At 42.2% G+C, this 144,179-nt stretch overlaps 1 protein-coding gene across 1 annotated transcript; it reads left to right on the top strand.

The window, feature by feature from the left end:
* The first annotated feature begins 49,657 nt into the window (after positions 1-49,657).
* LOC140800665 (AT-hook motif nuclear-localized protein 26-like) lies at positions 49,658-51,368 on the top strand. The gene has a single exon (XM_073155434.1). The coding sequence runs from the start codon at positions 50,243-50,245 to the stop codon at positions 51,119-51,121; it is 879 nt and encodes a 292-aa protein (XP_073011535.1). The 5' UTR covers positions 49,658-50,242; the 3' UTR covers positions 51,122-51,368.
* The last annotated feature ends 92,811 nt before the right edge of the window (positions 51,369-144,179 follow it).

Genomic DNA, 144,179 nt, shown 5'->3' with positions numbered 1-144,179 from the left:
ACGGAACTTTAAAATAAGATCCCGAAATATTCCGCCGTCGGATCGACGTGAAATTTTGATATATTGTAGGCTCAGAAAAGAGCTTTTCAAAAAATCTAGTTTCAGGCGAATCGGATTGGGGATCTTGAGATATCGTTCGTTTAGTGGACGAATGTCAGGATGCTCTCTTTTGGATCCGTGGATGGAGGCACGAGATCCTAGGTAATGGTGGATGGTGGAGGACCGGCGTTAATGGGGTGGAACCGGTGAAAAAGTGGTGGTGGAAGGGTTATGGTTGATGGAAGAGTTAGGGCAAGTGTTGGATAGATTGGACGAAGGCGGAGAAGAGGGCCACCCCTAAGGGACTAGGGTGATTAGCCGGACGAGGGAGGTTAGAAGCGGCGTCGCCGGGGATTGAAAGAACGGGAGCGAAAAAAACGAAGGAGGCAAGGCAAAACTCAATCTCAATAATCAATAATAATTTTGGTTGCCATACACATCCTTTTATAGGCTAACCAACAACTCAAATTAACCCTAAAATACAATTTTCGCCGACCGCGTTCGAACTCGCTCGACCGCGTTCGAACGCACCGAATTAGCTCTTCTGGATTTGCGAACGCGATGCAGGCGTTCGAACACGGGAGCAAACGCGCCTGTCGGTATTTGCGAACGCAATGCAGGCGTTCGAACACTATCTTCACCCACATTCACAACCTTGTTCACAAACCGCGTTCGAACTCACTCCACCCGTGTTCGAACGCGACTTATAGAAAACTTATTTTAATAGAAATTAAACACTAAAACATGAAACAAAAACACTCCTAAAGTGAATCCATGCTCGAGACGACGTCGGTGAAGTCTAAATCGTATCAATCCACCACGCTTCTGCAACCTTGTCCTCAAGGTTTGAAATTTGGAAAGCGATCCATGATATCTGACTCTAGCTCCCAGGTAGACTCGTCAGTAGATTTGCCCAGCCACTCAATTAGCACTTCAGTCTCTAATCTAGTCCCATGGCGTCTTCTCCTGCGGCCTAATACTCGGACCGGTTCAATGGGGCCATCCTCCTCCATTAGTTCGGGTAAGGCCGAACCCACCACCTAGTTCTTTTAGGTAGGTCCAACCGGTAAGCTACTGGACCAATTCGTTGTAGCACTCGGTACGGACCGTAGTACTTGTAACCCAACTTTTGGTTCAAAATTGGTCTTAATGTGGATTGCCGATATGGTTGAGCTCGAATGAACACCAATTGATGCACCTCAAATTCTTGCTCACGTCGGCCCTTTGTCATGAGTTTGCTTCATGCGGTTTTGGGCTGTGGCTAGTTGAGTCTTGAGCAGTCTCAATGTTTCATCTCGATCAGCAAGCTCCAAGTCAAGCTCGGTCCTATCTGCCGCCGCGAGTCTATCATAGGCACGCAAGACAGGTGGAGTGCGCCCATAAACCGCCTCAAAGGGGGTCATGCCGATGCTATAGTGATGAGCAGTATTGTATGACCACTCAGCCCATGGAAGGAATTTGACCCGATCCTTTGGTCGTTCCGCCACAAAGCATCGCAAGTATTGCTCCAGTCCGCGATTCACCACCTCGGTTTGGCCATCCGTCTCAGGGTGATAAGCTGAACTCAAGTTGATTTGAGTCCCTTGCAATCTGAAGAACTCGAACCAAAACTCACTGATGAAGATGCGATCCCGGTCTGACACGATCGTCCTAGGCATCCCATGCAAGCGTGCCACTTCCCGAACAAAAATTTCAGCAACCTTTTTTGCTGAAAATGGGTGAGACAATGTTATGAAATGAGCATATTTGCTCAGTCTATCCACCACAACAAACACCACCGATTGTCCCCGAACCTCCGGCAGCCCCTCGATGAAGTCCATGGAGATATCCTCCCAAATACGCTCTGGAATAGGTAGTGGTTGTAGCAGCCCGCTAGGCTCGAGTGCCTCCGATTTGACTCGTTGGCAGATTTGACATTCACGCACATACTTCTTCACGTCCGTCTTCATCGCTGTCCATGTACAGTTTTGGGCCAGCCGCTTGTAGGTATGTAATACCCCTTTATGCCCTACTATAGGAGTATCATGGAAGTGTGCCATCAATAGTCTCCGTAGCTCTTCGTTCTGGGGTACCTTGATCGCGCTCCTCGTGCTCGGGGTGGCTTGAGGGGTTCTCTCTCAACTCCTCCATGAGTTGGACCAGCTCACTATCCTCTGCACTAGCTCTCCGCAGAGAAAGAAGCGAGCTCCCTTGCGACCCCTTCATTTGGAAGTTCAAGCAGCGGTTGGCTTCCATCTAGCAGCACTCTCTTGTCATTTCTCCAAACCGTCAATGTGAGGCTTATAAAATCAAATGTCACGGGCCCCAAGCTTCGAAGCCATTGAGTCCCCAAAACAATATCGGCACCTTGCAAGGCCAACGGATAAAGGTCCAATGTGAAAGTTTGGCCTTGCACCTTCAATTCCACACCTCCACAAAAAAAAATCTGCTCGCAATGTGGTGCCATCTCTGATCGTCACATCGAACCCTTCCGTGGGTTCCGACTCGAGCCCAATCTTCCTAAGGAGCCTCTTGTCAATGAAGTTGTGGGTGGACCCGGTGTCAATCAAGATTCTCATTGTGGTTTTCTTGACTACCCCGTTCACCCGCAAGGTCTTTGGCGCAGCTGTCCCCGAATAGGCGTGGAGGGAGATTTCGGCTATCATGTCCTCCACGGGTTGCTCCTCAACTTCTTCTCCTTGATGTCTAGCCACATCTGCACCTTCAGCTGCAAACTCATCCTCCGCTTCCTCCAATCCATCGATTAGCATCATCGATCCCATCGGTTTAGCGCAGCAATGCCCGGGTACAAACTTCTCATCACAACGGAAGCATAGGCCCTTGGCTCTTCTTTCTTCTACTTGGGCTGGTGTGAGTGCTCGTCCCGGACCTCTAGGTGCATACTTCACATCTTGGGATGGCTTCAAGGGTGCTCGAGGAGGTACCACTGTAGCAGCAACCCTTGGTACTCCGATAGTATTTCCCGCCGCTATGTTTGGTTGAGTTTGATTGCGGCTTCCTTGGCTCATCCAACTCTGTTTCAAGTGTATCTTTATGGCCCTATGTTTGTCTTCCATAAGCACCACATCTTCGAAGGCCTCCTTTAAGGTTCTAGGCCTTAAAGCCCTCACATCGGCTTGTATGTCACCCCGCAGCCCGGAGATGAAGGTGCTGCGAAGTTGCTAATCCGTCCATGGTGGATGACATCGACTACTAATCCTCTCAAATTCTTCTTGGTATGACCCAACCATGGTCTTCTGTACCGTCTTTGAGAGGAGAGCATCAAAGTCTTCATAGCCCGATGCTCCAAATCGCCGTGTGATATCGGCGCAAAATTCAGCACAAGTTTCGATAGCCTCAGTGGCATTGGCTGCTCGAAACCAATGAAACGCCGCATCCTCAAGGTGGAAGCTTGCAAGCGTCACCTTGTACTCTTCCGCCGTTCCTTGGTATGCAAAGAATTGCTCCGCCCTATACAACCAATCAATCGGGTCGCCACCTTTGAACTTGGGAAATTCGAGACGCACGACTTGTCCACGGATGCCATTGTCTCGTTCCGGATCATGTCCTTGTCTAACCGAGGGAGGATGCACCATGAAGGGTTGATGATCCCTCCTTCGGTTTTGATTAACTTGCCGTGGTTCCGGATCGTATTGACCCGCCCACGGATCTTGATCTCCAAGGCGGTCTCCATAGTGGTTCACCCGTCGGATGGGTTCACCTACAACTGGACCTGGTGTAACCATCCTTGCTTGCCTCTGCCCATAGGGTGGTGGTAGCAGCGGCTCTTGTGGTTGCAAAGACTGAACCGATGGCGGTAGGTTCAAGGGGGTGGACTCGCGTCGTGGGGTCGATGGTGCTTTCCCGTTCTTCATTGCTTCCCTTGTCGCCCGTAGTTCCCGCATCATCTCCATCATCATCTGGTTGTTGATGGCCATTTGCTCTGAAAGAGACCCCAACATAGCTTGAACGCTAGGTTCTTCCGTATTCTGATTAGATCGGGCGGTTCCACGGGTGGAAGTCCCTGCAATCGTTTCTCCCTCCTCTATTGGGAGAATCTCTTCTTCATCATCTCGCCGTGCAGCCATGGATCTAGTTGTCGTCATTGGAAGCGCTTGTCCGAGGAACGGTGGCTCTGATACCAGCTTGATACGATCACGCCTCTGGCTATGGAGCTCTAATACCAGCTTGATATGATCACGCCTTTTTGGTGAAGGGTCGATCTCTTCCAATTCTTGATCTGTACTAGATCAGGTACGGAACTTTGAAATAAGATCCCAAAATATTCCGCCGTCGGATCGACGTGATATATTGTAGGCCTAGAAAAGAGCTTTCCAACAAATCTAGTTTCAGACGAATCGGAGTTGGGGATCTCGAGATATCGTTCATTTAGTGGACGAACATCAGGATGCTCTATTTTGGATCCGTGGATGGAGGTGCGAGATCCTAGGTAACGGTGGATGGTGGAGGACCGGCGTTAATGGGGTGGCACCGGTGAAAAAGTGGTGGTGGAAGGGTTATGGTTGATGGAAGAGTTATGGCAAGTGTTGGATAGATTGGATGAAGGGGGAGAAGAGGGCCACCCCTAAGGGACTAGGGTGATTAGCCGGACGAGGGAGGTTAGAAGCGGCGTCGCCGGGGATTGAAAGAACGGGAGGGAAGAAGACGAAGGAGGCAAGGCAAAACTCAATCTCAATAATCAATAATAATTTTGGTTGCCATACACACCCTTTTATAGGCTAACCAACAACTCAAATTAACCCTAAAACACAATTTTTGCCGACCGCGTTCGAACTCGCCCGACCGCGTTCGAACGCACCGAATTAGCTCTTCTAGATTTGCGAACGCGATGCAGGGAACGTTGGAAGGAAAACATGATGCCGCATGCGAAACTGACACCAGTGGCTCGCATGCTTCACCGGTTTTGTTTGTCCAACATTACTCCCAAGACTCGACATTCCAGTATCAGTCTGGATCGTGCATTCCTTCTTCATGCAATGTTATCTGGAGTATTTGTTGATTTGGCTGCGGTGATCTATGATTCGATTCTCACAGCTGCATAGAAAGAAGCACCTCGTGAGGGGTTACTGTTTGGCATCTTTATTACGAATTTGTGCACTCAGAGTGGGGTGCGTGTGGATGCTTCGGAACCTTCCGTTAGTTAGTACAAACCGTTGGATCGGGTTACTCTTAAGCGGAGTCAAGCTTACGACCAGCCGTCTCCTCTCAAGCCGTCCTCTTCCGCCGCTGGTCGCTCATCGCACCCTGACAGTTCTGATGATAGCTCTGATGGTGACACATCTCACTCTGAGGGGCAGTTACCACAGTACTCTAATCATTTCGATCAGCTTAGTACTCAAGTGCGGGATCTCCATTCGGCAGTGACTGATTTACGAGCTGAGCAAGCTCGTCAGGGGACTGTAGTTGACTCTGTGTTGATGATTCTTCAGCGTCAGTTTCCTCCGAGTTCCTAGTCTTTGGCATTTGTGGCAAAAAAGGGGAGAGTGTCTAGGTGCCTAGGTGTGTAGGGGGAGCATGGTAATAGGGGGAGTTTATTAGAGTCTTTCTGTCTTTCTAATCTTGCTTATAACTTTGCTTGGATAAATTATGAACGTTGTCTGTTTAAGTATTTTTGAACTTGCTCCATTGATAACTTGTGTTTGGATTGTTTATATTCATTTCAAGTTACTTTCACTTGATCTTGGAGGTATATGTTTATTTGAAGGTATTGACGTGCAAAATATTCTAGACTTGTTGATTGCTCAATTTGAAGTCTTTGTAATAACTTGTAACCTAAGTGTTCTGTCACAAATTGCCAAAGTGGGAGATTGTTAGGTTTTTATTTGTTGGCAATTGTGTACAAAATATTCTAATTGTATTTTTTTCATGTATATGAGCTTTACACAAGTCTAGAATATCTCTGGTTTGAATAATTGCAAGATTATTGGAGAAAAGCCGTCGAGTTATCACCGCGTTCACAAACGCGTTCGAACGCGGGTACTGCGTTCACACAGATAGAGAGCCGCGTTCACAAACACGTTCGAACGCAGGTACCGCGTTCACACAGACAAAGAGCCGCATTCACAAACACGTTCGAACGCGGGTACTGCGTTCACACAGACCGAGAGCTGCGTACACAAACGCGTTCGAACGCAACCTGAAGAATTCAAGTTGTCGCGTTCGAACGCACTCAGGCCCGTTCGAAGGCAGGTACTGCGTTCACACAGACCGAGAGCTGCGTTCACAAACGCGTTCGAACGCAACCTGAAGAATTCAAGTTGTCGCGTTCGAACGCACTCGGGCCCGTTCGAACGCACCTGAGTTCAAGTCATGCCGTTCGAACGCACCAGGGCTGCGTTCGAACGCACCAACGAAGTTTGATAAAATTGGACTTTCGTGAGTTCGGATAAGACTTGGATTTGGCTCTATCTTGGAGATCATATATAAGGATTGTGATGCCCTATCTTGAGGGTGGTTGAAGAAGCATTATTGAAGGAGACTTCTTGAGGCTACATCGGTTCTTCAACTAATAAGGTTCCACTCATCTACAAAAGTTAATCTTTCGTCTTAAGAGCTATCTAGACGAAATATCAATCTCGAGGGTTACTGAGATTAGACTTCAATCACAAGACGCAGTGAATCGTGGGTTCTAGCGATCAAGACTTAGAGGAACAAAGTCGTTTGGATCGACGGGTTGTTTTGTGAGTCAGTCTTGTAACTGCTACTATTCTAGTGATTGGTTTTGATCCGAGTTTGGATCCGTGGTTTTTTCACATTTGGGTTTTTCCACGTTAAAATATTGGCGTTTGAAAAAACCCCTAGACACAACTATGTATCTAAATACTAGGCAATGATATCACTCGTTCGCTTAAGTAAAAGTCCGTAGAAATATTAAGAACGAAAGCAGAGATGAACGCCAAGATTTTAACGTGGAAAAACCCAAACGGGAAAAACCACGGATCCAAACTCGAATCAAAACCAATCACTAGAATAGTAGCAGTTACAAGACTGACTCTCAAAACAACCCGTCGATCCAAACGACTTTGTTCCTCTCAGTCTTGCTCGCTAGAACTCACGATTCACCGCTTCTCGTGATTGAAGTCCAATCTCAGTAACCCTCGAGATTGATCTTTCGTCTAGATAGCCTTTAAGACGAAAGATTAAGATTTTTAGATGAGAAGAGCCTTGTGAGTTGAAGAACCAATGTAGCCTCCAAAAAGTCTCCTTGAATAATCTTATTCAACCACCCTAGAGATAGGGTTTCACAATCCTTATATATGATCTCCAAGATAGAGCCAAATCCAAATCTTATCCATACTTACGATCTTCAAGATATAGCCAAATCCAAATCTTATCCATACTCACGATCTTCAAGATAGAGCCAAATCCGAGTCTTATCCGTACTCACGAAAGTCCAATATTCTTAAACTTTGTTGGTGCGTTCGAACGCGACAGCTTGAATTCTTCAGGATGCGTTCGAATGCGTTTGTGAACGCAGCTCTTGGTCTGTGTGAACGCAGTACCCGCGTTCGAACACATTTGTGAACGCGGCTCTCTGTCTGTGTGAACGCAGATTTCGCGTTCGAACGCGTTTGTGAACGCGGCTCTCTGTCTGTGTGAACGCAGATTTCCCGTTCGAACTTGTTTGTGAACGCACCGTGTTCGAACGCGTTTGTGAACGCGGCTCTCTGTCTGTGTGAACGCAGATTTCGCGTTCGAACTCGTTTGTGAACGCACCACGTTCGAACGCGTTTGTGAACGCGGTGTGAACTCGAAGGCTTTTCTCCAATAATCTTGCAATTCTTCAAACCAGAGATATTCTAGACTTGTGTAAAGCTCATATACATGAAAAAATATACTTAGAATATTTTGTACACAATTACCAACAAATAAAAACCTAGCAATCTCCCCCTTTGGCAATTTGTGACAAAATACCTAGGTAACAAGATATTACACAGACTTCAAATGAGCAATCAACAAGACTAGAATATTTTGCACATCAATCCCTGCAAATAAACATATACCAATCCAAGATCAAGTGAAAATAACTTGAAATGAATAAACAATCCAACCACAAGTTATCAATGGAGCATAAGTTCAAAAGTACTTAAACAGACAAAGTTCGCAATTTCTCCAAGCAAAGTTATAAGCAAGATTAGAAAGACAGAAAGACTCTAATAAACTCCCCCTATTGGCATGCTCCCCCTACACACATAAACTCTAAAACTTTAAACTCGCACCACACACGACACACTAGACACTCTCCCCCTTTTTGACACAAATGCTAAAGACTAGGAACTCGGAGGGAACTGACGATGAAGAAACCATGAAGGCCCTAATTGAAACCCATCTTTCACTTGAAAACGCTAAGATATCACATTCAATCGCACAAGAAACATCAAGATATTAACTTTAATATGATCCAAACTCGAAACCGCACGAAATCAATCAAGATCAAGAGACTTAATTGAAAAAAAAAAATTGATGAATGATCATACCTCGCAAAAAGTGAAGAAAATCTTGAAGTTTCGGCCAAAAGACTTTAAAAGGGTTTGAAGTGAAAATTTTGATGAAAAAGATGAAGATCTTGAGGATTTGAAATTTTTTTTTAAATTTAAACTAAAACAAATCAAAAATCTTTTTGGAGATGCACTTCTAGAAAATTCAAAATAGATTCAAGACATAGAATATAACAATCAAATGAAATAAGTCATACACAGATCAATCAAATCATCAAGAGCATATTATAATCAATTCTAATGCATCACTCAAAATTAAATTAATCTTGATTGATCATAACGATATGCATATGCAAGATGAGCATAGATAACATGAACCAATCTTTTTAAACAAACTTTTCTATATAAACAATGATGCAACACAGTAGTCAAACCGACTTAGTATTGAAATTTTTCACTTTTCGACTTATTCTCCATAACATAACAGGAATTTTCCTGTATTATTTTTTATACATAAACCAATATAGGTGCAATGATGACTTTCACACATGAGTAGGTAGCCATTTTCTTGTAATACAAATCAAACAAAGTGCAAGAAGAAATTCATATATATTTTTTTTTTTGAATTTGCATATAATGTACTAAGTCAAACTGGACTCGAAACAAGACGGCTTTCACACTAACTCATTGTAGCCCTTTTCATTGATCTTTTATGAACATATTTTTTATGACTAAGCATGAGGTCAAACTGTGTAAATCAAAGTTAATAGTGAGCTATTTAAAAAAATATTCATGATATCATGCTCACACAATAATACACATACGTTATGAGTGCATTAAACTTTTTATTATTATAGAAGTCGAGGGAGTGACAAAATCAAAATTGAAACAATATACTACAAGATGACAAAATTGACTATAATAACTCATAATCAAGAGAAAAATCATATTTTTATGTCAAAAGTAAATTATTGAATCTAAGAGTGCATCAATTTTTTTCTTTTAGCAAAACTCTCGACAAATCTGAAACTAAAAGCAAAAAAAAATTTCAGAGTAAAATAAAACCTAAAAAGAAATAAAAAAAACTCATAAAAATGAAACATGCAAACCAAAACAAAAAGAAAATCAATCCAAAGCACAAATTCCTAAAGAAGTACGAAGATACTCAAATCTCTGTAAATCCAAAAGTTTTGTAAACAAATCACCTTTCTTGACCCATATGGCCTTTGTTTTCATCCCATAAATAAAAGCACTTCTAGGTTTTTGCAAAAGTTTGCAATGAGGTCGAATATGCCCTAGAATGCCGCAATGATAGCATGTCAGAACAAACCTTTTTCTACTCACCTTTTGTCGAGGAGTGTGACTAGAGTTTGCATTTGATACAGTCGAAGATTCACCAGTTTGTATATTCAAGTTTTGTTTAGAAGGGTTCATCCAGGATTGCTTTGTAAATGCGGTTGTTGGCTTCAGGTATTCCTCTTTTTGTATACCTGCAGAAACAAATACAGTTTTGTTATTATTTGAATTATTAGTGTATCCAACACCATACCTGTCTTTTCCAGAGATCTGAGCTTTTAGAATCTCATCAAGTTTGTTCTTCCCTTTTAGAAATATCACTTCCTTATTCAATCGTTCTAGTTCAATTTCATCAGCCTTCATTTTATTTTTCGCATTGTCAAGTTGTTCAGAAAGGTCTTTGACACGTTCAAGCTCCAATTTGTACTTCTCAAATTTAATTCTTTCTAGTTCAATTACCTTGAGTCGTTGATGTAGTCTAAGATTGCTTTTCTTGAGTTTAAACGACTCCAGGTATAGGTCATTATATGCCTTTTGAATTTCAGATTCATCGTCTTCAGCTGGTAACATATCCTGATCATCTGTACTATCAGTATCAATACTGGAATCAATATTAAGTAGAGAAGAGGCAAAAGCTACAAAGTTTTCTTCGTCTTTTCCAGGATCATCATCAGATTCATTTGAGTCATTCCAAGTAACTTTCATAGCTTTACCCTTCTTCTTAAGGCGATTAGGGCATTCTTGTGCGATTTGTCCAAAACCAGAACATTCAAAACATTGAACTTTATTCTCATAATTCTTATTTTTCTGTTTGACATTGTTGTTGGTACCACCTGTATTTGAACTCATAGTATTCTTCTTTTTCACAAAGGCTTTGCTTTTATCAAGTTTTTCAGCATTCAACTTGTTTGGCTTCCGAAAGAATTTATTGAACTTTTTGACAAACTTGGTCAACATCTCAACATCTAAATCACCTTAATCATCAAACTCCTCTAAATTTTGTTCAACTATGGATAGGGCTATCCCTTTGGACTTCCTTGGTTTTGAAAGACTGGACTCAAATGTTTATAGATTTCCTACCAATTGTTCATCTTTCATAGAATCGATATCCTTAATTTGATCCATCTAGAATAGGAGGTCTAATAGATGATGGTCCATCTCTATGAAAATCCATGCCTATTTGATCTCTCTCAAAGGGTGAGAGAACCTGCTCTGATACCAATTGAAAAAACCCCTAGACACAAGTATGTATCTAAATACTAGGCAATGATATCACTCGTTCGCTTAAGCAAAAGTCCGTAGAAATATTAAGAACGAAAGCAGAGATGAACGCCAAGATTTTAACGTGGAAAAACCCAAACGGGAAAAAACCACGGATCCAAACTCGAATCAAAACCAATCACTAGAATAGTAGCAGTTACAAGACTGACTCTCAAAACAACCTGTCGATCCAAACGACTTTGATACGATTCGGACTTCACCGACGTCGTCTCGAGTTTGGATTTACCTTAGGATAAGATTGAGTTTTAGGATAAGATTGAGTTTTAGGATAAGATTGTGTTTTAGGATAAGATTGAGTTTTAGGATAAGATTGTGTTTTAGGATAAGATTGAGTTGTTGGTTAGCCTATAAAAGTATGTGTAGGGCAACCAAAATTAGAATTGATTATTGAGAATTGAGTTTGCCTTGCCTCCTTCGTCTTCTTCGCTCCCGTTCCCTCAATCTCCCCGGCGACGCCGCTTCTAATCTCCCTCGACAGGCCAATCACCCTAGTCCCTTAGGAGTGGCCCTCTTCTCCCCCTTCTTCCAATTTATCCATCGCTATCCCTAACCTTTCCATCATCCATAACCCTTCCACCATCACTTTTACACCGGTGCCACCCCATCAACACCGGCCCTCCACAATCCACCATTACCCAGGATTTCGTGCCTTCATCCACGGAATCCAAAAACAGAGTATCCTGACGTTCGTCTACTAAACGAACGATATCTCGAGATCCCCAACTCCGATTCGCCTGAAACTAGATCCGTTGGAAAGCTCTTTTCCGGGCCTACAACATATCAAAATTTCACAGCGATCCAACGGCGGGATATTTCGGGATCTTATCTCAAAGTTCCGTGCAAGATCGTAACAATCTGGTATCAGAGCCATAGCACCAAAAGAGGGTTCGTATCAAGCTGGTATCAGAGCCTATAGCCGAGGAAGGATCGTATCAAGCTGGTATCAGAGCCTATAGCCGAGGAAGGATCGTAACAAGCTGGTATCAGAGCCACCGTTCCTCGGACAAGCGCTTCCAATGACGACCACCAGATCCATGGCTGCACGGCGTGATGATGAAGAAGAGATTCTCCCAATAGAGGAGGAAGAGACGATTGCGGGGACTTCCACCCGCGGAACCATCCGATCTAATCGGAATACGGAAGAGCCTAGCGTTCTATCCATGTTGGGGTCTATTTCAGAGCAGATGGCCATCAACCACCAGATGATGATGGAGATGATGCGGGAACTACGGGCGCCAAGGGAAGCAATGTCTAACGGGAAGGCACCATCGACCCCACGACGCGAGTCCACCCCCTTGAATCAATCCTCACCGGTTCAGCCTTTGCAACCACAAGAGCCGCTGCTACCACCACCCTATGGGCAGAGACAAGCAAGGATGGTTACACCAGGACCAGTTGCAGGTGAACCCATCCGACGAGCGAATCACCATGGAGACCACATTGGAGATCAAGATCCATGGGCGGGCCGATACGATCCGGAACCACGGCGAGTTGATCTAAACCGAAGGAGGGATCATCAACCCTTCATGGTGCATCCTCCGCCGGTTAGACAAGGAGTTGGGCATGATCCGGAACGAGACAACGGCATTCGTGGACAAGTCGTGCGTCTCGAATTCCCCAAGTTCAAAGGTGGCGATCCAATTGATTGGTTGTATAGGGCGGAGCAATTCTTTGCATACCAAGGTACGGCGGAAGAATATAAGGTGACGCTTGCAAGCTTCCACCTTGAGGATGCGGCGCTTCATTGGTTTCGATCAGCCAATGCCATTGAGGCCATCGAAACTTGGGCTGAATTTTGCGCCGATATCACACGGCGATTTGGAGTATCGGGCTATGAAGACTTTGATGCTCTCCTCTCAAAGACGGTTCAGAAGACCACGGTTGGGTCATACCAAGAAGAATTTGAGAGGATTAGTAGCCGATGTCATTCACCATGGATGGATCGGCAACTTCGCAAAGACCTTCATCTCCGGGCTGCGGGGTGACATACAAGCCGATGTGAGGGCTTTAAGGCCTAGAACCTTAAAGGAGGCCTTCCAAGATGCGGTGCTTATGGAAGACAAGCATAGAGCCATGAAGATACACTGGAAGCAGAGTTGGACAAGCCAAGGAAGCCGCAATCAAGCTCTACCAAACATAGCGGCAGAAACACTAGCGGAGTACCAAGAGCTGCTACTATCGCATTGATACCTCCTCGAGCACCCTTGAAGCCATCCCAAGATGTGAAGTACGCACCTAGAGGTCCGGGCGAGCACTCACACCTGCCCAAGTAGAAGAAAGAAGAGCCAAGGGCTTATGCTTCCGTTGTGATGAGAAGTTTGTACCGGGGCATCGTTGTGCTAAACCGATGGGATCGGTGATGCTCATCGATGGATTGGAGGAAGCGGAGGATGAGCTTGCAGCTGAAAGCGCAGATGTGGCTGGACATCGAGGAGAAGAAGTTGAGGAGCAAAACGTGGAGGACGTGATAGCTGAAATCTCCCTCCACGCTTATTCGGGGACGGCGGCGCCAAAGACATTGCGGGTGAACGGAGTAGTCAAGAAGACCACAAAGTGAGAATCTTGATTGACACCGGGTCCACCCACAACTTCATTGACATGAGGCTCCTTAGGAAGATTGGGCTCGAGTCGGAACCCACGGAAGGGTTCGATGTGACGATTGGAGATGGCACCACCTTGCGAGCAGATTCTATTTGTGGAGGTGCAGAATTGAAGGTGCAAGGCCAAACTTTCACATTGGATCTTTATCCATTGGCCTTGCAAGGTGCCGATATTGTTTTAGGGACCCAATGGCTTCGGAGCTTGGGGCCCGTGACCTTGATTTTATAAGCCTCACATTGACCTTTTGGAGAGATGGTCGAGAGTGTTGTTGGATGGAAGTAAACCGCCGCTTGAACTTTCAAAAGAAAGGGAGCTCGCTTCTTTCTCGGCACCCACTTTTCCTTTCTTTTCAGATCTACGAAGAGCCAGTGCAGAGGATAGTGATCTGGTCCGACTCATGGAGGAGTTGAGAGCGAACCCCTCAAGCAACCCCGAGCACGAGGAGCGCAATGGGTTAGTACTAGAGCACGGGCGAATCAAGGTACCCCGAAACGAAGAGCTACGGAGGCTATTGATGGCACACTTCCATGATACTCCTATAGCAGGTCATGAAGGGGTATTACGTACTTACAAGCGGCTGGCCCAAAACTGTACTTGGACTGGGATGAAGACGGACGTGAAGAAGTATGTGCGTGAATGTCAAATCTGCCAACGAGCCAAATCGGAGGCACTCAAGCCTAGCGGGCTACTGCAACCACTACCGATACCGCAGCGTATTTGGGAGGATATCTCCATGGACTTCATCGAGGGGCTGCCGGAAGTTCGAGGACAATCGGTGGTGTTTGTTGTGGTGGATAGACTGAGCAAGTATGCACATTTCATAACATTGTCTCACCCGTTTTCAGCAAAAAGGGTTGCTGAAATTTTTGTTCGGGAAGTGGCACGCTTGCATGGGATGCCTAGGACGATCGTGTCAGACCGGGATCGCATCTTCATAAGTGAGTTTTGGTCCGAGTTCTTCAGATTGCAAGGGACTCAAATCAATCTTAGTTCAGCTTATCACCCCGAGACGGATGGCCAAACCGAGGTGGTGAATCGTGGATTAGAGCAATACTTGCGATGCTTTGTGGCGGATCGACCAAAGGATTGGGTCAAATTTCTTCCCCGGGCTGAGTGGTCATACAATACCGCTCATCACTCAAGCATTGGCATGACCCCATTTGAGGCGGTTTATGGGCGCACTCCCCTGTCTTGCGTGCCTACGATAGACTCGCGGCGACGGATAGGACTGAGCTTGACTTGGAGCTTGCTGATCGAGATGAAACATTGAGACGGCTCAAGACTCACCTAGCCACAAAGACAAAACCGCATGAAGCAAACGCATGACAAAGGCGACGTGAGCGAGAATTTGAGGTGGATCCAATTGGTGTTCGTTCGAGCTCAACCGTATCAACAATCCACATTGAGGCCAATTTTGAACCAAAAGTTGGGATACAAGTACTATGGTCCGTACCGAGTGCTACAACGAATCGGTCCAAAAGAGCTTACCGATTGGACCTACCTGAAGGAACCAGGATACATCCCGTCTTCCATGTCTCGGCATTGAAGGCCCAGATCGGGCCTAACCATGTAGTGGGTTCGACCTTACCCGAACCAATGGAGGAAGATGGCTCCAATGAGCCGGTTCGAGTCCTAAGTCGTAGGAGAAGACGCCAAGGATCCAGATTAGAGACTCGAAGTGCTGATTGAGTGGCTGGGCAAACCTGCGACGAGTCTACATGGGAGCTAGAGACAGACATCATGGATCGCTTCCCAAATTTCAAACCTTGAGGACAAGGTTGCGGAAGCGTGGTGGATTGATACGATTCGGACTTCACCGACGTCGTCTCGAGTTTGGATTTACCTTAGGATAAGATTGAGTTTTAGGATAAGATTGAGTTGTTGGTTAGCCTATAAAAGTATGTGTAGGGCAACCAAAATTAGAATTGATTATTGAGAATTGAGTTTGCCTTGCCTCCTTCGTCTTCTTCGCTCCCGTTCCCTCAATCTCCCCGGCGACGCCGCTTCTAATCTCCCTCGACAGGCCAATCACCCTAGTCCCTTAGGAGTGGCCCTCTTCTCCCCCTTCTTCCAATTTATCCATCGCTATCCCTAACCTTTCCATCATCCATAACCCTTCCACCATCACTTTTACACCGGTGCCACCCCATCAACACCGGCCCTCCACAATCCACCATTACCCAGGATTTCGTGCCTTCATCCACGGAATCCAAAAACAGAGTATCCTGATGTTCGTCTACTAAACGAACGATATCTCGAGATCCCCAACTCCGATTCGCCTGAAACTAGATCCGTTGGAAAGCTCTTTTCCGGGCCTAAAACATATCAAAATTTCACAGCGATCCAACGGCGGGATATTTCGGGATCTTATCTCAAAGTTCCGTGCAAGATCGTAACAATCTGGTATCAGAGCCATAGCACCAAAAGAGGGTTCGTATCAAGCTGGTATCAGAGCCTATAGCCGAGGAAGGATCGTATCAAGCTGGTATCAGAGCCTATAGCCGAGGAAGGATCGTATCAAGCTGGTATCAGAGCCTATAGCCGAGGAAGGATCGTAACAGACTTTGTTCCTCTCAGTCTTCCTCGCTAGAACTCACGATTCACCGCTTCTCGTGATTGAAGTCCAATCTCAGTAACCCTCGAGATTGATCTTTCGTCTAGATAGCCTTTAAGACGAAAGATTAAGATTTTTAGATGAGAAGAGCCTTGTGAGTTGAAGAACCAATGTAGCCTCCAAAAAGTCTCCTTGAATAATCTTCTTCAACCACCCTAGAGATAGGGTTTCACAATCCTTATATATGATCTCCAACATAGAGCCAAATCCAAATCTTATCCATACTTACGATATTCAAAATATAGCCAAATCCAAATCTTATCCATACTCACGATCTTCAAGATAGAGCCAAATCCGAGTCTTATCCGTACTCACGAAAGTCCAATATTCTTAAACTTTGTTGGTGCGTTCGAACGCGACAGCTTGAATTCTTCAGGATGCGTTCGAATGCGTTTGTGAACGCAGCTCTTAGTCTGTGTGAACGCAGTACCCGCATTCGAACACATTTGTGAACGCGGCTCTCTGTCTGTGTGAACGCAGATTTCGCGTTCGAACGCGTTTGTGAACGCGGCTCTCTATCTGTGTGAACGCAGATTTCGCGTTTGAACTCGTTTGTGAACGCACCGCGTTCGAACACGTTTGTGAACGCGGTGTGAACTCGAAGGCTTTTCTCCAATAATCTTGCAATTCTTCAAACCAGAGATATTCTAGACTTGTGTAAAGCTCATATACATGAAAAAATATACTTAGAATATTTTGTATACAATTGCCAACAAATAAAAACCTAACAGCGTTCATCTCTACTTTCGTTTTTAATGTTTCTTTCGACTTTTACTTAAGCGAACGAGCGAGATCATTGCCTAGTGTTTAGATACATACTTGTGTCTAGGGGTTTTTTTTCAAAGCTCACTTGCGTCCGTCACCTTTTACTAGACTAGCTCGTAGTCATACCCAAGGAGTTTTGTGAGCCACCGTTGCTGTGCTGGGGTGTGCACACGTTGCTCCATGAAGTAGGGTAAGCTACGCTGGTCCGTGCGGATAGTAAACCATTGGCCAATCAAGTAAGGTTTCCATTTGGTAACAGCGTGTAGAATTGCTAGCATTTCGTGCTCGTAGGTGGATAGCTGTCGTGACTGTTCGACAATGCCTTGCTCATATATGCCACGGGCCTGCCCTCTTGTATCAATACAGTTCCAATGCCGTCATCCGAAGCGTCGCATTCCACCACGAAGGGCTTGCTGAAATTCGGCAGTGCCAAAACTGGTGCGGTAGACATAACTGTCTTCAATTCTTCAAAAGCCTCTGTTGCCTTGCTCGTCCATTGAAACCCTCCTTTTTTCAGTAAGGAGGTTAGCGGGGCAGCAATCTTGCCATAATTGGCAATGAATCGCCGATAGTATCCCGTCAACCTAAGGAATCCCCTAAATTCCTGCTGATTAGTAGGAATCGGCCAGTACACCATGATTTTGATCTTGCTTGGATCGGCTTCCACTTATCTCGCTGAGATTATATGACCCAAGTACTCTACTCGTGGCTCAACCCATAGGCACTTGCTTATCTTGACTTTTAATTAGTTTTGTCGCAAGATATTCAACACCCCACGCACATGCCGCAAGTGCTCGCTCTAATTCCTCCTATACACTAGAATATCGTCAAAGAAGACGAGCACGTACCGACACAAGAGCGGGCGAGAAAGGTCATTCATCAGCCCTTGGAAGGTAGTCGGTGCATTGATGAGCCCAAACGGTATGACTCGGAACTCGTAGTGGCCATCATGAGTTCGAAAAGCCATTTTGTGCACATCTTCCGGATTGACGTGAATTTGATGGTACCCCTCTCTTGACTCAAGTTTGCTGAAGTAAGCCGACCCTGTAAGTTCATCCAGCAACTCCTCGATCACTGGTATTGGATACCAGTCTTTGACAGTAATCGCATTCAAGGCTCGGTAGTCGACGCAAAATCGTCAACTCCGGTCTTTCTTCTGAACCAGCAACACCAGCAATGAGTAGGCACTTATACTTGGTTGAATAATCCCTTGCTCTAGCATCTCCACCACCAATTTGCCGATCTCGTCCTTTTGGACATGTGGGTATTGATATGGCGGAACATTTGCTGGTTCAGCCCTTAGAATGATCTGAATGCGATGGTCGTGCCGATAGGTCGGCAGTAGTCCTCGGGGCTCCTCAAAGAGATCCTTGAATTCCTGTGGCAGGTCTTGCATGTCAGCGGGTATTTCCCTCGATGGTGGATGTTCTGGTTCAGCATTAGCCATTTGCAATAGTATAGCTCGGTCCCCTACACATGGAAGTCCCAATAGTGGTTGCAACATCAACCCTTGCTGCGGTTGGTTTCCATCCAGCAGCACTCTTCGACCATTCCTCCGAAATGTAAATGTGAGGTTTGAAAAATCAAATGTTACGTGCCCTAAGCTTTGAAGCCATTAGGTCCCCAAGATAATGTCGGCACCCCGCAAGGCCAATGGGTAAAGATCCAATGTGAAAGTTTGGTCTTACACCTTCAATTCCACACCTCCACAATTGAAATATGCCCGAAATGTGGTGCAATCCCCAATCGTCACATTGAACCCGTCCATGGGTTTCGACTCGAGCCCAATCTTCTGAAAAAGCCTCTTATCAATGAAGTTGTGGATGGACCCGGTGTCGATCAAGATTCTCACTGTGATTTTCTTGACTACACCATTTACCCGCAAAGTCTTTGGCTCTGATGTCCCTGAATAGGCGTGCAGGGAGATTTTAGCTATCATGTCCTCCATGGGTTACTCCTCAGCTACTCCTCCTTGCTGTCCAGCCACTCCATCTTCAGCTGCAATCTCATCCTCTACCTCCTCTAATCTATCTATTAGCATCACTAATCTTCACTAATCCCATCAGTTTAGCACAACGATTTCCGGGTACAAACTTCTCATCAGAACGAAAGCATAGGCCTTTGGCTCTTCATTCCTTCACTTGAGCAAGTGTGAGTACTCATCCCGGACCTCTAGGCGTGTACTCCACATCTTGGAGGAATTCAGGGGTGCTTGAGGAGGCACCATTGCAGCAATAGTTCTTGGTACGTCGGTAGCATTTCCTACCCCTATGGTTGGTTGAGCTGGATTGTGGCTTCCTTGGCTCGTCCAGTTCGATTTGAGGTGTAACTTCATGGCTCAATGTTTGTCTTCCATGAGTACTGCATCTTTGAATGCCTCCTTTAAGGTTCTAGGCCTTAAAGCCCTCACGTCGGCTTGTATGTCTCCCCGCAGCCCGGAGATGAAGGTGCTGCGAAGTTGCTAATCTATCCATGGGCATTAGCATCGGCTACTTATCCTCTCAAATTCTTCTTGGTATGCCCCAATCGTGGTCCTTTGCACTGTCTTTGAGAGGAGAGCATCAAAGTGTTCATACCCCGACACTCCAAATCGTTGCGTGATATCGGCGCAAAAGTCGGCCCAAGTTTCAATCGTCTCATGGGCATTGGTTGCTCGAAACTAATGAAGTGCTGCATCTTCAAGGTAGAAGCTCGTAAGCGTCACCTTATATTCTTCCGCTGTACCTTGGTACGTGTAGAATTATTCCGCCCTATACAACCAATCGATTGGGTCACCATCTTTGAACTTGGGAAATTTGAGACACACGATTGCCCATGGATACCATTGTCTCGATCCGATCATATCCCAGTCCTTGTCTAATCGGAGGTGGATGCACCATGAATGGTTGATGATCCCTCCTTTGCTTTTGGTTGTCTCGATGCGGTTCCGTTTCGTATTGCCTCCCCCCCACGGATTTAGATCTCCAAGACGATCTCCATAGTGGTTCGCTTGTTAGGCTCACCTGCAACTACGTGATACGATCACACCTCTGGCTATGGAGCTCTGATACCAGCTTGATACGATCTCTCCTTTGGGGCTAAAGATCGATCTCTTCCGATTCTCAGATCTGGACTAGATCTTACATGGAACTTTGAAATAAGATCCCGAAATATTCCGCCGTCAAATCGATGTGAAATTTTGATATGTTTTAGGTCCGGAAACGAGATTTCCAACAAATCAAGTTTCAGGCGAATCGGAGTTGGGGATCTCTAGATATCATTCGTTTAGTGGACGAACGTCAGGATGCTCTGTTTTGGATCCGTGGATGGAGGCACGAGATCCTAGGTAATGGTGGATGGTGGAGGACCGGCGTTAATGGGGTGGCACCGGTGAAAAGTGATGGTGGAAGGGTTGTGGTTGATGGAAAGGTTAGGGCAAGTGTTGGATAGATTGGAAGAAGGGGGAGGAGAGGGCCACTCCTAAGGGATTAGGGTGATTGGCCAGTCGAGCGAGATTAGAAGCGGCGTCACCGGGGATTGAGAGAACGGGAGCGAAGAAGACGAAGGAGGCAAGGCAAAACTCAATCTCAATAATCAATGATAATTTTGGTTGCCCTACACATCCTTTTATAGGCTAACCAACAACTCACATTAACCATAAAACACAATTTTCGCCGACCGCGTTCGAACTCGCCCAACCGCGTTCGAACGCACCGAGTTCGCTCTTCTGGATTTGCGAACGCGATGCAGGCGTTCAAACGCGCAATCGAACGCGCCTGTAGGTATTTGCGAACGCAATGCAGGCGTTCACAGTGCGTTCGAACGCACAGTACATTCTCTTCACCACGTTCACAACCCCGTTCACAAACCGCGTTCGAACTCACTCCACCCGCGTTTGAACGCGACTTACAAAAAACTTATTTTAATGGAAATTAAACACTAAAACATGAAATAAAAACACTCCTAAAGTGAATCCATGCTCGAGACGACGTCGATGAAGTCCGAATCGTATCAATTCCATTCGAGCACAAACAACCACCTGTATCTCATCCCGTAGCTCTGAAATGAACTTAATGGCTTCGAAGCCTGGGGATCGTAACTTTTGATTTCTAAAACCTCATACTAACATTTCGGAGGAATGTATGAAGGGTGCTGCTGGATGAAATCAACCGCGGCAAGGGCCGACATTGCAACCACTTGTGGCCTTTCCTTGTGCAGGGGACCGAGCTCTACTATTGCAAATGGCTATCGCTGAACCAGAAAATCCACACGAAGGAAAATAGCCGCTAACATGCAAGAATTGTTGCAGGAGTTCTAGGATCTCTTCGAGGAACCCCGAGGACTGCCGCCAACCCGTCGGAACGACCATCGCATACAGATCATTCTAGGCGCTGAATTAGCAAATGTCTGACCCTATCGGTACCCGCATGTCCAGAAGGGAGAGATCAGTAAATTGGTGGTGGAAATGCTCGAGCAAGGGATTATTCAACCAAGTAGAAGTGCCTACTCGTCGTCGGTACTGCTGGTTCAGAAGAAAGACGGGAGTTGGTGGTTTTGCGTCGACTACCGAGCCTTGAATACAATTACTGTCAAGGACCAGTATCCAATATCGGTGATCGAGGAGTTGCTAGATGAGCTCACAAGGTTGGCCTACTTCAGCAAACTTGACTTAAGAGCAGGGTACCATCAAATCCGAGTCGACCCTGAAGATGTGCACAAAACGGCATTCCGAACTCACGATGGCCACTATGAGTTTCGAGTCATGCCGTTTGGGCTCACCAATGCACCGGCCACCTTCCAAGGGCTGATGAATGACCTCTTCCGCCCACTCTTGCGTCAGTATGTGCTCATCTTCTTTGACGATATTCTAGTATATAGCAGGAATTGGAGTAAGCACTTGCGGCATGTGCGGGAGGTATTAAATATCTTATGACAAAACCAGTTAAAAGTCAAAATGAGCAAGTGTCTTTGGGGAGAACCACAAGTGGAGTACTTGGGGCATATAATCTCTGCAAAAGGAGTGGAAGCTTATCCAAGCAAGATCAAGAATATGGTGGATTTGCCGATTCCTACTAATTAGAGGGAATTGAGGGTATTCCTTGGGTTGACGGGGTACTACCGGCGATTCGTTGCCAACTATGGCAAAATTGCTGCCCCACTGACCTCCTTACTTAGAAAAGGTGGGTTTCAATGGACGGGCAAAGCAACGGAGGCCTTCGAAGCCTTGAAGATAGCTTTGTCTACAACTCTGGTTCTAGCACTATCGGATTTTGGCAAGCTTTTTGTGGTGGAATGCGACGCTTTGGGTGAGGGCATTGGAGCAGTTTTGATGCAAGAGGGCAGATTCGTAGCATATATGAGCAAAGCATTGTCAAATCAGTCACGACAGCTATCCACCTACGAGCGTGAAATGCTAGCGATTCTACACGCCGTCACCAAATGGCGACCCTACTTGATTGGCCAACGGTTTACTATCCACACGGACCAACGAGCTTACCCTACTTCATGGAGCAACGTTTGCACACCCCAGCCCAACAACGGTGGGTCACGAAACTCCTTGGGTATGACTATGAATTAGTCTACAAAAAGGGGATTGAGAATCGAGCAATAGATACTCTTTCGTGCCAACCAGACACAAGTGAGCTTGCCTCTTTTTCAGCACCAACATTTCCTATATCTTCAGATATGTGGGAAACCAATGAAGAAGATCATACCATGGAGGAGCTTGAGTCAGAGTTCAAAGATCGCTTCTCAAATTACCATGGTGGATTGATACGATTCGGACTTCACCGATGTCATCTCAAGCATAGAGTCATTTCAGGAGTGTCTGGTTTCATGTTTTAGTATTTAATTTCCATGAAAATAACTTTTCTGTAAGTCGCATTCAAACGCGGGTAGAGTGAGTTCAAACGCGATTGTGAACGGGGTTGTGAACGTGGGTGAAGAATGTGCACGCTGTTTGAACGCCCTGTTCGAACGTAGTGTGAACGCTTGCATCGCGTTCGCAAATCCAGAGAAGTGGGAAACAGGCACGTTCGATCGCGCGTTTGAACGCCTACATCACGTTCGCAAATCCAGAGAGGAGTGAACTCGGTGCGTTCAAACGCAGTCGGGCGCGTTCGAACGCGGTCGGCGAAAATTGTATTGTTAGGGTTAATTTTGAGTTGTTGGTTAGCCTCTAAAAGGATGTGGATGGTAACCAAAGTCACTATTGATTATTGAGAATTGAGTTTTGCCTTGCCTCCTTCGTCTTCTTCGTTCCCGTTCTCTCAATCCCTGGTGATGCCGCTTCTAACCTCCCTTGACCGGCCAATCACCCTAGTCCCTTAGGGGTGGCCCTCTCCTCTCCTTTCTTCCAATCTATCCAACACTTGCCCTAACCCTTCCATCAACCATAACCCTTCCCCTACCACTTTTCGCCGGTGCCACTCCATTAATGCCGATCCACCTTCAACCACCATCACCTAGGATCACGTGCCTCCATCCACGGATCCAAAATAGACCACCCTGACCTTTGTCCATTGATCGGACGATATCTCGTGATCCCCACATTCGATTCACCTAAAACTAAATTTGTTTAAAAGATCTTTTCTGGGGCTACAATATATCAAAATTTCATGTCGATCCGACGACGGCATATTTTGAAATCTTATTTCAAAGTTTCGTGCCAGATCTAGTTCAGATCAGGAAATTGGAAGAGATCGAACCTTAGCCTAAGGGGAGATCATATCACAAGGACAAACTTTCACATTAGATCTTTATCCGTTGGCCTTGCGGGGTGCCAAGTCTTGGGGACTCAATAGCTTCAAAGCTTGGGGCCCGTGACATTCCATTTTACAAACCTCACATTTACATTTTGGAGGAATGGCCAAAGAGTGCTGCTACATGGAAACCAGCCGCGGCAAGAGCCAGCGTTGCAACCGCTGTTTGGACCCCCATGTGCCGGGGACCGAGCTTTACTCTTAAAAATGGCTATTGCCGAACCAAAACATCCACCAAGCAACGAAATACCCGCTGACATGAAGGAGCTGCTATAGAAATTCAGTGACCTCTTTGAGGAGCCCGAGGAATGCCGCCGACCCATTAGCATGACCACCGAATTCAGATCATTCCAAGGGCTGAACAAGCAAATTTTTGACCGTATCGGTACCCATATGTCCAGAAGGAGGAGATCAGCAAATTGGTAGTCGAGATGCTAGAGCAAAGGATCATTCTGCCGAGTAGGAGCGCGTTCAAGATCTAGATTTATTGCAGTAAGTACTCCATGCCACCGAGGGAAACTATTCACCAAATATTCTCCCGTAGTAATAAAATTACGAAACCAAGTGGAATCGATCCATAACTCCCTAGCCCGCCAGAGCCGAGCCATCGACGAGAAGCCGACCGTTGGATGGCCACCAACAGCCGGTGCCCTCCCCGCCGGCCCGGGTCCGCAACCCCCCTCCCTCACCTCCTCTCTTTCTTCTCTTCTTCTTTTCTCTTCTTCTTCTTCTTCTTTCTTCTTTCTTCGTTCTTTTTCCTTTCTTCTTCTTCCTCAACTGCTTCTTCTCTTCTTGTTCTTCTGCAACAGTGCTGGGCTCGGCCCAACACTAGTACTAGTAATCCTTATTTTTATTTTATTATTTATTTATTTAGGTATTTATTTCTTAATTAATACAAATAGATTTAGACATTATTTATTTTAATAAGAATATATATTCATCAATATGATTATTGTTAATTATAATTAATTAATGATTAATTAGGTTATAAATATTACACATAAATATAGGTAATACTTATATTTATTTATTTATTTACTTATATATATTAGATTAATAAATAGATTTGTAAATTATAATTATTAGATTTATATTCTAATATCCTTATGATATACATTTTAAGCAATTCTATTAATTTATTATATATTATTATTCTGCAACAAATAAAATACCAGGCTTATTTAGTTATTTAATTATTATCTTATCGAGTAAAGACTGCATAGTCCCTAATTAATCAAGATAGAGTATAAATTATAAAATTAATTATAATTAGACCTTGTGTATACTTATAGTTATTTAGCCTTTTATTTTATTTTATTTTATTTTGTAATTATATATTTAGAAATATTCTTATATAAAAGGAAATAGACATGTTCTCCTTATACTATAATTAGCATTTTATGATAATAGTATAATTATATTTGAATCGTATCCATAAGAGAGATCTAGTTATGTAATCAAAAATAAAAAGAAGTGATTCTAAACCTAATAAATAGTTATATTTTACTTGAATTAATTCTAATTAGATAAACAACTAACTTGATAGTACTTCAATATTTTCAAACCCCGAACCCCCTTATGTGAGACCCCGTGGACCCTGACGATGATTTGATGTTGGACTGACGGACGTGAGAGATGCGTGGTTCGTGTCTTCTGATCAGACTATGAGTAGTCTTATCCCCTAGACGTCTTTATAAAATTAGGTTATATTATATATTATGTACATGCATGTTTTGGCCTCCAGCATGATTATATAACTTTATCTAGAGATGATTACAGTCAAGCATATTTTATCATGCATCTAATTAGGTTGATTTGGGATATGAGCACATTGGTGATATGTAGAGATGATGAGAGATGATTATAATGTTATAATGTTATGTCGAATTGATCTATGGCATGAGTATACATGTAATAGATTAGCATGAGTATGCATATGTTGACTACATGATCGAAGACTATATTGCATTATTTTTCTCTTGATTCCTGTTCCACCTAAATTCCTATTATGTATTGACTTGTTATCGTACTAGATATATGCATATGATCTGTCATTTAGAAAGAAAGCATAAAATGTGGGCGCGAGGGTTAGAACGCGCTTGGTGGATGATTGATCGCTCGACATAGTTGCGATCCTATTGGCCATACGTCCGAGGTCATTAGTCTGTGTGCGCATCAGACTTTCGGACACATGCCGTTCGCTAGGGCATATGTGGTGAGTTATCCTCACGAGATTTCTATCAGCTAGAAGGGTGCCCGGTCTAGATGGATGTTGATACCCTTAGCGGATGGCAGGGTATGGTTATATTTGAGATACTCCTTGCGGATGGTAGAGTATGCTCTGAGCCTTTGGGCATGATGTTGAGACTGAGTACCGGGTGTTGATTGTGCACAATGGTCTAGTATGATGATGACATATAGAGCTGACATTGATGACTGTGATGTTGAGAAATGCATATGATTTCATTATCATTTGTTTACCTGATTATTGAGTAGTCAATATACATAATATATGGTTGCATTTGATATCATAGCATGGTCATGGTCGGCGTGCATCATGTGTCATATTTGAGAGAGAGATATAATGATAGTATGATATGAAGATTTGTTTACTCATTGTCGAGGATTATATAGTATTTATCAGTTATGACATGTTATCTATATTTCAATTATATATTATTGAGTACAGTCATACACTAAATCATGACATGATGCTCTTTCTGATTCATATTATCCAGTACATGATTAACTTTTCGTTTCGCTTCACTGATTTGGGGTACGGTCTATTCACTGAGCCTTTTGCTTATGACTCTCTTATTTCTTTCCTAACCCCCTTAGATATGTGGTACGTGATAGCGACTTGAGGTATCTTGAGGAGATATTTTAGAGCGAGGATGAGGTAAGCTATAGACGTGATATGGTATAGAAGATAGTTTAACCAGATATTGAGTTGTACAATTATTTGATATTTATACTTTATTGTATTAGACAGTGATTTATATAATACATGTCAGATTATAGTGTACTCGTGTATTAGTTGTTTAGTTATATTTTGATGGTTTGTTGTGGCCTATGTGGATCCTGCCAGATTATGTAGTGGTCTAGTGTATATTATTGTGGACTTCAATATTCATATGTTAACAAGTTTATTTGGTTAATAGTATGATTTATTTGGTGTTGGAGTATGTGAGCATTGATATGTTAGCAAGTACTATTTGATGATGTTATGATATATGTGCATAGGAGCGTATCTGTTGCGTGACGGGCCCCCGTCCGTCTTGTCGCGTGCGTCGCGCGTGCCGTGTGGGCGCGTGGGCATGCACGTGCCTATGCTGGGCGGGGTTATTCCAGAGGTGATCATTACAGAGGCATCGACAGCTTGGTTCTCAATCCTATATTTGTAGACTAGCTCGTAGTCATACCCAAGGAGTTTCGTGACCCACTATTGTTGTGCCAGGATGTGCACACCTTGCTCCATGAAGTAGGGTAAGCTACGCTAGTCCGTGTGGATAGTAAACCGTCGGCCAATCAAGTGGGGTCGCCATTTGGTGACGGCGTGCAGAATTGCTAGCATTTTGCGCTCATCGGTGGATAACTGGCTTGCCCTCCTGCATCAAAACAGCTCCAATGCCCTTACCCGAGGCGTTGCTTTCCACCACGAAGGGCTTGCGGAAATCCAGTAAAGCCAAAACCGATGCGGTAGACATGGCTGTCTTCAATGCCTCGAAAGCCTCTGCCGCCTTGCTCGTCCATTGAAACCCTCATTTTCTAAGTAAGGAGGACAGTGGGGTATTGTCGTAGTTGGCAATAAATCGCCGACAGTACCTCGTTAAGCTAAGGAATCCCCTCAATTCTCGTTGACTAGTAGGAATCAGCCAGTCCACCATGTTTTTGATCTTGCTTGGATCGGCTTCCACTCCTCTCGCTGAGATTATGTGACCCAAGTACTCCACTCATGGCTCACCCGAAAGGCACTTGCTCATCTTGACTTTCAACTGGTTTAGTCGCAAGATATTCAACACCTCACGCACATACTGCAAATGTTCGCTCCAATTCCTACTTTACTCTAGAATATTGTCAAAGAAGACGAGAACATACTGACGCAAGAGCGGGCGGAAAAGGTCATTCATCAGCCCTTGGATGGTTGCCGGTGCGTTGGTGAGCCCAGACGGCATGACTCAGAATGAGTCTGAAATGCTGTTTTGCGCACATCTTCTGGGTCGACGTGAATTTGATGGTACCCTGCTCTTAAGTCAGTTTTGTTGAAGTAGGCCGACTTTGTCAGTTCGTCCAGCAGTTCCTCGATCACCGGTATTAGGTACTGGTCTTTGACGGTGATCGCATTCAAGGCTCAGTAGTCTATGCAAAACCGCCAACTCCCTTCTTTCGTTCGAACCAGCAGCACCAGCAATGAGATGGCACTCCTACTCGGTTGAATGATCCCTTGCTCTAGCATCTCCACCACCAATTTGCTGATCTCCTCCTTCTAGACATATGGGTACCGATTCAGCAATAGCAATTTGTAAGAGTAGAGCTCGATCCCCTACACATGGAAGTCCCAACAGCGGTTGCAACATTGGCTCTTGCCATGGTTGATTTCCTTCCAGCAGCACTTTATGACCATTCCTCTGAAATGTCAATGTGAGGTTTGTAAAATCAAATGTTACGAGCCCCAAGCTTTGAAGCCATTGAGTCCCTAAGATGATGTCGGCACCCCGCAAGGCCAACGGATAAAGATCCAATGTGAAAGTTTGGCCTTTCACCTTCAACTCCACACCTCCGCAAATAAAATCAGCACGCAATGTGGTGCCATCTCCAATAGTCACAGCGAACCCGTCCATAGGTTCTGACTCGAGCCCAATATTCTTAAAATGCCTCTTGTCAATGAAGTTGTGGGAGGACCCGGTGTCGATCATGATTCTCACTGTGGTTTTCTTAACTATGTCATTCATAATATGATTTAGGCTTCACTGATATCGTCTCGAGCATGGATACACTTTAGGAGTGTAGTTTATTCTTATTTTAGTATTTAATTCATAGAAAGAAATAAATTTTATGTATGTCGCGTTCGAACACGGGTGGAGTGCGTTCGAACACGCTTGTGAATGCTTGCATTAGGTTCCAAATAAGAGAGTGTGAAATGTGCATTTGAACGCCGCATTCAAATGCGCCTGCGAACACCTGCATCATGTTCGAACATACAGAGAACGCAAAATGTGCATTCGAACGCGGTCGGCAAAAATCTAATATTTTAGGGTTAATAATGCCATTTTTGAATTGTTTGGTTATCCTCTAAAGGTGTGGATGGCAACTATGGAATCATTATTGAATGAATTGAGTTTTGCCCTTGTTTTCTTCATCTTCTTCTCTCTCGTTCTCTCATTTCCTAGCGACGCCGCTTCTAAACCCCCTCGACCGGCCACTCACCCTAGTCCCTTAAGGGGCTGCCCACTCCTCCCCCTTCTTCTAATATATCTATCACTCTGCCCTAACCCCTACCATCACCCATAACCGTTCCACCACCACGTATTCACCGGTGCCACCCTATTACCGCCAGTCCACCACCATCCATCATCACTTAGGATCTTGTGCTTCTATCCACGAATCCAAAGATGGACTTCCTGATGTCCGTCTACTAATCGGACGATATCTAGAGATCTCACAATCTGATTTGCCTGAAAATAGATTTTTTGGATAGCTTGTTTCCAGGCCTTCAACATATCAAAATTTCAATCGATCTGATGGCTGCATCTTTCAGAATCTATTATCAAAGTTCCATATCAGATCCTATTCAGATCTGAAAATCGGGATAGATCGAGCCTTAGCCTAAGGGGAGATCGTACCAACTTGATATTACAGCCACCATTTCTCGGACACGCGCTTCCGATGACAAAAATCAAAGCTATGGCTGCACAGTGAGATGAGGAAGACGAGATTTCCCTAATAGAGGAGGGGGAAGCGATTGCGGGGACTTCCACCCGCGGAACCGCTCGACCAAATCTGAATACGAAAGAGCCTAGCGTTCAAGCCATGTTTGGGTCTCTTTCCGAGCAAATGACCATCAACAATAAGATGATGATGGAGATGATGCGAGAATTATGGGCGACAAGGGAAGCCATGGCGAACGGAATTGTACCATCGACCCCACGACGCAAGTCACCCCCATGAGCCCACCACCACTGGTTCAGAATTTGCACCCACAAGAGCCTCTGCTGCCACCACCCTATGGGCAGAGACAAGCAAGGATGGTTCCACCAGGCCCAGTTGCAGGTGAGCCGATCCGACGAGCGAACCACTATGGAGATCGTCTTGGAGATCTAGATCCGTGGGTGGGGCAATACGAACTGGAACCATGTCGAGTTAACCAAAATTAAAGGAGGGATCATCAACCATTCATGGTGTGCCCTCTTCCGATTAGACAGGGACTAGGATATAATCTGGATCGAGACAATGGTATCCGTGGGCAAATCGTGCATCTCGAATTTTCTAAGTTCAAAGGTGGTGATCCGATCGATTGGTTATATAGGGCAAAACAATTCTTCGCGTACTAGGGTACAGCAGAAGAATATAAGGTGACGCTTGTGAGCTTCCACCTTGAAGATGCGGCACTTCATTGGTTTCGAGCAGCCAATGCCCATGAGACGATTGAAACTTGGGCCGACTTTTGCGCCGATATCACATGGCGATTTGGAGTGTCGAGGTATGATGACTTCGATGCTCTCCTCTCAAAGATGGTGCAAAGGACCAAGAAGAATTTGAGAGGACGGATCAGCAACTTCGTAGCACTTTCATTTCCGAGCTGCGGGGAGATTTACAAGCCAACGTGAGGGCTTTAAGGCCTAGAACCTTAAAGGAGGCTTTCAAAGATGCAATATTCATGGAAGACAAACATCGAGCCATGAAATTACACCTCAAACAAAACTGGATGAGCCAAACAAGCCACAATCCAACTCAACCAACTATAGTGGTAGGAAATGTTACCAGCGTACCAAGAAACGCTGCTGCAACGGTTCCTCCTCGAGCACCCCTGAAGCCCTCCCAAGATGTGAAGTACACACATCGAGGTCCGGGACGAGTACTCACACCTGCTCAAGTGGAGGAACGAAGAGCCAAAGGCCTATGCTTTCGTTGTGATGAGAAGTTTGTACCTAGACATCGCTAACTAAACCAATGGGATTGGTGATGCTAATAGATTAGAGGAGGTAGAGGATGAGATTGCAAGTAAAGATGAAGGTGTGGCTGGACAGCAAGGAGGAGTTGCGGAGGAGCAACCCGTGAAAGACATTATGGCCAAAATCTCCCTCCACGCCCATTCAGGAACAGCCGTGCCAAAGACTTTACGGGTGAACGGTATAGTCAAGAAAACGATAGTGAGAATCTTGATCGACACCGGGTCCACTCACAACTTCATTGACAGGAGACTCCTTAGGTAGATTGGGCTCGAGTCGGAACCCACGGAAGGGTTCGATGTGACAATTGGAGATGGCAAGACATTGCGAGTAGATTTTATTTGTGGAGGTGTAGAGTTGAAGGTGCAAGGCCAAATTCTCACATTGTATCTTTATCCGTTGGCCTTGAGTGGTGTTGACATTGTCTTGGGGACTCAATGGCTTCGAAGCTTGGGGACCATGACATTTAACTTTACAAACCTCACATTGACATTTTGGAGGAATGACCGAATCAACACCCACTTTTCCTTTTTTTTTCTTAGATCTGTGGAGAGCTAGCGTAGAGGATAGTGATCTGGTCCGACTCATGGAGGAGCTGAGAGAGAACCCATTAAGCCACCCTGAGCATGAGGAGCGTGACGGGTTGGTACTCTAGCGCGGGCAGACCAAGGTACTCGCGGACGAAGAGCTACGGAGACTATTCATAGCACACTTCCATAATACTCCTATAGCAGACCATGAAGGGGTCTTATGCACCTAAAAATGACTGGCCAAAAACTGCACATGGACAGGGATAAAGTCGAACGTGAAGAAGTATGTGCGTGAATGCCAAATCTGCAAACAAGTCAAATCGGAGACATTCAAACCCAGCGGACTGTTGCAACCACTGCCTATACCGGAGCATATTTGGGAGGATATCCCCATGGACTTCATCGAGGGGCTGCCGGAGATTTGAGAACAATCAGTGGTGTTTGTTGTGGTGGATAAGCTGAGCAAATATGCTCATTTTCTAGCATTGATGCACCCATTTTCAGTAAAAAAAGGTTGCTGAAATTTTTGTTCGGGAAGGGACGGACTTGCATGGGATGCCTAGGACGATCATGTCAGACTGGGATCGTATCTTCATCAGCGAGTTTTGGTTTGAGTTCTTCAGATTGCAAAGGACTCGAGTCAACCTTAGTTCAGCTTATCACCCCGAGACGGATGGCCAAACCGAGGTGGTGAATCATTGACTAGAGCAATACTTGCGATGCTTTGTGGCGGACCGACCGAAAGATTGGGTCAAATTCCTTCCATGGGCCGAGTGGTCATACAATACAGCTCATCACTCTAGCATTGGCATGACCCCTTTTGAGGCGGTTTATGGGCGCTCTCCCCCTATCGTGCGTGCCTACGATAGACTCGCAGTGGCGGATCGGACCGAGCTCGACTTGGAACTTGCGAATCAAGATGAAACCTTTAGATGGCTCAAGATTCACCTAACATCAGTCCAAAACTGCATGAAGCAGACTCATGACAAAGGCTAGCGTGAGCAAGAGTTTGAGGTGGATCAATTGGTGTTCATTTGAGCTCAACCGTATCGACAATCCACATTGAGGCCGATTTTGAAACAAAAGTTAGGTCACAAGTACTATGGTCCGTACTGAGTACTACAATGAATCGGTCCAGTAGCTTACTGGTTGGATCTACCTGAGCGAACTCGAATCCATCTAGTTTTCCATGTATCGGCATTGAAGGCCCAGATTGGGCCTAACCATGTGGTGGGTTTGGCCTTGCCCGAACCAATGGAGGAAGATAGCCCAGCTAAACCGGTCCGAATTTTAAGCCGTAGGAGAAGACGCCATGTATCCGGATTGGAGACAGAAGTGCTGATTGAGTGGCTAGGCAAGCCTTCTAACGAGTCTACGTGGGAGTTAGAGTCAGATATCATGGATCGCTTCCCCAATTTCACACCTTGAGGACAAGGTTGTAGAAGTGTGGTGGATTGATACAATTCGGGCTCCACCGATGTCGTCTCACACTTTAGGGGTGTCTTTTAGTCTTATTTTATTATTTAATTCATAGAAAAATAAGTTTTCTAGATGTCGCATTCGAACGCGGGTGGAGTGCGTTCGAACGCCTTTGCGAACGCTTGCATCAGGTTCGCAAATACAGAGACTGTGAAATGTGTGTTCCAACACTGCGTTCAAATGTGCCTGCAAACGCCTACATCACGTTTGTACATACAGAGAACGCAAAATATGCGTTCGAACGCGATCGGGCGCATTTGAATGCGGTCGGCAAAAATTACTATTTTAGTGTTAATAATTGCCATTTTAGAATTATTTGGTTAGCCTCTAAAGGTGTGCATGGCAGCCATGGAATCACTATTCAATGAATTGAGTTGAGTTTTGCCCTTTTCTCCTTTGTTTTCTTCTCTCTCATTCTCTCATTCTCTCATTCCACTGCGACGCCGCTTCTAACACCCTCAACCGGCCACTCACCCTAGTTCCTTAGGGGTGGCCCACTCCTCCCCCTTCTTCCAATCTATCTATCACTTTACCCTAACCCCTACCATCACCCATAACCCTTCCACCTCCACGTATTCACTAGTGCCACCCCATTATTGCTGGTCCAACACCATCGATCTGATATACTTAGTTAGAATTTTTTTTTTATTGCCTTAGTTATTTATTTTTATGAAAATAAAAATTCTGTAGGTTGCGTTCAAATGCAGGAGGCGTCACGTTCGAACGCCCTTGCGAACGCCTGCATTAGGTTCACAAATACAGACTGCGTTCAAATGCGGTCGGGCAAGTTCGAACGCCTGCATTCGAATGCCTGCTTCACGTTCGCACATACAGAGAACATCTATTGTGCATTCAAATGTGATCGGGAGTGTTTGAACGCGATCGGCGAGAATCCTCTAGAATTAGGGTTACGTATTGCTTTAGAACTTGTTGGCTAGCCTCTATAAATATGTTGATGGCAGCCAAATATGTTGCCTCCTATCTTCTCTCTGGACTCTCTCCCTCCTCGCTCTTCACCATCCTTCCACCTCTACCATTGGCAAAATTTCTCCTAACTTCTAATCTCCCTCGACCATCGAGCCAATCCTCTTCTTTGGGATCTCGACAGCTTCGTTCCCTTTATCTATATCCCTTAATAACATCCACCATCCACCTTCACCTCCATACCCATCCATAACCCTAATATCCACTCCACCATTCACTACCACCATCGCTCGCATTATTTCATATTTTCGTCCCAATTGCAGTTCGAATCTGCGAAGGGCATAAATATGAAAGTTGTAGATCAGGAAGTAACGAATCTAATCCACTTCATTTCGTAATTTTTTGGCTACAAAGAAATATCTGACGAATGTTTTCCCACAGTAGCATTGACTACTTTCTGCTATAAATTCAGATCTTAAAAGAATTGTTTCATAGCCAACCTTTTCGTACAAGAACCCATCACCATCATCACCTAGATCTCGTGCCTCCATCTGTGGATCTAAAGACGGACTTCTTGACATCCGTCTACTAATCGGACGATTTCTCGAGATCCCACTGTCCAATTCGCCTGAAACTAGATTTGTTAGAAAGCTTTTTTCTAGGGCTTCAACAACGTCAATCTGATGGCTACATCTTTCAGGATTTTTTTTCAAAGTTTTGTGTCAGATCCTGTCTAGATCTGAAAATCGAGATAGATCGAGCCTTGGCCTAAGGGGAGATCGTATCAAGTCACCCTCAAGTTCTTTGGTGTGGCCGTCCAGAAATAGGCGTGGAGGGAGATTTCGGCCATAATGTCTTCCATGGGCTGCTCCTCTGCTATTCCTTCATGTTGTTCAGCCACCCTTTCATCTTCAGCTGCAACCTCATCCTCAGCCTCCTCCAACCCGTCTATTAGCATCACCGATCCCATCGGTTTAGCGCAGCGATGTCCAAGTACAAACTTCTCATCACAGCGAAAGCGTAGGTCTTTGGCTCTTTGCTCCTCCACTTGAGCATGTGTGAGTGCTCGACCTGGACCTCTAGGTGTGTACTTCACATCTTGGGAGGGCCTAAGGGGTGATCAAGGAGGCATCATTGCAACAACGGCTCTTAGTATGCCAGCAATATTTTCTGCTGCTGTGGTAGGCCAAACTGGATTGCGGCTTTCTTAGCTCATCTAGTTCTGTTTGAGGTGTATCTTCATGGCTTGATGCTTGTCTTCCATTAGTTCTGCATCCTTGAAGGCCCCCTTTAAGGTTCTTGGCCTTAAAGCCCTCACATTGGCTTGTATATATCCCTGTAGCCCTAAGATAAAGGTGTTGCAAAGTTGTTGATCAGTCCATGGAGGTTAGCAATGGTTGCTTATCCTCTCAAATTCTTCTTGGTATGCTCCAACCATGGTCCTTTGCACCGTCTTTGAGAGGAGAGCATCGAAGTCGAATACCTCGATGCTCCAAATCGCTGCGTTATATCAGTGCAGAAATCGGCCCAACTTTCAATCATTTCATGGGTATTGGCTGCCTGAAACCAATGAAGTGCCACATCTTCAAGGTGGAAGAATTGTTCTGCTCTGTACAACCAATCGATCGGGTCACCACCTTTAAACTTGGGAATTCGAGATGCACGGTCCACCCATGGATATCATTGTCTTGGTCTGGATCATATCCAAGTCCTTGTCTAACCTTAGGAAGATGCACCATGAATGGTTGATGATCCCTCCTTCGGTTGATGTTAACTCGACGCGGTTCTGGTCCGTATTGCCCCGCCCAAGGGTCTATGTCTCCAAGGTGAACTCTATTTAGGTTTGCTCGTCGAATAGGCTCACCCGCAATTTGGCCTGGTGGAACCATCCTTGCTTGTCTTTGCCCATAGGGTTGTGGCAGCAGAGGTTCCTGCTGGTGATGATTCTGAACTAGTGGCGGCGGGTTTATGGGGTTGGACTTGCGTCGGGGATTGTTGGTGCATTTTCGACTGCCATAGCTTCTCTTGTCGCCCATATTTCCCGCATCATCTCCATCATCATCTGGTTATTGATGGCCATTTGCTCGAAAAGAGACCCAATCATGGATTGAACGCTAGGCTTCGTATTCAGATTTGGTCGAGCAGTTCGCATGTGGAAGTTCCTGCAGTCGTCTCCCCCTTCTCTATTGGGGAGATCTCTTCCTCCTCCTTTCACCGTGCAGCCATGGCTTTGATTGTTGTCATTGGAAGTGCGTGTCTGAGAAATGGTGGCTTTGTTATTCTTTATATGATCTCCCCTTGGGTTAAAGTTTGATCTATCCCATTTTCAGATCTAGACAAGATTTGACACGGAACTTGGAAAAGGATTCCAAAAGTTGTAACCATCGAATCAACGTGAAATTTTGATATGTTATAGCCCTAGAAAAGACTTTCCAAAAAATCTAGTTTTAGCTAAATTGAACGACGGGATCTGGAGATATCGTTAGATGAGTAGACAAACATCAGGGAGTCCGTCTATGAATCCGTGGATGGAGGCACGAGATCCTAGGTAGGTTATGGTTGTGTAGGCTAGTGGTAATGGGGTGGCACCGGTTAGTAAGTGGTGGTGGAAGGATTATGGATGATGGAAGGGTTAGGGCAACGTTATAGAGATTTGAAGAAGGGGGAGGAGTGGGCCACCCCTAAGGGACTAGGGTGAGTGGCCGATCAAGGGAGCCTAGAAGCGGCGAAGCCGAAGAATGAGGGAACGAGAGAGGAGGAGGAGGAGGAGAAGAAGAAGAAGAAGATTAGGGAAAAACTCAATTCATTCAATAATCACTCCTTGGTTCCATCCACACCTTTAGAGGTTAACCAAACAATTCAAAAATGACAATTTTTAACCCTAGATATAGTGGATTTTTGCCGAGCACTTTCAAATGCACAAAAAGCATTCTCTGTCGATGCGAACCTCATGCAGGCTTTCGAACGTGGGTGTTCTAACGCGCCCGATAACATTCGAACGCAACCACCTGCGTTCGAACATGACCTACAGAAAATTTATTTTTCTCTGAAATAAAATACTAAAATAAGAATATTAGATACTTCTAAAGTGTATCCATGCTCGAGACGACATCGGTGAAGTCCGAATTATATCAGAATGATACGATCATGCCTCTGGCTATGGAGCTCTGATACTAGCTTGATACGATCTCGCCTTTTTGGTGAAGGGTCGATCTCTTCCAATTCTTGATCTGGACTAGATCTGGCACGGAACTTTGAAATAAGATCCCGAAATATTCCGCCGTTGGATCGATGTGAAATTTTGATATCTTGTCGCCCTAGAAAAGAGATTTCCAACAAATTAAGTTTTAGGCGAATCGTAGTTGTGGATCTCGAGATAACGTCCGTTTAGTGGACGAACATCAGGATGCTCTATTTTGGATTCGTGGATGGAGGCACGAGATCCTAGGTAATGATGGTTGGTGGAGGACCGGCGTTAATGTGGTGGCACCGGTGAAAAGTGATGGTGGAAGGGTTGTGGTTGATGGAAGGATTAGGGCAAGTGTGGGATAGATTGGACGAAGGGGGAGAAGAGGGCCACCCCTAAGGGACTAGGGTGATTAACCGGACGAGGGAGGTTAGAAGCGGCGTCGCCGGGGATTGAGAGAACGGGAGCAAAGAAGACGAAGGAGGCAAGGCAAAACTCAATCTCAATAATCAATCCTCAATTTGGTTGCCTATCACATCCTTTTATAGGCTAACCAACAACTCAAATTAACCCTAAAAATACAATTTCGTCGACCGCGTTCGAACTCGCCCGACCGCGTTCGAACCCACCGAGTTCGCTCTTCTGGATTTGCGAACGTGATGCAGGCGTTCGAACGCGCAATTGAACGCGCCTGTCGGTATTTCTGAACGCGATGCAGGCGTTCACAGTGCGTTCGAACGCACAGTACATTCTCTTCACCACGTTCACAACCCCGTTCACAAACCGCGTTCGAACTCACTACACCCGCGTTCGAACGCGACTTACAGAAAACTTATTTTAATGGAAATTAAACACTGAAACATGAAATAAAAATACTCTTAAATTGAATCCATGCTCGAGACGACGTCGGTGAAGTCCGAATCGTATCACAGAAGTCCAAGTGCCTATGGGGAGTACCACAAGTGGAGTATTTATGCCATATCATCACAGTGGAAAGAGTGGTGGCGGATTCTCAAAAGGTAGCGTGCATGACTGCTTGGCCTATCCCTACTTCCACCACAGGATTGCGAGGATTCTTGGGGCTGACCAGGTATTATTACTACTTCATCATCGAGTATGGCAAGATCGCTGCTCCTCTCACTTTTTTGCTGAGGAAGGACTTTTTTACATGGACAGATGAAGCTACTATAGCCTTTGAAAAACTGAAAATAGCAATGACAATGGTGTCTGTTCTAGCACTACCAGACTTTACCAAAGAGTTCGTTGTGGAATGTGATGCGTCTGGAGTTGGCATAGGAGCTGTACTAATGCAAGGAGGACGTCCCATAGAATTTCTTAGCAAGGTTTTATCACAAAAATTCCAGCAATTATCGACCTACAAAAGAGAAATGTTGGCAATTTAGCATGCGGTGACAAAGTGGAAGCCTTATTTGATCGGTTGGCGATTCATTATCCGAACCTATCAAACGAGCTTTCCATACTATGTGGGACAGCATATTCACACTCCGGCATAGTAGAGATAGGTCACAAAATTGCTAGGGTATGATTATAAAATTTAATATAAGAAAGGAACGAAAAATAGAGCAGCAGATGGACTATCGCGCCAACCCGATACCGCCGAGCTCGCAGCCTTTTCTTCTCCCATGTTTTCTTTTATTGACGAGCTAAGGTATGCATGTACATCTGACTCAGATGTTATAAGATTGTTACAGGATGTATTAGATGATCCAGAGCACCATCTGAAGTTGGAGAACCGAGGCAATTTGTTGCTAGATCGCGGGAGCATTCGGGTGCCCGCAAATGATAGATTGTGGCAGAAATTATTGGAACACTTCTACCAAACTCTAGAGGCTGGTCATGAGAGTGTCTTGAAGACTTATAGGAAGATATCATAGAGCAACATGTGGCCAGGACTGAGGCGAGATGTAAGAGTTTTGTCCATGCTTGTGAAGTCTGTCAAAGGGCTATGGAACCACATTGAAACCGGCCGGATTACTTCCGCCTCTACCGATACCAGACCATGTTTAGGAAGACTTTTCTATTGATTTCATAGGAGGTCTTTCGCTGGTATGTAGTTATTCCATTATTTTTATGGTGGTTGACAGATTTAGCAAATGCATACTTTTCTGCATTGTCACATCTATTTTTAGCCAAGTGAGTGGCTGAAATTTTTGTTAGAGATATTGCTCAGTTGCATGGCATGCCATGCACGATTCTCCGATCGTGATCATGTTTTTGTGAATAACTTTTGGTTGGAGCTTTTCAGATTGAAAAAGACTCGATTGAACTTCAATTCAGCCTACCATCCACAAACGGACGACCAAACCGAGGTGGGCAATCGTGGCTTTGAGCAATACTTGTGGTGCTTTGTTGGAGAGATACTGAGATGATGGTTGGAGTTTTTACCATGGGTGGAGTGGTCTTATAACACCGCCCACCACAGCAGTATTGGCATGACTCCATTTGAAGTGTGTATGGGCGCACGGCTCTGACATTATGCGCCTATGACTCTATGGCATCTATAGATTAGACAGAGGTGGACTTAGCTTTAATAGATAGAGACGCCACATTGATGAGGTTGCGTGCCCATCTCAAACTTGCTCAAAACCATATGAAGCAAGTTTATGATCGCAGCCATCGGGAGTAGGAGTTTGACATCGGCAGTTGGGTATTCGTGAGGGTGCAACCGTATCGATAGATGACCTTACGTCCGATGCAAAATTAGAAGTTAGCATATCGCTTCTTTGGTTCGTTTTGGGTGTTAGAGCGTATCGACCTAGTGGCATATCGTTTGGAGCTGCCTGAGGGTTCGAGAGTACATCCTGTCTTCCATATTTTATTATTGAGGGAGTAGATTGGTGATCACCAGGTCGTTGGATCAGTTCTACCAGAGCCATTGGAGGAGACAGAAATTGTGGAGCCAGTTCGTGTACTTGCCAGGCATTGACGACGTCATTGTACCTGATTGGAGATGGAGTCCTAGTTGTTAGCAAACCATCTGACAAGGCGACATAGGAGTTCGAGACAGACATCTTGGAGTGTTTCCCCAATTTTACACCTTGAGGACTAGGTGGGTGAAGCGTGGTGGGCAGATACACCTTACTAGAGTCTTTTCTTATTGTATTAGTTATTTATTTTTATTAAAATAAATTTTCTATAAGTCACGTTCGAACGCGGAAGGGGACGCGTTCGAATGCCTTTGCAAATGCTTGCATCAGTTCGAAAAAATAGAGAACGTGAAATGTGCGTTCGAATGCCCGCGTGCGAACGCCTGCATCAGTTCGCATCTATAGAGAACGTCTTTTGTGTGTTTGAATGTAGTCAACCCCGTTAGAACTCAATCAGTGAGAGTCCACTAGAATTAGGGTTAATAATTGTTATTTTGGCTTGTTGGCTAGCCTCTACAAAGGTGTGGATGGCAACCAAAATCATTATAATGAATGAAAATTGGTTTCCATTCTCCTCTTTGCTCTCTCTAGTCTCTCTACCCTAATCTCCCTCCTCCCTCTTCACAACCTAGCCACCTCTACCATTGGCAATGTCTCATCTATCTTTTAACCTCCCTCGTTTGTCGAGTCCTCCTTCCTCCTTGGGATCTCGACCACTTCTCTCCCTTCATCCTTATCCCTTAAACTATATCAACCATTCATCCTCATTTCCATTATCATCCATAACCCTAACATCCACTCCACCCGTCACCACCACCATCATTCCCAATCTATCGTATTTTCATCCTAGCTGCAGTTCGAATTTGCGAAGGGCATAAAAATAAAAAAAATGTAGATCAAGAATTTATGGATCGATCAACCTTAGTTTTGTAATTTTCAGACTACGAGAGAATATTTGATGAATATTTTCTCTTAGTTGTGCAGATTGCTTCCTACAATCAATCCAAATCTTGAAGGGATCATTCTGTAATCTATCGCATTCATAGTCCCTCCACCTCCACCTTCCTTACCGGTGCCACCCCATTACCGCCAGCCTACCACCTCCATAATCCACCTAAGGTTCCGTGCCCCCATCCACGGATCCAAGAAATGGACTCCCTGACATCTGCCCACTTATCTAAAGATATCTTCAGATCTCGCCGTCTGATTCTCTTAAAATTAGATTCGTTGGAAAGATATTTTCTAGAACTTACGACCTATCAAAATTTCATGTTGATCTAATGGCTATATTTCCAGGAATTCTTTTCTAAAATTCTGTGCAAGATCATCTAGATCTGAAAATGGGATAGATCAAACCTTAATCTAGGGGAGATTGTATCACAATGCATCTGGTGTTCTGTGTTTCATTACTGGAGGCTAGGATTGGGTCAGATCAAGTGGCGGGTTTGGTTCTTGATAAGCTCTAATACTAATTGATAGGCTCTAATACCAATTGATAGACTCTAATACCACTTTGATAAGCTCTGATACCAATGATAAGATCCGGAACCAAAGATATGTTACACAATGATACCTTCAAGATCTGGATGTATTACAGGAATCAGTCTGCACGACCATGGGAAAATATTTATCAAATATTCTCCGGTAGTTAGCAAATTACAAAACCAATTGGGTTAGATCTATAACTTCCTGATGAACAACTTTCATATTTACGCTCTTCGCAGATTAGAACTGTAGTAGGGACAAAAATACGAAATAACGTGGGTGATGGTGGTAGTGACGGGTGGAGTGGATGTTAAGGTTATGGATGTATATGGAGTTGAAGGTGGATTGTGGAAGTGGTTAATAGATGTAGACGAAGGGAACGAATTGGTCAAGATCCCAAAGAAGAAAGAGTGGCTCGACAGTCGAGGGAGATTAGAAGTTAGGAGAAGCCTTGCCAACAGTAGAGGTGGAAGGTTAGTGAAGAGGGAGGAGGGAGAAGTCTAAAGAGAACATAAGATGCAAAAAATCAATAATCCAATTGCATAATGAATTTGGCTGCCATCCACATATATATAGAGGCTAGCCAAAAACAATATGAAACCCTAATTCTAGAGGATTCCCGTTAATCGCGTTCGAATTCGCCCGACCGCCTTCGAACATACCATATGCGTTCTCTGTATTTGTGAATCTAATGCAGGCGTTTGCAAGGGCGTTCGAACGCGACCCCTCCTGCTTTCGAACACGACCTACGAAAATTTTATTTTAATAAAAATAAACTCCTAATGCAATAAGAAAAGATTCTATCTAAGTGTATCAGCCCACCACCCTTCCCCTACTTTGCCCTCAAGGTGAAAAGTTAGGGAAACGCTCTAAGATATCAGTCTCCAATTCCCATGTCGCCTCATCGAATGGCTTACTAAGCCATTCAACTAGAATCTCCATCTCCAATTTGGTACCATGTCATCGTCGTTGTCTAGCAGGTACTCTAACTGGCTCTACGATCTCTATCTCCTCCAATGGCTCCGGTAGAACTGATCCAACAATCTTATGATCTCTAATGCGCTCTCTCAATAATAAAACATGAAAAATAGGATATGCACTCTCGACCCCTCCAGTAGCTCCAAATGATATGCAACTGGACTAATATGCTCCAACACCCGAAACAGACCAAAGCAGCGATGTGCTAACTTTTGGTTACGCATCGGACGTAAGGTCACCTATCGATACGGCTTCACCCTCACAAACACCCAACTGCCGATGTCGACTCCTACTCCCTATGGCTACGATCATAAATTTGCTTCATGTGGTTTTGAGCAAATTTAAGAGCACGCAACCTCCACAATGTGGTGTCTCTATCCATCAAAGCTAATTCCACCTCCGTACGATCTGCAGATGCCGCTAGATCATAAGTGCATAATGTCGGAGCCATGCGTCCATACACCACCTCAAATGGAATCATGCCAATGCTGCTATGGTAGGCAGTGTTATAAGACCACTCCGCCCATGGTAAGAACTTCAACCATTGTCTCGGCATCTCTCTAACAAAACACCTCAAGTACTGTTCAATGCCTCAATTGACCACCTCGGTTTAGTCGTCCGTCTGCGGATGGTAGGCTGAACTGAAGTTTAATCGAGTCCCTTACAATATGAAAAACTCAGTCCAAAAGTCACTCATAAATATCTGATCACGATCCGAGACAATCATGCATGGCATGCCATGTAACCGAGCAAAATCTCTAACAAAAATTTCAACCACAAATTTGGCTAAAAACGGATGTGACAATGCCGAAAAGTGCGCATACTTTGCTCAATCTATCAATCACCACAAAGATAACAGAATAACCACGTACTAACGGAAGACCCTCTATGAAATCCATATAAATATCTTCCCAAACACGGTCTGATATATGTAAAGGCTAAAGTAATCCGGCCGGTTTCAATATGGTTGCTTTAGCCCTTTGATAGAATTCGCAAGCACGGATAAAACTCCTCACATCCCGCCTCAATCCTGGCCATGTGCAACTCTAAGATATCCTCCTATAAGTTCTCAAGACACCCTCATGACCAGCCTCTGGAGTATGGTGGAAGTGCTCCAACAATTTCTACCGTAATTCATCATTTGCGGGCACTCGAATACAACCGCGGTCCAGTAGCAACCCGCCTTGATTTTCCAACTCTAGACGGCGCTCTGGATCATCCATCACCTCCTGCAATAATCTCAAAATATTTGGGTCAGATGTACATGCATACCTCAGCTCGTCAGGAAAGGGAAAGGTAAGAGATGAATAGGCTACAAGCTCGGCGGCATCGGGTTCGCGCGATAGTGCATCCGTCGCTATATTTTCCATTCTCTTCTTGTATTGGATATCATAATCATATCCCAGCAATTTTGTGACCCATCGCTGCTGTGCCGGAGTGTGTATGCGCTGTTCCATAAAGTATGGAAGGCTCCTTTGATCAGTTCGGATAATGAATCATCTACCGAACAAATAAGGCCTCCACTTTGTCACTGCATGTAAAATTGCCAACATCTCTCTCTCATAAGTTGATAATTGCTGAGATTTTTATGACAAAGCCTTACTAAGAAAATCTATGGGACATCCTCCTTGCATAAGTACAGCTCCTGTGCCAACACCCGACGCATCACATTCTACAATGAACTCTTTGGTGAAGTCTGATAGCGCTAGAACAGATGTCGTCGTCATTGCTGTTTTCAGTTTTTTAAAGGCTGAAGTGGCTTCATCCGTCCATCTAAAAGAGTCATTCATCAACAAAGAAGTGAAAGGAGTAGCAATCTTGCCATATCTGGCGATGAAGCATCGATAATATCCGGTCAGCCCTAAAAATTCTCTCAATCCGGTGGTAGTAGTAGGAATTGGCCAAGCGGTCATATATGCAACCTTTTGAGGATCCGCTGCTACACCATCCGCTGAAATGATGTAGCCTAAATACTCTACTTGTGGCACTCTTCATAGGCACTTAGACTTCTTGATCTTCAATTTGTTTTGCTTCAATAAATTCAGCACATCCTCTAAATGTTGCCAATGCTCCAATTAAGTTCTGCTATACACTAAAATATCGTCAAAAAATACTAAGACATACCTTCGCATGAGAGGCTAAAATATATCACTCATGAGGCCTTAAAAGGTAGTTGGAGCATTAGTGAGACCAAAAGGCATCACCCGGAACTCGTAATGCCCATCCGAAGTTTGAAATGCAATTTTGTGCACATCCACTGGGTGAACTCTAATTTGATGATACCCGGCCCTTAAGTCAAGCTTACTAAATATAGTCACCCTTGCAAGCTCGTCCAACAACTCCTCGATAACTTGAATGGGATACTAGTCCTTGATGGTAATAACGTTTAGTTTCTGATAGTCGACACAAAAATACCATATCCCATTCTTTTTTCGCACCAATAGCATGGGGGATGAGTATGAGCTATGACTTGATTGAATGAGGTCTTACTCTAACATCTCGGCAATCATCTTTGAGATAACCTCTTTATGCACATATGGATACCGATATGGCCTCACGTTCACCGGTGCAGCCCCGGGTATAATCTCTATGCGATGGTCTGCCGCTCTCCTCGATGGCAACTCCTCTAGCTCCTCAAACAGTCCAAAAAAGTTATCTAATAAATTAGACAATTCAATAGTAGTACTTAAACTCGTTTGAGGCTCATCTCCTGCTGGTCCTAACTAAAGAAGATAGACCAAATCATATGCATAGGGTAGCCCCATTATAGGCTGCATCGCAGCAATCGGTGAAGACCGAATACCATCAAGTCGCACATCTTTGTTTCCTTGTTTATATTTCATTTACATGCTCTGGAAATCAAATGTGGCAGGTCCCAAACTCTATAACCATTGAGCACAAAGGGCAATATCTGCTCCTCGCAGCGCCAACGGATATAAGTCTACAATGATGTCATGTCCATGCACCCATATACCGACTCGGCGACACAAGCTCTCCGCCCTAAGCTTCGTGCCATCTCCAATAGTAACGTCAAATCTCGTGATCGGTTCGGCATCCAAATCCAATCTCCTCACTAACATCTCATCTAGAAAGTTGTGTGCACTCCCGAATCGATGTGGATGTGCACATAATGCTTTCTAACGAGTCTGTCTACTCGTAACGTTCTCGGTGCGGAAGTACCCGAATAAGCACGCATCGATATTTCAGCTTGGATATCTTCCTCGATGCCCTCCTCAACGGTCTCCTCATGGACCTCCTCTGGACACTCTCCATCATCAACAACCTCATCCTCCTCCTCAATACCATCAATAAACATCACACTCCCGATCGGTTTAGAACACCGATGACCAGGGGTGAAACGCTCATCGCATCGAAAGTAAAGGCCCTTCGCTCTTCGCTCCTCCACCTAGGCAGGTGTGAGAGTTCGAACGGGGGGTCTTCTGCCTCCTCTAACATCGAAAGAAGGTCTCAAAGGTAGTCATGATCTAGTACTCACAGCCACTGTTTTTGAAACTGTAGAATTTTCAGCCAGCGTTCTAGGTGCAAACCGCCTATCTTGGTTCCTCCAATTGGTTTTCGCTGCCATCTTTAGAACCTTATATTTTTGCTCTATCCTCATGGCCTTCTCAAAAGCCTCCTCAAGAGTAGTAGGATATAGAGCACGAATATCCGCTTGTATCTCATCCCACAGCCCTGAAATAAATGTACTCATCAATATCCGTTCGAGCCACGGTGGCTCACAATGACTACTTACTCTTTCAAACTCAGCTTGGTACTCCAATACAGTTGTCCTCTAGACCATCTTGCTTAATGTGGTAGCTTGGATCACCGCCTTAGAATTTTGGAAAGTCCAAGCATGCGGTTCTCCCCCGAATAGCATTGTCGGGTTCGCGAAAGATCATTGGTTCTGATCTAAACCTTTGTGCAAGTTGATCACCTTCTCTAAATCCTCGAGCACGTCCATCACCATCTCCATAGGAATCAACCTCATCTTCAAAGTGCCAATCCTCCTCATCGACAAAGTGCGCCAATGTTGCACGCCCTTCGTGTTCCACCACCGCCGATCTTGGGTTTTGCAACGAAGGTGGAGAATGATGTGTAAGCATAGGTAAGAGGGGATCATTGACACTCGCATTATGCACCTGGACCTATGGGGTATCAGTTCGATAAGGTCCCACTGCTAGTCCTTCTTGAAACTCCGATCGTCGTCGAGGTGATAACGAATTAAATCGGTTCTTGACATATTCCTTGAAATCATTGTGATCCTTTTGAATTGAGTCAACTCTATGCATCAATGTATGGAACATGCCCGTAATTTTATCCATATTCGCACTCATGGACGTTGATTGACTCTGTCCTATCGTGGTTGTAATAATCCAATTGCATAATAAATTTGGCTGCCATCCACATATATATAGATGTTAGCCAACAAGTCCTAAAATAATATGAAACCCTAATTCTAGAGGATTCCGGTCGATCACGTTCGAATGCGCTCGATCACATTCGAATGCACCAAAACATATTTTCTGTAAGTGCGAACACGATGTAGGCGTTCAAACTCGTCCGATTGCATTCGAACGCACCATATGCATTCTCTGTATTTGCGAACCTGATGCAGGCGTTCGCAAGAGCGTTCGAACGCAACCCCTCCTGTGTTCAAATGCAACCTACATGATTTTTATTTTAATAAAAATAAATATCTAATGTAATAAGAAAAGATCCTATCTAAGTGTATCAATTCTACCCAAGCTTGAGGAGGATTTGCATCATCTTGTGTCGATATGAGTATTAGCATGACAACGGAGATGACACGGCTCAAGGCTAGAGATTGAGATCTTGGTCAAGTAGTTGGGCAAACCATCCAACAAGGCAATATAGGAGCTCGAGTCCAAGATCGTCAATTGATTCCTTGACTTCACTCCTTTAGGACAAGGTGGGGGAAGCGAGGTGGGTTGTTACAGTTCAACTAGATATGGCTTGGACCTGACCAACCTGCTCCAAAAGAAATAATTTTTGCTTTTGAAGAATAAAGATTTATGATTGTAATAACAATTTTAGACTATCACATATAAACGCCAGAAAGTTGCGTTGAATTCTTATTCAAATGCCTACACACGTTCGCAAATACAAAGAACAATTTTTGCCTGTTCGAATGAGCTCGTGCTTGGCGATGATGCATTATTTTTAGGGTTATTTTTTGTTTGTTTGCTTGTTATGTTAGCCTTTAAATATGTGGAAGGCAATCTTATTAAAGCTATTGATGAAATATTAAAGTTTTCCCTTCCTATGCCTTTATCTCCTTCATCCCATAGTATCCGTTATTAGATATTGTCCTTTTCCTCCTTCAATCTGACTATGCCTCCTTGCCCATCAAGGATCGGTCCACCCTCTATTCCTTCATCTAGCTTAATGCTCTATCTCACCATCCCTACCATTGTCACCTCCTAATACCCTAATAATTACTCCACCTCCCACTAACCACAACCATCCTGCCAATATCTTTCCATCGGTTAGTATTTCTCTCATAACTTCTAATCTATACCTTCGATCAACGTGATTCTCACTATATTGGATCCCTTACTATAAGAGGAAACCATCAAAATCTCATATTTTTTAGACGGCTAGATCACCTGTAGTTATTCTCTAAACTTTTACCCTAGATTAAAACCAAGCTGATTGACCTTAACTCTCAAAGAAAGCCCCCTAACAATAAGTAAATTACTAAACTCACGAGGATTATGACTAAGCCAAATAAACAAATAGATCAAATAAAATAAATATACTCGATCCGTCAAGCCAATATCCTCCGGCTGACTCATCAAGCCCAAACCACATCAAATATATTAAATAGATATTTATTTTTATCATGTTTTATATTTAAAATTTAATAATTATTATTTTAAATATGTTTAAAACTTTATTTAATTCTATACAACACTCTCTAATTATCTTCAAATTTGACATCTAGATTTATCAAATATAATAAAAAATAATAGTTTTAATTTAAATATAATCATAAAAAAGTAATGTGATATAAATGAAAGTATAAGGGCGAAGAAAATTAAGTTTTAACGAAGTTAGAGTAAGCTATAATATCTCCCATCTTATATATTAATGACCCACAAGATCTGTTTTTGAATTAGCGTCACGACACCATTTATTTTCACAATTGATTAACAGTCGCTTTATTTTATGGATTTCTCTTTTCATCTCGTCCTATCCGGAATGCCTTCGTGGACAGCCCTTTTTTTGTCAACATCACAGTACATTATCCTTTTCTAAAGTTCAGCCTTGAGCCACTCCTCCTTTCACCTCAAGACAGCACCCTAACGCACTTTTTTGCATCATATAGCTCAGTCCTAGGAAAGTACCTACTGCCTTCATATTCCCCTACACAGTTACTCCGTTACCCCAACCTTAACTAGATGTTTCTTCTTTATCTATAAGGGTAATCTAGTCAATAAAAACACAGATACTTGTGCCTAGACATTACTTGCTCAATATCTCGTCCCAGTGTACTTTGCCGATTGAAATCTGAGAGCAATCTCCGTATCGCGATCAAGAAAAAGTCTCCCATCCCCACCAAATTCTCTTCTCACGAGGGGGACCGGCACGGGCGCCTCGGCACGTGTGCGCACCTGACGTGTGAGCACTAAATTGGAGGCCGGGAGTCGATCCGGGCCGTCCAATCAGCGCGCTCCCGGGTCTGACCCCGATCTGACGGGTGGGGTGGGGGTTGTTGGGTGTAATAGCCCCAGACCCCGAGGTTACAGGGAGGCGTGGTGCACCTCTGAGCTGTCGGACGGCTGTGATCGAGACGTCACGTCGGTTATGGCTAAGACTCAGAGTTTGATCGGGACGGACGGCTAATGACCCGCCACGTGTCCGGTTGCAAGATGGTGGGACCCAGGTAATTCATGGACCCCTCCTCCCCGAGATCCGAGCCCCCCCCACGACAACGCCTGACCGAGACCCACATGCATCCGAGCTTTGACCTAATTACGTAAAAGCCCCTCGGGTTTTCAACAAACTGCGATGATGTCAACCAAGACGACATGCTAAGCACGCTGTGTCGTTCGTTGACGGGCTTTTGGGTAGTGGTAGTGTTGTAATAATCTTGAAAAACGAGGACAGGGCAACATGTAAAGCTAACACATGGATAATATAGGAAGAAGCCGTGGTCACAAGAAAGAAACCCATAAAGCCTGGAGGTAGACTAGGAAGAGATATTTGGCTTATACCAATGAAATAGAGCGACAGAGAAAGTAAAGAAAGGGTGCAACAACGAAAGGATAGTGAAAAGAGTCTTGTATAAAGACAAGGAGAGTGAGAACATGGGGGGTGGGTATTGGGAAGGAAGAAAAAGAGAGAGAAGGGGGTTGAGATTTTAGTGAGGGGCCCATCCACCGCCCATATGCACGCTGTCTAGACGTCCAGACCAAACCAAACGGCATCATCATCCTCATCATCCATTAGCCCTTCTCTCTCTCTCTCTCTCTCTCTCTCTCTCTCTCTCTCTCTCCTTTGACCTACCCGTAGCTCTAACCTTGTCCTAAGGGACACCTCCTAAACTCCACCCAAATAATTAGATTCGCATATCCGAAGGGAAGAATGCGTAGTGAGGAGACGGCGAGGTCTCGTTGGGAATTCGGTGGGCGATGAGGAGTTTGCAGTAGTGTTCGTGTCTGAGCAAGCAAGAGATCTAGAGGAAATTTTCCATTTCGGGAGATAATTTTTCCTTTTCTTCTTTTGCACTGTTTCATTCCTAGGTTTCAGATCGCCCAGTTCTGATCAATTAGCAAATTGAAGGTACAAGATATATATATATATGGATCCATTAACAGCATCATCTCACGGCCACCACCTCCCCCCGCCCTTCCACACCCGAGACTTTCATCACCTCCAACAACTCCATCAGCAGCAGCAGCCGAAATTCGAAGAAGAGCACGGCCTCCTCAACCGCGGGACGAAGCGAGAGCTCGACGATGACAACAGCAACAACTCCAACAGCAACGAGAACAAAGATCTCTCTTCCAATCCGCAGACCGGAGGTGGAGAGGGCGAGATCACCCGCCGTCCACGCGGCCGCCCCGCCGGGTCGAAGAACAAGCCGAAGCCACCGATCATCATCACTCGCGACAGTGCTAACGCCCTTCGCTCCCACGTGATGGAGATCGCCAGCGGCTGCGACATCGCTGACAGCGTGGCCGCCTTCGCCCGCCGCCGCCAGCGCGGGGTCTGTGTTCTCAGCGGCACCGGCACCGTGGACAACGTCACACTCCGACAGCCCGCCACCACCAGCGGCGTCGTCGCGCTCCACGGCCGGTTCGAGATCTTATCCCTGTCCGGATCGTTCCTGCCGCCGCCCGCTCCGCCAGCGGCAACAGGGCTCACAATATACTTGTCGGGCGGGCAGGGGCAGGTCGTCGGTGGAAGCGTCGTCGGGGCGTTGATCGCGTCGGGGCCGGTGGTTATAATGGCGGCGTCGTTCGGGAACGCGGCGTACGAGAGGCTTCCGCTCGAAGAAGACGAGTCAATGCCAGTGCAAGCATCTCTTGGGTCTTCTGGAATCATGGAAGGCTCATCTCCACAACAGCAGCAGCTACTTCCTGATCTTCACAACCTTCCTCCGAGTCTCATCAACAACGTTCAACTTTCCACCGACGCATACGGCTGGGCTACTGGCGGTGGCCATCCGCCGTATTAAGTTCAAGATTAGAAGAAAATTCTGGAAGTAGGGAAACTTGGCTTGATTCTATATTTTTCTTTTTTCCTTTTCTCATGTTATTTCCTGTAGTCTTTGCTTTTGGTTGATGTAGGATGATCAGTATGTCTCTCTGGAATATTGAAGAAGCATGTACAAAACCGATCTATGCTATTCTTGGTAGTTCCACTGTGATAAAATGTTAATGGAGTTTGCGGAATTAAACATGAGGGAGATTTTATACTATAAATTAATTCTTCAGATCTGGTACATTTTATGTTCTGGTCCATCCATCTACCTTTGAATTAAGTACTGTAAGTACTTCAGTTTTCAGTTCTTTATCATGGTCTAACTGGAGTTGGTCGGGGAAGTAGAAGAGTTAGTGGTTCATTGATGGGTTTCGTATGGTCAGAAGTGGGAAGCTTGAGTCTGGTAAGGCCATGCAAAGGTATGGGTTTGCTTGCTGTGTAAACGAGGCTGTCTCACACGTGCACCGTTCTGTAGGATTAGCTCCTTTTCGAGGCAAACAAGGCAACAACTAAGACAGAGACACGGCGTTAAAGTTTCTCTTCTTGTGAGCTGAGGGATAAGGTGCAGAGAAGAGAGAGAGAGAGAGAGAGAGAGAGAGAGAGAGAGAGAGAGAGAGTTTACTGTGCTTCTCTTACACACTCGTCTGTTTCTTAGTTAATGAAGACATCTGTCTAACCATATTTAAAATTCTTCGATAACTCTTTCGCCGTTTTAAATCTGGTGGACTAGGAGTTGGAAACTTGGGCATAGATCCATCTTCAAGTTTTACATGTTCCATTTGAAATTGTTCAGTATCTTGTCGATATCTTTAGTTATGTTTCGTTAAATATAATGTTCTTAGACTATGAAAGAAATTAACAAAAGGATGAAAATGGTCGGAAAAATTGTTCTGCATGTCTCTATTCATGACAAACTCTTCACAACTTTCTTCTTTTAGAGTAAGTGAACTAATGGTATCCTAGATAGACTATAAGCCACTGCCATAAAAGAGTTCTTGTTCCGAATTCCAACCTGATATTTCTAAAATATTTTACTCTTTGTATATTTTCCCAGAATTAACTAGATATGTTATAAATGCTCCAAAATAATTTAGGTTCATTGCTACTTCGCCTTATCTCTTTCGCATTCATATTAAAAAAAGTTTGTTACAAATTTTGTGCTTCCATGAATCATCAATTTTTCTTTTTTTTTAGCCTTAAAACTTGAATTCATGAAATTGACTTCTGAAAATTTTCTTACTGGTTGTATTGCTTGTGTTCCTCTCTTTTGATCTATTAATTTTCATTTAAGATACAAGTTCAGAGTGTCTCTATAATTAAACTTTTATTTGTATGGTTTAACTCTCTCAAGATTTTGATCTATATATAATAATTTTCTGTTCAAAGATAATGGTGAAAGTAATTTTTCATCAAAACCATTAAAACTTATGATCCGTCCCTTTTCTTCTTTCTTTTTCGAAGAATTTCAATGTCTTAAATACAAAAGTGAGAGAGATTTGAGATGAAAGAAGTATAAGACATTTACCTTTAAATTTTTTTATTGATTGTTCTATGTCAAGGGGATATCTTTTTATCTTAAATATTGTAATGTCTGTCGGCTGTTTCATATAACTGACCAGAACTTCAAGATTAAGTGATGCAAATAAGTTTAGGGAAGCACTTTGAATTTTACTCTAGCTAGATGACAATGTGATGTTTGAAAATATGAGAATGTAATAGACAACTAAGGCAAGGAAGAAAAGGTGGAATAATTTGTTAGTTTTTTGGCCCAATTCAAGCTGGTGTTTGAAGTGCGTTCGAATGCTTGGAAATTGTTTGCATCAAAGACTTGTAAAAAGGCATCTGAATGTACTTGGGTAGCACGGACTTTCCTTTTCGTAAGTCAATTAAAAATACCTTATGATGGATTTTAGGGTTAAGAGAGAGAAATGAAAGCAAAGGGTTTTGTAGCAATAGAAGCAGGCTTTTAAGAGAGCATTCATCTATTTTATGTGGAAGAAATTGAAGAGTTGGAAACCCTTTGTATTTATATCTCTAGTAGATTGAAGATTTGGAAATATTGTATTTGCATCCCCACTAGTAGATAAAACATTTGCATCACCTGTGGATATAGGCACATTGGTGAACCATGTAAATCTCGTCTCTCATTTTCTCTTCTTTGTAGTTTGCATAGTTGTCTTGGGTGACTAGAAATTTTTAATATCTAGCATCTTAATTGTGAATTTTCCTTCAATATTGGTATTAGCTTTGCCAATATTTGGTTTACCCTAATCTATTGTTATTTTATTTGTTCTTGTTCTGGGTGTTTGGGAATCACTTCTAGTGCCCACCACCCTATTAAATTATTTGCATAATAAATAGTATTAGAGCCGAAGGTTCAGACTTAGGCTTTTGGATTTGGGGATAGCATTGGATTTGGTGTATTGATTTGCAAAAATTTTGGGATCATCCAAATAAAAAAACATTGAAGTAGAGAAGTTTGATGGAACTAATATTTTTGGGATGTGGTAATATGAAGTAATAGATATCTTATTTTAATAAGATTTAGATATTATATTGGAAGAAAAGCCTAAAGAATCACAAACAAGGATTAGGAGAAAATGAACCAGCAAGCTTATGGCACAATTTGGCTTTATCTTGTGAAGGATCAAAAGTATTCTATAGTGAAGGAGACCTAGGCAAAGAGTTTATGGAAGAAATTTGAGAACAATATCATGACCAAGAGCATTAAGAACCGACTCTATTTAAAGAAGTTCTTTCATTTTCAATACAAGATTGAAACACCAATGGCGGAACACCCAAATGTCTTCAACAAATTACTTGCAAATTTATAAAATTTGGATACATAAATATTGGATGAAGATGGTTTTGTGTTATTGAATTCATTACCAATGTATATGATCATTTGACTACTATCTTACTATATGCAAAATAATTAATTTTTTATGATGATATTGTAAATGGATTGATAAATAATGAATATCATAAGATGGATAAACAGGTTCATATAAACTCTCCATGTGAAGATTTTATGGTGGGTGGTAGATCAAAAATTGGAAAATTTATTAAGCAAGGTACATCGTCTAGTAGAAACATTCCCGCTAAAGGTGCATGTTTATATTGTCACAACAAAAGGCATTAGAAAAAGGATTATCCGACATTGAATGCAAGGATCAATAGAAGGAAAAAAACAAATGTGGTAGATCTTGAAGACAAGGTTGATTATTTGGATTTGGATATTGCACTTACTAGTTTGTTTATATTATGCCATACATATGTGTCCTCATCGTGATTGATTTTGCACTTTAAAACTAAATAAAGCCATGGTTTTATGGGTAATAAAAGTACAAGTATAATTGAAGGAATTGACATAGTTTGTTTGTAGTTGCATGATGGATCAGTGAGAGAGTTAATAAGTGTTCAGTATGTTTCTAATTTGAAGAAGAATCTCATTTTATTGAGTGCATCGGAATCTAAAGGCTTCACAATCACAATGAATGATGGAGTTTTGAAAATTGCATTGAATACTTTTATTATGATAAAAGGTTTTATAAAATAAATTTCTATTTTTTGCAAGACAATATTGTGATAAACAAACAAGGATATAAACATCGAAGCGCAAATTGAAGAATGTGGTCTTTAGGCAAATAGGAGAGTTGTAACTTTTGATGTCTTCTAACTTTAATCAAGAGCATTTGGAGAATGGCACAAGTAAAGAGTACTTTTCATTGTAGGTCGAGATTGAAGTCCCTATGACTCCACTAAAGTCTATCAAAGTAAGAAATTCAGATGTAGAAGATTTAAGTTTGCATAAGAAGGAGATCTCAACTCAAAAAATTTTATAGAAAGAAAAATCAATTGCTACTCAAATTTTTGCACAGTGTATTAACTTGGCATATGCATTTTTAGTTGTTCATGACAACAGTATAGGTGTGTCTAGGATCAAGGTCCAACATTGCTTGGACTTGATTATTTATTTGCATATTTGATTATTATTGTTGTGGTGCACTCACGCATTTTGAATTGGTGGAGATAGGTTGTTTGACATCTTTGAAGTCTCATGATAGTTGTTGCCTTCGGGTTTTAGAGTGGTGCACGCACTTTGCAATGGTGGAGACTATTTGAGGTTATATGATTTTTTTGTAATATTTGATTGTTTGAATTTAGCATCTTCGGATGCAAATTTGCAGACAATATATCTTGAATTTATAGTCACTTTGCAATATTGGAATTTTCTTCAAGGTGGAGATTTGTTGGTTTTTCTTTTGGCTCAATTCAAGTGTGTTTGAATGTTTGAACGCTTGAAAATCATTGCATTTATGGAGACTTGTAAAAGAGCATTTGAACGTACTCAAGCAGTCGTTCGAATGCCCTATGGAGTTTTATTTTTGTAAGTCACATCTATAAATACCTTATGATCAATTTAGAAAAGAGGGTTTTGCAGCAATAGAATGGGGCTTTTGAGATAGTATTCATTTATTATATTTGGAAGAGATTGAAGGGTTGGAAACCCTTTTGATGTGATCCAAGTCAGATTGGACTACCTCATGGACATTGGCATGGACATTAGGCTCATGTCTTGAGTCATTTATCTAGCTAATTATTTATTACAGCATTTGATTTAGTTTTATTTTAGCTTGAGTTAGTTGATTTGATTGGATGTTGGATTAGATATAAACTTGTTTAGTTAAGTGGTTTGGGTTAACCGATTACCCTCCAATATAAATTATAGAATACAACCTGGATTAATTATGTTTTGATGAATTGATCAAGTTTCCTCTCTCTTTTCTCCTCTCGACCTAGGCTCTCTCTCCCCTCTCCCTTAACCCTAGCCGCAAGTCATTATTGGTCGCCGATTCCTCCATCCTTTCCTTTGTCAGACCTGCCCTCATTGAGCACTAACCACCTTCTCCGCCCTCTTCCTTCACCTTTATCACATGCAAACCATGCCTAAATGCCCCATGTTCAAGCCTCCATCTCCACCATCATTAGCATGCCAACCGTCACCACCGAGCTGCCCCACACCACTATCGCCTCCATCTTCATCCCCAGTCTCTCCTCTTTCTTTTACCACCTCTCACTCACCCTAGAATACCTTAGCCACCCTCCATAGTCCCACCACATTTTGAACTCCATTAGAGTCCTACATCTCCACCCTTAGCCCTCTAACCTGAGATCACCTCTACCTCCCTCCAACACCACCATCGAAACTTTGCTGATATTAGATCTAGCTAAGTTATGAATTTGAGAATATTCTCCATTGACTGTGCAAACAATATCCATACAACAAGCTTGAGTTAGTAGCTGAGATTAGGTCATAGAACTTTTGCATTTGCATAGATTGGAAATTTGAAAACATTGTATTTGCATCTCTATAAGTGGATTGAAGATTTGCATCGCCCGTAAATGTTGACATATTGCTGAACCTTGTAAATCTCATCTCTCATTCTCTCTTATTTGTGGTTTGCATAGATTTGATATTCTTGTTTGTGATTGTCTTGAGTGATTAGAAGTTATCTATATGTAGCATCTTAATTTTGAATTTCCCTTTAGTATTGATATTAGCTTTCCTAGTATTTGATTTATCTTAATCTATTGCTATTCTATTTGTTTTTATTATGGGTGTTTGAGAATTGCTTCCACTGCCCACCACCCTATTGGATTACTTACACAACATAATTTGGAAAAAGAAAAAAACTCTAATCTCTTGAGCCAAGTGTTAGAATACATCTTAATTTATTTATAGGCCACATAGATGATCTTGTTTTAACTCATGACTCATAATAATTTTATAACACATGACTCTTAATATACCCAATAATGACAAAATGAAAATCATAACTCTCAAATCTTATGACTTGAAATTTTGTAACTTATGCCTTTTTAATTCACTCATAGTTTTTGGTATTGACTTTGACCATGATCATAACTTTGACATTTGACTCCAAGTTGGATGTCCCATCACTATAATTAACTTTAGTTTTTATCCAACATCCCTTTTAAACTTGATTCTTCTACACTATTCCAAGATTAAACTTCAATCTTACGAAGATATCAGCTTTGAGATGCTTTGTAAATATATTTGCCACTTAGTCTTGAGTCTTGGCATGAATAAGCTTGATCTAGTTGTTTTTTATGTTCTCCCTTATGTAATAAAATTGGGTATCAACCTATTGTTGTGATATGTTTTGATCGGAGACGCCTTATATTAGCAAATCAATTCTGGTTCAAATCCGAATTCATCACAATTTGCTTTCCTTTTCAAAGTAAAATTCCTTTCCTTATTGAATAAAAATATCTTTAGAATATTTGATTTTTGATCAATATGTATCAGTAGATCAGATGTAAATCTTTCATTCTTTGAATATACCAAAATTATCCTTTCCTTTGAGTTCAAGTCTCGATGGTTCATCGTTTTTATCTCAAATTGATGCAAACGATCATCCTTTGATTCTTCTAATTGATTTGTAATAAATTAAGTAATCAAAGAAAAATTTTCACGTCAATGAGAAGAGAATCAATACCATAATTCAAATTTGCAACTTCGAATATGTATCATCGACACTATTAATGATGATGCATGCCAAATTCTTCTTTTCAACTTTTGGGTTTAGAATAATTTAATCAAAGGACTTGCTCATTCATCTTCATCCACTTCAATACATTGCTTGGATAGACATTGAACACAAGTTCTCTCATCTCAATGGATTTTCTTTTCCTAATCATCAAATATAGGTGCTCCAATTATATCAATACTATCATCCGCTTCACAATCAGAAAGCCCTTTGAGATGAAAGCTTTCATGAAATTCAATCTCTAGACCTACACCCAAATCTTGTGAATCAACTTCTATATGATGACGTCTTACAATAGCAACTTGATGATCTATAGTAAGAACATTATTTATTTGAAGGTTATAAAAATCCTTAACAACAACCTTCTCACTTTTGTATTTTGTACACCCATTCAAAATTTTCTAGTGAGGAGTAACTTCTCTGGTTCAGACTCAAGTAGTCACCAAAGAAAATCCATGTCGTTTTAATGTCACTATAAAAATTTTCTAGTGAGGAGTAACTACACGTGTCGTTTTAATGTCACAAACAACTATTTGGGCAAATCATATCTTTATTAAGTGATCTTTGCCAATTTTATATCGTAGTTCAAACCATCCTGGTGTTGTTCGAACATTTTTTGATACAACTGCTAAATTTTGTTATTTTATACTTTATTTGTTTGCTTGATCCAATCTTCTGCTAGTGTTGTGACTTGCCTTATATATAAAAACCTCTATTGTACACATTGATACAAGTGTATTTATCGATGAATTTTGTTTACATAATATTAGACTAACAAATCATAATATACCATTGATCCTTATTGAAATTTTAGAGGAATCTCCAAAAGTAGCTTGGAGATTTATCAATTTATCAAACTCCACAAACATGCTTCTTTTACCACACGTGATTACTTACTTTGGTGTTGTTATGAATCAAATCTGGAATGATCCAAACGTAAGAAAATTATAAAAATTTAGATGGCAGTAGCTCAGGAGTTAGAGTTCTAATAGCTCTTGTTTTACTTAAATCGGAGGTCAGGATAAAAAGTTAAAAATAAAATAGTGAAGATAGGTCAAAATAGGGCAAAATGATAAATATCCGATATTGTGGCGGTCGTCAGATGGTGGTGGACAGCCAAGAGTGGTCGTGAATGGCCGTAGGGTAAGGTGACTGCTAGAAGAAGGTGGTGGTTAGGGTTTAGAAGTTTTAAGAGTTTTACGGCTATGATCTACTCCTAGAAAGGTAAAGACGATCTAACATTTATGATAAAATGATAAATATAGTAATAAGAAAATAACTAAACTCAATTAATTCTCAATGCTTAGATACTTCAATGCTTAACAAAAGAGTCCAACCCCTCTATATATAGAGGTCGATTATAATGAGTCGCACTAAAACTAGCCCTAAAGGCTGACACGACTCAAATTAGGACTTGCTTTAAAGACTTACATGACTTAATTAGACGTACCTTAAAGGCTTATTTGATTTAACTAGATTTGCCTTAATGGTTGTCATAACTTATTTCGACTTACCTTAATCGTTCATATGACTAAACTGAACTTGCCTAAAAAAGACTTACATCATGAATTAATTAAAAAATAACTCGACTCGACTCGACTTGACTCGACTTAATCCACATAGTCGAATCTTAACAGGTGTCCAAATACTGTTAGAAATCATTTTGGGGTTTGATTCGTCTCAATGTTGAATTTGAAAATAGTTATAGGATAATTTCCTTTTCATTCCCTAAACTATCACACTTTTCCATAATAACCATTGAAATTTTTTTTAGTACATAATGAGCCCCTGAACTATTAAAAGATACTTTACTAGACCACTTTCTTTAGGGGGTCATTATATACTAAAAATAAAAGTTAGGGGATCATTATGTAGAAAAAAAAAGTTTAGGAGATTATTGATAGAAAATGACCATAGTTCAAGGAGTGAAAAGGAAATTATCTCAACAATTACCTAAGTGGCTAAATCTGTTACCAAACATTACCTTTGCCAGTTTCTTTTCCTTTCTTTACAGTAATATGGTTGATTCTTCTTCAGTTTCTTTTCCACTTTTCTTTTCACCATATTAATGCCTTCTCGTTTACATCATTAGTATCATTCCAACAATATGAAGCATAGTATCTATGTTTCTTGCAATTGTAAATTTGAATATTAGATTTACATAATCTTTTATTTAACTTACATAATCCAAGTGTTAAAATACATCTTTATTTTTAGGCCTCAAGATAACCTTTTTGTAACTCATGAGCACTGTCGGTGAAATTAAAAATATTAACTCTCAAATTTTAATTCTTGTGACTAGTCTTTTTAATTCTCGGATAACCCTTTTTGTCAAAAAAAAAAAATCACCGATAACTTTAGGGTAGTATTACTTTCACTATAACCATATATAACTTTGACCTTGACTTCAAATTGGACCCAAGCAAAGTTTACTTCTCTTTCCTAATGTGATACTCTATTCATCTTCTTTTTTTTTTTTAAATTTTTTTATTAAGAGGTTCAATTCAGTACATGGGACGTCCTAAGCACTCTCATATCTGTTTGAGATTGGGAAAAGATGAGAGGCTTTCTCTGCATAATAGGATGAGACTCCCGTCTTTACCCTTACTTTGTTCCAGGTTCAGATTTTGGTCCAAAAATGGTCATGTGGCGCAGTCCTTAGGGTTTGTGTCTAGAGAGAATCTTATGATGTCAAGAACTAAATCTAGATCTATTTGTTCATAGCAAAATTTTAAAATTTTTATGGTTGGTATCTCATGAGTTTTGAATTTAATAGATTTAGAATAAAGAGATTTTGAGATTGAGTTGAAGAGATATGGCTAAAATAGCGGAGGAAGGTCGAAACTAGGTAAAAATAGAAATACTGATGTTGTGACGGGCATCGACAAGTGTTGGAGGTTAACCATACGAATGGGTAGCTTATTGAGGAAGATGTGTTAGTTTTTATTTCTAAAAACTTTAATATAAAATATTTATGTACAAAATAAATCTAATTTTGTGTTTTGAAAAAATTAAAATAAATATTATTTAATATTAATAATAATAAAAAAAAATTAAGAAACTCTAGCCTGTAAGGCACACCGAAGCGTAACTGACTTAAAGAAAAGTGACACCCTTTGTGCAGGATTACCCACCTCTATTATTTAATATTAATATCATATGCCTTTTTCATTCATATATCTTAACTATATGAGCAAATTGCTCTACCGATATGTTTGCTCAAAATATAGCTATGCAAACCATCCTTCTTTTATGCCAAATGTGTCGATCGATTTTGTGAGAGCAAAATTAATTGTCTACACTGGCAATAATTGTCAATTTCGTGACTAGTGATGTATGTAAAGTACTTGTTATGTGGGATATATAGAACTTTTTTTTTAAAACTTTTTCCGAAGAAGTTGGGGTAATAGACTTACAGTAAGCAAGATACCTAGTGGTCCAATGCATGAATCGTTCGTATGACTCCAGGCATGCTACTAATCAATCATCCCAATTATCTAGGCCACAAAAGGAGATTTAATTATTATTCCGAAAACACCTCAACAAAAAGGGAAAAACTATAACTCCATTTAGGACTATCAACCAAGAATCATAATAAATAATCCATCGACTCTCTTGGCTACTCGATGTTGTCTTTCTGGTCATCACCATGACGCCAAACTCCTTCCGAGTTGACTAAGTTCTCAAAATCTAGGATTATTCAGCCTATTAGTGTTGAGCTGAGCTCACGCCTAAATAAACTGCTTGATAAATAAAATGAAGCATGTTTGAAGCTGAGCTGAGTTCAACCCTAAATGAGCCACTTGATAAGTGAAATGAAGCATATTTCAAGCTTAGTCTAGTTCAAGCCTAATGTAAGCTTAATTCAAGCCTTATTATAAATCAAATATGAATGAAGCTTGAATTGAATGATTGGCAGAGTAGATATGAACTTTAAATCTTAATATAATGCCCCTAAACTTTATATATTTATATTTCGAGCCTTTTTAAGCAAGCTAGAGCAAACCCTATTTATGATTTGAGATATATTTCGATAAACTAACGTATCACCAATTTATTTTGGCTAGAAACTCACAATAGGAAGGAACCATTTTGGCCCTTAAAGGATCCGCTATTTAAATTATTGCTTTCTAAAATTAAAAGATATAATGTGACTTGCAGATCATTTCAGCATTAGCTTAATAGGCATTTGAACTGGGTCAGTAAGCATTCGAATGACCAATCCAAGATCATCTATTGGATGAGTGTTCAAACAGCATTCAAAATCCAGATATATATGAACGAACTTAAACGAACATTTATTATGCAAAATCTCTAGAACACAACACAACTGGTGGTCATTCGAGCGTAAATTTCTGACAGTGACGTAAGATAGGTGTTCAAATACCAAACGGGCAACTAATTAATGAGAAATACACTATAGAAATAGATCCAGTACAAGAGTACAGATGGTTCTAGCTTATCAAATCCCAAAACCAAATACAACTAGTCTCACTTTAATAATATAGAGTAGTTCTCTAAATTAGAAAAAAATAACTGCTATAGAATGAGAACACGACTAAGTTCCATAAAGAAATTGAGTTAGCTTTGACACATACGCGACTGCGTAAGTAATCTTATTCTGATTTTTTTTTCTCACTTCAGAAAGCAACTTCTCTATGAGTAAAGCCAAGAATAATCCATCCATTCTCCAGTGAGCTACGAGGTAACAAGTATTGCCGGCCGGCCACCATGGCATCTTTACAAGTGTGTGCATGTAAGCATGCACGTGAAGGTCAGGTTGGCTATCTGTTTGTCCAATGCGATGATCAGAGTCTGCAACATGTGTTTCGCTCAGTGGAGGAAGGCTTAACACAAAGTCCATTTTGGACCACAGCAATATTATTTTGATCAATCCCCATGGCCCGAGGGGGGGGAATCGACCTTTTCACATGCATGCGTGCAGAAGAAAGTGGGAGTTGCCGCCGAGGCTTGGGATTTTTAGCCACCATCGACGGCACGCTTCTCCCCACGCCATGTGCATTCGGTTGCGCCGCCAACAGCGGCAACTGGGAAAGGAAAGTGCAGTAGATGCCACGCTCTTTGTGGTCCTCATTTCCGATAAAGTGGAGAGCTGCTTAGTTTGTCTGAAAGCCCCATTCCACGATTATAGTATTCGGCATGCCATATATAACTTGATTATACTTCACTTAGTATATGAAGGCCAAATTATAGTTTAACTTTTAACTTACTCGGATTATACTTTTAAGTTTAAGTACTTAACTTTCTTGTGGTTCTAACCAAGTTATAGCTGTTAGATTTTCCATATGAAATTAACCAATGATATAAATGTTCGGATTATTACGGTCCATTGGTGTTGGAAAAAGATAAAAATCTCATTATGCGGCATGACTCTCAATAACATGATTCAATATTTAGTTGGACAAAAAGAAAGTCACTAGAGTTAACGGTCGTCCACTCTAGCTCTCATACCAAAGTTAAATAGTTATATGGAGAAGCCTTTATTTACATTCTAAGAGATGAGCTTAAGTTAGTAGATTTCTGCTTATAGTATTACCTCAAGATCGAAAGTTTAAGCTCAGTGGCAGAGCCAAGAATTCAGTCTAGCGGAATAGATAGTTAAAAGAGATTACATCATTTGAGTATTCTCTGAATTTAAAAATCTCAAAGACACCGGTTTATTTGGAACCAAGATTTACTTTGAGTCTTTCTTATCTTGTTTTCTCTATTTTCTAGATAAATTTCTCACTACCAATTCATTTCGTTCCTCTAATTTTTTCCCTAATAGCTAATTTATTTTCTAGCTAGTGTAATCGTAAACCCAAAGACAGCTCATGTAATACTTGTATCTTTAATTGGTAAAGTTTTTAAAATAAAATTTAAATTATTCGAAAGAAAATTAAAGGAAAACATTATTATCACTACGAAGTAAATCATTAGCGACAAGGGAGCCATATTGGTTTCGTTGGTAATTAAGCTACTGGAGAATAATGACTTTTATCCTTTATATTCTAATACTCCTGTTCAACTTCTGAATTTGGATTATATTTTTGATAGATCTAGGAAGCAATTTTACTTAAATGCATGTGTATAGCCATTTTTCAATTAATCGACGAAATCAGTCAGGTGGATTCAAACTAAGATCCTTCTACGTAATACCATGTACAGAAAATAATTACCTAGTCAAAGTAACTTAGACTAGAAGTGTGTCTACTTAGATAGAGTAGGTTTTGTAGTTTTAAGAGATAATTACACCTAGACCCCCTAAATTGTTGCCCATTTTCATATAGACTCTTATTAATTTTTTGTGACATATTGTCTCTTTAACTATATAAAACCTCCTAAACCATTTCATTTTAGGCTTTATAGGGGCCATTTTATCTTAATTTAGAAGGAAAAAAATAGAGCAAAGTTATGAGAAGTTATGGGTTCCATAATTTAGGTGATCAATGTGTCCCAAAAACATGTCGAGTTGCATGTGGAATTATACATAGTTTTAATTGCAAATAGCCAAATAGTTTTGAGTGGGATTCAATTTCATATTCTCCTGCTTTAGTGTATTGTTCACTAGCCAACTTCCTTCTAGTGACCGAAAGTCCAATAAAATTTGTCAATCTAGTGCAAATCGAAAGTACATTTTGTTCTATTTACGCTAAATAATGTTTGTCAATCTATTTACTCTTATTAATTTTTTGTGACATATTGTCTCTTTAACTATATAAAACCTCCGAACCCATTTCATTTTAGGCTTGATAGCGGCCATATTATCCTAATTTAGAAGGAAAAAAAATAGAGCAAAGTTATGGGTTCCATAACCTAGGAGATCAATGTGTCCCAAAAACATGTCGAGTTGCATGTGGAATTATACATTGTTTTAATTGCAAATAGCCAAATAGGCTTGAGTGGGATTCAAGTTCATAATCTCCTGCTTTAGTGTATTGTTAACTAACCAACTTCCTTCTAGTAACAGAAAGACCAATAAAATTTGTCAATCTAGTGCAAATCGAAAGTACATCTTGTTGTTCTATTTACACTATATCAACCCACTGTGGAAAGTAAATAACAGGATATGGTTTAAATATCCAACAAATGTATGAAAATAATTTAAACGGGACGAAGCTTGGCGAGCATGGATTCGGTAACATGGCAACAGATTCACTCTCCCACTCTTCGAGAACCGGGAACTCATCAGTGCGTGACGCGTTCTGCGCGCTGACATTGCCCATGCCCATAGCTTTTTGTGCGCCCCCCCCCTCTCTCTCTCTCTCTCGGCTTGAAAGATCCACAAGTTTCTTCCGGGAACTGCACGGTCACAGAGATGCTCCCTGTCGGCTAAATAGGACCCACGGACGGAAGCAAGCTTTGCTTGACGAGGACGCGACCTTTTAATCCTGCATGTCTTCTTGTTCTTCTCTCTTCTTTCTCTTATCTCCCACGGCGTCGGTAGGTGGGACTGCTGCACGTTTGCGTGGACTTTGTCTCCCAGTTCTTGGATTCGCTTTTGGTACGGGGGGATACCACCTACTTGAGAGGGCCCGGATCTTCTGCCGACCGGGCTGTAGTAATTTGAAAAAATTAAAAATTATCCACTCACATCCAATTCACATGCAGTTTGCTGCTGACCTTTAATATAAGAACTGTGCCTCAACGTGTATGACGTGGGACTAGCATCTGGGTTGCACCCTGTGTTTATATATATTAACTTTTAATTACACGGTGTCTTATTGGCCTTCATTTTTTGATTCCTGCATTTTCGTTTTATTAGCTTGAAAACATCTTGCGGTTATAGCTGCGTACCTCCACTGGAACATTGAACATATATCAAAGTCACAAGTTAGCACTCAAAGGATCTACAACGCTATTTCCTAAAAATCTTGTCTAAATCAGTTTACTTTGTAAAATTCATGTGGCATTGTGGTTGTTTTACATGACTAGTTAGTGAATGATTATTAGTGCTTTTCAGTTAGTGGGTAGTTATTAGATGTATGTGTTAGTGGGTCGTTTCCTAATTATGTATTAGTGCGCAAGTTAATGGAATCTTTACAAGTCCATTAACAACGGATGTTGAAGACGTCAGAAGTTAATCACATGCTGAGCAAGCTCTAATGTCAAAATTGGAGGGGAACGATCGAAAGCCAAAGTGCATCTAAGGTCGATGAGAGGAACACAACAACAATGGTTGTGCTCAGAGCACAGAAGAGGCCGAAATTTTAACTTCTCAAATGGAAGAGGAGGACCTAGTGCACAATGACGTGGAGGACGGCAACATTGTGGAAGTGAAGGTTCCAAATCTGACATTCAATGCTATAATTGCAAAAAATATTGAGATTTTTGCCTTAAAAATCTAATATATATTTCAGGTTGTACTTTCTTTCTATTTTATATTTTTATTACAAAGTCTCTTTATTTTACTATTTTCATACTGATCTGCCCTCATCTTACTTTAATTTAGAAAACTATAGAGAAATATATATGTTTCTATTCATATGTAATATTTTGGAAAGAAAACTCTTCCTAATTTAATTTACCTCAAATCTCCCGAGCTGATGCCTTTGTTTATTATTCAATCGATCAGTAGTGATGAAATCAAGAGAGCTTCGTGGGATATGTGGGGAAACAAGGCTCTTGGGCTCAACGGCTTTCAAGCTGATATATATCATTTCTATTGGAACATTATTAGTCCTAGCATCATTGAAGCTGTTATATATTTTTTTGAGCATGCCATGCTCCCTACTCAATGGGGTCTTACCTACATTACGCTTATTCTGAAAATTGAAAACCCTATGGATGTTAAAGATTTTAGACATATTGCGTTATGTGATTTTTGTTACAAAATTATAGCTAGAGTTTTGGCCAACCATGAACCTGTTATTCCTTTGCTTATTAGCAAGGAATAAGCCGCCTTTGTGGCCGATAGAAGAATTAGTGATAATATTTTGGCCGCCCAAGAGCTAGCCCATTTCATTGCTAAAGCTAGGAAGAACCACCATGATTGTTAAAATTGATATCGAGAAGGTTTATGATAGATTAAGTTGGAAGTCCATTCTGTATGCCCTTAGTTCTATGGGTTTCCCTAGTATGTGGTGTGGCTGAGTCAAAGCGTGTATCTTGAAACACCCAAACTTTTAAATACACGTGCACACCACGTGGGTAAATCCCCCCACGTGGTGCATCACGTGACCTGTTAGTAATATGTTTCCACAAGGCACATAAAAATGTAGGTTCATACTATTAATGATCCCAAGAAAAATATAAGTCCGGATGTAAATTCTACAGACCACAATAAGCCTTCAAAGATACACATCTAAAATACAACTCCAATCATAATACCCTAGCAAGGACTCAATACAACTAATAGAAGTATAGGTAACTCTAAATGAAGTAAAGACAGCTACTTATCGCTACCCGCATTTGCTTTCCCTAACTTTGAAATGATGCCACCAAGAGGTGGTGAGCACATTATCTAGCGAGTAAAATCCATACAATCTATAATAATGTAATCACAAATGCATATTCTAATGCATGCCATGCCCATAGTTGCTAATAATAGAATAAGCATATTCAAATAACTTATAATGAGTTACTAAATCAATGCAAACGATAGAAACTACAAGGTATTGTCCTTGAATATGCCAACTCCTAATTATATTAGGATAAACTTACACAAGTATAACGTTTAATACAATATCTTATTCATACAAATCTCAATCATTGCATTCACATGTTATGCTTAGAATTCAAAAGTGTAGTTTTCCTCATATTCATAGAAGTTAGATATCACATGCTCACCAAAGAATTAATCATGATTTGCCATCATATGCTCATCAAGCCATTTACCACATAATTCATATATTTTCCAAAAGTTATCCATCACGTAACCACCCCATCATCTCATACATCAAGAAGGGATATATACACATCTAGCGATAATGTCACCCAAACATGCATGACGATGATGTATGTGACCGATTGTCTGTGGCCATCAACTAAGGACCCCGGTAGTAGGCCTATATCTCACTATCTCTAATCATCACCACCCTTAGCTCATTGGTGGGCGCTATAACCCTGTATTGTCGGGTACCGCTAGAGATATATTATCGCCTCATAATTATATTTTTACTATCATCATAAGTTCTAACAGTGCAGTATAATTACCTGAATGCCACTCAAGCTAATGACCTCAGGTGTAGACCGCTAATAATATAACTAATATACGATACACTCTACCCTTAATCTCGGGTTGAGCGAGTAGAGGACACTACCTAGTTAGAACTTGACTAGCTAATGTAGGTGAAAGTAGTGTAGTGTCTGCTAATATGTAAGACTTGTCATAGTCATCATGATTATTACATTCTATATTCATTACAAATATTTATGCAAGAGTGTCATACCGGATATATATATATATATCATAGTTACACTAATGCATGCGCTAACATTATCATACTATAACATCAGGAAGAGTATACTATCAACAACTACACATATCAGGATATATAATAGTTATTCTAAATGCATGTGCTAACATTATCATTCTTATAACATCGTGAAGAGTATACTACCAACAACTACACATACCAGGATACATAATAGTTATACTAAATACATGCGCTAACATTATCATTCTTATAACATCATGAAGAGTATACTATCAACAACTGTATTATTCTAGACTCATATAAAGTCTACTTGCCTAAGGATCTCTACAGTACTCTAATTCTCCTCAACTAGTCGGCACCTCCGGGACCCTAAAATCCTTCTTGCGCGGTGTCGAGCTTAACAATTCATGCAAGTAAAGTCATACATATGGTTAGTGAATTAATAGAATTAATTACCTTATTAGAGAATTTAGGTTTAGCTCTTAAGTCTAGTGGGCGTATTCGGTCTCTACTTTAATTCTACAATGTTCATCAGATCACTTAATATCCTTTAAGGGGATTATTTGCGGCATAACCCAAATCCTATTCAGTCAATTGAGTCAAGGGTTCCATATCATCCTAAAATTTACACTATTTAGGTAATAAGAATTTATCTTTAGGGGAATGGTTAGGCTAATTAATAAGGTGAGGATAGGGAAATGAGGCTTATAGAGTCAAAATAAGGCCTAGGCTAGGCTTTAAGCCTAGCCCAGCCTGTTGGTGCTTAGGGGTTGTGCTGGGTTGGGCTCGAGCCCAACCTAGTAGAGCACGGAGGCTTTGGTGGGCTGCGGTTTGACTCGCAGCCCACTAGAATATGTCTCATGGGCTACTGTTTAGACCGCAGCGCACCAAGAGATGGGTGGGGGTTTGCTTAACCCCCAACCACCCTCACTATCTCCTTCCAAGGGAACGAGACAGAGGAGGAAGGCTAGGTTGCTGCCAATGACCTGCGTAATTCACCTAAGGGTGGGTGGCTAGCTGGAAGGAAGGGAAAGGAAAGGAGGCGAAGGAGGGACCCAAAGCTCGACGCCGATAAGGAACCAAACAAAATTTCCAAGTTCAATCACCATTAGTGATTGCAATTCATTGCTAGTCATCTAAATCCACACACAACGGTCGGGGTGGCCGACGGGGCGAAGGGGTGCACTTCATGGTCAGCGACCCTAGAGAAATGTATCCACTTCTCCCACGCCGGAGCTCTCGGATCAGGTGGTTAGATGCGAAGTCCTCGACCGAAGGGAACTCCGACGAAGGTGAGGTGGGGGGAAAATAACTACCGTAAATAATTGAGAGGTTTAGGGGCTTACCAATGAGGTGTTTAGGATATGGGTTTGCACGGCTCGGTTCTAGGTTCGGGGCTTCGTTGGCTCCAGCATCGGCAGCACGAGAGAAGGAGAGGGAGAGAAATGGTGGGGGTGGAGGAGGAAATAGGGGAGGGGTGGCAGTGGTGGCGTGCATGACAGAAGAAGAAGGAAAAGAATGAGAGGACGGGGGGCAGGTCTGGGACACACGCGCTTAGTGCGTGCGGGAATTTTTTTTTAAATCTAGGTGTTACAACTACCCCCAACAATAAGAAATTTCGCCCTCGAAATTACGCAGCTGAGTCAATAAATAAATGTGGGTAAGTAGACTGAATCTCCTTGGGCTCCCATGTAACTTCCTCTTGATACGATTCGGGCTTCACCGACGTCTTCTCGAGCATGGATTCACTTTAGGAGTGTTTTTATTTCATGTTTTAGTGTTTAATTTCTATTAAAATAAGTTTTCTGTAAGTCGCGTTCGAACGCGGGTGGAGTGAGTTCAAACGCGGTTTATGAACGGGGTTGTGAATGTGGTGAAGAGAATGTACTTTGCGTTCGAGCGCGGTGCGTTCGAACGCACTGTGAGCGCTTGCATCGCGTTCGCAAATACCGACAGGCACGTTCGATCGCGCGTTCGAACGCTTGCATCGCGTTCGCAAATCCAGAAGAGCGAACTCAGTGCGTTCGAACGCGGTCGGGCAGAGTTCGAACGCGGTCGACGGAAATTGTGTTTTTCGGGTTAAATTGAGTTGTTGGTTAGCCTATAAAAGGATGTGGTAGGCAACCAAATTGATTATTGATTATTGAGATTTAGTTTTGCCTTGCCTCCTTCGTCTTCTTCGCTCCCATTCTCTCAATCCTCGACGACGCCACTTCTAACCTCCCTCGTCCGGCTAATCACCCTAGTCTCTTAAGGGTGGCCCTCTTCTCCCCCTTCGTCCAATCTATCCAACACTTGCCCTAATCCTTCCATCAACCACAACCCTTCCACCATCACTTTTCACCGGTGCCACCACATTAACGCCGGTTCACCTTCAACCACCATTACCTAGGATCACATGCCTCCATCCACGGATCCAAAACAGACCATCTGAGCTCTGTCCAAAAATCAGACAATATCTCGAGATCCCCACATCCGATTCGCCTGCAACTAGATTTGTTGGAAAGCTCTTTTCTGTGGCTACAATATATCAAAGTTTCACGTCGATCCAACGGCAGCATATTTCGGGATTTTATTTCAAAGTTCCGTGCCAGATCTAGTCCAGATCAAGAATTGGAAGAGATCGACCCTTCACCAAAAATGCGAGATCGTAACAAGCTGGTATCAGAGCTCCATAGCCAGAGGCGTGATCGCATCACCTCTACACCATGGTGCCGCCAATGAACCTTGACCAAAGGTACGACTCTCCTTCGAAGCATTTTCACACACTTGTCAATGATCCGCACTAGTTGCTCCTCACAGGACAAGTCCTTCTTCAGCTGGATAGGTTCCTCTCTCAAAACATATGATGGGTTATATAGATACTTTCTCAATACTAACACATGGAACACGTTATGAATTTGAGATAGCTCTAAAGGCAAATCCACCCGATAAGCAACCGGTCCTATCCGTTCCAAGATCTCATAAGGGCCTATATATTGAGGGCTCAGCTTGTCCTTCCTTCCAAATCAAACTACCCCCTTCCATAGCGAGATCTTAAGGAAAACCTTATCCCCTACCTAAAATTCTAGATCTCATCATTAACGGTTAGCATAGCTCTTTTGTCGACTTTGGGCAACCCGCAAATGCTCTCGCACCTTTCGCACCTTATCCACGGTCTCCTGAATCAACTCTGAGTTCTCTATCTTTCGCTCTCCCACTTTGTCCCAACTAATAGGTGTCTGACATTTCCATCCATATAAAGCTTCATAAGGGGGTTATCCCAATGCTTGAGCGATGAGTATTGTTGTAGGCAAACTCAACTAGTGGAAGGTGTCGGTCCCAACCAAGTTCGAAGTCTAAAACTGAATCACATAACATGTCCTCTAAAGTCTGGATCGCTCGCTCTGATTGACCATCGGTCTGAGGATGATAGGCGATGCTGAATTACAGTCAAGTACCCAGTGATTTAGCAAAATGCTTCCATAGTCTAGAGGTGAACCTAGGGTCTTGGTTGGAAGTTATAGAAATGGTGCCCCATGGCAGGCAAATATTTCATCACAGAATAAAGTGGCTCGATGATCCATAGAATCAGTGGTACTGACTAGGAGGAAGTGAGATGACTTGGTCAATTGGTCAACGATTACGCAAATAGAATCCTTTTTCTTTAAAGTCTTTGACAAGCCCATCACAAAGTCCATAGTGATATGCTCCCACTTTCACTCAGGAATGAGTAAGGATCCGAGTGTCCCAGCAGGCCTCTAATGTTCAATCTTGACTTGTTGTCGAATCATGCATCGAGATACAAATTCTGCAATGCTTTTCTTCAATCCAGGCCACCAAAAGGATCTACGAACATCATGGTACATCTTCGTCTCCCAAGGGTGGACACTGTAAGAGGTTTGATGAGCTTCCTCCAAAATCTCCCGATGGAGTTTGCCTACATCAGGTACACAGAATCTATCTCCAAACTTCAGGGCTCCCATTTCATCAAGGCAAAAACCCTTTTTACCTGAGTCTTGAACTTGTTGGAAGACCTATAGTAAATGTGGGTCCTGTGCATGTGGAACTCTAATTCTCTCCGCTAGCGTCGGCCTTACAATTAACTAAGCAAGCAGTCTAGCACCCATATCTTTAGCTATAATATGCATATCCATGTTTTGCAAATCTTGCAAGATGCTTTACTATTGAGTAATCAAACTAGCCATTTCCTATTGACTTCCTACTCAAGGCATCAGCTACCACATTTACCTTTCAAGGGTAGTAATTAATACTGTAGTCACAATCATTCATCAGGTCAAGCCACCTGCGCTGTCTTATGTTCAACTCCCTCTGAGTAAATAAGTACTTCAAACTCTTGTGGTCAGTGAAAATCTCACACTTTTCCTCGTAGAGATAATGTCTCCAAATCTTCAAAGTGAACACTACCGCTGCTAGCTCTAAGTCATGAGTAGGGTAGTTTCGCTCATAGTTCTTGAGGTGCCGAAATGCATAAGCAACAACTCTGCTCTCCTACATTAGAACACATCCCAGACCCGAGTGTGAAGCATCACAATAGACCTGGTAGCCCCCTCCACTATGAGGAACTATAAGGATGGGTGTAGATGTAAGTCTCATCTTCAACTATTGAAAGCTCTCCTCACAATCAGCTATACATACAAAATACTAATCCTTCCGGGTCAGCCTAGTAAAGGGACTGAAATTTTTTGAAAACCCTTCCACAAAACACCTGTAATAACTAGCCAAACCAAGGAAACTATGAACCTCCGAGATGGTACTCAGCTGCCTCCAATTGAGAATGATTGTGATCTTGGATTGATCAACCTGAATGCCCTCCCCTAAGACCACATGCCTAAGAAACACTGATACAAACCAAATCAAATCGAATCACATCAAAAGGAGATTAGGCTCAATGGATTGAGTCTAATTATTTTATTTAATTAGCTAAATATGACAGTTGTAGATTAAAGTTACAGATTAGGAAGTTACAGATCCAACCCAATTGGTTTTGTAATTTTTTGACTACCGAAGAATATCTGACGAATATTTTTCCACAGTTGCGTGGACTACATTCTGCAATAAATTCAGATCTTGAAGGAATTGTTCCGTAGCCTATTTTTGGTTCCAGATCCTATCAATTGGTATCAGAGCTTAATAATTTGGTATCAGAGCAGGCAAACCTCAGACCTCCATTAATGGTTGAAACAAGGAAGATGACATCAACAAGGAGATCTATGGAGAGCACACCGACAAGGGAAGACTTAATGAACGATGATCCTAACTGTGAAGTTGATTCCTTTGGAGCGACCTCGGCAGGACTGAGTCAACCAACATCTATGAGTTCGAAAATGGATGAACTAAGGGGCATGTTCCAAACATTGTTGCATAGAGTTGACAACATACAAAAGGATCACGATGAATTCAAGGAATATGTCGTGAATCGATTGGGTTCGTCATCTCCTCAACGACGAACGGAGTTTCAAGAAGAATTAGCAGTGGGACCCCATAGAACCGATACCCACAGGTCCAGGTGCATCATATGAGTGTCAATGATCCCCTCTTACCTATGCCTTCACAACATCCCCCATCTCCGTTACAAAATTCCAGACCGGCGGTGATGGAACTCGAGAGGCGTGCAACACCAGTGTGCTTCATCGATGAGATGGATTGGCAGTTTGAGGATAAGGTTGATCCCTATGGAGATGATGATGGACGTGCTCGAGGATTTAGAGAAGGTGATCAACATGCACAAAGGGTTAGACCTGAACCAAGGATCTTTCGTGAACCTGACAATGCTATTTGGGGGAGAACCGCACGCTTGGACTTTCCAAAATTCTAAGGCGGTGATCCAACGGATTGGGTATTTCAAGTTGAACAATATTTTGATTGTCAAGGTACAGTAGAAGATATAAAAGTCCAGATGGCAAGCTTTCACCTCCAAGGAACGGCATTGTATTGGTATAGATCGATTCTTCGTGGTGGTGAATTTATCGGATGGGCTGATTTTTGTAGGAGGATTACACGGAGATTTAGGACAGCGGCATATGAAGATTTTGCTACCACATTAAGCAAGATGGTTGAATGTACTATCGTATTAGAGTACCAAGCTGAGTTTGTAAGAGTTAGTAGTCATTGTGAGCCACCGTGGCTGGAACGTACATTAATGTGTACATTTATTTCAGGGTTGCGAGAGGAGATACAAGCAGATGTTCGTCCTCTATGTCCTACTACTCTTGAGGAGTTTTTTGAGAAGGCCATGAGGATGGAACAAAAGCGTAGGGCTTTAAAGATGGAAGCGAAAAACAATTGGGACAACTGAGATGGGCGATTTGTATCTAGAATACCGGTTGGAAATTTTGCGGTTTCAAAAACAGCGGCTGCGACTATTAGACCACGACCACCTTTGAGACCTTCTTTCATCGTTAGAGGAGGCACTGGACCCTCCGTTCGAACTCTCACACCTGTCCAGGTGGAGGAGCGAAGAGTGAAGGGCCTTTGCTTTCGATGTGATGAGCGTTTCACCCACGGTCATCGATGTTCTAAACCGATCGGGAGTGTGATGCTTATCGATGGTTCTGAGGAGGATGATAAGGTTGTTGATGATGGAGAGAGTCCAGAGGAGGTCCATGAGGAGATCGTTGAGGAGGACGTGGAGGAAGATATCCAAGCTGAAATATCGATGCATGCATATTCGGGTACTTCTACGCCGAGGACGTTACGAGTAGACGGATTTGTTAGAAAGCATTGTGTGCACATCCTCATCGATTCGTGGAGTACACACAACTTTGTAGATGAGAGGTTAGTGAGGCGATTGGGTTTGGATGCCGAGCCGACCATGGGATTTGACGTTGCTATTAGAGACGGCACGAAGCTTAGGGTGGAGAGCTTGTGTCACCGGGTCGGTATACAAGTGCAAGGACACGACATCATTGTGGACTTGTATTCGTTGGCACTGTGAAGAGCGAACATTGTCCTTGGTGCTCAGTGGTTACAGAGTTTGGAACCCATCACATTTGATTTCCGGAGCATGTGGATGAAATATAAACACGGAAACAAATATGTGCGGCTTGATGGTGTTCGGTCTTCGCCGATTCCTACGATGCAGCCTATGGTGGGACTGCTTGGTGCATATTGTTTGGCCTATCTTCTTCAGTTAGGACTAGCAGGAGTTGAGCCTCAAACGAGTTCAGGTACTACCATTGAATTGTCTAATTTATTAGATAACTTTTCTGAACTGTTTGAGGAGTCGCAGGAGTTGCCACCGAGGAGAGAGGCAGACCATCGTATAGAGATTGTACCCGGGGCTGCACCGGCGAACGTGAGGCCATATCGGTATCCACATGTGCAAAAAGAAGTTATCTCAAAGATGATAGCAGAGATGTTGGCGAAATGCCACATACAACCAAGTCATAGCTCATACTCATCCCCCGTGCTTTTGGTGCGAAAAAAGGATAGGACATGGCATTTTTGTGTCAACTCTTGAGCATTAAACGCTATTACCGTCAAGGACTGGAATCCTATTCTGGTTATCGAAGAGTTGCTGGAAGAGCTTGCAGGGGCGACTATTTTTAGTGAGCTTGACTTGAGGGCCAGTATCACCAAATTAGAGTTTACCCGGCGGATGTGCATAAAACTACGTTTCGTACTCCAGACGGGCATTACGAGTTCCGAGTGATGCCTTTCGGTCTCACTAATGTTCTAGCTACCTTCCAAGGCCCCATGAATGATATATTTCAGCCTCTCTTGCGAATGTATGTCTTGGTATTTTTTGATGATATTTTCGTGTATAGCAGGACTGAATTGGAGCATTGGCAGCATTTGGAGGACATGCTGAATTTGTTGAAACAAAACCAATTGAAGGTCAAGAAGTCCAAATGCCTATGGGGGGTACCAAAGGTGGAGTCTTTAGGCCACATCATTTCAGCGAATGGTGTAGCGGTAGATCCTCAAAAGGTTGCATGTATGACTCCTTGGCCTATTCCTACTACTACCACCGGATTGAGAGGATTTTTGGCACTGACTAGTTATTATCGTCGATTCATCGTTGGATATGGCAAGATTGCTGCTCCTTTCACTTTTTTGTTGAAGGACTCTTTTAGATGGACGGATGAAGCCACTTCAGCCTTTGAAAAATTGAAAATAATAATGACGACGGCACCCGTTTTAGCGCTACTGGACTTCACCAAAGAATTCATTGTTGAATGTGATACATTGGGTGTTGGCATAGGAGCTGTACTACTGCAAGAAGGATGTCCCATTGCCTATCTTAGCAAGGCTTTATCGCAAAAATCTCAGCAATTATCGACTTATGAGAGAGAGATATTGACAATTCTGCATGCGGTGACAAAGTGGATGTCTTATTTGATCGGTAGGTAATTCATTATTTGAACCGATCAAAGGAGCCCTCCATACTTTATGGGACAACGCATACACACTCCAGCACAGTAGAGATGGGTCACAAAATTGCTAGGATATGATTATGAAATCCAATACAAGAAGGGAATAGAAAATATAGCGGCGGATGCACTATCGCGCCAACCCGATACCGCTGAGCTTGTAGCTTATTCTTCTCCTACCTTTCCCTTCCTTGACGAGCTGAGGTATGCATGTACATCTGACTCAGATATTTTGAGATTGTTGCAGGAGGTGATGGATGATCCAGAGCGCCATCTAGAGCTCTAGAATCGAGGCGGGTTGCTGCTGGACCGCGGATGTATTCGAGTGTTGGAGCGTATTAGTCTGGTTGCATATCATTTGGAGCTACCAGAGAGGTCGAGAGTGCATCCTGTCTTCCATGTTTCATTGCTGAGGGAGCGCATTGGAGATCATGAGATCGTTGGATTAGTTCTACCGGAGCCATTGAAGGAGATAGAGATTGTAGAACCAGTTCGTGTACTTGCTAGGCGTCGACAATGACATGGTGCCATATTGGAGATGAAGATTCTAGGTGAGTGGCTTGGCAAGCCATTCGATGAGGCGACATGGGAGTTGGACACTAACATTTTGCAGAGTTTCCCTGACTTTTCACCTTGAGGGCAAGGTGGGGGAAGCGTGGTGGATTGATACGAATCAGATCAAATCAGATCAAATCAAATCACATCAAAAGGAGATTAGGCTCAATGGATTGAGTCTAATTATCTTATTTGGTTATTTGGTTTAGTTAGAGTCTTAGTAGGTTAAGATTTTATTTAATTAGCTAAATCTATCTCTATGCAGTTTCGCAAAAATATTCGTAGAATATTCTACATATATTTAAATAATATCAAACTATCAGATAAAGTTGCTAACCTCCGATCTACAACATTTATATTCATCACTTCTCAAGATTCAGAATCTATCTGTGAAAAAATGAAAGCTTAATCTAAGAAGTAATCGGAGAAGATAAAGAATACTAGTTTAGTTGGTTTGTTAGGGTTTCATAATATTTTAGGACTTGTTGGCTAGCCTCTATAAATATGTGGATGCAAGCCAACTTCATTATGGAATTGGATTATTGATTTTTTGCCTCCTATCGTCTCTCTAGACTTCTCCCTCCTCCCTCTTCACCATCCTTCCATATCTATTATTGGCAAGGTTTCTCCTAACTTCTAATCTCCCTCAACTGTCAAGTCACCCCTCTTCTTTGGGATCTCGACCACTTCGTTTCCTTCGTCTACTTCCCTTAATCACTTCCACAATCCACCCTCATCTCCATACCCATCCATAACCCTAACATCCACTCCACTCGTCACCACCACCATCACCCACGTTATTATGTGTTTTCATCCTTGCTATAGTTCGAATTTAGGAAGGGCGTAAATACGACAATTGTAGATTAGGAAGTTACGGATCCAACCTAATTGGTTTGGTAATTTTTTGAGTACCGAGAATATCTGACGAATATTTTTCCACAGTTGCGTGGACTGCTTTCTGTAATAAATTCAGATCTTGAAGGAATTGTTCCGTAGCCTATTTTTGGTTCCAGATCCTATCAATTGGTACCGGAGCTTAACAGACATGTAGTAAGGTGCCTTGGAGGCCAGTCCTGCCCCCAGAAGTAGGTCAATGATGAACTAAACTCCCTTGTCTGGAGGAAGTCCTTGAATGTCCTCAAGAAAAACATGTGAAAACTCCCAAACTACTAATAATTCAGTCAAGGTTTGGATCCCAAAAGACTTGACAAACATGATTGCCACCAACTGCGAATGGTCTACTTGTCGATCCTTATACAATCAACACTCCATGCCATCATTAAACTATAAGATAACCTCTCTACTATAGCAGTTAATACTGGCAAGGTAAGCGGCTAACTAGTTCATCCTCAAAATTAGATCAAAGTCATGCATCTCAAGAGGTAGGAGGTCTGCTTTAAAATCCCACTAGCCAAAGGTCAAGGTGCAAGATTGATAAACATGGCGAATTTTCAAAAAATCACCAAGTGGGGGGGCTATGACCAAGAGCTCAATAAGAGGTTCCGACGCCACATCTGCATACCCCAGGAAGGATGTGGAAATAATAGAGTGGGTGGCCCTAGGGTCAAACAAGATCCTAGCTGTGTGTGCAAATAAGGTCATAGTAACTGCCATTGCGTATTTAAGTTTTAACTAAAACTAGAAAAATGCATTTTTCACATCATGCAAATTATGCAGAGGGTTAAGAAGGAGAGCATAATGTCATGTATAAGTTGAACATATGTAAAACTTAACAACATGATTAATTTATTATATTACCTGTGGCCACCTCATTGGATGCTTTAGCATCATGTAGGGTCATGGCGAAAACGCTGCCGGTATGTCCACCACGCCCTCTGCTAGAAGGCCTCAATCGCACGCCACCGCGACCCCTACTCGTAGAAGTACTAGCTCCCGATACTCCAGACATAGATGGTTTGGTAGGAGTGACTGGCACCTTGACCAGCAAGGGATTGTTACGATCTGACCACATGGGTTAAGTCGAGTCAAGTCGAGTCGAGTCAAATTAGTTACTTAGCGTTATCTTTCTGTTTTAAATTTCAAATAAATCGGATAATCCGCATGTGGATCCGATCCACTAGGGATTTTACTCCTATAAATAGGGGTGGACATGAGCTGATAATGATTATTGAGAGAAATCTAATTTTTGCCAGTTATTATTCTTATCCTTATCCTTTTTACATTAACCGTTGGATTGTCTTTATCTTCATAGGAGTAGATCTCCACTACTGTAATAGCTCGAGCTCGAGCACGAGTTTGGCCCTCCATCGCCGCTCACCACCGTTCCACCGCCGCGAGGACCAGCCACGGGTCAACTTCCGGTGATCCCCGACTAAGCCCCGCCCGCGGCCGCCCCCATGCACCTTGTGGCGGCACCCCTAGGCCGAATTCCAAATTCAACCTTAGGGGTTAGGTTATTGGAATGAAGGAGATGAAGTGCATAATTTTCGAGGCAGGCCAAATTTTCGCAAACAGGTTCGACCACCTCATGCAAACTACTTTGGAACCCATGAACAAGACCCAGAGCATGAGTATGACCCCAAAAATGAATGGTGGAATGAATCGGTGGGCCCGCGTCGTCAAACATACCATGAGCTAAACCCGCGTGTAGCCCGAGGGCGACATGAACTAAACTCATGGGCCTATGACCCATGAGACTAGCCTCGACCTCGAGGTCACTTCGCTCGTGATGACATACCACATTTTGGGGTCCAAGCTCAGGCCGTCAAGCTTGATTTTCCAAAATTTTCTGGAGGAGACCTGCTAGATTGGACCTATCTAGCAGAGCAGTTTTTCACGTACCATGGCATGCCCGACCACCAGAAGGTCCAGCTAGCCTCATTTCACTTGGAGGGCGTGGCGATTAGGTGGTACCGGTCAGCTGAGCGGACTCGACCATTTGAGTCTTGGTAGGACTTTGCAGATGCGATTTGTGCTCTATTCGGTCTAACTCAGCACGAGGACTTTCAGGCCATGTTGACTAAGCTGACTCAGTCAATAATAGTTTGAGCTTATCGGGAGGAGTTCAAGCGGATATGCAACCGAGTCACTAACTAGTCTGACTCGGCCCTGAAGAGTACCTTCATTAGTGGGCTTAGGCCTGACATTTAGGCTGAGGTCAAGGCTTTAAGGCCCACTACTTCTGAAGAGGTCTCCTCTTTAGCTATTCTGATGGAGTCCAAGTTGGATCAACTGAACTAGATCTACAAGGAGGACAGAAGAAAGGCGGCCCAAGCCCATGGCCCACTAGAGATGGCATCTGCCCCAACTCAGACTACACCAATGGCTCAGCCTAACCAACAAATGATCACGCGTCGCTTTACACCCAACGAGTTGGAAGAGCGCCGAAGAAAAGTCGTGTTTTTACTGGTGATGACCGATTTACCCCCGATCATAAATGCAAGCGCCAGCCAACCCACGTCATGTTCCCAGGCGGACTCGAAGAACCTAAATCCACTGATTGGCATGACAAGTTATATGAGTACAAGGGCGTGAGAGACTAGTCATCTTGAGGACAGGGTGTCAGAAGTGTGGTGGATTATTACGATCGGACCACATAGGTTAAGTCGAGTCAAGTCGAGTCGAGTCAAATTAGTTACTTAGCTTTATCTTTTTGTTTTGAATTTCAAATAAATAGGATAATCCACATGTGGATCCGATCTGCTAGGGATTTTACTCCTATAAATAGGGGTGGATATGAGTTGATAATGATCATTGAGAGAAATCTGAGTTTAGCTAGTTACTATTCTCGTCCTTATCTTTTTTACATTAACCGTTGGATTGTCTTTATCTTCATAGGAGTAGATCTTAACCGTAGATCCCTTTCAAGCATCCAAACCCAAGCCACTTCTTACCTCCAGCAGCCACCCTACTACACGGCCATCCACAACCACCCTTGGCTGTCCACCGCCCTTCGACGATTCTCACAACATCAGAAATTACCTTTCTGCCCTAGGACCTGTGGGTTAAAGGCCCACCACATTTCTGCTGTGCGATCCAAGACCCATGAGGAGGGATCGACCATGGAGGACCAGGATCTAATCTCCGTTCCTATGGGAGTTGATCTAGTGGCCCAGCCACCACCACCAATAGTTGACGACGAGCCGCCGGCGTCGGCGAAGGCAATTTTTAAAGATTTTTCTAACGAGATCACTAGATCTAGGGAGATTTTTCTAACGAGATCACTAGATCTAGGGAGAGGATGGACAAAGCTATACAAGCCTTGGCGACAGCCCTCCTGACTCAGCATAGCCACCTTGAGCTGCCAGCACCGTCGGCCACGATGGGACAAAGCCAAACGCAGCCACCATTACCAACCCGTGAGGGAGGGCATGAGCCGGCCCAAATAGCATCCTCAACCCCTCCTCCGGGAGAGATGGGGACCCCTCCTCCGACAGTGACAGGGACCCCTCCTACCTTGTAGAACTTCCCAGATGCCATTGCCATGCCGGAACCGCCCACAATAGTGTCTGCGAGGTCATCTTCCTCACCCGTGTTGGGAGCTAGGGCCGAAAACCCTAGCTTCCCACCGGTGGCTGTCCAGACGCTCACAGCCCCTACCGCCACAACCGGTCTCTTCCACAAGGCCCCCTCACCCGAGCTCAAGCTGCCTTTTGCGCATCACCGACTAGAAGACCGCCAGCCACCGCGATTCATGCTGCAACAAATCTGTGGCTGGTGGCCGCAGGTCCAATGCTCCCACGCCCACCAGCGACCATGGCTGGCTTCCTAGGGCCGACTACTAGCCAGTTGTGGCCACCGCAGTCGCGGGCGGCCGTCAGGTGGCAAAACCCGACAACCACAACCGTGGGATGCTAGCCCTACGTTGGGGTGGCTCCGTCGTAGTTTTCCGCCGCCACTTGCTCCATTCTAGTGGGGCCCACTAATCCTTTCCATAGCCGCCGTCCCCCATGCACCCTACGGCGGCACCCCTAGGCCGAATTCCAAATTCAGCCTTAGGGTTAGGTTATTGGAATGAAGGAGATAAAGCGCACGAGTTTTGAGGTAGGCCAAATTTTTGTGAACTGGTTCGATCACCTCGTGCTAATTAGTTTGGAACCCATGAACAAGACCCCTAGCACGAGTATGAGCTTGAGGATGAATGGTGGAATGAATCAGTGGGCCCATATTGTCAAACTGAGCGTAACCTGCATGTAGCCCGAGGGTGACATGAGTCAAACCCGTGGGCCTATGACCCACGAGACTAGCCTCGACCCCGACGTCACTTCGCTCGTGATGACAGACCACATTTTGGGATCCAACCTCGGACCGTCAAGCTTAATTTTCTAAAATTTTCTGGAGGAGACCTGCTAGATTGGACCTATCTAGCGGAGCAGTTTTTCACGTACCATGGAACGCCCGACCACCAGATGGTCCAGCTAGCCTCATTTCACTTGGAGGGCATGGCGATTAGGTGGTACTAGTCGGCTGAGCGGACTCGACCATTTGAGTCTTGGTAGGACTTTGCGAATGTGATTTGTGCTTGCTTCGGTTTGACTTAGTACGAGGACTTTCAGGCCATGTTGACTAAGCTGACTTAGTCAACAACAGTTCAAGCGTATCGGGAGGAGTTCGAGCAGATATGCAACAGAGTCACTAATTGGTCTGACTCGGCCCTGAAGAATACATTCATTAGTGGCTTACGCTTGACATTTAGGCTAAGGTCAAGGCTTTGAGGCCCACTACTTCTGGAGAGGCCTTCTCCTTAGCTGATGGAGTCCAAGTTGGATCAACTGAACCAGATCCGCAAGGAGGTGAGAAGAAAGGCGGTCCAAGCCATGACCCACTAGAGACGGCATCTGCCCCGACTCAGACTGCACCAATGGCTCAGCCTAACCGACAGATGATCACGCGCCGCTTAGTACCCAATGACTTGGAAGAGCGCCGAAGAAAAGCTTGTGTTTTTTACTTTGATGACCGATTTACCCCCGATCATAAATGCAAGTGCCAGCAGCCCACGTCATGTTCCTAGGCGGACTCAAAGAAGACGAACCCAAATCCACTGATTGGCACGACAAGTTATATGAGTACAAGGGCATGAGAGACTAGTCACCTTGAGGACAAGGTGTCGAAAGCATGGTGGATTGTTATGATCCGACCACATGGGTTAAGTCGAGTCAAATCGGGTCGAGTCAAATTAGTTACTTAGCTTTATCTTTTGTTTTGAATTTCAAATAAATCGGATAATCCGCATGTGGATCCAATTCGTTAGGGATTTTACTCCTATAATTAGGGGTGGACATGAGTTGATAATGATCATTGAGAGAAATCTGAGTTTAGCTAGTTAATATTCTCGTCCTTATCCTTTTTACATTAACCGTTGGATTGTCTTTATCTTCATAGGAGTATATCTTAAACGTAGATCCCTTTCAAGCGATCCACCACCACCCTTGGCCGTCCACAACCCTCTGACGATCGCCACAACATAAAAAATAATCATTCTTCTCTACTATTTTATTTTTATCTTTCCATCCTGACCTCCGATTTAGGTAAAACTAGAGCCATTAGAACCCTATCTCACAAGCCTACCTCTACTTAAATTTTAATAATCATCTATGGATGGATCCTTCCAGATCTGGTCCATAATAGGGACAATGCGTGCGAAAATGCACAGACTCTCCACACCGAAAGCAGGTAATGTGAGCACTGAAGCAATCAGGATATATATGACCCTTCTTGCTGCAAATATAACAGGTCCTATCCTCTAGGGTAGATGGTCATGCAAAACCACCACTACCAATATTGCTTGAAACTGCTGCCGACCTCCCACCATTAACAGAAGGTCGAGGTAGCACGAGAGCCTGCACCACCAGCATAGAGATGAAACATTGGTCGCAAGAAGGTCCCACTAGAATGACCTCCATGCGGACGACCATCAAAACGACCAGTACGCCCGGCTACTCACTCCTCTAGTAAATTCCTCTCAGCTATCCCTGCATTCTTCCCCAGCTCCGCATAGGTCAAATTCTTCATCATATTCACATTCTTGTGATTTCAATCCGAAGGCCCATCTTGAACTAGTCAGCCCTAGCAACATCATTAGGTATGACTCTAGGACAAAAATAGGATAAGGCGTTAAACTTGTCTTCACACTGTGCCACTATCATATTTCCCTATCTCAGCTAGGTAAATTCCCTCGTCAACTCAAAACGCAGGAATGCTGGGAAATATTTCTGATCAAAAGAGTTTGAAAATGTCTTCCAAGTAATGTACTCTCTAGCAAGACAATCTAGCATCATACGCTTAGTGACCTTCCACCACTCTTTTGCTTCTCCGTGGAGAAGGAAAGTGGCAAAGGTCACCTAATGGTTCTCTGGGCACTCAAAAGTAATCAAGATCTTTCTCACATCCATTATCCACTTGTTCGCCTCCATGGGGTCAGTAATGCCATTGAACACATAAGGGTTGAGCTGTATGAAATTGTTCAACGACCAGGCGGACCCATCTCCAACTTGCTCAGTTGGAGCAACATGCTTTGACGGCTCCCTCGTTATGTGCATCCCAAACATAGCTATCATGCGCTCTCGAACTTATTCTTCAATGAGTTCCTCCTACTGTCTGACAAGTTGCCTAAGGGCCTCGATGCTGGTTGTAGTACCGATAGCCGGTTCGTCAACGAGGGCTGAAGCTCGTCTACGAATGCCGTACATGTCCTTGATGTTCACTTATTCCTAGTTTTTTTTTCTACCTATGCATATGGACAGTATCTAGGAAGACTTGTCGGATTTATGGTGAACCTAGGCTCTGATACCAAGTTGAAGTACCCAAACCTCCAAAATACACGTGTATACTACGTGGGTAAATGCCCCCACGCGGTTTATCACATGACTTGTTAGTAATATATTTCCATAAGGCATATAGAAATGTAGGTTCATACCATAAATGATCCTAAGGAAAATATAAGTTCGGATATAAGTTCCACAGGCCACTACAAGCCTTCAAAGATACACATCTAAAATACAACTCCAATCATAATACCCTCGTAGGGGCTCAATACAACTAATAGAAGTATAGGTAACTCTAAATAAAGTAAAGACAGCTACTTCTTGCTACCCGCATTTACTTCCAATAATACTAAAATGATGCCACCAAGAGGTGGTGAGCACACAGACCAATGAGTAGAATCTATACAATCTATCACAATGCAATCACAAGTACATATTCCAATGTAATCACACAGCCCTAATGATGATTGTTAAAATTGATATAGAGAAGGTTTATGATAGATTAATTTGGAATTCCATTATGTATGCCCATAGTTCTATGGGTTTCCCTAGTATGTGGTGTGGCTGGGTCAAAGCGTGTATCTATTCTCCCAAGTTTGCTCTCCTTATCAATGGCACTATCACTGTGTGGATCCAACCTCATTGTGGCATCCTCCAAGAAAGCCCCTTGTCACCCTAGTAATTCATTATTTTCTCCCAAATTCTCTCTTCTCTACATAATGAGCAATGTGCCCTAAGGAACTTAAGGGGGTTTCCCATGGGCTCGGAGCTTCCTGACCTTAATCATCTACGTTTTGCGGATGATGTTTTACTTATTTCTAAAGTCACGAAAGCTTAAAATGGTGCTAGATAAGTACTATACCTGACTAACCAAAGAGCTAATAGCAGCAAATCTAGTATTTACTTTGGCTCTGCTATCCCCGAGTTCATCCAGAATAGTATGTTGAGCATCCTGAACATTAGTTTGGGTAAATTTCCCTTTGTTTACTTAGGAGCTAAAATATCCCCTAATCGTATCCATGTTGCTAATAAAAAAGACCTAATCACTAGAGTTGCTAGTAGACTTGCTGGCTGGAAAAGGGATTCTCTATCCTTTTCAGGGCGGCAAGTTCTAATCAACTCCACTTTGACTTCCATTCTTAATTACTGACTGGCATCTATGTGGGTTTCGGACTCCATGCTCGATCAGGTTACCAAGCTTGTTAGAGGATTCATTTGGGAAACGCACAAAGATAGGAAAGGGATGCATCTGGTTAGCAGGTCTAAAATTACTAGACCTAAATTTGAGGGTGGTCTAGCTATTAGGGATTTACTGTTGGCCAAAACTACTATAATTGGAAAAAATGTTTTCAAATTCTTAAATAATAATTCTGCCTTTTGGGTAAGAATTATGAGACAAAGATAATGGCTCTATTGATTACTAGGATACCAAGTAAAAGAAAAGCTCCTTTTAGGCTTGGAAAGCCTTATGCGCCACGGCTAACAACATGAAAAGTGGCATAAAACACCTACTCGGCAATGGCATTAATATCAATATTCTGCTGGGATGTTGACTTAGAAGGGCCACTGCCAAAACCATCTACTCTCACCTACGGCCCAAATATGATATTAATGAGCTAGAATGGAAAATATTGTGGAAAATTAAAGTTAATCCAAGAGTTAAATCATTTATTTGGAAACAATTTTGGGGAAGAGTGCTTACTAAAGTTCTCCTCTATAACCTACACATTGGACTAGTAGATCTATGCCAAATGTGTGGCCTATGGGAAGAGATAATAGTGCACCTTTTTAGTACTTGCTGGTATGCGCTTGAGGTTTGGCAGGTCATTACCCAAAACGTTGGTGCTGCGTTTACTCTTGATGCTAACTAGATTAACTACGACTAGAGGCACCTTGGTGGAGATCAGGAGGAGCTACTGTGGCAATCACAATATAGATGGTTTGGAAGGCCCGAAACTTGCTTCCAAAATAACCGTAACAAACCGAAGCATATATCGTGGATGTGATACGTTTAGTTAGGATCTTTTCTTACTGCATTAGTTGTTTATTTTTATTAAAAATAAAATTCCTATAAGTCGTATTCGAGCGCAGGTGGGGTCATGTTTGAATGCCCTTGCGAACGCCTGCATCAGGTTCGCAAATACAGAGAACACATATTGTGCATTCGAATGCGGTCGGGTGAGTTCAAACGCCCACGTTCGAATGCATACATCGTGTTCGCACATACAAAAAATGTCTTTTGTGCGTTCGAATGCGATCGGGCACATTCAAACGCAATCGACGAGAATCTTCTAGAATTAGGATTACTTATTATCTTATAACTTATTGACTAGCCTCTATATATACGTGGATAGCAGCCAAATTTAGAATGCTATTGGATTATTGATTTCTTACTTCTATCATCTATCTGCCCTAATCTCCCTCCTCCCTCCTCACCATCCTTCCACCTCTACCGTTGGCAAGGTTTCTCCTAACTTTTAATCTTCCTCGACTATCGAGCCACCCCTCTTCTTTGGGATCTCAACTACTTCGTTTTCTTTGTCTATATCCCTTAATCACATCCACCATCCACCTTATCTCCATACCCATCCATAACTCTAACATCCACTACACCCGTCACCACTACCATAACCCACGTTATTCTATGTTTTCATCCTTGTTGCAGTTTGAATCTGCAAAGGGCATAAATACAAAAGTTATAGATCAGGAAGTTACGGATCTAATACAGTTAGTTTCATAATTTTATGAGTACCATAGAATATTTTTAAAGTATTTTTCCATTGTTGGGTGGACTGATTTTTGTAATACATCCAGATTTTGAAGGAATCATTGCGTTATCATTAGTTCGAGAAATTATCAATTTGGTATCAGAGCTTATCAAAGTGGTATCAAAGCTTATTAGGATGGCAATCCACATAACCATGGAATACTATGAGAGGTGAGCCAAACCTCATAATCTGAAGAATACACAACTATTCAACAGTGGGTAACCCAACTGAAGGCTTTATAAAAATAAATTTTGATAGGTCTCGGGACCCTGATACAATTCGGATTTCACCAATATCGCCTTGAGCATTGATACACCTTGTGGGTGTCTTATCTTATTGTTTTAATATTTTATTTCAGGGAAAAATAAGTTTTCTATGTCACGTTCGAACGCGGGTCGGGTGCGTTCGAATGAACTTGTGAACGCCTACATCAGGTTCGCAAAAATAGAGAACGCAAAATGTGCATTCGAAATCGATCGGGTGTGTTCGAACGCCCTCGAATGCCCGCGTTCAAAACCTTGCATCAGGTTCGCATCGACAGAGAACGCTTTTTGTGTATTCGAACGCGTTCGACCCGTTCGAACATGGTCGGCAAAAATCCACTATTTCTAGGGTTAATAATTGTCATTTTTAAATTATTTGGTTAGCCTCTAAAGGTGTGGATGGCAACCAAGGAGTCATTATTGAATGAATTAACTTTTTCCCTAGTCTTCTTCTTCTTCTTCTTCTTCTCTCTAGTCCCTTAGCCCACTCCTCCCCCTTCTTCCAATCTATCTATTACATTGCCTTAACCCTTCCATCACCTATAATCCTTCCACCACCACTTACTCATCGGTGCCACCCCATTACCGCTGGTCTACCACCATCCATCATCACCTAAGATCTCGTGCCTCCATCCACGGATCTGTAGATGGATTCCGTGATGTTTGTCTACTTCTCAAATGATATCTCGATGTTCCACCATACGATTTTCCTAAAATTAGAATTTTTTACAAAGCTCTTTTTTAGGGCTACACCATATCAAAATTTCACGTTGATCCGATGGCTGCATCTTCCGGGATCCATTTCCAAAGTTCTATACTAGATCTTATTCAGATTTGAAAACGGGATAGATCAAACCTTATCCCAAGGGGAGATCGTATCAAGGATGCTATCAGAGCCACCATTTCTTAGACACGCATTTCCGATGTCGACCACTAGAGCTATGACTGCACGGCGAAATAAGGATGAAGAGATCTCCTCAATAGTGGAGGGGGAGACAGCTGGGGGAACTTCCACCCGCGGAATCGCCGGACCAAATCTAAATACCAAAGAGCCTAGCGTTCAATCCATGATTGAGTCTCTTTCCGAGCAAATGGCCATAAATAACCAGATGATGATGATAGAGATGATGCTGGAAATATGGGCGACAAGAGAAGCCATGGCGAATAGGAATGCACCAATGAACCCACGACGCGAGTCCACCCCCATGAACCCACCGCCATCGGTTCAGAATCTTCACCAGCAAGAACCTCTGCTGCCATCACTCTATGGGCAGAGATAAGCAAGGATGTGTTAGGATCTGATACTACTTTGATAAGCTCTGATACCAAATTGATAAGCTCTGATACCAAATGATAAGGCTTCGATACCAATTGATAGGCTCTGATACCAATTTGATAGGCTCTGATACCAAATGATAGGATCTAATACCAAATGATAGGCTCAAATACCAAAATGATAGGATATGGAACCAAAAGATCGGCTACGAAACAATTCCTTAAGATCTGAATTTATTGCAGGAAGTAATCCGCGCAACCGTGGAAAAATATTCGTTAGATATTCTGTGGTAGTCAGAAAATTACGAAACTAATTGGGTTGGATCCGTAATTTCCTGATCTACAACTTTCGTATTTATGTAGGTGATGCTGGTGGTAATGTTAGGGTTATGGATGGATATGGAGATAAGGGTGGGTTGTGGAAATGATTAAGGGAAGTAGACGAAGGGAACGAAGTGGTCGAGATCCCAAAGAGGCTAGCTAATAAATTAATAATCCAATTCCATAATAAAGTTGGTTGTCATCCATATATTTATAGAGGCTAGCTAACAAGTCCTAAAATAATATAAAACCCTAACAAACCAACTAAACCACTATTCCTTATCTTCTCCGATTACCTTTCGGATTAAGCTTTCAATTTTCGCCGATAAATTCTGAATCTGGATAAGTCATGAATATCATAGTTGTATGGAGGTTGGCGACCTTATCCAACTAGTTTGATATTATTTGGATATGTGTAGATTATTCTACGAATATTTTTCCGAAACTACGCAAAGCTGGATTTAGCTAATTAAATAAAATCTTAACCTACAAAGACTCTAACTAAACCAAATAACCAGATAAGATAATTAGAATCAATCCATTGAGTCTAATCTCCCTTTGATGTGATTTGATTTGTATCAATCCACCACGATTTCCCCGCCTTGCCCTCAAGGTGAAACGTCGGGGAAACGCTCCTAGATATCAGTCTCCAACTCCCATGTTGCTTCACCGAATGGTTTGCAAGCCATTCAACAAGAATCTCCATCTCCAATATGGTACCATGTCGTCGTCGGCGCCTAGCAAGTACATGAACTGGCTCTACAATCTCTATCTGCTCCAATGGCTCCGGTAGAACTAATCCAACGATCTCATGATCCCCAATGCGCTCCCTCAGCAATGAAACATGGAAGACAGGATGCATTCTCGACTCCTCCGGCAGCTCCAAACGATATGCAACCAGACCAATACACTCCAACACCCGAATGCATCTGTGGTCCAGCAGCAAACCGCCTTGATTCTCCAACTCTGGATGGTGCTTTGGATCATCCAACACCTCCTACAACAATCTCAAAATATTTGGGTCAGAAGTACATGCATACCTCAGCTTATCAAGGAAGGGAAAGGTAGGAGAAGAATAGTGCATCCACCACTCTATTTTCCATTCCCTTATTGTATTGGGTTTCATAATTATATCCCAACAATTTTGTGACCTATATCTGCTGTGTCGGAGTGTGTATGCGCCGTTGTCCCATAAAGTATGGAAGACTTCTTTGATCGGTTTGGATAATGAATCGTCTACCGATCAAATAAGGCCTCCACTTTGTCACCGCATGCAAAATTGCTAACATCTCTCTTTCATAAGTCAATAATTGTTGAGATTTTTGCGATAAAGCCTTGCTAAGATAAGCAATGGGACATCCTTCTTGCATTAGTACAACACCTATGCTAACACCCGATGCATCACATTCAACAATGAATTCTTTGGTGAAGTCCAGTAGCACTAAAACGGATGCCGTCGTCATTGCTGTTTTCAATTTTTCAAAGGCTGAAGTGGCTTCATCCGTCTATCTAAAGGAGTCCTTCTTCAACAAAGGAGTGAGAGGAACAACGATCTTGCCATATCCGATGATGAGGCATCGATAATATCCAGTCAGCCCCAAAAGTCATCTCAATCCGATGGTAGTAGTAGGAATCCGCTACACCATCCGCTAAAATGATGTGGCCTAAATACTCCACTTGTGGTATTCCCCATAGGCACTTGGACTTCTTGATTTTTAATTAGTTTTGTTTCAACAAATTCTGCACGTCCTCCAAATACTGCCAATACTCCAATTTAGTCCTGCTATACACCAAAATATCGTCAAAAATACCAAGACATACCTTCGCAAGAGAGACCAAAATATATCATTCATGAGGCCTTGAAAGGTAGCTAGAGCATTGGTGAGACCAAAATGCATCACTCGGAACTCGTAATGCCCGTCCGGAGTCCGAAATGCAGTTTTGTGCACATCCGCCGAGTGAACTCTAATTTGATGATACCCGGCCCTCAAGTCAAACTTGCTGAATATAGTCACCCATGCAAACTTATCCAGCAACTCCTCGATAACCAGAATAGGATGCCGGTCCTTAACGGTAATAGCGTTTAGTACTTGATAGTTAACACAAAAACGCCATGTCCCGTACTTTTTTTGCACCAATAGCACGGGGGATGAGTATGAGCTATGACTTGATTGAATGAGGCCTTGCTCCAACATCTTGGCAACCATATTTGATATAACTTATTTTTGCACATGTGATACTGATATGGCCTCACGTTCGTCGGTGTAGCCCTGGGTACAATCTCTATGCGATGGTCTACCGCTCTCCTCGGTGGTAACTCATGTGGCTCCTCAAATAGTCAAGAAAAGTTATCTAATAAATTAGACAATTCAAGGGTAGTATCTGAACTCGTTTGAGGCTCATCTCATGCTAGTCCTAACTGAAGAAGATAGGCCAAATCATACGCATAAGGCAGCCCCACCAAAGGTTGCGTCGCAGGAATCGGCGAAGACCGAACACCATCAAGCCGCACATCTATATTTCCTTATTTATATTTCATCCACATGCTCCGAAAATCAAATGTGACGGGTCCCAAACTCTGTAACCACTGAGCACCAGGGACAATGTTTGCTCCTCGCAGCACCAACAGATACAAGTCCACAATGATGTTGCGTCCTTGCACCCGTATACCGTCTCGGTGACAGAAGCCCTCTACCCTAAGCTTTGTGCCGTCTCCAATAGCAACGTCAAATCCCGTGGTCGACTCGGCATCCAAACCCAATTTCCTCACTCACTAACTTCTCATCTAAAAAGTTGTGTGTACTCCCCAAATCGATGAGGATGTGCACACAATGCTTTCTAACGAGTACATCTACTCGTAACGTCCTCGGAGCGGAAGTACCTGAATATGCATGCATCGATATTTCAGCTTGAATATCTTCCTCAATGCCCTCCACAACAGCCTTCTCATGGGTCTTCTCTGGACACTTTCCATTATCATCAATCTCATCATCCTCCTCAGGACCATCGATAAGCATCACACTCCTGATCGGTTTAGAACATCGATGACCGAAGGTGAAACGTTCATCACATTGAAAGCAAAAGGCCCTTCGCTCTTCGCTCTTCCACTTGGGCAGGTGTGAGAGTTTGAACGGGGGGGTCTTGTGCCTCCTCTAACATTGAAAGAAGGTCTCAAAGGTGGTCGTGGTTTATTAATCGCAGCCGCTATTTTTAACACCGCAGAATTTCTAACCGGCATTCTAGGTGCAAACCTCCCATCTTGGTTGCCCCAATTTATTTTCACTGCCATCTTTAGAGCCCTATGCTTTTGTTCCATCCTCACAGCCTTCTCAAAGGCCTCCTCAAGAGTAGTTAGACATAGAGCACGAACATCAGCTTGTATCTCATCCCATAGCCTGAAATAAATGTACTCATCAATGTCCGTTTGGGCTAAGGTGGCTCACAATGACTACTAACTCTTTCAAACTCAGCTTAGTACTCCAATACGGTTGTCCTCTGAACCATCTTGCTTAACGTGGCAGCAAAATCATCATATGTCGCTGTCCCAAATCTGTATGTAATCCTCCTACAAAATTCAGCCCATCCGGTAAATCCACGACCACGAATAATCGATCTATACCAATGCAATGTCGATCCTTAGAGGTGAAAGATTCCCATATGGACTTTTGCATCTTCCGCTGTATCTTGACAATCAAAATATTGTTCAACTTGAAACATCCAATCCGTTGGATCACCGCCTTGGAATTTTGGAAAGTCTAAGCGTGCGGTTTGAAAAACCCCTAGACACAGGTATGTATCTAAATATTAGGCAATGATATCACTCATTCGCTTAAGTAAAAGACCGAACAAATATTAAGAACGAAAGTAGAGATGAATGCCAAGATTTTAACGTGGAAAAACCCAAACGGGAAAAAAACCATAGATCCAAACTCAGATCAAAACCAATCACTAGAATAGTAGTAGTTACAAGACTGATTCACAAAACAACCCGTCGATCTAAACGACTTTGTTCCTCTTAGTCTTGCTCGCTAGAACCCACGATTCACTACTTCTCATGATTGAAGTCCAACCTCAGTAGCCCTCGAGATTGATCTATCTTCTAGATAGACCTTAAGACGAACGATTAACTTTTGTAGATGAGTAGAACCTTGTTAGTTGAAAAACCGATGTAGCCTCAAGAAGTCTCCTTCAATAATGCTTCTTCAACCACCCTAGAGATAGAGCATCACAATCCTTATATATGATCTGCAAGATAGAGCCAAATTTAAGTATTATCCGAACTCACGAGAATCCAAGATTTTCAAACTTTGTTGGTGCGTTCGAACGCGGCCCGGGTGTGTTCGAACGACCTGACTTGATCTCAGGTGCATTCGAACGGGCCCGAGTGCGTTCAAATGCGACAGCTTGAATTCATCAGATTGCGTTCGAATGCGTTTGTGAATGCAGCTCTCGGTCTGTGTGAACGCATATACCTGCGTTCGAACGCGTTTGTGAAAACAGCTCTCGGTCTGTGTGAACGCAAGTACCCGCGTTCTAACGCGTTTGTGAATGCAGCTCTCGGTCTATGTGAACGCAAGTACCCGCGTTCGAACGCGTTTGTAAACACAGCTCTCGGTCTGTGTGAACGCAGTACCCGTATTCGAACGCGTTTGTGAACGCACCGTGTTCGAACGCAGCTCTCGGTCTGTGTGAACGTAGTACCCGCATTCGAACGCGTTTGTGAACGCGGTGTGAACTCAATAGCTTTTCTCCAATAATCTTGCAATTCTTCAAATCAGAGATATTCTAGACTTGTATAAAGCTCATATACATGTAAAAATACACTTAGAATATTTTGTACACAATTGCCAACAATTAAAAACCTAACAATCTCCCCCTTTAGCAATTTGTGACAAAACATCTACATTACAAGATATTACAAAGACTTCAAAATGAGCATTCAACAAGTCTAGTACATTTAGCACATCAATCCCTGCAAATAAAAATATACCAATCCAAGATCAAGTGAAAATAACTTGAAATGAATAACAATCCAAACACAAGTTATCAAGCAAGCAGTTCACAAGTACTCAAGCAAACAAAGTTCAGAGGTATTCAAACAAAGTTATTATGTAGTAAACATAAACTAGTAAACTCCCCCTATGCTAGCACTCCCCCTACACTAGTAAACTCCTAAACTCTAAACACACGTCTAAACTCACACACACTCTCCCCCTTTTTGACACAAATGCTAAAGACTAGGAACTCGGAGGGAACTGACGATGAAGAATCGACAACACGGAGTCAAGTACGGTCTCCTGACGAGTTTGCTCAGCTCGTAAATCATTCACGACCGAATGGAGGTCCTACACCTAAGTGCTAAGCTGATCAAAACGGTCAGAGAAGTGTGGTAACTCCCCCTCGGTATGAGATGAATCATCGTCAGAACTGTCATCAGAAATGTCGAGGTGTGATGAACGTCCAACGGCGGAAGAGGAGGACAGCTTGAGAGGAGACGGCTGATCATGAGCTTGACTCCGCTTAAGAGTTATCCGATCCAACGATTTTTGCGAAGTAAGGGAAGCTTCCGAGGCATCCACTCGCACCCCACTCTGAGTGCACAAATTGGTAATAAATATGCCAAACGGCAACCCTTCACGAGGCGCTTCTTTCTGTGCAACTGTTAGAATAGAATCGTAGATCACCGCAGCAAAATCAACAAAAACACCCGACAACATTGCATGAAGGTCGAAGGCACGATCCAGACTAATACTAGAATGTCGAGTCTTGGGGGTGACGTTGTATAGACAAAGCAGGTGAAGCATGCGAGCCACTGATGTCAATTTCGCATTAGGCATCATGTTTCCCTTCCAACGTTCCCCTTTGATTAACACAGTACCAGCATATTCTTTGACAGCAGGAAGTGGAGCAGACGATGGATACTGGAACTCGCCATCAGGAAGTTGGAGTTTAGCACGAATAACATCGGAGTCTAAGTATATCAAAACCCCACGGACAGTAGAACATATACAGCGTTCTAAAACCGCGACATTACTGAAAAATTCCCTAACAACTTCCACATATGCAGTCCCGCTCATTCGACACACGGATAAACATCCACGCTCAGTAAATATTTCTTCGATCCCCAAGGCAGAAAAATTAGAAATGACTACGGGCCGTTCATAGATAACAGGTCGAATGCCAAAATTATGTTCATATCGCCCTGCAGCCGTAGATGTAGAAAACTTGGGAGCCGAAGTAGGTGATGAAGACGGCCTTGGTTTCTTGGAAACTGCAGCTTTTCTAGGAATTCTTGAGAAAGAAACAAGTTGTTAGAAACCATGAAGGCCCTAAATGAAATCCATCTTCCACTTGAAAACGCTAAGATATCACGTTAAATCGGACAAGAAACATCAAGATAGTAACTTGAACGTGATCAAAACTCAAAAACGCACAAAATCAATCAAGATCAAGAGACTCAATTGAATAAAAAAAGAAGAAAATTAATGGATGATCATACCTCGCAAAAGTAAAGAAAAACTAAAAGATTCGGCCGAAAGACTAGATCCGGTGGAGAACTACCCTCTAAAAGGGTTTGAATTGAGAAATTTGATGAAAAAGACCAAGATCTTGAAGATTTGAGAGGGAGAAAATGAAGAGTTTCTAGAGTTTGGAAGATGAAAGATGAAAACCCTTGGGTTCGGATGCAATATTTAAAGAACCCTTGAGTGCGTTTGAACGCACCAGTTTGCGCATTCGAACTCAAAAATCTGCGTTCGAACGCCCCTTTTTTTTATGATAAAAACTCTCAACAAATCTGAAACTAAAACCAAAGAAAAGTTTAGAGTAAAGAAAACCTAAAAAGAAATGAAAAGAAATAATTAAAAAAAATGCAAACCAAAACAAAAAAATCAATCCAAAGCACAAATTCCTAAAGAAGAACGAAGATACTCAAATCTCTGTAAATCCAAAGGTTTTGTAAATAGATCACCCAACTGTTTCTCCGTCTCAACATGTTCTAGTGCTATTATTTTGTCTTCAACTGATTTGCGTATAAAATGATGTCGGATATCAATATATTTTTTACGAGAGTGTTGAACAGGATTTTTCGATATATTATTAGCACTCATGTTGTCACAATAAAGCACCATAGTATCTTGTTCAATGCAATAATCTTTGACCATCTGTTTTATCCATAGTAACTGAGAACAACAACTTCCCGCTGCAATGTACTCGGCCTCCGCAATAGATAAAGATATCGAGTTTTGTTTCTTACTGTGCCAAGCAACCAGATTGTTTCCAATATAAAAACATCCACCTGAGGTACTTTTTCTATCATCACATGAACCTGCCCAATCAGAATCCGTGTATCTAGATATGATAGCTCCCGAGTCATAAGTAAACAAGATATCGAAGTCAACTTTGCCACCGACATATTTTATGATACGTTTCACAGCAAACAAATGTGTCTCCTTAGGTTCAGACTGAAACCTAGTACACACACCGACACTAAATGTAATGTCTGGTCTGCTAGCAGTAAAGTACAAAAGATTACAAATCGTGCTTTTATATAGTGTATGATCAACACTTTTTTCTGAAATATCCTTACCTAGTTTGGTAGTTGTACTCATAGGAGTTCTAGCATGTTTTACATTTTCTACACCGAATTTAGTCACAAGATCTTTAGCATACTTAGTTTGAGCAATAAATATCCCTCTTTCCAACTGAGTAATTTGAAGTCCCAAAAAGAACTTCAACTCACCCATCATGCTCATCTCAAAATGATAATGCATGAGATCTGCAAACTTCTTAGATAAAGATTGACTCGTTGCCCCGAAGATAATATCATCCACATATATTTGTGCCACAACTAAACTCTTGTTCAACCGTCTAATGAACAATGTCTTGTCCACTCCCCCTCGAGTGAACCCCGCATCCACTAAAAAAGTGGTCAACTTCTCATACCAAGCTCTTGGAGCTTATTTTAGCCCGTAGAGGGCCTTTTTCAGTTTAAACACATGAGAAGAAATTTTTGATCTTCGAACCCTTTCGGTTGTTCCACATAAACATCTTCATTTAGAGTACCATTCAAGAAAGCACTTTTAACATCCATTTGAAATAATTTAAATTTTAAATAAAAGCAATAGCAAGCAGTATACAAATAGACTCTAATCTAGCAACAAGAGCAAATATCTCATCAAAATCTATACCCTCAACCTGAGTATATTCTTGTGCGATTAGTCTAGCTTTATTTCGAACTATATTGCCATGTTCATCACTTTTATTCTTGTAAATCCATTTTGTTCCAATGACGTTCACATTCTTATGTCTAGGAACTAAATACCAAACATCATTCCTAGAAAATTGCTCTAATTCCTCATGCATAGCATTAATCCAAGAATCGTCTAACAATGCTTCCTTCACATTTTTAGGTTCAAAAGAAGATGTATAACAAGTAAATGATACCTCATTTTGGATTTGTCATCTTGTCTTAATTGGTTCATTGACGTCTCCGATCACTTATGATAGAGGATGATTTGTTTTCACTCTAGCAGATGGTTCCAATACGTTGCAGTCATCTTTGTTCATTTCAACTTTGTCCTCGTCCTAATTCTCAATTTCCAAATCAAGCTCCTTTCCTATTTCTTCGTCATATGTATCTGCAAAAACAAAAATAGGAGTAGTTTCAGTTATATCACTCGTGGATTCATCTATCATAACATTAGCAGATGGGGTAACAGTAGAAGTGTCAAGATTAAAAATTTTGTAGGCTCTGCTATTATTCGAATACCCTAAGAAGATACCTTTGCTACTTCTAGTGTCAAATTTAGTTAAATATTCTCGATCATGCAAGATATAACATTTACTACCAAAAAATCAAAAATATTTAACACTAGGTTTCTTACCTTTCTAGATTTCATAAGTAGTCATTTTTGTACCTGGTCTTAGATAAACATGATTTATCACATGTACCGCTGTATTGACCGCCTCTGCCCAAAACCTTTGAGTAACCTTTTTAGCATGAAACATAACCCTAGCCATTTCCTGCACAACTCGGTTCTTTCTTTCCACAATCCCGTTCTGTTGTGGAGTTATAAGAGCTGAAAATTCATATTGAATACCAAGAGAATCGCAAAATATGGAAAAAAATTCATTTTCAAATTCTCTACCATGATCAGAACGAATCCTAACTAGGGTAGTAGATTTTTCGTTCTGTAATTTTAAGCATAGTGATTTAAAAACTTCAAAGGTTTCAGACTTCTCACGTAGAAAGGCAACCCAGGTATATCTAGAGTAATCATCGACCATTAAGAATATATAGCGTTTACCTCCAAGACTTTCCATTTTTGTTGGACCCATCAAGTCCATGTTAACTAATTGTAGCACATGGTCAGTGGTAGCTGCATTTACCTTCTTGTGTGAGATCCGAATTTATTTTTCAATTTGACACGAACCACACACTCTTTTTGACATTTCTTTCATCTTAGGTAATCCTCTTACCACTTCTTGTTTGGACAGAGTAAATAATTCCTTGTGATTCACATGTCCAAGACGTTGATGCCAAAGATCTGCAATGTCGAAAGAGGCACTGTTACATTTCAATTTATGTGAAGTTCTAACAACATAGCAATTATTAGATGTTCTAGATCCATAACATATAATATTACCATCATGATTTAGAAAAGTACAATCAGTTTTGGAGAATTTTATCTCATAATCTTCATCACAACATTGACTGATGCTCAGAAGATTTGCTTTCAAGCCCTTAACATAAATAACATTTTCAAGAATAGGAACCCCCGGAGAACTTACCTTTCCTTTACCTATTACCTTGGATGAATTACCATCTCCGAATGTCACAACTCCCCCTTCATGTTTTTCGAGATTAGAAAATAACGACTTGTCACCTGACATATGTCTTGAACAGCCACTGTCTAAATACCACATATCAGAATTTAAAGCTTTCAAGGTTGTTTGCACAACATAACATTTCAAATCACTTTTCTTGGCCCATATGGCCTTTGTTTTCATCCCATAAATTAAAGCACTTCTAGATTTTTGCAAAAATTTGCAATGAGGTCGAATATGCCCTAGAATGCCGCAATAATAGCATGTCGGAACAAACCCTTTTCTACTCACCTTTTGTCGAGGAGTGTGACTAAAGTTTACCTTTGGTGCCGTTGAGGATTCACCAGTTTGTAGATTCAACTTCATTTTAGAAGCATTCATCCAGGATTGCTTTGTAAATGTGGTTGATGACTTCAGATATTCTTCCTTTTGTATACCTGCAGAAACGAAGACAGTTTTATTATTATTTGAATTACTAGTGTATCCAACACCATACCTGTCTTTTCCAGAGATCTGAGCCTTTAGAATCTCGTCAAGTTTGTTCTTCTCTTTAAGAAATGTCACTTCCTTATGCAATCGCTCTAGTTCAATTTCATCAGCCTTCATTTTATTTTTTGCATTGTCAAGTTATTTAGAAAGGTCTTTAACATGTTCAAATTCTAATTTGTACTTCTCTCAAATTGAATTCTTTCTAGTTCGATTACCTTGAGTCGTTAAAGTAGTCTAAGATTACTTTTCTTGAGTTTAAACGACTCCATGTATAGGTCATTATATTCCTTTTGAATTTTAGATTCATCTTCCTCAGCTGGTAACATATCCTGATCATCTGTACTATTAGTATCAACAAGAGAATCAATATTAAGTAGAGAAGAGGCAAAGCTACAAAGTTTTCTTCGTCTTTTTCAGAATCATCATCAGATTCATCTAAGTCATCCCAAGTAACTTTCATAGCTTTACCCTTCTTCTTAAGGCGATTAGGGCATTCTTGTGCTATTGTGTCCAAAATCAGAACATTCAAGTTTTTCAGCATTCAACTTGTTTGGCTTCCGAAAGAATTTATTAGACTTTTTGACGAACATAGCCAACATCTCAACATCTAAATCACCTTTATCATCAAACTCCTCTGTATTTTGTTCAACTGTGGATAAGGCAATCCCTTTTGACTTCCTCAGTTTTGAAAGACTGGACTCAAATGTTTATAGATTTCCTACCAATTGTTCAACTTTCATAGAATCGATGTCCTTAGTTTCTTCAATAGCTGTAACTTTTGCTTGAAACCTCTCTGGAAGAGACCTAAAGATCTTACGGACAATTCTCTTTTTAGGAATTTTCTCTCCTAGGTTGAAACTGGAGTTGACTATATCATTCAGCTTTGCATAAAACTCATCAAATGTCTCATTTTCCTCCATACGTATAGTTTTAAAACTAGTAGTCAACCTCTGCAGTTTCGAAAGTTTTACAGCCATAGTTCCTTCATGAGTAGTTTCTAAGATCGTCCAAGCTTCTTTTGCTATCTCACAAGTATAAATTCTTCTAAATTATTCCGAGGAAACACAACTAAAAATTACATTTATTGCCTTGCTATTCCAACCAACTTTTTCATAGTCTGACCTATCCTATGACTCTATCGGTTTTTTAGCAAGTTTATCATCCACCATGTACATTAGTGGACTCCAACCGTTCACAAAGGTAAACCATACTCGTTCACATATAGACTTCAAGTAAGCTCTCATCCAACCTTTCCAATATCCAAAATTTGATTCATCTAGGATAGGAGATCTAAGATGATAGTTCATCTCTATGAAAATCCATGCCTATCTTATCTCTCTCTAAGGGTGAGAGAACTTGCTCTGATACTAAATGAAAAACCCCTAGACACAGGTATGTATCTAAATACTAGGCAATGATATCACTCGTTCACTTAAGTAAAAGACCAAAGAAATATTAAGAATGAAAGCAAAGATGAACGCCAAGATTTTAACATGGAAAAACCCAAACGAGAAAAAAAAAATGGATCCAAACTTGGATCAAAACCAATCACTAGAATAGTATCAGTTATAAGACTAACTCACAAAACAACCCATCGATCCAAACGACTTTGTTCCTCTCAGTCTTGCTCGCTAGAACCCACGATTCACTGCTTCTCGTGATTGAAGTCCAACCTCAGCAGCCCTCGAGATTGATCTTTCGTCTAGATAGACCTTAAGATGAAAGATTAACTTTTGTAGATGAGTAGAACCTTGTTAGTTGAAGAACCGATATAGCCTCAAGAAGTCTCCTTCAATAATGCTTCTTCAACCACCCTAAAGATAGGGCATCACAATCCTTATATATGATCTCCAAGATAGAGCCAAATCTAAGTCTTATCCGAACTCACGAGATCCAAGATTTTCAAACTTTGTTGGTGCGTTCGAACGTGGCCTGAGTGCGTTCGAACAGCCTGACTTGATCTCAGGTGCATTTGAACGGGCCTGAGTGCGTTCGAACGCGACAGCTTGAATTCTTCAAGTTGCGTTTGAACGCGTTTGTGAATGCAGCTCTCAGTCTGTGTGAACGCATGTACCCGTGTTCGAACGCGCTTGGGAACGCAGCTCTTAGTCTGTGTGAACGCAGCTCTCGATCTGTGTGAACGCAAGTACCCGCCTTTGAACGCGTTTGTGAACGCAGCTCTCGGTCTGTGTGAACGCAGTACCTGCGTTCGAACGCGTTTGTGAACGCATCGCGTTCAAACATGGTGTGAACTCAACAATTTTTCTCCAATAATCTTGCAATTCTTCAAACCAGAGATATTCTAGACTTGTATAAAGCTCATATACATGTAAAAATATACTTAGAATATTTTGTACACAATTGCTAATAGTTAAAAACCTAACACAGTTGTCCTTTGTGCATGTTGATCACCTTCTCTAAATCCTCGAGTACGTCCATCACCAACTCCATAAGGATCAACCTCATCCTCATAGTGCCAATCCTCCTCATCGACGAAGTGCACTGGTGTCGCATGCCTCTCAGGTTCCACCACTGCCGATCTTAGGTTTAGTAATGGAGGTGGGGGATGATGTGAAGGCATAGGTAGGAGGGGATCATTGACACTCATATGACACACCTGGACCTATGGGATATCGGTTCTATTGGGTCCCACCATTGGTCCTTCTTGAAACTCCGTTCGTTGTCGAGGAGATGATGAACCCAATCGATTTACGACATATTTTTTGAATTCATTGTGATCATTTTGTATGTTGTCAACTCTATGCAATAATGTTTGGAACATGCCTCTTAGTTCATCCATATTCGAACCCATGGACGTTGGTTGACTCGGTCCTGCCGTGGTTTCTCCAAAGGAATCGGCCTCTCTATTAGGATCATCATGCATTGAGTCCTCCCTTCTCAATGTGCTCTCCATAGGTCTCCTTGTTGACGTCATGTTCCTTGTTTCAACCATTAATGGAGGTCTGAGATTCGCCTACTCTGATACCAATTGTTAGGCTTTGATACCACTTTGATTAGCTCTGATACTAAATATTTAAGCTCTGATACAAAATTTATAAGCTCTGATACCAAATGATAAGGCTTTGATACCAATTGATAGGCTTTGATACCAATTTGATGGGCTCTGATACTAAATGATAGACTCAAATACCAAATTGATAGGATCTGGAACCAAAAGATCTGCTACGGAATAATTCCTTAAGATTTGAATTTATTGCAGGAAGCAGCCCGCGCAACTGTGGAAAACTATTTGTCAGATATTCTCTGATGGTCAGAAAATTATGAAACCAATTGGGTTGGATCTGTAACTTCTTTATCTACAACTGTTGTATTTATGCTCTTTGCATATTCGAACTGTAACAGGGATAAAAACACGGAATAACGTGGGTGATGGTGGTAGTGACGGGTGAAGTGGATGTTAGGGTTGTAGATGGGTATGGAGATGAGGGTGGATTGTGGAAGTGATTAAGGGAAGTAGACGAAGGGAACGAAGTGGTCGAGATCCCAAGGAAGAGGGGTGACTCGACAGCCGAGGGAGATTAGAAGTTGGTAGAAACCTTGCCAATGGTAGAAACCTTGCCAATGGTAGAGGTGGAAGGATGGTGAAGAGGGATGAGCGAGAAGTGTAGAGAGAAGATAGGAGGCAACAAATCAATAATCTAATTCCATAATGAAGTTGGCTGTCATCCACATATTTATAGAGGCTAGCCAACAAGTCCTAAAATAATATAAAACCCTAACAAACCAACTAAACCAGTATTCCTTATCTTCTCCGATTACCTTTCGGATTAAGCTTTCGGTTTGTCATCGATAAATTTCGAATCTAGAAAAGTCATGAATATTAAAGTTGTAGATATGGAGGTTGGCTACCTTATCTAACTAGTTAGATATTATTTGGATATGTGTAGATTATTCTACAAATATTTTCCCGAAACTGCGCAAAGCTAGATTTAGCTAATTAAATAAAATTCTAACCTACTAAGACTCTAACTAAACCAAATAACCAGATAAGATAATTAGACTCAATCCATTGAGCCTAATCTCCCTTTGATGTGATCCAATTTGTATTAGGATGGTTCGACCATGCCAAGTTGCGGGTGAGCCCGTTCGACGAGCAAACATAATTAGAGATCATCTTGGTACGAACTGGAACTGCGTCGAGTTAACCAAAACCAAAGAAGGGATCATCAACCATTCATGGTGCATCCTCCTTCAGTTAGACAAGGATTTGGATATGATTCGGATCGAGACAACGGTATTCGTGGGCAAATCATGCGTCTCAAATTTCCCAAGTTCAAAGGTGCTGACCTGATCGATTGGTTGTATAGGGTGAAACAATTCTTCACGTACCAAAGGTGATGCTTGCGAGCTTCCACTTTGAAGATGCGGCACTTCATTGGTTTTGAGCAGCCAATGCCCATGATACGATTGAAAGTTGGGCTGATTTTTACACTGATATCATGCAGCGATTTGGAGTGTCAGGGTATGAAGACTTCGATGCTCTCCTCTCAAAGACGGTGCAAAGAATCTCGGTCAGGGCATATAAAGAAGAATATGAGAGGATAAGTAGCTGATGCCAACCTCTATAGATGGATCAACAACTTTGAGCACCTTTATATCTGGACTACGGGGAGACATACAAGCCGACATGAGGGCTTTAAGGCCTAGAACCTTAAAGGAGGCCTTTAAAGATGCAGTACTCATGGAAGACAAACATCGAGTTATGAAGTTATACCTCAAACAGAACTGGACGAGTCAAGAAAGCCGCAATCCAGTTCGTCCTACCATAGTGGCAGGAAATGTTACCGACGTACCAAGAACCGTTGTTATAATGGTGCCTCCACGAGCACCTCTAAAGCCCGCCCAAGATGTGAAGTATGCACCTAGAGGTTCGAGTCGAGCACTCACACTAGCTCAAGTGGAGGAATGAAGAGCCAAAGGCCTATGCTTTAGCTATGATGAGAAGTTTGTACCCGGACATCGCTACGCTAAACTGATGGGATCGGTGATGCTAATAGACGAGTTGGAGGAGGCTGAGGATGAGATTGCAGCTAAAGGTGAGAGTGTGGCTGGACAGCAAGGAGGAGCAGCTTAGGAGCATCCTGTGGAGGACATGATGGTCGAGATCCACCTCCATCACTATTCTGGGACAGCTGCACTAATACATTTAGTTAGGATCTTTTCTTATTCCATTAGTTGTTTATTTTTATTAAAAGAAAAGTTTTGTAGGTCGCGTTCAAACACGGAAGGGGTCACATTCGCACGCCCTTACGAACTCCTACATCAGATTCACAAAAATAGAGAACATCGCATTCGAACACAATCGGGTGTGTTCGAACGTCACGTTCGCACATACAGAGAACACCTTTTGTGCGTTCGAACGCGATCAGCGGGATTCCACTAGGATTAGGGATAACTATTGTTATTAGGGCTTGTTGGCTAGCCTCTATAAAGGTGTGGATGGTAGCCAAAATCATTAGGCTATTGGATTATTGATTTCTTGTCTTCTATCTTCTCTCTATTCTCTCTATCATAATCTCCATCCTCCCTCTTCACCAACCTACCACTTTTACGTTGGCAAGGTCTCTCCTAACTTCTAATCTCCCTCGTCTGTCGAGTCCTCACTCTTCTTTGGGATCTCGACCACTTCTTCCCCTTTGTCTTTATCCCTTAAACAATATCAACTATCCACCCTCATTTCTATTATCATCCATAACCCTAACATCCACTCCACCCATTACTACAACTATCATCCGTAATATATCGTATTTTCGTCCCAATTGTAGTTCGAATCTGCGAAGGACATAATTACAAAAAATATAGATCAGGAAGTTAAGGATCGATTCCACTTAGTTTCGTAATTTTATGACTACGGAAGAGTATTTGGTGAATATTTTCCCTTAGTTGTACGGACTGCTTCCTACAATAAATTCAGATCTTGAAGGAATTGTTCCGTAGTCTTATCATTGGTATCAGAGCCTATCTTTTGATATCGTAGAACCTATCATTGGTATCAGACCTAGGCAAAACTCAAACCTTCATTAATGGTTGAAATAAGGAAGATGACGTCAACAAGGAGACCAATGGAGAGCACACCGATAAGGGAAGACTCAACCCACGATAATTATATGACTTTATCTATAAATGATTACAGTCAAGCATATTTTATCATGCATGTAATTAGGCTGATCTTGGATATGAGTATGAGATGATATATAGAGATAACTATACTGTTATAATTTTATGTCCAATTGATCTATAACATGAGTATGCATATGATAGACTCGCATGGGTATGCATGTGTTGACTACATGATTGGAGACTACATTGCATCATTTTTCTCTTGACTCCTATTCCACCTAAATTACTGTTATGCATTGACTTATTATTGTACTAGATATATGCATATGATCTGTCATTTAGAAGGAAAGTATGAAATTTGATTGATAGAATAGTTAGTAGAAAGTATCAGGATACCTAGGTGGGCGCGAGAGTTAGGGCGAGCTTGAAGATGATTGATCGCTCTATATAGTCGTGATCTTATTAGTCTTACATCCGAGGCTAGTAGTCTGTGTACGCAGCAGACATTCAAACACATGTCGTTTGCTAGGCATATCTGGCGAGTTATCCTCATGTGATTTCTATCAGCTAGTTGGGTACCTAGGTCTAGATGATGATACCCTTAACGATTGGCAAGATATGATTATGATACGATTAGGGCGTCACCGATGTCACCTCGAGCATGGATACATTTTAGGGGTGTCTTTTATTCTTTTTTTACTATTTAATTCATAGAAAAATAAATTTTCTATATGTCGCGTTCGAACATGGGTGGAGTGCATTTGAACGCATTTGTGAATGCTTGCATTAGGTTCGCAAATATAAAGAATGCAAAATGTGCGTTCGAACATACTTGCGAATGCCTGTATCACGTTCGCACATACTAAGAACAAAAAATGTGCGTTCGAACGCGATCGGACGCGTTAGAACGTGGATAGCAAAAATCTACTATTTTAGGGTTAATAATTGTCATTTTTGAATTGTTTGGTTAGCCTCTAAAGTTGTAGATGGCAACCATGGAATCATTATTGAATGGATTGAGTTTTGCCCTAGTCACCTTCATCTTCTTCTCTCTCGTTCTTTTGTTCCCCGGCGTCACCGCTTCTAGCCTCCCTCGACTGGCCACTCACCCTAGTCCCTTAGGGGCGGCCCACTCCTCCCCCTTCTTCCAATCTATTTATCACCTTGTCCTAACCCCTACCATCACCCATAACCCTTCCACCTCCACTTATTCACTAGTGCCATCCCATTACCGCCAATCTACCACTAACCATCATCACCTAGGATCTCGTACCTCTATCCACGGATCCAAAAATGGACTCCTTGATGTTTGTCTACTAATCGAACGATATCTCGAGATCCCACTGTCCGATTTTCTCAAACTAGATTTGTTAGAAAGCTCTTTTCTAGGGCTACAACATATCAAAATTTCACATTGATTCGATGGCTGCCTCTTTTGAGATCTCCTTATATAGAGGCTAAGAACGTTTTTAATTTGTGTTAGGATAAGCCAACAAACAAGTACTTGAAACTATTTCTAGTTAGAAACTTTCATTTGTTGTCCTATGGATACCCTCTGAACGCCTCTTATCCTATCCAAATGCCACTTAAGTTTTCTTACGTTATCCATTCCACTCATTCTGATGCCCCTAGTCGTATCTGGATGAGACCTAGAACCAACAGCTGGAATCTTCTTTCCTTCATCTTTTAATTTTATTTGGTCAGATTTTCTATAACGTACATGACTTGACCGTATATGTAAATCTAATTTGTACAACTCAAATAAATATGATTAATTTTATCTATAAATTTACTATTACAAAAATATCTTTCTTACACGTGTCATTGTATTTCCTTGCTTTTACATTTTCTACTCTTACTTGGCTTTTCATTTTCTACTCTTGGATTTTCTCTCCCTGGCTTGAGTTTGTTTTTCATAGTTAGTATAGTATTTGGATTTTCATCTCTTACATTGTTTCAATTTTCAAAGTTCAAATCTTATGTGGTTTTCTTAAACCTAATAAGATTCGATTTTCATAAACCCATTTGCTTTTGGTTTTTGACTTTGACTTTTAACATAGTTTGATTTTCTATATGTCTAAATCTAGTCAAATTAGAAATCCTAGTCAAGGGGGTGAATCATTTTCTTCAATAATTCAGGAGTTCTTTGTGTCAGCAAAAAAAAGTTCAAAAAAAGTATGCAAAAATTAATGATAGTTTAGGGCATCTAAGTGTGATTGTCTGAATATAATTATTACACTACTATTCTAGATTATAAGTAAATATTAGAATATCATATTCTAGATCAGAGGCACAATTTTAAAAGTATATATATATATATATATATATATATATATATATATATATATATTAAGAAACACTATTTTAGATTAGAAAAATAACATCAGTTAGCTCCACTCTAGATTAGAAAGCGTATTTAAATTATTATACATATAAGTCTAATTATAATTTTACTCTTGATTTGACTAAAATTATTTGAAATTATCTCTCCTCTTTCTACCACCCATCTCTCTCCTCCCACAAACCAGAAGTTCTCACACAAATTTTTCGCCCAATTTTTTGGCTCAATCTTCCTACCTATATCCTCTTTCATTGCATACTTATAAGTATGCAATGCATATCTACAATTATACATTACATACCTACAATAAATAAGAACACTTTAATTTAAATTTATATATCAAATTAAGAGTATTCTAGTTATTTTTATTTTTTATTTATACTTTATCTTAACTTTATGTCACATTAAAAGTAATTATTAGATCAATACGCTAGATTACAAGTAAACATTCAAATATCTTATACTATATTAGAGATATAATTTAAGGAGTAAAAATCTATAGCCACTATTCTAAATTTTCCTTAATCTCAAACCAAACGAAGCTTAAATTAGCATGATGATGTGTCAATCGTTAATAAGATGGATAGATGCCCATGTTTAAACGTCCATATGAGAGAATGACATGATTATTAAGATTGAGAGGATAATAACATGACAAAAGTAAAGATTGAGGTACCTAATTTTGTGATGTGATCCGGGTCTAATTGGGTGACCTTGTGGGAGAAATTTGGTTTGTTGGGTCAAACCAAATTATCATCAGGATTTTTATTTTGGTAGTAGCTATCTCAAGCTATGGCATTTGAACGGTTCTTCCTAGCATTTGAATGCCATAGCTAGCCAAAGAATAAAGCTCTCATGCTTTGGTGTTCGAATAGTCACAGCTCGGCATTCGAATGCCATAGCTCTAGAAAAGAATAAGTGCTCTCAAATTTTGGCATTCAGCGTTTGAATGTCACAGTCGCTGATTGCTCTCGAGTTTTGGCAAGAATCTCATCTAGTGACATTCAAACGCCCAAACCTAAGAGTGCAATCCCTCTAACAATGTTTGAACACCGAGCTGACGTCGTTTGAACGTCGGATGCCAAGGTCATTGTGTTAGGGTTTATTTAAATTATTTTGAATTTCTATTAGCCTATAAAAGTGTGGAAGACAACCATTTTGGATATTATTGAAGATTATTGTCTTTTTCTTCCTTTAGCCACCTTCTATACCTTCTCTCTCGTTCTCCTTATCTCTTGATCTTTCAATCTAGGCCATCGTTTTCTCCAAAGGCATCATCCATCCTCCCTCCCCATCTGCTGCACCTCCCTAAACCTGTAGGGTTGGCGCTTCCTCCCTCCTCTTCCCCTTATCGTCTCAAATCCACCATTACCATTCTCATCACCACCATCTATCAATCCATTGCCACCATCATCACCACTATCCATCCACCTCCTAACCCATCTTAGCTAGGGACATAACAACTGGTATTAGAGCCACCATTCATTGGATCACCATGCCTATGACCAAATTCATGTCTAACCACCCACATTGGCACTTCAATGGAGGCAAAGGAGTAGCCATGGAAGGCAATGAACCAATCCATAACCCACCGGCTACAAATGCTTCACCCACAACTCTAGGGTTTGTTGAGTTGATTCAAATGATGAGCTCGATGCAAGCTTCAATCTTGGAATTCAATGAGTAATGTAAGAGTTCCAAAAATCCATGGAAGAAGTCAACAACTAATAGGAGGGAAGAATAACTCCACCAACGAACTCCTCCACCTCCACCACCACCACTACATCCTATCGGTTTGGAGGCTAATGGAGTAGGTGTCTTGGACCCTCAATTGTAAAGTCCTCTCCTACCTACGCCAGCACCAGTAGGATTCGGTATGCTACCTGTGCCAATCTATTTGGGAACACCGATGACACAAAACTTTGAAGAAATGGATCCTTAGGCAAATGCGAAAGAACTAGAACCTAAATGACCTTTCCCTAGAGCAGCTAGAGAATATTTAAGGAGGCCAAGACCTTTAACCCAATATGAAAAGAAAAATCAGAATACACCCCATAATAGTATGCCTAAATTTTTCGAAATTCAATGAAGGTGATCCACTCGACTAGATCTACCTCACTAAGAAATTCTTCCAATACCAGCATACCCTATAGGACCAAAAGGTCCTATTAGCTTCATTTCGACTTGAGTAGTCTGCCATTTAGTGGTATCAAGCAGCTCCACAAGTTTGACCGTTTCATACGTGGGATGATTTTGCGAGAGCCTGATACGATTCGGACTTCACCGACGTCGTCTCGAGCATGGATTCACTTTAGGAGTGTTTTTATTTCATGTTTTAGTGTTTAATTTCCATTCAAATAAGTTTTTTGTAAGTCGCATTCGAACGCAGGTGGAGTGAGTTCGAACGTGGTGAAGAGAATGTATTGTGCGTTCGAACGCGGTGCGTTCGAACGCACTGTGAACGCCTACATCGCGTTCGCAAATACCGACAGGCGCGATCGATCGTGCGTTCGAACGCCTACATCGCGTTCGCAAATCCAGATGAGCGAACTCGGTGCGTTCGAACGCGGTCGGGCGAGTTCGAACGCGGTCGACGAAAATTGTGTTTTTAGGGTTAATTTGAGTTGTTGGTTAGCCTATAAAAGGATGTGGTAGGCAACCAAATTGAGTATTGATTATTGAGAATTGAGTTTTGCCTTGCCTCCTTCGTCTTCTTCGCTCCCGTTCCCTCAATCCCCGACGACGCCGCATCTAACCTCCCTCGTCCGGCTAATCACCCTAATCCCTTAAGGGTGGCCCTCTTCTCCCCCTTCGTCCAATCTATCCAGCACCTGCCCTAATCCTTCCATCAACCACAACCCTTCCACCATCACTTTTCACCGGTGCCACCACATTAACGCTGGTCCACCATCGACCATTACCTAGGATCTCGTGCCTCCATCCACAAATCCAAAACAGAGCATCCTGATGTTCGTCCACTAAACGAATGATATCTCGAGATCCCCAACTCCGATACCTGAAACTTGATTTGTTGGAAAGCTCTTTTTCGGACCTACAATATATCAAAATTTCACGTCGATCCGACGGTGGAATATTTCGGGATCTTATTTCAAAGTTCCGTGCCAGATCTAGTCCAGATCAAGAATTGGAAGAGATCGACCCTTCACCAAAAAGGCGAGATCGTATCAAGCTGGTATCAGAGCTCCATAGCCAGAGGCGAGATCGTACCAGAGCCTTCTACACATGATTTAATCTTTTAGATTATGAGGACTTCTAAGCTGCCCTTATAAAGTTGACCTAGAGGACTATGGTGAAGGCCTATCAAAAAGAATTTGAGTACATTAGCAACCAAGTCCAGGGGTGGTCGGATTCGGCATTAAAGAGCACTTACATTAATGGTCTTCGACGGGACATACAAGCTGAAGTGAAGGCAACCTGGAAGGGATGCTTCTTGAGGCTTTCTCTACTACCAAAATGATGGAGGAAAAACTCCAAGAGCTGAGGATGACACTAAAGACCCACTTGATAGTAGAGGAGATGAGGCCTCTACCTCAGCCAATCGCGGCCATCAACGATGACTTTTATAGGCCGAGCGTTGTCGAGTCTCAATTTCAGCAGAAACAAGTTGTTGACCCTATTGAACCAAGATGATTCAGCCCCCTAATGCTCTCCGCCACAACAACAATATAGGAAACTTACCTGTGCCCAAGTTGATGAGCGACGTTCTAAAGGATTATGCATCTATTGTGCCAAAACGTTTGTGCTAGGGGATAAATGCATGAAGATTCTAGTAGTGATTATATTGTTAGAAAAGGTGGATGAAGATGAAGATGAAAGGCCAGCCAACGAAAGATGAGATTGGCATCAAATCGACATTGCCTTGCATTCAATGTAGGAATGCCGAAGCCACCCTGGACAGTGATAGTGTAATAACCCAACCTAAAAAAAAAAATTGTTCTACATGGGCACAGTGTGGCCGGCCTCGTGCCCATGCAACTGGGCATGGCGTGGGGGTGCCACGCACCCCCTAGCGTGGCCGCGGCGGACCCCAGCGTTGCCGCCAAAAACCCCCCCAACCGCCTCTCTCTCTCTCCCCCCTCTAAATATCTCTTCTCTCTCTCTCTCTCTCTCTCTCTCTCTCTCTCTCTCTCGCCAAGGCTGGACTATCGCTGCCGCCGCCACCTCCACGAGCGCCGGTGAGCTCTTTCTCCTCCTCTCTCTTCTTCTCTCTTCTTCTCTCTCTCTCATTATCTATCTCTCTCTCTCTTTCTCTTTTTCTTACCTTGGGCACGGGCCCGTCGGAGCCGAGCCACCGGCGAGAGGCCGGCAGCTGGCTGGCCACCAACTGCCGGTGTCCTCCCCACAGGCCGGGTCCGCACCTCCCTCCCCTCCTCCCTTCTTCTTCTTCTTCTTCTTCTTTCTTTCTTTCTCTCTTTTTCTCTTCCCTCCTCAGCTTCCACTTCTTCTTTTCTGCACAGTGCTAGGCCGAGCCCAGCACTGTAGCGGTGTTTTAATTATTTATTTGATGTTATTTATTTAGGTTTTTCCTTCTTAATTAATGCAAATAGATTATTTAAACATTAATTATTTTAATAATAATATATTCTTCAATATGATTAGTATTAATTGTAATTTGTATAATCAATGATTAATTAGGTATAAATATAAGTAATACTCATTTTTATTTATTTATATCTCTATTAGATTAATATATAGATTTGTAAATTATAATTATCAAATTTATATACCAATATTTTTATGAGATACATTTTAAATAATTCTAATAATTTATTATACATTATTATTTTGTAACAAATAAGATAATAACTACATAGTTCCTAATTAATCAAGATATAATTTAATTATAATTAGGTTTTTATCTATATTTATATTTTATTTATAATAAAAATCTAGCTAATTATAAAATTAAGTAGAAATTCTAAAATCTAATAAATCATCATATTTTACTCGAACGGATTATAATGGGATAAACAAATAACTTTATATTACTTAAATATTTTCAGATCCCGAATCCCTTATTTGAGACCCCGTGGACCTTGCTAGCGAGAAGTGTCACACGGTTGATGGGCGGATGTAAGGGATACGTGGTTTGTATCTTCTGATCAGTGTGAGTAGTCTTATCTCCTAAATCCCTTTCTCAAATTAAGTTATATTATATATTACGTACATGCATGTTTTGGCCTCCAGTATGATTATATGACTTTATTTAGAGATGATTTTAGTCCAGCATACTTTATCATGCATTTGATTAGGCTGATCTGGGATATGAATACATTGGTGATATATAGAGATGATTGGAGATGATTATACTATTCTGATTTTATACCGGGATGATCTCTAACATGAGTGTGCATATGATAGACTAGCAGGAGTATGCATGTGTTAGATATATGGTTGGAGTTTGCATTACATCATTTTGCTCTTGATTCCTATTCCACCTAAATTCCTGTTATGCATTGACTTGTTATTGTATTGGATATATGCATATGATTTGTCATTTAAAAAGGAAAGCATGAAATGTGATTGATAGGATAGTTGATAGAAAGCGTGAGGATACCCGAGTGGGCGCGAGGGTTAGGACGCGTTTGGTGGATGATTGATCGCTCGACATGGTTGCGATCCTATTGGCCTTACGTCCGAGGTCGTTAGTCTATGTGCGCAGCAGACATTTGGACACATGCCGTTCGCCAGGGCATATGTGGCGAGTTATTCTCACGAGATTTCTATCAGCTAGAAGGGTGCCCGGTCTGGATGGATGTTGATACCCTAGCGGATGGCAGGGTATGGTTATATTTGAGATACTTCTTGCGGATGGCAGAGTATGCTCTGAGCCTTCGGGCATGATGTTGAGACCGGGTACCGGGTGTTGATTGTGCACAGTGGTCTAGTATGATGATATTATACCGAGATGTCGGTGATGATCGTGATGTTGAGAAATGCATATGATTTCATTTTTATCTGACATACCTGATTATTGAGTGGTTAATATACATCATATATGGTTGATATCATAGCATGACCATGGTCGGCATGCATCATGTGTCATATTTGATAGAGAGTTATGATGATCATATGACATGGAGAATTGTTTATTCATTGTCGAGGATTGTATACTTTTATCAGTATGACATATTATCTACTTTTCATTTATGTATTATTGAGGATATATTCATATACTCATTCATGACATGATGATGCTTTTTGATTCATATTATCCAGTACATGATTTACTCTCTGTTTGGCATCATTGATTCGGGGTAAGGTCTATTCACTGAGCCTTTTGCTCATGATTCTCTTTATTTCTTTTCTAACCCCCTCAGATATGTGGTACGTGATAGCTACTTGAGAAGATATTTTAGAGCGATGATGAGGTGAGCTTTAGATGCGAGATGGTATAGATAATAGTTTATATAGAAATTGAGTTGTACTAGTATTTGATATTTGTACTCTTTTGTATTAAATGATGATTTGTATAATACAGGTCGAATCATAGTGTACTCTTGTATTAGTCATTTTAGTTGTATCTTGATGGTTTGTTGTGGCCTGTGTGGGTCCTGCCAGATTATGTAGTGGTCTAATGTATATTATTGTGGACTTGGATATTCATATGTTAACAAGTTTATTTGGTTGATAGTATGATGTATTTGGTGATGGATTATGTGATCATGGATAGGTTAACAGGTTTTATTTGATGATGTCATGATTATATGTGCACAGGAAAGTATCTGTGCGTGATGGGCCCCGCCCAACCTGTCGCGTGCGTCGCGCGTGCCGTGTGGTCGTGCACGTGCCGTGCCGGGCGAGGGGCGTTACAGATAGAATTGCCAAAGTTGCCACGCCACTAGTAGCTCCACCGAAGACCAGGGAGAACCATTTTCTTAATTTCTCACTTTGAGGACAAAGTGAGCGGAAGCATGATGGAATGATGTGAACTGGGTCTAATTAGGTCATCTCATGTGGGAGATTAAGTTTGCTAGGTCGAACCAGATTATTATCAGAATTTTCATTTCAGTAGTAGTAGTCTTCAGCAATGGAATTCAAATGGCTCTTCTTGGCGTTCGAACGCATAATGTGACTCGTGCATGAATACAATCTATGGACCCTATTTCTTATTTTGGTTTATTAGTTTTCTTCAAAAAATAAAATTCTAGTTGTTGCGTTTGCGGGGAGGTTGGGTTCAAATGCCTCGTGCGAACGTTTGCATTCATTTGCACATACAAAGAACACAAATTACATGTCGAACACATGGAGGTCACATTTGAATGCCTGCATACGTTTGCACATACAGAGAATGTTAATTGTGTGTTCGAACGCACTCAACTCCATTTAAACATGATCGACGAGAATGCATTATTTCTAGGTTTACCATTTGTTACTTTGGCTTATTAAGTTAGCCTCTTAATATGTGGAAGGAAACCTATTTGGGATTGTGAATGAATATTGAGTTTCTTTTTCTTCTTCCTCTACTCTAAATCTTCTCTTTCCTCGCTCAAACCCTAGTCGTGTGTCATCTCGATGCCGGTTACCCCTAATCCCCCTCGAGTGTCGGATCCTCCCTACTCCTTGGGGTCTCGACCATCTTCTCCCCTCTCATCCTGCTCCCTTCAGCACCTCATGCCACCAAATCCATCACCATTATCACCACCCTCATCACCATCATCACCATCATCACCATCACCTATCATCTCCACCTGCATTGCAATATTGCCTATTTTTTCCCTAGGTTCAGTCATAATATGTGAAGGACATGAATATAAAAAATATAGGTCAGAAAGATACGGAACGATCCCAACTAGTTTCATAATTTTCTGTCTATGAGAGAATATTTCAAAAATATTCTCCTCCAACTGTGCGGGCTACTTTCCTGCATCCGAGCTTGATCAAATAACGGAGGCTCAGTTCATATCAATGCAATAGCTTGTCGAAGAATAAGTCTCTCAATTTTTCCATTCAAATGACCACAGCTTGGCATTTGAATTCAACAGCTCTAGCAAAGAATAAGTGCTCTCAGATTTTGACATTTGAACACTGTCAGCCTCGTGTTCAAATGCCATAGTCAGTGACTGCTCTTAGGTTTTGGCATCCGAATGTTCTACAGTGGCATTTGAATGCCTAAACTCTAGAGTGCAGCCCGCTCGACGACATGTGAATGCAACGCTCATCACCAAGGTCACTGTGTTAGAGTTAATTTAAATTATTTTGAATTTTAATTAGCCTCTAAAAGTGTAGAAGGTAGCTTTATTGCCTTTTTCCTATCTTCTTTTTCCTCTAGTGATATGAACTGGGTCAGATCGGATCACATCAAAGAGAGATTAGGCTCAATGGATTGAGTCTAATTATCTTATTTGGTTATTTGATTTAGTTAGAGTCTTAGTAGGTTAGGATTTTATTTAATTAGAGTCTACGCAGTTTTGAGAAAATATTCATAGAATATTCTACACATATCCAAATAATAACAAACTAGATGGATAAGTCGCTAACCTCTAGATCTATAAATTTTATATTAATGACTTCTCCAGATTCAAAATCTATCTATGACAAAAAGAAAGCTTAATTCGAGAGTTAATTAGAGAAGATAAAGAAGACTGGTTTAGTTGGTTTGTTAGGGTTTTAACTTAGTTGTTGATTTGTTACGATTTGTTAGAGTTGTTTAATTTAGTTGATGAGTCCCTAGGGTGAGCCTCTATATATATATGGAGGAAACCCTAATTAGAGTATGATAATGAAAAATGCTATTGAATTATTAGTTTCTTGCCTCTTATCTTCTCTTTAGACTCTCTCTCTCCTCCCTCTTCACCATCCTTCCACCTCTACCATTAGCAAGGTTTCTCCTAACTTCTAATCCCCCTCGACTGTCGAGCCACCCATCTTCTTTGGGATCTCGGCCACTTCATTTCCTTCATCTACTTCCCTTAATCACAACCATAATCCACCTTCATCTCCATACCCATCCATAACCATAACATCCACTCCACTCATCACCACTACTATCACCATCACCCACGTTCTTTTATGTTTTCATCCCAATTGCAGTTCGAATCTGCGAAGGGCATATGAAAGTTGTAGATTATGAAGTTATGAATCTAACCCAATTGATTTCGTAATTTTCTAACTACCGGAGAATATTTGACGAATATTTTCTCACAGTTGCGCAGACTGCTTCCTATAATAAATTCAGATCTTAAGGAATTGTTCCGTAGCCAATCTTTTGGTACAAGAACCCATCATCTAACCTCCTTCCATATACTCTCTCTCTCGTTCTCTATATCTCTTGATCTTTCGATCTAGACTGTCGTCTTTCTCCAAGGACATCGTCCTCTATCCCTCCTTACTTACCGCACCTCCCTATAGAGCCAGCCCTTCCTCCCTCCTCTTCCCCTCTCATTTTCTCAATTCCATTGTTATCGCCCTCATCATCACCATCCATCAATTCGTTGCCACTATCCTTCCACCACCTAACCCATCTTAGCCAAGGACATAACATTTTAATGTTTAAGAGATATGCACCAATTCTATTATTAATATCACATGTCTAAGAGTCATAGAATTTGCTTTGCTAAACTCAAGTTGATGGGATTAGCCAAACAATATTAGCTTAATGTAGAGAGAGGAGATATTAGATTAGGTCACTACTGTATCATAATGGTTGAGTTCTACCAGCTCGTGTCACAGGTCATGACTTTAATTTTCTTGTGGATGATGGGTTGAGATATATAGTGGATTTTCACTCTACTGCTATATATCTATGATTTAGGCTTGTAGTCCAACTTTTAGAGATCAACATATATATTAAGAAGAACTAGCCTACATTAGCCCATAGGCTCATGAATTAGAACAAAAGATATTAGGTTGTCGTGCACTAATTGAGCACTAGGTTTGAATGGTAGAAAGTTTAAGACAAGAAAACACGATAGAATCAAATAAAGCCCAACTAATGGCGCAGATGCCGATCTAGGCCATGGCAACATGACAGTTCCAAAATACAGTATTTCTAGTTTTTCTTCTTACTAGTTGGACTTCGAAAATTTTCACATGAGATGCTGATGTGAACCGAGTCAGATCGGATCACATCAAAGGAAAATTAGGCTCAATGGATTAAGTCTAATTATTTTATTTGGTTATTTGGTTTAGTTAGAGTCTTAGTAGGTTAGGATTTTATTTAATTAGCTAAATCTAGCTCTGTGCAATTTTGGAAAAATATTTGCAGAATATTCTACCCATATTTAAATAATATCAAACTAGTTGGATAAAGTCGCCAACCTCTAGTCTATAACTTGATATTCATGACTTTTCCAGATTCGAAATCTATCTTTGTTAGGATTTTAACTTAGTTGTTAATTTATTAGGATTTGTTAGAGTTGTTTAATTTAGTTGATGAATCCCTACGGTGAGCCTCTATATATATATGTAGAGAAAAACCCTAATTGGAGTATGATGATGATGATGCTATTGGAATATTGATTTCTTACCTCTCTATTATCTATTTATCCTAATCTCCCTCTTCCCTCTTCACCATCTTTCCACCTCTACCGTTGGGAAGGTTTCTCCTAACTCTAATCTCCCTCAACTATCGAGCCACCCATCTTCTTTGGGATATCGACCACTTTGTTTCCTTCATCTATATCCCTTAATCACATCGACCATCTACCCTCATCTTCATATCATTCATAACCCTAACATCCACTTCACTAGTCACTACCACTATTACCCACGTTATTTTATATTTTTATCCTAGTTGCAGTTCGAATTTGTGAAAGGCATAAATATGAAAGTTATAGATTGGAAAGTTACGAATCTAATCCATTTAGTTTTATAATTTTATAACTACAGAAAATATTTAATAAATATTTTTCTATAGTTGCGCGGACTACTTTCTACTATAAATTCAAAACCCATCGGATGCATATGCCCATGGAATACATATATAGGAGCACTCCTTTCAATTAGCCATTGGATTATGAAACCACTTGGAATCCTCAACTCATGAAGTTGATGGAGCTCTCGCCACCTTACAGCAAAGCTCTGGGAAGATGCAAGAGCTTAAAGTAATTAATGAGAAGCCAATTAATTATTATGGAAGAGGAAGACAAGTTTCATTTATGGCTAAGATATGCTATGTAATGAAGCAGAAAAATCTCTGAAAAGAGATATTGAATCTGCTATTATATACAACACAATACCCTTTACCTTCTTCAGCTTTTAGAAAAAAGAAAAAAAAAGTCCTGACTGCCTAAAACCGGGGTTGAATCTGTTGGCCCCTTAATTAGCAAGGAAAATGACACTAATAGTCTTACTCGCATGAGAACAAAATTAAATTAGTGAATAAATGCTAGCAAACTTCTATATATATAGTAGGAGATATTGAAGTAGTTCAGCGACACTAGCTAGGCAGGACTTCTCTTTCTATCTTTCGTTCTCCTATAACATCTCTTACTTTTTCTTCTTTGAAAGTGAGCTACCAAAATCTCATTGTTTACTTGTTTCAGAAAGTGCATGTCTATTTCAGGCGTTTTATTTTGAGACTGGAGTGTATCAACTATTAGAGGTTCATTACTACTACCCTTTTACTTCTCTTAGCAATTCGAGCAATTAAACTAACGATCAAGCTTATTGTTTTCTTGGGTAATTTTATGTTAATTCCTTGAAATCCTTCTTAGTTATAAAAGGTGTGTCCTCAATTTTTTCTGTACAAACATTTCACAGCGTACATGGTATGAAATTAAGGATTCGTGAAGAACCCTAACTTCTTGATGTGTCCATCCATCTATATGTTGGGGTTTTTTATAAATGTCTTTCAAATCTAGAATTAAATGGTGTAATCCCCAAAATAATTATCTACATTACTTTGTTTCCATGTTTCAGTGATAAAGAAGCTAAAGTTCTCTTTGAAATCACTGCATCAAAAATGGGCTTAGATAAAATACAAATGGTAGATGCGAACTCACAAGAGAGAGAAATAAATTGGTAGCGGGCAACAACAGGCAACGATCTTGTTCGGCCAGCCCATGGATGACATTGCCCTTGGATCCATGGATATGGAAGACTTCCTCGCTGATATATGGGCCCCAGAGGATGCTGAATCTATTACAAATACATTTCAACCCAATAACTACTCCGAGGAGAACCGAAACCCTAAGATGACCCTCGAGGAGAATGCAAATCCCGAGATGACCCTCGAGGATTTTCTCATAAATATTGGGGTTCTTCGAGGTGGGCCCATCCTTGCCAACCATGGGTTAGCAGGAGAAAGGTTGATTGATAAGAAGCGGCCAGCCGATGAGACAAATGACATGGCAGCTGAGCAACAGCTACGGATGAAGGTCCTAAATAGAGAGTCCGCTGCTAGGTCCCGTGCTAGGAAACAGGTACTATCCTTTTACTTCTTCGAATTCCAATAATATCTTATTTTAATTTTTCACTGAGAAATAGAAAATTCTCATTGATATATATAGAAAAAAATTTAGGATCGCAAAAAGTGTACTGAAAAGATAAATTGCAACTTAAAGGATAAAAAGCTTTCCAAAACTTTCAAGAATTTAATAAAAGAAGTTTGTGTAGCTCATCATCTTTGTCCTCTTTCTGCAGACGCAAGTGAAACTGTGGATCATTTTTGTCCACTGTCCCTTTACTAAGATTATATTATCCCCATTTTTAAATAATTTAAAGATCAATACTTATCTATCATGCGCCCAGGATTGTTTCTCTTCGTGTTTCTTTTTTCTTTTTCTTTTTAACTTTTCTCAAGAAAGAACCTCAACCTGGTTGGATCACCATAATAAGCTTTCTTCTGGTTTCCATATAGAGAGATCTAGGAATCTAAAGAATTATGAGAGATCTAGGAATCTAAAGAATTATAAGGAAAAAAAAATCTAAAACATAGAATGATTTTCTTACTGCCTAAATAATTATTTGCTTGATAAAAGTATTATTTAGAATAATATACATATAACATCCTATAAGTATAATAGATAGACTTTGTGCATCAAATCTGAAACAGGGTGCGTGGGGTTAGGATCAGGCCGAACTCCAACTCAAACTAGTTTTAGTTGGCCTAGACCTGACCCGACATACCTGAAATAGGTATTCTTTCTTTCAACCCATGCCCCTCTATGTTCTTTTAGCTAGGGTTCCATTAACCCGTCAAACAATCAAGTGGGGCAGGAGAGCCAATATCCACTCCACTAACTATAAAAAATTATAATCCAATAAATATTAATGTGCCAAATACATAAATATATTACATTATGATTATAAATACTTTTGGACATAAATTTTAAAATATATTAATTATGTGAGACCAGTCATTAGAGTTGTAATTAAGCCCAAGTCTGACTCAATTATAGTTCGGGTCTCCTAATTCAAATCAAACTCAGCCTAGAGAAATAAAATTTCTTGATCAAGACTAGCCCAAAAGCAGATCGGATCAAGTTGGTTGGACTACCCAAGCTCATATCTATTCAAATCTTGCATCAATATTTTGTGAAAAGAGTCTTGGGAGAGGTGTAACACAATTTAAAAGAGATATCATAATAAAAGGAAATATTCTGATACTTCAAGTCTGAAACTTCAATAACGTACTTTCCTTAATACAAAACCTTCATAAATTTATGTTAAAAAACTCAAAAACTGAAGTGTATTTTGCCCATTTAACAAAAGAGTATGTCTCCGAGTTCTGATTAGAGAGTCTTGAGCTAAAATTTAGAAGTGAGGAATCTAGAAAACATGGGACAATATGAATGTAGAAGGTACTACCCCCAAGGGAAGGTATCAGGAGGTAATTTAATCCTTTATTAAATCTAACCAAACTATTACGGTCATATAGATGGATTTGGAAAAAAAACGAAGAAAAAGTCTTGACGTCATCTATTAGATTCGCCAGAGTTACTTGAAGTTTTAATCATCTTTTCTAATCTTATATGTTAGATGAGCTACTAGCCTTTATTTTCAAAAGTTTATATATACCAGCAGGGATATTTGTAGTTTGATGATGATAGTTTCATAATTATTTTTAGGCCTATACACTGAACCTGGAAGTAGAATGTAACCATCTTAGTGAAGAAAATGCTCACCTTAGACGAGAGCAGGTAAGAGGCAATAAGAAACACCCAGGAGATGGATTACTTCTCCATTCTCTTGCTCTTATATATATCTACCCTGAAGAGAGCCAAAGGTGGTTCTACTTCTTCCTTATACTGTAATGTCCTGATCTAGTTTTCTCCAAATATGGATGCAGCAAAGAGTTCAGGAGATGTGGAGACGACTGGTATATATGGTTTCGTGTCTCTTTGAAGCCATCGTTGTATATATTTCTTTTAATATTTTCTCTATTATTTTGAGTCCGCATGCAGCTCCAGGAGCAGGCGGAGGAGCAAGAGCATATAAGTGCGCAAAGAAAGAATCAGACCCTCCGACGTTGGAAAAGCTGCGAATGGTGATGTACGAAGCCAACCAGATCCCATCCTGTGATGGGTTGTTCGTTTAGTTGGAGACATTTGCAATGAAAAGTTCTTTAAATTTTACTAATAACAATATTGAGTTCCTAAGAACTGAGTACATCTATTTTCTATATTATATATATACATCTTTTTATCTAATCTTACTATTACTAAAATTTAAAGTTCTTTTTATGGCCTTGTTAAGTTGCAAAGTTTGTAGCTTCTAGCGGGATGGAGAGAGACAATAAAAGCTTATATTGTCACTTACCATTCCTCATCTCCCCCACTCTCCATATATATAACTTCATAAATATACTGTAGCAATTAATTGTAAAAGAGATTTTTACATAATTGACACAATCTTCTTTAAAATATTAAAATCAGCACTAAAATCTCCTGACATTTTTAGAATTATCATTGTACTTAATTTTTAACAGAATATTCTTGACAAATTATCATTAAAATTAAATAAAAACATATAAATGAGTAAAATATCCCCCTTTTAAATTTAAATTGCTAAATATTTGTAAATTATTTTGTCTAACATAAAATTCATTGCATTATCGTATTGGGTATAATATTGGATAGTTCTAAACAATTTTTTATAATCTATGCAAGGGCAAAATATATTATTTTATCTAAAATTTTGTTTTAATTATGATTAATTAGATTTAACTAATAAAATGTTATTTTTAAAATAACACAATAAATAATATAGGGACAATTATGATATTTTGAAAGTTTTTGTTACGAACCGGCTTGATCCGATCTGTAACGAATCTGGACTAGATTGAGGACGTGACTTTCGAAGGAAGCTGCGGATAATCTAATCGTTGGATCTTCCTGAATTTTGGATATATTTGTCTCCCTTGAAAAGGTTTTCCAATGAATCCACGACCGTAGAGTTTAGATGGCTAGATCTGAAGATATTGGCCGAAAAGTTGGCCAAGGTCGGGTAAACCCTAGCTTGATAGCCCTTCAATGGCTAAATAGGTGCTAGGTTAATTCCTTTGTGTAAAGGGAACGAAATAAGATGGGGATTAGGAGTTAGAGAAAGTCGACCAAATTAGGCGGTGGAGGAAGGAGGTGGGAGAGGGCGCCAATGGCTAAAGCAAGAGAGAAGGAGATAAAGACATAATGCCATTTTTAATTATCAAATCAACTTCAATTAGGATTTCCTCAACATATTTATAGAGGCTCACCCTAATGACCCATCAACGAAGTTAAAAACCCTAACAAACTAACAATTTTTGCCACGGTGCGTTCGAACGCGTCCGATCGCATTCGAATGCAGAATTATAGTTCTATGTCGTTGTAAACGTGTGAAGGCGTTCGAACGGCCTGAGATCCTTCTAACACGCAAATCATGTTCTCTGTTTTTATGAATGTGTGCAGGGCATTCGCATGGCTGCTCGAATGCGGTCCTTTCATTTGAACGCCCCCGACAAAATCCTTTTATTTCTGCAAATAAAAATCAACTAGATAAATAGGCTCATCCCAATGAACCCAATGTCACGAGTGATTCCAATATGGACTGAGTCGTATCACTCCATCGCGCTTCTATTCACCTTGCCCTCAAGGTATTAGCTCTGAATAGCAATCAATGAAGTCAGATTCGGGCATCCAAGTTGCCTTGTCCACTATGCGTCTGTGCCACTCCACCAAAATCTCAGTCACCCACTCGTCCTAGACTCAAGTGCATCGTCTGGCTAGGATCCAAATTGGAATAGGAGTACTCGGTTCAACTTCTGACTCGTCGAGACTAGCCCTTATTAACTCGGGTGGAACAGCTCCAATCAGCTCGGCAGGGGGAATTCAAGCCTTAAGGCTTGAGACATGAAAAACTGGATGTATCCCCACCTCCTCAAGTAAGTCTAGAGGGTACGCCACGAGTCCAATCCTCTTGGTCACCTAGTAAGGCCCATAAAATTTTGGAGCCAACTTTTGATTAGGAATAGGTCTAACTGAGTTTGCTGATATGGTTGGAGCTTGGTATAGACCCAATCCCCAATCGAGAAGGACCTTTCATCACGATCTTGCAAAATCACATCCACCTTAGTTTGGTCGGCTCAGGCTGATGGCAAGTATGTATGCATGCTTAGACGTGGCTGACCATAGACGGCTTCGAACGGGGTCATGCCAATGGCCGAGTGAAAGGCCGTGTTGTATGACCATTCTACCCATGGCAAATAAGATAGCCACTGCCGTGGTTGCTGTTGACAAAGCACCGCAAGTATTGCTATAAGCATCGGTTCAACACTTCGGATTGGTCGTCCGTTTGAGGGTGATAGGCTGAACTCATATGAAAGGTAGTCCGTTGGAGAGCAAAGAATTCCTACCAAAATTAACTCACAGATATAGGATCATAATTTAAAACAATCGACTTTGGCATACCATGCATCTTGGCCACATCACGCACATAAACCACCGCGACCTTCCTTGCCATGTAGGGATACACCAAGGCTGAAAAATATGCATACTTGCTAAGGCGATCCACCACCATCATGATCAAGGAATGACCCCTGGCCTTGGGTAGACCATTGATAAAGTCCATGGTGACATCCTCCCATGTGCGATTGTATACCAATATATCATCAAATAATATCAGCACATATTGCCTCAAATGAGGCCTAAAGATATCATTCATTAAGCTCTGAAAGGTGGTGGGAGCATTGGTAAGACCAAAGGGCATAACAAGAAACTCGTAGTGCCCATCATGAGTTCTAAACGCCGTCTTGTGCACATTGGATGGTTCTACTCTGATTTGATGGTACTCTGCCCTCAAATCTAGCTTTGAGAAGTAGCATGCACTTGCCAATTCATCCAGCAACTCTTTGATCACTAGTATGGGATACTGATCTTTGACGGTGATGGAATTAAGAGCTCAATAGTCCACACAAAAACCCGAATATGCATGCATCGATATTTCAGCTTAGATATCTTCTTCCGCACCCACCTCAACGGCCTCCTCATGGACCTCCTCTGGACACTCTCCATCATCAACAATCTCATCATCTTCCTTCATACCATCTATAAGCATCACACTCCCGATCGATTTAGAATACCAATGACCGGGGGTGAAATGCTCATCACATCGAAAGTAAAGGCCTATCGCTCTTCGCTCCTCCACCTGGCAGGTGTGAGAGTCCTAATGGGGGGTCTTGTGCCTCCTCTAACATCGGAAGAAGGTCTCAAAGGTGGTCGCGGTCTAGTACTCGCAGCCGTTGTTTTTAAAACTATAGAATTTTTAGCCGACGTTCTATATGCAAACCGCCTATCTCGGTTGCCCCAATTGGTTTTCGCTGCTATCTTTAGAGCCTTATATTTTTGTTCCATCCTCACGGCTTTCTCAAAGACCTCCTCAAGAGTAGTAGGACAAAGAGCATGAACATCTGCCTGAATCTCATCCCGCAGCCATGAAATAAATATGCTCATTAATGTCAGTTCGGGTCAAGGTGGCTCACAACGACTACTAACTCTCTCAAACTCAACTTGGTACTCCAATACGGTTGTCCTTTAAACCATCTTGCTTAATGTGGCAGAAAAATCTTTATATGTTGCTGTCCCAAATCTGCGTGTAATCCTCTTACAAAAATCAGCCCATCCGATAAATCCTCCTCCACGAATAACCGATCTATACCAATGCAATGCCGTTCCTTGGAGGTGAAAGCTTGCCATCTGGACTTTTGCATCTTCTGTTGTATCTTGACAATGAAAATATCGTTTAACTTGAAACACTCATTTCGTTGGATCACCGCCTTGGAATTTTGGAAAGTCCAAGCTTGCTGTTCTCCCCCGAATAGTATTGTCCGGTTCGCGAAAGATCTTTAGTAGCACTACCAGAAAGAGTTGATTTTCTTGAATGTGAGTTGGCTGAAATAAAATCATTATTGAAGAGACCTGCTAATATTGACCAGACTACTAATATACTAGTTAAATTTGATGATGAGATATAGGTTTTTACTTTACATATGTTTGTTTGCTTAAAAGAGTGAGCTGTAAAATTATGATACATTCTTTTTAAACATGAATATTTCTCAACAAAAAATTCCCAATGAACCGAATGCAGCTAATGTTGAATATCATAATCCTGATGAACCAAATGAGAAATATGCATATTCTTCCTCGTCTAGTCATGCAATTCCTTCAAATCAGGTAATATTTGATATCTTATATTTATTTTAACAAATTATTATATATATATATTTTTTTTAAATTGGCTAACTACACATTGTACGACAGTTTCGCCTACAGAAAAGGAAGAGAGTTCAATAGGACAAATCAAGGAAAGTAAGTCATTATGTAAAACTTTTTTCTCTTATATGTACGACATTTCATATATATTATATAATTTTCATTTTATTTATGAGTGTGGGTATATGTCAATGTTTTTATAGGGTGAAAAAGAAGTACACTTGTTGTCTATTAAAAAACCTCATCGTCTAGTGGCAAAATGAATTTTATTTAGCACAGATCGAGATATGATTATAGGTGAAGAAAGGTTAGGACAATAATTTTGGGAGGTCTATATTGAAGTGGCAATCGTGGCCAATGAAAACTTAATTCACACTATAGAAAACTTAAGAAAAATAGGTGATGTTGTAGGACAAACAATTGCTTGGCCATCATATCTAGTGTGTGTGGTTATTTGTTTTATCTATTCTTTAATTGTATAAATTTTTTTATGTGCAAATTTGCAACTGATCATATGTATTCTTTTTTTTCCTACGGATCAAACAAGCGAGTAAATGAAGTAGAATAATATCGTGGATCTCAAGCTTTTGGTTTTCTATTATGATTGGATATATATATGTCTTATTTGGGAAGACAAAATTATTATATTTCTATTTATAGTGAAAATTATAATTATGGAATATTGATTATTTAAGATGATACATTTTTTTCTTTGAATTGAACATATATGTCTTCTATTAAAGACAAACTTTGTTATGCTTTATTGAATTATTGAAATTATAATGAAGAGATTAACTAATTATTTTGTCATTCTTTTGGATATTTTGTTGATCTAACAAGTTATTTGAAGTATAAGGTCCGATATCTTTATTTTTATAATTTAATAAATATTTGTTTTGTTCATGTATTTATACGTCAGCTAAGCAACATATGCCAAAGTTTATATATGTCGACATATAAATCTTCTGCCGCATATAAACATAAAGTGAAAAGTACTTTTATCGGCACTTACTAAATGTCGGATAACAATATTTGCCGGTGTATCTAAATGTAGAAATATAAACATTTTGCAACATATAGATCTGTCGGCTAAAATAATATTTTTGGCATTTCGTAAATATTGGTACATCTATTTTGCTTGGCATGTATCTAAACGCTAGCACATATAGTTTTCCTGGCGTTTATAAATGTTGGTCATCCAACTTAAACTGATTTAATTAATTGACAGTAAAAATTATTAGTCAAGGTTTATAATTGTTGGCTAAAATATTTGTGCCGATGACTAGTTATGCTGGCTAACATATTTATTGTGGCATTTCAACTGCAAGAACATTAGTTACTGCCGGCGTGTATAAGCGTTGGCAAAGAGATTTTGCCTAGTGTTTCTAATTAAATGCTAGCAGAAACCTTTACCAACTAAGGCATAAATGGCATTTGTATATACATTGCTAAATGTTTACCTAGTGTTTAAACAATTTGTTGTGGCGTATAAAAATGCCAGAATAAGCCTATTTTGGCATAGTGCGACTTAGTTCAATGGCTCAGCTGGTTTGAAGGAGCAGCTGGGCTATGTGATGACTTGGAGCAATGGTTTAGTGATAATTAACTAAAATGGCTTAATAGCACAACAACTTAAAGCTTAAATTGGATGGCTTTGTATGTTGGCTATAAGCTTATTGGGGGCTAAGTGTCTCGTTATTTCACTCACTAATTACCTCAAATATTAATTTCATCATGGTAGCATAAACGTGATAAAATTCAATATCTGATGGCATGCATTCACACGAGCTCGTACGCCTTCCAAGTACGGCTTTCTCTCGCTGTGACCCGGAGGCCACGAAGCTGGGTGAATGCAAGTGACTTTCAAATATCCAAAATGCCCCTAATATATCTAGGATATTACGAGAATGCCTTGAGTGTCGAATTTGAACTATTCCAAAGTCTCGTGCGTCATAGCCTGATCGTCTGCCGGGTGTTATGGATGCAGGAACTTCATGCATTCAGTGATGCAGAAGATTTTTGCTGCCATTTAGATCAACTGAGAATCACCATGTTACCGAGTTTGATAAGGATACAAAATTAGACTCCACCCAGACTACCAGAGAAAGGTCCAGCGACGACAGGAGGGGAGGATGTGCACCGAGAAAGGGCATCATCGTCGAAGGTGTTGGAGCCGGAGAGAGCAAAGCAGACCGGAACAGGCAAAGGGGAACCTGTAGAGCACACCAGGATCCTGGGCTTCGTAGCGGCTGGGAGTAAGAGAGCACCGGTAAAGCTGGGAGCTATACCGGCGGAGATCCTAGCTAAACTTTGCAACCAGCTGGAGGATAGTGTGGTGATTGAACCTGAGATCTTGGAGAAATGCCGGGAAAGATGGAAGCTATCACTCTTTGGTAGGTTCCTGGGGAAAGGCATACCGCTGGTTCGGATGAAAACACTGCTAGCCAAGCTATGGGTTGGGATAGAGGGCTTCTCAGTCTTAGACATGGCGGAGGGGTACTATGTGTTCAGATTCGAGAAGGAAGAAGATTTGAACCATGTGCTGACCAATGGGCCATGGACAATACAAGGTCAAGTTCGTAACCTAATACCCTAGCGCAACAACTTCCGGCCGTCGCCTGAGGCTTTCACTACAGCGCCGGTTTGGATACAGCTCCACAATTTACCGCAGGAATACTAGGAACTAGAAGCACTTATTCCTGTGGCTGCCTTCTTTGGCAGACCACTACGAGTGGACGAAACAACTTTAGACCACACCAGAAGCAGATTTGCCCGGGTTTGCATAGAGGTGGACCTCAGCAAACCTTTGAAAACAACAGTTTGGCTAGGGCCAAAAGAAGAGAGAGTGGACCAGAGAGTAATGTATGAAAGCATCACAAAATTCTACTTCATGTGTGGACGGATAGGGCATAAGGCGGAAGAGTGTGGTTTCAAGCCAAAAGACAGACTGGATGAGCCGCCGGCGACCAAAGATGGTGAAGAAGGTGGAGATCACCAAAGGACAAACCCTAACCTGCCAGAGGAGGACAAGGAGGAAGACAACATGTACTATGGTCTGTGGTGCACTGTCCAAAGGAAGTCTAGGTGGCAGGCAACTTAGAGAGGAAAAGGAATCAGTGACTCCAATCGAAATATTGCAGGGGCGAGGAAAGACCAGGTACCAATAGCACCAAAGAAAGAATGGGCAAAAAATTAGAGAGAAAGGAAACAATATCCGCAGGCCAACACTACTTAGGGCAAGGAGAAGATTGCAGGCCAATATGGCAAAGATCACCAGCAGGCCAGCCACCGGCGGAGGGCGGATGGCGGAGTTGTCATGGAAACGGATAGCCTACGTCGGCCGCATGCTCCCCATGAAGAATGGGAGCACGTAGGGAAGCTCAAGAAGGTTGTAGAGTTTAACCTAGGAGAGGATGCAGCGAAGTGGGAAACCTCGAACCAAAAGCCAATCAAGCCAGGAGGAGTGATGATTACAGATCGAGCTGAGGGTCCCGCACACAAGAGGCGATCCAATGGTGAGAAGCAGAAGGAAGTACGGACGGAGGAACGAGATGGCGACACAGAAGGAGATCATTTAATGCTGGACGAGACGGGGCAGGAGGGCGCAAATTACAAATCGACAGATGTCGGAACCGTGCAAGGTATAACTGCCGTTGTCCAAGGGATAACAGTGCTGCTCTCGGCTCGCGACCAGCGGACTCAACGATCGGCCTACATCAAAACTATTAGAAGCCACGGAGGAGCGCATCGGAACATTAGCGAATATCCGGCGCACTTTTTACAAGATGGGATAGTCACGGTAGGGTATACACCTGCCTCAGTGCAATAGACAAACCCACCAGACAAACACGGGGAAACGACGGCAAGAGTAAAGCGGTGCTTACTGTTGGCTGAGTGGGAGGAGGAAGACAAGGAAGGAGATGAGAGAGAGTTACAGTTGGCCCTGGTGGCAGGCCAAGGAATTGATGCTCCTGGTGAGGAGGCCATAGAGCTGGAACATCCAAATGAAGATATCAATGGAGGAAGAAGGGACATACCCACCTCCAAGAGAGGACGGACTACGACCGACCGTCTTGCTCGCCATACCATAGGTCTTATTAATGTTAAAAACCTTAGTGTGGAATTGCAGAGGTGCCCGCAAGAAAGAGGCACTAGATCGATGTAGAGTAATGATCCGGGACCTCAAGCTGGACATGCTAGCCTTGCTAGAAACGCATACTAGCTGGCTTGAAGCGGAGCAGGTGACAAAGAAGCTCGAAAGAGGCTGGGAGTGGTTTGCCATCCCGGTGCATGGCAGATCTGGAGGCATCCTGGTCATCTGGAAGAAGGAGATCGGGTGGGTGGACGTGGCAGCTGTATCAAGATATGCCGTGCATCTCACCATCACCCTCATGTCGGGGAAAACCTGGATCTGGACAATGGTTTATGCAAGTACTCACATAGAAGCTCAGCAAGAGCTATGGGAAGAATTGATGCACATGGCCACCATCAACACGCCGTGGGCGATTATAGGGGACTTCAACGCCTTCCATTCCCCTCAGGAGAAGTGGTGCAGTGGAGAGGTAATTCTGGGGCCTAAGTGCAAAGCCTTCGCGAAGTTTGTGGACGACGCGGGGCTGTGTGACCTAGGATATGAAGGCATCCCCTACACATGGTGCAACAATCAAAAGGGTGATCGGCGCATGTGGATTTGTCTCGATAGGGCCCTGGGTAACACGGAGTGGGTGAGTGAGCACTCGGCAAGCAAAGTCCAACATCTGGACCGGGGTGCCTCGGACCATGCGCCGATCCTCCTTAGGGTACCGTTAGCAACGACAAAGGTGAGGAGACCTTTTCGGTTCGTACTCTACTGGATGGAATATGAGGAATGCCAAAGCATAGTGAAAGACACTTGGGCGCGGCACGCCGGAGGCAACCCAATGCATGCGCTCACTCACCACGACAGTGAACTTTGGAGGAGCCTGAACAGATGGAGCTGCGAGGAGGTAGGGTGCGTGGAATGTCGTCTGAAAGACACAAACACCCAACTAGCAGACCTAGAAGAGCTGGATGCTAATGGCCAACTCTCGGAGGAGGGATTGAAGAGGCTGAGAAGCCTTTACAATTGCAAAGCTGCCCTCAACAGATAGCTAAACATCAAGTGGCTGCAAAGGTCCCGCCTTAGGTGGACGGAGGAAGGAGACCGAAACACAAAATTTTTCCACATATCGGCTACCATGAGAAGACAACGGAACATGATATCAGGTATCATGGGTGATGGAGAAAGATGGGTGCAGGAACCCGCCGTAATGAGCCAAGTTTTCACCTCCTTCTACCAAAGCCTCTGGGGTGATGTGGAAGATCAGGGTGATGGGAGTAACGAGTGGCCCACGCTACCAAGTATCTCGGCCGAAGAAGCGATCGCGCTTGAGAGGCCTGTTACGCCGAAGGAGATCAAAGAGGCGGTATGGAGCCTCCCGCGGGGCAAGGCTCCTGGACCGGACGGGATGCTAGCGGAAGTATATACCAAGTACTGGGTTACCATCGGTGGAAGCCTCTGCTAGGCAGTTGGCCACTTCTTCACCTGTGCGGCCATGCCGAGATCATGGGGGGAAACCTTCATAACCCTCATACCCAAGAAAGAGCACCCGACGAGGGTGGCAGACTACAGACCCATTGCGCTGTGCAACGTCATGTATAAGGTCATTGCAAAGGTCATGGTCAGCCGCTTAAAGACGGTGCTGCCCAAACTCATAAGACCGGAGCAGGCGGCCTTCGTGGCCGGCAGAAGTATAGGCGACAACATGCTGGCAGCTCAGGAGGTGGCTCACTCCATGGCGGCAGATAAAGGAGAGAAGCCTATCATGATGATCAAGATGGACATGAAAAGGCGTATGACCGGGTTAGCTGGCGGGCGGTGGTCGGATCGCTACAGCGGATGGGTTTCCCTCCGCAGTGGTGTAACTGGGTGCAGGCGTGCATTGCGTCCCCCCGTTTTGCTTTGCTGATCAACAGGAGCCCGACAAACTGGATCACGCCACACAGCGGTCTGCGGCAAGGTGATCCACTCTCACCCTATCTCTTCATCATCGTCACACAAGTTCTGACAAGGATCATAAACGAGAAGGTGGACCAAGGGCTGCTGCGAGGTTATAGGGTTGGAGATGTACAGTTGTCTCACCTGTTGTATGCATATGATCTACTACTAATGACGGAGGCATCTACTGATAATGCTCAGAGTATCCTAGAATGCCTTAACCGTTATGAGAAAATCACCAATCAGAAAGTAAATTATAGTAAGTCGGAACTGTATCTGCCCAACCAGGATCGGGCGGAAGAGGGTAAACAACTTAGCGTGAATCTTGGGTTGAAGGTGACAGCCATGCCTTTCAAATATCTCGGGGTGCTTATCTTGGGGAGGAGAGTGAAGGTGAAAGATCATCAGGTGCTAGTGGAATGCATCGACAAGAGGCTTGCCGGTTGGAAAAGGAAGCTTCTGTCTCAAGCCGGCAAACTAACACTGATTAACGCAACCCTGCTAGCTATCCCGGTATATTGGCTGGGCAACACTTGGTTGCCGGACGCGGTGCTGGAGGAGATGACCAAAAAAGCTCGGACATTCCTTTGGAAAAACAATGAAGGCCATGGGTTACACTTGATGAACTGGGAACAGGTCACAACCGCCGAGCAGCAGGGCGGCCTCGGAGTCCGACGTCTCAGAGATGCAAGAAAAGCTCACCTAGGCAAGCTGGTCTTCAAGATGTTAAACAGGGAGCAGGCCCCATGGATCAGACTAATGCAGGCCAAGTACGGGCGCATGCACCCGTGGGAACCAAAGAAGATAAAAAATGCATCATGGGTGTGGCGTGCTCTAACCCAAACAGCCAAGCAACTAAGGATGGGTTGTAGAGTGCTGATTGGGAATGGCAGGAGCACGAGAGCCGCCTACGATCCGTGGATGCAGGAGGTCCCGTGGAGCAGACAGCCGAGGGAGCTCGCGAGTGCCCTAATGGATGAAAACCTAAGTGTGGCGGACATCACCAGCAACCAGTGCTGGACCACCGCGAGGCTGTGCAGGGAGGCGGGCTCGGATATGGCATATGAGATATCAACCTTCCCCATGGGTACTGCCACCAGTGAGGACAGGTGGATCTGGTGGCCGCACCTAAGGGGAACTCCATCTGTTAAAGCTATCTACCACTCCCTACAACCGCAGAGTGAGCACCAATGGGAAGGGTGGAGGATTCTCTGGAGGCTACCGGTAGCTCCGAGGATTAGAACTTTTTGCTGGAAACTTTTGTGGGGCAGGCTCCCTACGCGAGCTTATCTCCAATATATTAATATTGGATCAGAGGAAGGGTGTGTAATGTGTGGGCAGTTCCGAGAGACGATTGACCACCTCATATTTACATGCAGATACAGCCGGGAGGTGTGGGAGATTCTGCAAACCAGAGAAAGGGTGGAGATTGCAAGGATAGATCATGAATGGCTCACGAGAGAGTGGAGTTCAAACAAGGAGGAAGACCGACAGATCAAAGGGATTATAGCCTGCACACTGTGGTCCCTTTGGAAAAGTAGGAATGAAGTTGTTTTTGGTGAGAAGAAGACGCCGGAGACAGTAGTGGTGATAAGAGCTGTAACGTTAGCGGAGGAGCACAGGCATAAGACTAAAGAAAAGAAACAGAAAGAAGTGAGTAGTAGGAAGAGATGGGAACCACCACAGCCGGGGTGGATCAAAGTCAATACCGACGGCGCGCTCAGGGCGGGCACCTATCAAGGAGGTGCAGCGGCCGTCTTCCGACATGCAACTGGGGAGCTTGTCCAGGTGGTATGGGAGCCTTGTCCGGGGAGCTCGGCCTTACATACTGAGCTATGGGCCATCAGACTGGGTCTGAAGGTGGCCGGAAGAGAATGCAGGTTGGAGATCGAAACGTACTGCCTAGAGGCCATAAGATGCATGCAGAGGATAGACACTACCCTTGGCGCGTTAGGAACCTGGTGCAGGAGTGCGTTGACCTCGCGAATGAATGTATGGAAGTAAGGATTACTCATGTAGGTAGAGAAGCAAACAAACAAAGTTGTTGAATGGGCAGCTGCTAAGGCAAGCGTGGCCTCCGCTCTAGCGTTTTTCGAGCGGCTAAGCCACGCACCCCTAGAATTTTGTAAACTCATCACTGTCGACGCGGATTACGTGTCGATAGCTAATTAATACATAGCTGGGTACAGCTCCTTGATAGTCAAAAAAAAAAGTTTGATAAGGATACAATTTTATTGACTCAAGAAATTAAATTGGAAACATATGGCTGGAGAGGTGGGGAAATCACCACTTGCACCTGCAGAAGGTGAAGATGTTTCCCTCCGATGAGCTCCCTCTTCCAAATCATCCAAAGACAGATAACCAGAGAAAAGAATTTGGGTTGAAGTGGCGGCGGTCTACCAACATCCCCTCGGCACCCATGGGTGTATACCGGAGGCTATCTTAGTGAAGATAAAGGTTCAAACGGATGACTGCATCATTCTTGATCTAGAGGTGTTGCAAACATGCCGGGATAGGTGGAGATTAACCTTGTTTGGACGATTCCTAGGTAAAGGCTTTCCATTGGCCAAGCTTAAGTTTATTCTAGCTAAACTCTGGAATGGGATAGAGGGGTTCTCGATCTTAGACATAGAGGAGGGTTTCTATGTGTTCCGATTTGAGCAAGAGGAGGACCTAGATTATGTGCTGACCAATAGCCCTTGGACGGTGCAAGGGATGGTTCTCAACTTGATCCCCTGGCGCAATAACTTCAGACCATCGACAAATGCCTTCAAAACTGTGTCAGTGTGGATTCAGTTGCACAATCTTCCGAATGAGTATTGGGAACTAGAGGCCCTCATTCTTGTCGTGGCCTATTTCGGCAAGCCTTTACGGATGGATGAAACGACGCTGGTCCACACGAGAAGTAGATTCAACCAGGTTTGTGTGGAGGTGAACCTAACGAAACCACTGAAGACGGCTGTTTGGCTTGGGCCAAAGTCGGATAACATGGATCAAACGGTGGTCTACGAGAACATCTCACTGTATTGCTTCTCGTGTGGCCGTACAGGACACTGAGAGGAGAAGTGCAAGGAGGGGGAGAGAGTGACAATGGAGCAGGAGGAAAATACCTCATAGCAAAAGGTTGCGGAGGGAAAGTCCACACTTGAGGGTGGCAGATTGGAGGAACAAGAGTTGTTCTATGGGCCATGGTTCACGACACAGTGGAAGCTGCGACGGGGAGCACAGTGGAGGGAAGAAAGCTACAATCCGGCAAACGGAACTTTGGCCAATCCTATGGTCCACTAGAAAGAACCAGTGGTCAATGGTGAGGATCACCAAATAAGACCAGCGGTTAATCGCGTGACCCAAGCTCATGGCTCATGGCAATCAGGAAAGAAATCAACTCTAGAGGCTTCTATTCCTAGAAGTGGTATGGGGCCAGTCAAACCAGCCAATAACAACAAGGAAGAAAGAGCAACAAACTAGGCGGGCTCACGTGATGGTGACATCTCATCCTTTCACATATGTTAGAAAAATCTCTCCCATGCAAACCCTAAACCAAGAGAAGGCATGTCCGCTGGGGCAAACATTGGGAAAGGAAAAAGAGTAGACCAGACTGTACCCTCGAACACATCAAAGAGTGCTAAACTAGATTCGCCGCAACTAGAGGTTGAGATGCAAGCTTGCCATTCTGATGATAGACGTATCAAGGAGGAAGAAGGCCGAGATCATACGAAACTAGAAGATGTCACGAGAAGCGCCATTGAACCTAACCAAATCAGCGAGAAGCCTATTGAATCAGGTACGAGTTTGGTGACCATCAATGGGGTTCAAATCCACTTAGGCTTAGGACCGTATAGAGAGCCCCGGTCTTCGTATATGTGGACAAACAAAGGTAGAAACTATGACAGTATGCAAAGGAACAGGTACCCACTGGAAATATTAAAAGATGGATTTGCCCACGCTAGTTCTAGCCCACCTTCAAGAGCAGGAGATACACCAACCATGTTTCACGAAAGGGTGGTTTCGGAGCTCAAGGTATCCCTAGTCCAGGGAGTGGATGATGATCAAATAGACATGGAAGTAGATCAGAGTCAGAGCCAACTAGCATTAGTAGCATATAAGGGAAATGGTTCGGCGAAGCATGCTACCCACCTCAATGATAGGACAATGGAAGAAGGAGAAGCGAGTGAGACGTTGGTCCACAGCTCCAAGAGAGGTAGAACGGGTGAAAAAAAGAGGTTGGATGGGTGGACGTGATAGCTTCATCAAGATTTGCGGCTCACCTGGTGATTTCCAACAACGACGGTTCAACATGGGTTTTAACAACGGTTTATGCTAGTAACCAGCTAAGCGAACATAAGGAATTATGGGAGGAATTGATCAATGTTCTAAGCATCAAGGCCCCATGGACGATCATCGGAGACTTCAATGCTTACCTCTCCACTAATGAAAAAGGAAGTTCTCATCCAGTAGTGTTGGGGCCAAAATGCAAAGCCTTCAAGGCCTTTGTGGACAAGACTGGTCTCTATGATCTTGGATATGATGGAACCCTCTTTACATGGTGTAACAACCAACAAGGGCAACGTCATATCTGGATAAGGCTGGACAGGGCCTTTGCCAACTCCTAGTGGCTTACCCAACAACCTAGCAGTAAAGTGATGCACTTGGATAGGACGGCCTCAGACCATGCTCCCTTACTCCTCTCCATGTCAGAGACCTCTCGTCGAAAACCTCGGCCGTCAAAATTTGAACTCTATTGGCTCGAGCACGAGGTCTGCGAGAGGGTGGTGATGGACGTGTGGGCTAGATGAGCAAATGACAACCCGTTGCATGCTTTTATGCATCAGACCAATCACCAAAAGCTACGTAGCTGGAGTCGGTCCTCCATTGGGAATTTGGACTCTCGCCTTCAACCAATCACCAATGAAATCAAGAGGCTGAAGGACCTAGATACAACTAGCCAACTAGATGTATCGGGGTACGGTACCCTTCGCAGCCAATATAATAGGAAGGCCGCCATCAGCCGTCAGCTGAATATAAAGTGGAGATAGAGAGTTCACCTGAAGTGGGTCCACGAAGGCGATAGAAACACCCATTTCTTCTAGATCACTACCTCGATGTGCCGGTGGCACAACCACATCTCTACTGTCTAGAAGGATGACGGAAGCTGGACTCAAACTGAGGAGGAGACCTCAGCAGCCTTTGTAGGTTGTTACTCGCAACTCTAGGGGCTAGACGAGGAGCAATTTCTACAAGATGGGTGCTAGCTTGAAGTGCTAGTTTTCTTGGCAAAGGAAGCGGAGATGCTGACCTTGCCAGTAACAAATGAAGAGATCAAGAGTGCCCTCTGGAGCATGCCGAGGGGAAAAGCTCCTGGCCCGGATGGGATTCAAGCTAAGGTATACATCAGGCTATGGCACATCCTAGGGGAGAGTTTCTGTGATGCGGTTCATTACTTCTTCAACACAGCCAAACTGCCTAAAATTTGGGGGAGGACGTACCTCACCCTGATACCTAAGAAGGACTGCCCTACTCGCGTGTAAGACTTTAGACCAATAGCCCTATGCAACATTGCTTACAAGGTAATTGCTAAAATACTTGTTAGCCACTTGAAAGGGTTATTGCCAAAGCTCGTCGGCTTGGAACAGGCAGCTTTCATCGCTAGCCGCTCCATTTATGAGAATACCTTAGTGGCTTAGGAGATAGCTCATAGTATGACTCATGACAAACACAAAGATCTCATCATGATGATTAAGATGGATATGGAGAAGGCGTACGACAAGGTGAGCTGGGCCGCGGTTACCGAAACATTGGAGCGGATGGGCATTCCTCTGCCTCGGCAACGATGGATCTATGCTTGTATCGCGTCGCCAAGTTTCGTAGTGCTCATCAATGGCTTTCCGTTTTGGTGGATCACCCCTCATAGTGGCCTCCGTCAGGGTGATCCACTATCACCGTACTTATTTATCCTTGTGTCCCACCTCCTTACAAGTAATCTCAATGCCAAGGTCAGGGATGGGGAACTAACATGATACAAGACCGGAGACATGTAGCTTTTGCATTTGCTTTACACAGATGATCTTCTTATTACTGCCCAGGGGAACATGAACAATGTGCGATGTGTTCTTGACTGTCTTAGATGTTACTCACAGTTGACGAACCAATGAGTCAACACCACCAAATCAGAGCTTTTTCTCCTCGGGTGACTTAACGCAAGTACAACAGACTAGATTGCTGATGGGCTCGGATTAAGAAGGGCTAGTCTTCCTTTCACTTATCTGGGCATTCGTATCTCTGGTGGTCGTATTAAAGCATCGAAACATTAAGGTTTTATCGAGCGAATGGATAAAATGTTGGCTAGGTGGAAGAAAGGTTTTCTCTCAATGGCTGGTAGGTTAATGTTGGTGAACGCTATGCTAATGGCGATACCTACATATCGGCTCAGGAATACGTGGGTGCAAGACATTGTGCTGGAGAAGATTGAGCGAATAGCTAGATCCTTCCTGTGGGCAACTAGTCATCGTCAAGGAATGCATCTCATCGGCTAGGACGCAGTGACTCAGAATGAGGAGGATGGAGGGCTAGCGGTGCGAGCTAGTTAGGGCAGCTCTTTTGGGCAAGGTAGCTTTCAAAGTACTTCACCAGGAGAATGTACCTTGGGTTAACATTTTGAGGACCAAATATAGTGAGCTGGACCCTTAGGCAACCAAGGTGCCTCCAGCTTCGTCGTGGGTCTGGCGGGCATTAAACCATGCAATGGATAGGATCAAGGGTGGCTGCAGGAAGCTGATAAGCAATGATAGAGGTACCAAAGTGGCAACTGCCCCTTGGCTGGCTATTGTGCCATGGTGTAGACAACCAAGAGTCATGGGGCTGGCGTTGTTGGACGAAAACCTATTGGTTGCAAACCTACTGGATAAACGATGTGTGGACGTGGCAGAGAATTATCAGGGAAGGAGGTGATGACTTAGCCTTCTAGATTGATGTTATGCATGGGGAAGGGTAGGTTTGGATGATAAATGGATTTGGTGCATGCATCCTTTAGGAGAACCGAAAGTCAAATTTATTTACAATTTTCTCAATGGCATCTCAAGTGAAAGATGGCTTGGCTGGAGGAAGCTCTAGGGGCTACCGGTGGCGCCATGCATCAAAACCTTCTACTGGAAGGTTTGCAGAAACAAATTGTCGACAATGTCCTATCTACATGTGTTATGGTTGGCAGCGGATGATAGGTGCACCCTTTGCGGCCTGCATGGTGAACTAGTGGCTCACCTTCTCTTCACGTGCCACTTTGCCATGGCAGTTTGGGAGGAACTGAGATAGCTCCATCCGAGGATGATTTTCTTCCCGGGTTAGGACTGGCTTACCGAGGCGGTGCATGAGGAGCCAAACAAGAACCTAGATACCAAGTGTTTGATTGCTACGACCCTATGGAGCATATGGAAGTATAGAAACAACAAGGTGTTCCGAGAAGAGAAAGTCGACCCTAAGGTGATAACAGCTAGAGCAATCCAGCTTGCAAATGAATACATCAAGTCGTACAAAGTAACTCAGATCAAGCCCAAGAACAGTAAGAAATGGGAACCGCAGGAGATTGGCTGACTTAATATCAACACTAATGGAGCCTTTTCCATGGAAAAGTACCAAGGTGGGGTAGGGGTGGTTATCCGAGATGACTAAGGCAGAGCTAGTGCAATTGCCCAAGAGCCGTGTCCCAATGAGTCAGCTCAACTAGCGAAAGTTTGGGCGATCCGATTAGGTCTTTAGTTGGCTTCAGAGGGGTCAAATATTATATAAAAACTGACTTAATGGAGGCTTTTAGGATCATCAATGAAGAGATGAATATCCCCTAGAGAGTCAGGAATCCGGTGGGAAATGCAGGGTGTTGTTTAATAACTTCAGTAAATTTAAAGTGCAACATATTGGGAGAGAATGTAATATGGCTGCAGACTAGGCTGCAAGCTAGGGAAACAGAGGGATGGGCTTTTACCAGATTGGGTCACATGGGCCTTTCCCCCATGAATTATATATAATTTTGACTACTGACTCTGCTGCTAGCGTAGCTGGTAATGGAGTAACTCATAGTTAATATAAACTCTTCATTCAAAAAAATAGTCTGATAAGGATACCTTCACTAGTGAACCCTGTGCTGTCTTTCTAGGATTACAAATAAGCTATGAGCTAGTGTGAAAGCAGTCATTGAGACCGATGTTAAAGAGTGATACAATTCGGGGTTCACTGATGCCGTCTCGAGCATGGATACACTTTAGGGGTATCTTTTATTCTTGTTTTATTATTTATTTCAAGGAAAAAATAAGTTTTCTGTATATCGCGTTTGAACGTTGGTGGGGTGCGTTCAAACATATTTGGGAACGCTTGCATCAGGTTTGCAAATACAGAGAACGCAAAATGTGCGTTCGAACGCGATCAAGCGCATTCAAATGCGGTCGACAAAAATCCACTATTTCTAGGGTTAATAATTGCCATTTTAAAATTGTTTGGTTAGCCTCTAAAGGTGTGGATGGCAACCAAGGAGTCGTTATTGAATAAATTGAGTTTTGCCCTAGTCTTCTTTTTCTTCTTCTTCTCTCTCGTTCTCTAGTTCCCTGGCGTCGCCACTTCTAGCCTCCCTTGATCGGCCACTCACCCTAGTCCCTTAGGGGCACGGCCCACTCCTCCCCTTTATTCTAATCTATCTATTACCTTGCCCTAACCCCTTCTATCATCTATAATCCTTCCACCACCGTGCCACCCCATTACCGCCGGTCTACAACCATCCATTGTTACCTAGGATCTCATGCCTCCATCCACAGAAACATAGACAGACTCACTGACATTTGTCTACTTCTCGGATGATATCTCAAGATCCCACCGTCCGATTTCTCTGAAATTAGATTTTTTAGAAAGCTCTTTTCTAGGGCAACATATACAACTTTCACATTGATCCGACGGTTGTATCTTCCAGGATCTATTTCCAAAGTTTCATGTCATATTCTGTCCAGATTTGAAAACGGAATAGGTCGAACCTTAGCCCAAGGGGAGATCGTATCAAGATTGGTATCAGAGCCACCATTTCTCGGACACGCGCTTTCGATGACAACCATGAGAGCTATGGCTGCATAGTGAAACGAGGAGGAAGAGATCTCTTGATGGGTTCTACTCTACCAAAGGCTCTGATACTAGATTGATGGGTTCTTGTACCAAAAAGGTCGGCTACGGAACAATTCCTTAAGATCTGAATTTATTGTAGGAAATAGTCCGCGCAATGGTAGGAAAATATTCATCAAATATTCTCCTATAGTAAACAAATTACGAACTCAACTAGATTAAATTCATAACTTTCTGATCTACAACTTTTGTATTTACGCACTTCGCAAATTTGAACTACAACTGGGACAAAGATATAGAATAACGTGGGTGATGGTGGTGGTGATGGGTGGAGTGGATGTTAGGGTTATGGATGGGTATGGAGATGAAGGTGGATGGTGGATGTGATTAAGGGATATAGACAAAGGGAACGAAGTGGTCGAGATCCCAAAGAAAAAGGGTAGCTTGACAGTCAAGGGAGATTAGAAGTTAGGAGAAACCTTGCCAATGGCAGAGGTGGAAAGATGGTGAAGAGGGAGGAGGGAGATTATTATAGATAGATGATAGAGATGCAAGAAATTAATATTACAATAGCATAATGAATTTAGCTACCATCCACATATTTATAGAGGCTAACTAGCAAGTTCTAAAATAATAAGTAACCATAATTCTAGAGGATTCCCATCGATTGCATTCGAACGTGCCCGATCGCGTTTGAACGCATAAAAGGCATTCTCTGTATGTGCGAATGCGTTCTCTGTATTTGTGAACCTGATGCAGGCATTCGCAAGGGCGTTCGAACACAACCCCTCGTGCGTTCGAACGCGACCTACAAAAATTTTATTTTAATGAAAATAAATAACTAATGCAATAAGAAAATATCCTAGCTAAATGTATCAGCCCACCATGCTTCCCCCACCTTGCCCACAAGGTGAAAAATTGGGGAAACACTCCAAAATGTCAGTCTCCAACTCCCATGTCGCCTCATCGAATGGCTTGCCAAGCCACTCAACTTAAATCTCTATCTCCAATCTTGTATCATGTCATTGTCGGCGTCTAGCAAGTACATGAACTAGCTCTACAATCTCTATCTCCTCCAATGGCTCTGGTAGAACTGATCCAACGACCTAATAATCTCCTATCTGGTTCCTCAATAATGAAACAAGGAAGACAAAATGCACTCTCGACTCCTCCGGCAGCTCCAAACAATATGGAACCAGACCAATACGCTCTAACACCCAAAATGGACCAAAGTAGCGATGAGCTAACTTTTGGTTACGCATCAGACATAAGGTCACCTGTTGACACAGTTGTACCCTCACAAACACCTAACTGTCGATGTCGAACTTCTACTCCTTGTGGCTACGATCATAAATTTACTTCATACAGTTTTGCGCAAGTTTAAGATGGGCACGCAACCTCCTCAATGTGGCGTCTCTATCCATCAAGGATAAGTCCACCTCCATCCGATTTGCTAATGTCACTAGATCATAAGCGCGTAACGTCGGAGCCGTGCGTCCATACACCACCTCAAATGAAGTCATGCCAATGCTGCTATGGTAGGCGGTGTTGTAGGACCACTCCGCCCATGGTAAGAACTCCAACCATCATCTCAGCATCTCTCCAACAAAGCACCTCAAGTACTGCTCAAATTAGTATAACAGCTCGGCATCTCCTTAATAGAGGAGGGGAGGCTGCTGTGGGAACTTCCACATATGGAACCGCTCGACCAAATCTAAATGCCGAAGAGCCTAGCGTTCAAGCCATGATTAGGTCTCTTTCCAATCAAATGGCCATTAATAACTAGATGATGATGGAGGAAATATGGGCGACAAGAGAAGCCATGGCAAACGGAAATGCACCAACGACCCCACGATGCGAGTCCACCCCTATGAACCCGCCGCCGCAAGAACCTCTGCTGCCACCACCCTATGGGCAGAGACAAGCAAGGATGGTTCCACCAGGCCAAGTTGCAGGTGAGCCCATTCGACGAGCGAACCAAAGTAGAGATCATCTTGGAGATCTAGATCCTTGGGCGGGGCAATACAAACTGGAACCGCGTCGAGTTAACCAAAACCAAAGGAGGGATCATCAACCATTCATGGTGCATCCTCCTCCCGTTAGACAAGGACTTGGATATGAACCGAATCGAGACAACGGTATCCATGGGCAAATCGTGCGTCTCAAATTTCCCAAGTTCAAAGGTGGTGACCCAATCGATTGGTTGTATAGGGTGGAACAATTCTGATACGATCACACCTCTGGCTATGGAGCTCTGATACCAGCTTCATACGATATCTCCTTTAGGGCTAAAGATCGA

The sequence above is a fragment of the Typha latifolia genome, chromosome 14 (assembly GCF_019914945.1).
Source record: "Typha latifolia isolate L0001 chromosome 14, TyphaL0001v2, whole genome shotgun sequence".
NCBI classification, from domain to species: domain Eukaryota; kingdom Viridiplantae; phylum Streptophyta; class Magnoliopsida; order Poales; family Typhaceae; genus Typha; species Typha latifolia.
This window is presented reverse-complemented; position numbering and strand designations above follow the sequence as displayed.

Excerpts from the sequence above, each read along its gene's own strand:
- LOC140800665 (XM_073155434.1), top strand. The coding sequence starts at position 50,243 with ATGGATCCATTAACAGCATCATCTCACGGCCACCACCTCCCCCCGCCC.